Here is a 144,179-nt window from a genome sequence, read left to right as displayed (position 1 = left end):
CATCAATTCAAAGGCAAGAGCTGAAAATGTAGATACCAATGTAGAGGCGATTTCTGAAGAGACTCCGGTTCCATTTCTTTCCAAAGAACAACCTTTCAGTGTTAACAAAGTTGAAGATCAACTACCTGTAGGAGAAACGCCTTGCAAAGAAACCATTTCTGATACCACAAACACACCACAGATCACTTGCAATGAAGAAATCCCAGTCTTGTCTGAAGATCACCCTAAAGAATTAGTTTGTGGAACTTCTACATTTTCAGATGTTAATCCAGTTTCTAAAGACTTAAAAACTCTTGTTGATCCTGTGATTGATACTCCGAAGTCATCCAAAACTAAAGAAAATTCTGAATTTTTCATGTTCACCTTGAGAACACCAGTTACCCATGTCTCCCAAGTTTCTATGCTTTGCAAGCCTCACAATCAATGCAAATACTGCTGCAGAAAAAGACATATCCTGCTTGTCGGAAGGAGTTACAGACCTTACTAATACGCCAATTATGTCCTCCAAAGAAGACAGTACTGAACAGGAAACTAAAGTCCTAAAGAATACCGCCCATGATGCAATTCCAGATCTCCTTGCTCCTGAATCCACTTCACCAGAAACCAACTCCATGCACTCCTCCCGTATCACTCGAACAATAAAGAGGAAAGACATCGGAGCCCATATGGGTATTAATACATGCTTTGCTCATTGGATGATTCATCTGTGGCAGGACTGTAAACTTATCAACCAAGGTTGGGGTTGGATTTTCTTGCTGTGGCTTTTCCTCTTCAACTTTTTTCAGCCAAAGGATCGCCTTCTCTTCTTGAGCAGACTGGTGGGAGGGGGTATACTGTTACGACTCGGTCATCTCATTTCCAGGGGGTGCTGTAAGGGGACTGTCAGAAGCCTGGGAATCACCTTGAACACATATCTAGAGTCCCTTGCTGACTCCTGTTTGTTTCTCTTTTCTCCATGGTACACTTGTGTAGGACTACATTTGCTTCTTGGGACTGCAAATCCCATAATGCACAGCTTGGTAGTCAGGAAAACCCGGATTCTGTTTCCCATTGTTTTCAATGGGAGAAGTCCAGTTGCTCCTTTTCACTGGATCCTCTCCTCCAGGACTTGCAAGTGTCCGAAACCACACACACCTGAAACCTCTCCTGTGCAGCCCAGCTTGAAACTGCTTATAAGCAGCCATTTCCTCAAGCTCCCTGTCGTGCATCGGACTTCGATTCCTTTGTGTTACAGACCCTTTGTCGGATGGTGTTCCAGTTTTGTTCCTGTTCCTGTTCTGTTCCAGCTTGATCCTGTTTCCTGTTTCTCTGCCCTGCTCCTGATTGTTCCAGCCAGAGTCTGCTCCCTATCACTGAGCCTTGTACCTGTTTGTTTCTTCCAGAGCCTGCTCCCTGTTTCTCTGCCCTGCTCCTGCCTTGTTTCAGCCTGAACCTTCTCTCTGTTTCCCAGTCCTGTTTACTGCTCTTTTCCTACTACCTGTATTCCAGCCCTGTCATTGCCTGTTCCAGACAGAGCCTGCTCTCAGTTTCCCAGTCCTGTCTCTGTTTGTCCCAGCCAGAAGTTTGCACCCTGTTTTCAAGTCCTAGTCCCGCCTTTGCTTCAGCTTGAGCCTGTTCCTAGTTCTTGCCTCTGCCTCTTTGTTTGTTCCCTTCTGTTTCTGTTTCTTCTTGGTTCTTTGTGTCTGGTAAGTGTTCTATCAGTCTTCACAAGTGTATACGTGCCCTCCTGTGTACTGGGGTTGGCTCCTGGTTTCCAGGAGGCAATTCCAGCCCCCATCCTTGTCCAGTGTTATACGTTGTATTTCGTGCCTAACAGTGACAGTGTGCTATTGCTGTTTTCTCAGGAATCGCCACTGTGTTTCCAGCTGGACCCACAAGAGCGTGTCCTGTGTATGTAAGTACTATCCTTGTTTGTGCTCTAGGGTCCAGAGACAGAATCACTTCTGCTGCCTCCTTTCTATGGGGCTGGCAGGGTGACTATCTGTAAGAGCAAACTGCACAGAGGCATTGAGATTCCCTGTCACTGTGGGAGGTTCTGCGCCTTACTCTGTGTACAACCCCAGCGTGTTTGTCCACTGGTAATCCGTTTCCTGTTTGTTCACACAAGGGTTGCTCTGCTTTTACTTTCCTGTTTCCTGTGCCTGTCCATAGCTGTCCTTTCCGTGTATGCCTTTAGCTGCTCTTCTGCCCCAGCACACTACCTCTCTAGGATATTCGGTGACCTCAAGGGGTGTCCCAACCATAATCCTGATCAGACCCGCCTGAAACTGTGACATTAGCAGGATGAAGCACTCTGGGCACCATGCCACCTCCAGAACCAGTGGAGAGATCCATCCACTACCTCTGTCCATAGCAGGATGAAGCACTCTGGGCACCATGCCCCCTCCAGAACCAGGGGAGATATCCATCCACTACCTCTTTACTTAGCAGGATGAAGCACTCTGGGCACCATTCCCCCTCCAGAACCAGTGGAGACTGTCCTCCACTTGTGAGACTGTGGCTTTGCACTCCCCAGGATTGGCAACCCACCCACTGTATAGACTTGGGAGACTGTGGCTTTGCACTCCCCAGGATTGAACAGTGGGCAACCCACTCACTGTAGAGACTTGAGAGACTGTGGCTTTGCACTCCCCAGGATTGGACAGTGGGCAACCCACCCACTGTAGAGACTTGAGAGACTGTGGCTTTGCACTCCCCAGGATTGGACAGTGGGCAACCCACCCACTATATAGACTTGAGAGACTGCGGCTTTGCACGCCCCAGGATTGAACAGTGGGCAACCCACCCACTGTAGAGACTTGAGAGACTGTGGCTTTGCACTCCCCAGGACTGGACAGTGGGCAACCCACCCACTGTAGAGACTTGAGAGACTGTGGCTTTGCACTCCCCAGGATTGGACAGTGGGCATGTGGCCCCCTCGTGGATTTGGCGTTGTGCACTCAAGCGGCTGAGGTGCCCCCCCTTTCCCTCCCTCTGAGGTGCCTGTTTAGTTGCTCTCTGATGCCCCTGCAGTGTTCTCTCCGTCATGGTCGGGGATCTTGTGTGGGCCTCGCCCATACGGTGTGGTCCCAGTGTTCCACGGACTTTCTGAGAGCACAACCTAAGACTACTATGCTTGGTATATATTTTGTACATGGTGTATATATGTATTTCTGCCTACTTGCTTTTAATATATTACAATGGTTACACTCATTTTCTATTGTCTTTGCATTCTTCCGGGGAGTCTGGGGGGGTGTAACTGTGATGTATTGATATGCATTAGTGTGTGTGTTGTAGTGGGTGAGGGTGGGGGTGGGGGTGTTGCGTGTGTGTGTCCCTGTTTTTTGCCTCCCCCCTCCCCTGTGTCGTAGGTGCAGTACTCACCGTGGTCTTCGCCGCCGGCGTTCGTGCTCCTGGTAGAGGAGCAGGAAGACTATTGCAGGGAGAATTTGGAGTTCCGGATCCATGGCGTCCTCGTTCCTCGTGAGGTGTGTAGAGGTGAGCGTTTTCCCTTCGGGATTCCTGTTTCATCCGTGTTTTTATCCGCGGTGAATCCGCACCGGAAAAGGTGGCGGATTGGCTTGTCATAATAGTGTGGGAGGTACATTGTCTCCCGCCTGTCTGTTGGCGGTGACCGCCAAGCTGTTTGTTTGTACAGCCGTGGTGGTCGGAGTGTTAAAGTGGCTGCCTTTGTTGGCGGTTTCTGCCACGGTCATAATCGCAATTTTTTTTTAGGGTTGTAATGACCACCTTTATTTTGCAATTTGGGTAGCTGTGGACTTTGGGCCTAGTCTCGGTTGCCACCCAGAGTAACCTACCAAACCCAGATATTTTGGAAAAATAGACACCTGCTGAGTTTTTTTTGCGCAGAAGCACTTGCAAACCTTAAACTGTGCCTAAAAACATAAATATTCTTCACATTTCTGTGTGGTGAAGTTCCAGAAGCTACAGGTATCAACACATTTCCTACCACACAAAGTTGAAACATTTTGCCCAATACAAGGTGTTACTCTACTTGTGTGGGTGGGACAAACGCCTGCAACAGGAAAAGGCACAAACCACCACACAGAGATATAAAATTTTTCCACTCAGAACTTACCCATTCTGTTGCAATGTGGGTAGCTTTGGATTTTGGGCTGGGTCTTGGGTATCACCCAGGGAAAAGTACTACAACTTAGACATTCCCGAAAACTCGACACATGGGGAGTCTAGGGTGGCATCTGACAAGGTTTTTAACCCGGAAGCCTTTGCATACCTCAAACCTTGGCTAAAAACATACATTTCTATGCAGGAAAGTTCAGAAATCTTAGGGGTTCTGCACATTTTCTACCACCGAGTATTCCTCCACCAGTACCGATAAAAACGCTACCCCAGTTGTGTGAGTGGGTCTATTGAGTCAAGCCACTGTAATAAGGAAAAGCCCAATATGCAAAATAGACAGGATACCTTTGTCCACTCAAAATGACGCTATTTGCAATGTGGGTAGCTGAGACTTGTGGGCCTGGCCTTGACCCGCCGCGAAAAATGTAAGAAACTGAGGTACTGTAAGAAATTGAGGAATTCAGTGAGGTGGGGTGAGTACCACAAACCTTGCCAGTGAGAACCCTGTCAGTCACTAATTTAACCTGAGCTCAACCCTATGGCAAAAAGCAGACATTCTTAACTTAAAGTATTTACACAGTACTCAAACAGTAACAAAGTCAAAACACAACACAAGAAGAATTCCAAACCAATTTAGAAAAAAAGACAGATTCAATAAGGGAAACCTGAGTTATGAATTTTTAAAGTTTACGGTTCAAAATAGTGCCAAAAAACATTCAGTACCAAACATGATCATCTGGTTGCACCTGACCGGTACCTTGGTGCAAGTTAAGACAGACTGCGATGGAGCGTGAGTCGAATACAGAAGTCAGGTTCGGCCTCAATGGAAGTTTTACTGTCCAACCTAATCCCTGAGATAGAAGTCAGAAATATTCAGTGAGCTTGACAGCAGGCTGTGGCTGAAGAGGGCTCCTCATCATCAGATAGCCGCTGAGTGAGGTCTCAGTGAATTTGTTGATATTTGGTGGGAAAGCACCAACCAGGCCAAGTTTGAATTTCACCTCCAGAGAAGGTCTCTGCTGTATGGATACTTTGCACACCTTTCCCTTGTAAAGATTTCTGCCTCCAATCTTAGTCACTTTTTTGGGGAGTTTGGATTTTTCCAGAGGGGCAAGGCTGCAGACTGTAGCCAAAGAGGGTTCTACAAGGCATGGTAGCTTCTCCACGAGGTTACCCTAAATCATATTTACTGCTGTGGAAAATCTCAGTGGGGGGTACTTGGATCATTGGCCCAGCAGCAAAGCACCCTTGTCAGATCTACTTGGCAGGTTGGTCCCGGTCCTCCGGAGGACTTGCAAGGAAAACAATATCTAAACCTAAGCTTTTAGAATATGTTAGGAGGAGTACACTTTGAAATGAGCCAATGGTCCACGACCGTGGGGACAACACTTAGGGTTCAAGACTCACTCCAGCAGATACGAGCAGTAGGGTCCAGGGTAGCTCCAGTTGGGATTGGTTAGCTGGGCAGTTCCATAAAGGCCTCTTGTAGCTTTTTGTGTGTCTGCAGCTTGAACAAGAGATCAGTCATATAACCCTTGGGTCCCACTTCTTAGTCCTGAGTACAAGTGGGAGCAAGATCAGCATTTGGGGTCACCTCACAGGTCACAACACCAGGTACAGAAACGTTTCTGTCTTCCAAAGGTCCAGTAGGGTTCAGACAAGAGTGCATTGGGTCCTCCAGTTATGCGTAGCACTAGCCTGCATGAGGGGGTGACACCTGGCCCCTCCTTGACAAAGTTCCCAGGGGTAATCCTATCCCCTTCTGCAGCAGCTCCTGTGTGAACTACTCTAATCTGTCCCACAGTGCCCTTCTTTACCCAAAACCAAGATGGCAGAACCTTTCTTCTGTTCAGAGCTTGTATGCCCACCCTTGAGGTGTGGCCAAGTAAATGAGCATACCTTTACACTCACAAAACCATAGAAATTCAACAGTTATAGTTATACTTATCTCAAGACACTATAACTCGTGCTCTAATGTAATCATAAGCCTCTGCCATGCACAGTTTTCTCATCAATAATTTTATTACAAATGTTGGAGTTATATTCTAAATGATGTCATAGAAGATGTCACTACTGATGTAATATGTGGGGTAGGTAGTGCATGGTGAGGGCGTGAGTTAGACTTACCTTAGTGCACTATTTGTAGTGTCTAGAGATAAGTATAACCGTTGAATTTCTATGATTTTGTGTGTGCAAAATCTGAACCTAACTATAACATCCCCATAACATTTGTTTTTTTAATTCTATTCCCTAATAATAACGTCCCTGTAACCTTTGTTTCTTTTAGTGAATTTCTACGTTTTTTTTTAGCGTTAAGTAATATTAAATTACCACATGCTAATCCAACCCCCCCTAGGCACCCAATCCTGGGCCACTCATGGCCTTTGGGTGTTAGCAGGGAGGACAGTCTCTGGACAGAGCATTTTATGCACAACTGTAATCCAAGAGAGAGGTCTTAGCGGAGAGGCTAAACTCTGTCCACGCAGCCAACTATGCACATCTGTCATCTGAGACAGAGGTCTGACAGAAAAGAGCAGTCCGTGTACACAGACTAATACATATACTAGTCATTTGAGAGAGAGGACTTAGTGGATAGGCCATTCTCTCTCTCCACACAATTTACTATGCACACCTGTCATCTAAGAGAGAGATCTGACAGGAGAGACCAGCCCATTTGGACACCCTAATTGCACACCATTCATCTGAGAGAAAGGTCGGGAAGGAGAGGCCTCTCTGCTGACACTTCTTTCTTGGATTACAAGTATGCACAGTAGGGTGTGGGCAGAGGTTGGCCTCTTCACTTAGATCTCCTTCTTACATTACAGGTGTGTGTTGTAGAGTGTAGGGAGTGACTGACCCCTAGAGTCAAACCCCTCTCTTGCATGACGGGTGTGTACACTTGAGTATGGGGAGGGAGTAAACTCTCCACAAAGACCTCTCTCCTGGATAATGAGTGTGTGCAGTAGAGTAAGAAGAATAGCTGGCCTCTCCGCTGAGACACCTCTCTTGGTTTAAACTGATTGGCTGGCTGTTGAAATGTTAGAAATGAAATGGCAGCCATTAATGATTACTGTGAAAAATTGGAGGTGCAGTGGATGAAATAAAAAAAGCTATATAAGGGAGCAGCAGAAAGGCATGCTGTGCCCTTATGTTTAGAGAGGGTGTGAGGAATAACTACTGAGAAGAAAATTAATGTGTATTTTTTTAACGATCTTGCTGTACTCTTGCGGGATCACGAATAGTAAAAAGGAGTAGATGAGTTCTGAATGCACTCTATTAAAAGAAATTGATATTTTGGTTCTTGTTTTTGAGAGGAAGTGTGTAAGAGATAAGTACTGTGATGAGTGGATGGGTAATTCTCATTTTCAAAAAATATTATGATCCTGTGAGACTCTTGCAGGATCGTGAAAAGTAGAAAAGAGTAGGTGATTTTTTAATGTACTGTAGTATGCACACTTGCTACTTTGGAATGGAATCTTATAGGAGCTGGTGCTTATAAGTCTTCAATTTATGTCCATCAACTTGCTAAGGGTTGTGAATCGAGTAGTCTCTTCCTACATCCTACTATGACCCATTATTAGAGAGAGGGGTATTAGTACTTGCAAGGAGGACATACATTTGAACCAATCACAATCCTTCCTTAGGGTGTGCTTCCTCTCATGGGCCTCTTATGAGTGTCTTTTGGGTGTCTAGCAACACCTTAAAAATACTTTCCCCATATCTTCTATTGAACAATAGATAATTCATTGTTCTACATTAATTTTCATGTCTAACATTCTATTTTGTTCACAATTATAGTAAAACACTGTAATTGACTTAATTCTAAATGGACCATCTCACAATTGGTTTGCGAGAGCCAAACAGGAAGTAGTGTCCCCTCGGATGCAGGGGATTGGGCATCTGACTCCTGCAAGCATCTTGTGAGAACCATCACTTTAAAAAAAAAAGATCCAAACATCTTTTATGCACTACTCTATTTTATTTTAGAATAGCATTACATATTAACTGAAAACATGATGAAGAACTGTCTACAATAGATTACAATGAAATGTAGATTTTTACAATCTCACAAGTGTTCCGAAAGCTTCTTTCGAGAGTAATGACACCTGAAAAAAAGATTGCTGGTAACATGTCTCAACATCATAGTTACAATAACAGATCAAATACACAATTTCTATTAAAGTAATGAATATTTATCTATTTAATACTCACACATATTTTAGAAAAATTGTGCCAACTGTGAAACATATCCTGTTATGTTAGACTAAAAAAACATTCTTTTTACAAAATAATGTCTGAACACAACATATTTTATAAAATCATTCTTCCATTTATACACTCACAAAATTAAAAAATTCACTTAAAAAACTCTAGTGATTCATTGAAAAAACCAAGGTCCTCATTATGACTTTGGCGGTCTTTAACAAAGACCGCAGCGGTGATGGCCGCTAAAAGACCGCAATGGAGGTGGTAATCCGACCGCCATATTACAAGTCACACACTGAACACTGCCAAAATACAGCCACAAATCTGAGACCCCCAGGATGACCGAGGGTAGGGGAGAGGCAGTTCCACCACCAGTACTGCCATGCCAAACACATTCCGTCCTCCAGATTATGACCCACAGATCAGCACAGCAATATTTGCACGGTGGAAAACCATGGGCGGTGCAAACCACCGCATTCAAAAACACACCTCCACCAGAACACAGCACCACATTGGACAAATTGAATACCCAGTGCCTGACATACATACACACTGACACACACCAGTATAAAACACACCCCACACACTACCCACAATCCTTTGCTTTCAAAACGCCAATCACTGACAGCTAGGATCATACAAACTAAAGACACTGCACTTGTACACCGTACACACTATCACACACAACAATCAGCATACACCACCCATTTGCTCCATTGACACAATATACACATCGTCACAGCACACAAACACCACAAACAACCAGCACACACAACCAAGCACCCCACACACCACCAACCACCCTACAATGCACCCTTGCACACACTACACACACACCCACACACAACACAACCACCATGTCCTGTCAAAAACTCCCATGCTTCACAGACAATGAGTTGAGGGTCATGGTCGATGAAATCGACAGGGTAGAGCCACAACTACTTGAAGCACAGGTCCAGCAAACATCCATAGCCAGGAAAATGGTGTTATGGCAGAGAATCGTTGACAGGGTCAACTCAGTGGGCAACCATCCACGCACAAGGAAGGACATGCGGAAGAGGTGGAACGACCTATGGGGGAAGCTGTGTTCCATGGTATCCAGGCACCCAATTTCCGTGGTGAAGACTGGCGGTGGTCCCCTACCTCCTCCCCCAGAGTTTGCATCATGGGAGGAGAAGGTCTGACTGGTATACCCGGAGGACCTGACTCTGGTACGTCACTAACACTCCCCTAGCACTACTTCATCCGGCCCTTCATGCTACCCCACCACCCTATCACTCCTCAAGTCACCCTATCTTCCACTACACCTTCCACACAATCACCTAAAGCACCTCTCCTGCATGCCATACCACCACCCAGCCACAATGCCCATACAGTCCCTGTCCAGTGCACTGATAGCACTGCCAACATCCATCACTAGAACTCCCACAATGCACCTGTGCATCCACATAAAAAGCTGATATGTCCATGTCACAGTGCAATACCTGCATGTACAACTATGGCACCTGCAACACCAACAGGATGCTACAACTGAGGCCCTAGACATGGCAATGACAGCAATACTATCCTCATTCATCAACCCTCAGTGGAATATGGTACCCATTTAACTATCCAGTACCCACACGCAATGTCTGCAGTGCTGCATCTGTCATTGCCATAACTGGGAATCAGGTGAAGCCACTGTATTCATCAGACAAAGAGACCAACATTCACACCTCCACCATATGACACTCTCTCACTTCATTCACAGGTATCCCTGCTGCTGCCACTATGGAGAGAATGCCAGAGACAGCCACCCCCCCCCCCAGGATGAAAGCCCCAGTGAGGACAATGCCTCAGGATGTCTGGACATTGACGACTTACCTGGCCTGTCTTGGACACCTGGTCAGTCCACCACTGCCAGCCTCACCCTGCCCACATCCAACCACCCCCACAACCTGTAGCATCAACACCACAGCCAAGCCCTCACCGCAAACTTGTATCCCAAGGATTGGTCAACCAGTAGTGTGCCCCACAGTACAGGGACCTGGTTTGATTCCTCACACCCAAGACAATGAATGCCCTGGTGTAAGTGGGAGTGAGCAACTGTGGGCCAGGGGATGGGGCCCCCAAGGGACTTGACTGGCCTGGAAACCATCTCCCAAGTCCTGGGAGCATACAAGCAATCCCAGGGCAAGATGGGCCAAATACTCACCATTCTGGAGGAAAACCAAAGGTTGCAGAGGGAATACCTCCAGGAGGCCGTGCAGCAGTGGCAGGCACACAATGCCACCATGGCCTCCATTGCAGGGGTGCTCAAGGAGCTAACAGCCATCCTGCGTGTCTCCTCCACTCACCAGCAGGCCCCTTCCACTAGCCAGATACCAAGAGAGCCATCCACATCAGCCTCAGCCTCAGCTAGTGGAATGGAGGCCCTGCCAGAGGAACCACAGGCCACTGGCACCCCTCCCTCTGAAGATGAGGAACCCCCATGCAAACCTGTTCGTCCATCCAGACATTCTGCAGGAGCAGATGCTAAGACCAAACCCACTGCCAGGAAGTGACCCTCTCCTGAACATTCTCCCTTGTGTGCCACTGAGACACCCTGTTGGCCGTTCAATGTCATATCTCTATTTTCACATGGCCCTTGGATACTGGACCTGTGCTACCTACAGCTAGGCCACCTACTCTGATGATTACTCCAACCATGACCCCACTCATTAACTGTTCGACACATTGTGCACAATAAACACCATGGCACACAGGACCTGCCTTTGTGTCTTTATGTTACACGAACAAATGTATTTTTTACCAAAAAGTAATGTGTTTATTCCCCTTCACTAATCGTCTGTTACATGGACAGCAGAGGATGGCTTTTCCTGTAGGTGACCCAGTACATCAGACATGTTCCAAAATCCAGTTGCAAGGGAGTCACCAGTCCAGCCACACACCAGAGTAGATCCATAAATTTAACCTGCAAATAGACCAAGACAGGGACTCACATCAGGATAGTATGCATGGTGGCAGTCACAGCACATATGCAGTACATTGTTGTCGTGCCCAGTGTGGATTGGCAACAAAACAGCGGAAAACAGGAGACAATGCCACATCCACATTATCAGGAGTCACATGGCTAATACGCAGTAGCTCACAGCTGACATGGGGTAAAAACTACACTTACTACTGTTAGAAAAGGCCAGTGTCCATGAATGCCACAGCCAACAGTTAGGATATGAAGTGATACACACTACACAATCTATATTTTGAAAAAAATCTGCACAAGATATTGCAGGACAAGCCACATGCCTGAACATACGAAATGTCAACCTAGCAACCTGCATTGCCAACACATGTGAGAGAGAGTACATCATTAACACGGCTCCTAATAGTCAAAATGTCTCCCACTACAAGTCACACCGAGGGATAGGTACACTGAACATCTCCACTGATGTACCTAACTAGGAGGAGCACTGTCAGAAGGCAATTTGGAAATTAAAGACCTGACAATACAGTCACAACATACTTGTATGTTACTGGAAGTAATGATTGATCAGCTCAGTCCTATAATCAGCTGCACGTTCCTCATCATCCTCCGGGCTAGATTGTGTGGCATAAAGAAGGCAACTATGATCTGGCATACCTTTTGTGGGGTGTAGAGGAGGGCACCTCCAGAGACGTGGAGGCACTTGAATCTGGCCTTCAGTAGGACAAAAGTTCTATCAATAACACGCGTTGTCCTGCCATGGGCTTCATTGAAATGGTGTTCCCCATCCGTGGTAGGGTACCTCACTGGTGCCAGTAGCCAGGGAAGGTTAGGATAGCTAGAGTCACCTGTGTGCACAAAGATAGGACCTGTCACAATACCGGTAGAGGCACAGGGCAGAATGGGATAACAGTTGATATTACAGTGACATAGATCCTTATGCATACATACCAATGAGCCAAGCCCTCTCTCTGTAGTTGTGCTAACATGTGGGGGACATTGCTGTCTGTCAGAATGAAGGAGCCATGCACAGATCCTGGAAACTTGGCTGTCACTTGGGAGATGTATTGGTCCGTGAGACACACCACCTGCACATTGATAGAGTAGTAGTTTTTCCTGTTCCCTTGGACTTGTTCATTAGCCCTGGGAGGGATCAAAGCAATGTGGGTGCCATACATGGCCCCTATCACACGAGGGAAGCATCCAATATGATAGAAGTCAGCCTTAACAGTAGGCAAAACCACACGCTGGGGGAACCTGATGAAGCTGTCCAGGTGTGTCAGCAAAGCAGATAGTACATCTTTCAAGGCAAGGCCGAACATAGGCTGTGACATCCCTGCCAAGCCCACCGTAATCTGGAATGAGCCTGAGGCAAGGAAGTTTAGCACAGACAAAACTTGTGGGAGGGATGGCATAGGGATGATGTAAGGCAGGCAATAGATCTGGCTCCAACTGGGTACATAGAACCCTTATGGTCTGACGATTCAGAAGATAGGTCTGGATGATGTGTCTCTCCTCTAGGGTAGCAAGTTCTTCTTGGAGGGAATGAGACTGGTGCATGTCTCATTCCCCCCATTACAGGGTATCTAGATAGAGAGAAGAGAATGTAAAATTTGATGAGCACTCTACACATGCTAGCCGACACTATCCTAGCTGCACACAACAAACACTGTAGGCATGCCAGAACAGTTGCCACATACCATATTGGTCATGTAGACGGGCCCTTTAAACCATCCTTGCTGCCCATTGCAGGTCCTGACCAATAGTATGTCACACACATGTGTAATGTTCCAAGTAAAAGCTGCATATTGCCCCAGCATGCACCATGTATGTAGTAATGCCAGTGCCCTATATGGTAACACAACCTATGAGGCACTGAGTCACTGGACATGCACTGGATCTGACATCCGCCCCTCAAACACCACTGTGTCATGAATGGCACATGTATGGGCCCAACTGTGATAACAGAACATAGGCCTGCACAGCATACTGAACATATGTCTAGCGTGACGCACTTATATTTCCTTTACATGCCATCAAATGTGCCTAAATGGTAGCCGCCTGTCCTGCATGCACTGGACAGATGGAAGTGACCTAATTCTGCCAGCGTATGTCGTAATGGCGGTAGGCGGTCGCAACTGCCGTGCAACTCCTCATTGTATAACATTGCTGCCTACGGGAGACTGGGGCCAATGATGATCACCCCGAGTGGTGACAGTCATGTAGCCGCGGCCGTGACCACTATTTTCTGCCACCTAGCTCACTTGACTCCTGACACTCCTGCAAGCAAGACCTCCACAACGTGAGCTGCTGTGTACTTTCTCTGGGAGTAGCCATGCCACATCCTGCAGGTGATAGGACCCCAGCCTTCATCAAGGAGGAGCTGGAGAAGCTTGTGGATGGGGTCCTACCCTGTATGGACAGCTATATTGGGCACCAGAGGAGCAGGTAAGCCCAATGCCATTATCCTGTGTGATAGGGGGGTGTGTGTGAGGATGAAAGGCATTGACACACTGTTATGATGTGTTATGTTGTCATGGCGCCGTGGGGATTCGGTATGGAATGTGGGGAGCGAGGGCAGCGGTTGGATTGAGGACAGTGGGATGTTACTGGCGTAGAGGAAGGAGACGTTCTTGTTCGCTACAATAAATCTTACGGATTTCCGTTAAATAATCAATATTGCGAGTCAGTCCCGTTACTACATTTTTGGCGACGAGGGTGGGATTTGTTTCAGTCACATCTGTGACGCGTGGACGAACAAGACGTACTCCGAGTTGCGGTCAGCTGATGGGAAGAACCGGAGTTTACGAGCGACGAATTTGAATAAAGAACTCGTTTGGAGTCCCAGTGGGTGAGGCCGGAGACTGTGGCCACTTTTGGTGAAAGAGATTTGGACGGAGCGGCTCGTTGGGAGAGCGCGCAGGCGCAGTTGTTGCGCTTGTCACCAGGCAACGGATCTCGGCTGCATTTTGACGGAGTGGCTTGTTGGGAGAGCGCGCAGGCGCAGTTGTTGTGCCTGTCACCTGGATACGGATCTTGGCTGCATTGGGTTTTGTTGGCGGCTCGTTTGGAGAGCGTGCAGGCGCTGTCAATACGCCTGTTACCTAGCAACAGAACTCAGCTGCAGTGAGATTTGTTTGATCTGTCATAAGAACCTCTGGGTAGTGGAAAGTACCGGAGCAGCTATTCTTCTACGTATGTGTAAGAATTAATAGTGGATTATACAACAAGTGCATTTACAGTGGTGCAGTTGTGCTTGCTATTTGTAATATGGCTATGGCTTCCTCCATCAATCTACCTCCTACTTTGTTAGATTTGCATGGGCAACTAGCCATTCAGTGGGAAGAGTGGATAGATTTATTTGATAATTATCTATTAGCTTTGGATGGTCAAAATTTTTCACCTTTGAGGAAAAAAGCTTTATTATTAAGTACTATTGGTAAAGAAGCTCATCACATTTTTAAGTATTTACCTGAAATTTGCGATGATGATGGTCAACCTTTGCAGAATGTTTTTGATGAAGCAAAATTACGCTTGGAGAAGAGATTTTCTAAAGAGGAGAACATCGTCATGTCACAATATAAATTCTACACCAGACCTCAGAGAGAAGGAGAGTCACTAGATGATTTTATTTCAAGTGTACGAGAGCTTTCGGTGAAGTGCAAGTTTGGTGCCATGACGGATGAACTGATTCGAGACCATCTTATAGTTCATTGTCGGAGCAAGAAAACTCAAGAGCGCTTATGGGCGGCGAAAAACCCGTCTCTCAAGGATGCAATTGGCATAGCCAAAATTGTTGAAGAATCGGAACAATGCATGAAGGAAATTAGTAAAAAGGACATCATCTTGGGAGAGGGGAAGGTAGCACTTGTTTCAAAGAAAAATTTGGCTTCTAAGAATAGTAGCGTTGTTAGTAAACAATATGTATATGAGAGTAAACCAGTCAAAACAAAAGGATGCTCTAGGTGTGGGAGTTCTGCTCACAATAATGATGCCAAGTGGTGTTATGCACTAAACAAGGAGTGCAGGAAGTGTGGTCGCAAAGGGCATTTTGCGCGAATGTGCAAGGATATATATAAAATGCGAGTGGCTACGACTGAATCTTTTGCAGAGGAGAATGTGTTAGAGGATCGTGTACTTATGGTGTGCTCAGATGAAACTGATGTACAGCGAGAAATGAGACCGAGGAGTAATTTTCTTATTTTGGGCAGAGATGTAGAGTTGATGGTAGATTCAGGCTCATTATATACCATTGTACCAAAGTCAATGTGGTTGGAGAATTGGTCTGAGGTGCTGTTGTTACCCAAAGATATCAACCCTAGAGGGTATCAGGGATCAAAGATCAACGTATTAGGATATTTTGTTTCACCTATTCTCTTTAGGTCAAGGAGCATTAAAGGGAAAGTTTATGTAGCTGATAGTGGTCCTCCCATATTAGGTTGGACTCATCAATATGATTTACATATTGTTATTGATCCCCATTCTGTGGAGAAGGTATTGATGGTGAGTGATGCTGGTCTGGATGAAATTTTAAATGATGCGAAATATGTTTTTGGAGAAAAGTTAGGCGAGTTGAAGGGGTATGTACACAAAATAATTTTACAAAAAGGAGCTGTGCCTGTGAAACACAAGGTTAGGAGGGTGTCCATAGTAGTAAGGAGTGAAGTAAAGAAAATGCTAGATGACATCATGAGAGAGGGGATTATTGAACCTGTAGAGGCATCTTCCTGGATTTCTCCAGTTGTTATAACCAAGAAATGTGATGGAAAACTTCGTTTCTGTGTGGATTTGAGAAGTGTGAACCAATTTGTGGTGACTGATGTGTTTCCTCTACCTAATATAAACGAACTCTTGTTATTGCTTAAGGGAGGTAAATTCTTTTCTAAGTTAGATCCCAAGAGTGCATACCATCAAATTAGGTTGCATGAAGATTCCAGGCAGTTTACAGCATTTATAACTATGGAAGGCACTTTCCAATTCACTAGGATGCCTTTTGGACTTTCTTCAGCGGCCAGTGTCTTCCAACGAGCAATGTCACATGTCTTTAGAGGGGTACGAAATATAATATTTTTTCAGGATGACATCTTGATTTTTGGTCAAACTGAAACTGAGCACAATTTAGTTCTCAGAGATGTGTTGTGCTTACTCAGAGAAGCAGGGTTAACATTGAGGAAAGATAAATGTAAATTTTTGGTTGAGGAAATAGAATACTTGGGACACACAATTTCTGGTGAAGGGGTTAAACCCAAGGAAGACTTATTAAAGGCTATTAAGTCTGTACCTATTCCGTGTGACAAAGAACAATTGCGTTCTTTTATGGGGCTCATTGAATATTACAGCAAATTTGTAGAAAACTTTGCGATGAAAACGGAGTGCCTGCGGAAACTGTTACGTAAAGTTATTAGCTTTAATTGGGAGCCTGATCAACAGGTTGCGTTTGACATGGTGAAACAAGAGATTTGTGCTGCAGGGATATTAACACCTTTTGACACACTTCGCAAGACGATTTTAACAGTGGATGCTAGTGCGTGTGGCGTTGGAGCAGTGTTGTCGCAAGTGAGTGGCAAGAGAGAAGTAACAGTAGCTTTTGCTTCGCACTCCCTAACGGAGAGTGAACGTAACTATTCTGTGATTGAGCGTGAGGCGTTAGCTGCTACTTGGTCGGTGGAGCATTTTAGAACCTTTCTATGGGGTATAAAGTTTACGTTGCGTTCCGATCACAAACCTCTGCTGAAAATTTTAAGTCCAGGTGGGGCTGGTAAGGGCTCTGCCAGATTAGCTAGATTAGCCTCCAAGTTGCAGGAGTATAAATTTGTGATTGAACACATTCCTGGATGGAAGAATTTGCAAGCGGACTGTTTATCTAGGTTGCCGGTGGAGTGTGGAGATGTCAATGACAAACAAGTGGTATGTGGAGAGGAGGAAGGTGCTGTAGCTTGGCTGTCCTATGTGGTAGACTGTGGGGCTGGTACCTTTGGGGCTGAAGATTGGGAACGGTGTATGGAGAAGGATACTATATTGAGTGAAGTGGTACATATGGTTTTAAGAGGAAAAAGGAGAGAGAGTGCAGTCAGTATAGCAGTACGACCTTATGTAAAATTAGTTGATGAATTGACATTAATTAATGGGAAGTTATTAATGAGGAATGACAAATTTGTACCTCCAGAGGGTATCAGAAGAAAGATTTTTGCATTGGCCCATGAGGGTCATCTGGGACAGACCTTGACGAAAAAAAGAGTTAGAGAGAATTTTTGGTGGCCTGGTATGGACGATATGATTTCGCAATGGGTGGATGAGTGTATGGTTTGCAAGGAAAGTGAAAAGATATTCAAAACTGGAGCCACGAGTGTGTCTGGGCACATAGAAGACCCAGGTTCTTCTTGGAGTACTGTTTGCTTAGACTTTATTGGTCCTATTCATGACTTGAGGAACAATGTTCAAAATGCCCTAGTCATGGTTGATGTTCATTCAAGATGGATCATAGTCAAATTCTTGCGGGACATCACGACGAGAAGTACCATTGATACTTTAAATGGAGTTTTTCTTGAAGAGGGTCTTCCACGTATTTTGATAACTGACAACGGGACCCAACTTACATCAAGGGAGATGAGGGATTTTCTGGACAGTCAGGGGTTTATTCATCACCGCACGGCTTTATACAATCCTCGGGCAAATGGTATGGTCGAAAGAATACATCGTTTGGTGAAAGGTACCATTCTTATGGCCATTCAAAGTGAGAAAGAGGTGACGAAAATGGTGGAGGATATGGTTTGGGCTCATCGTACCACCATTAACAAAGCAACAGGTTGTTCTCCGTTTGAAATGATGAGAGGCAGAAAACCTGGTTCGAAATTAACCCCTGCTTGGATGTTGCATGGTAATTCCAAGTCTTTTGAAGTTAAAAGTGAAATGAAAAAAAAAAATGACGTAGTCGTAGGGGATTGGGTAAAAATTAAACGAGGGAGGCTATCTGGTGGTCTTTCTAAATTTATGGGTCCATTCAAAGTCAGGCAAGCGTGTAAAGGGTATGTGGTGTTAGAGAATGGTAACAAATGGAATAGACGGAGAGTAGCACTATATCTAAAAGGGAGTGATAGAGATGTGAAACTGATGCGTGAAGTGTCGGATGGCAACAATTTTATGATGATGAGTGATGAAGAATTGGGCTGTACATCCAAAGGTAGAGTTTTTGAAGACCATTCTGGAAGCAATCGTTCTCAAAGCTGTGATGGTAATCCTGGTGATTGCAACCCAGGTTTAAGTGGGAACTATCGAAGTCAAAGGTCTCGGAAACCACCTAGTTATTTGGAAGACTATGTTCAATTCAAATGAATGTATTGCTTTACTCAAAACTTATTTATTTGTATATACACTTTATAGAGTATAGATTCTGTACTAGTATATTTGTTTTAGTTTTGTTAGTTTTTTTTAGAAAGGAGGGAGATGTGTTATGATGTGTTATGTTGTCATGGCGCCGTGGGGATTCGGTATGGAATGTGGGGAGCGAGGGCGGCGGTTGGATTGAGGACAGTGGGATGTGACTGGCGTAGAGGAAGGAGACGTTCTTGTTCGCTACAATAAATCTTACGGATTTCCGTTAAATAATTAATATTGCGAGTCAGTCCCGTTACTACACACACCTGACAGGGAGTAGATGCATGCAGGGTGCATGGAGTACTAGTGTCTGTACTGTGACAATAGATTTGTGTGGGCATGTGGTGTGTTTGATGTGTGTAGTCCACTGCTGTTGCTGTGGTGCCACTCTACATGACTTTCTCTTTCTGTCTGTGTCACCCATGCAGGTCAGCCCCCATCAGAAGGTATTTTGGCGTGCCATTGCCAAGTAAGTGCAGAACCTGTAGGTCCATATCTGGCGGAGCACCCATTGTCGCAATTGGTGGTAGGACCTGAGACGCTGGGACTGGAAGACCTCAGAGGCCCAGCTGGGGATGTTCCCCCAATGAGGGAGGGGTGCCTGCCCAACCCTGACCCAACAAATGGCCCGCATTTTGGAGGTGGCCTACCCTGAGTTGGATGGGCACTTGAGGGCAGCACAGCGGCCACAAGGGGGTAAGTACCGTCTGTTACCTTGCACATGATAATTTAACTTCAGAGTGTAGCAAATATGCAGGGAAACAACAATGGGATACTGCTACATGTGAATCAATGAGGGTAGATTGCACCTCAACATCTGTTTTTAACACATCCTTGTCTAGGCTTGCCATTTCAACAATGGGGTGGTACTAGTTGTGGTAAGTCCCCTGGGAGGTCCCTGATGTGTCACCATTGTGTTTACATGTCATGTATGACATAGCCCTGGCAATTACAATGCTGATATGCAGAGTCACAGCCTTCATCATGTCACTATGTCAACTTGTGTGCACATCTGTTGTTCAATTACGATTACAGCTTGCCTTGGCCAATATGTAGTAGTAGGCTTGGAGTGCAATTGTAATGGCATGGCCTGCCATGATGTGTTATGTCGGAGATGTACATGTTGATATGTGTATATGGGAGGTATGTACTGACCCTTATCCTCCCTATCTTTCTCTCTCCCTCCCTCCCTCTCTCTCTCTCTTTGTGCATCAGCATCTTCAGGAAGAGGAGAAGGGGCACAGGCGAGTGGGGAAGCAGCAGCCCACGGGACCCAGGAGGCTGATACCAGTGAGGCCCAGAGACCCAGTGGGTCAGAGGGTGAGGGGAGTGGCACAGAGGACAAAGGATCGACCACATCGTCTTCAGATTCCTCCTCCGATGGACACTCCCTGGCGGTGGTGGACCCATCTGAGACCACCCCAGCAACATCATTGTCTGCCAACCCCCTTCCTAGCACTGCCCTCCCTACAACTCCCCACCCAGTTGCCCGTGCCTACTCACCCAGGAGGGTGGGCATCTCCCTTGCTGTAGGCACCTCAGCCCCTGCCCCAGTCAGCCCTGCTGCCCTCAGTGAGGAGGCTATTGACCACCTGCGGTCCATCTATGTGGGTCAGTCCACCATTGTGTATGCCATCCATGGACTGGCAGCTCAAGTCCAAGAGAGCAATGCATTCCTGGGAGGCATTCACAGTGCCCTGACTAGCCTGCAGAAATCCTTTCAGGCTCTGGCCTCCTCACTGACGGCAGTCAGTGTCCCTTTGTCTTTTGTCCCCCCTCCACCTACCTCTTCCCATTCCCAAACCCCTCTCCCCACACCCATCCAGAGCACACATTCACACAGGCATTCATCCACATCAACAGACACGGTTTGCAGTGACAAACCTAGCCACCACAAGACCCACCACCGGCATGCACACAGACATCACCCACCTGCATACACAACAACATGCACTCTCTGCACTGACTCCCCCACCACACCCTCCATCACAGACACTACACCACTTACACCTTCTGGCACGACACCAACCCTCCCTGATCCAGCCACATGTTCCATCATACCCACAGTCAGCACAATAACAGCCCACCCCATTCACCACATGCACACTCACCTCAACCCATGCATACACCTGCACCCAAGACACCGACAAAAACACATCTTACAACCAATCTGTCTCCCTCCACTCCCAAACGCTTTACCCATGACCGCTGTTATGTTGCTAAGAAACATTTCCTTTATAGTTTTTTCCTACTCCCTACCCCTCTCCCACCCCATGGTTCCCCACAGTGCCCTGTGTCTCTCCCCAAGTCCAGCCCTTCCACCTACCATTCCACCCCTGGTGGCGCCCATGCCCTCTTCCTGCTAAGAGGTTGACTCCCCGACCCAGGGTCCCCCCTCCAAGGCAAAAGCTAAGGACCCTCCTACCAAACCCAAAGTCAAAGCCCCCCACCCAAACCCAAGGAGCCCCTGCCAAAACCCAGACCCTAACCCAAGGACCCCCCTCTCAAGCCCAGATCCCCCCACCACAACCTCCCAAACATCCCTGAGGAGCCTGCCTGCCCCCTTCATGCACCTACATTGTGGAGGTCACTTTGCAGTCAGGAGTCAAGATGGGCCACTGTGTTGTGCCATATGTGTCATGGGCACAATTGACTATGGACTGGCCAATTTTGTAAATAGCTTATTTGTAATTCAGCACTTATTATAATACATCTCAAGCACTGCTGCTCAGGGCCCCGCCGTCTCAAGCACCGCTGCACAGGGCACCGCCATCTCAAGCACCACTGAATAGGGCACCGCTGTCTCAAGCACCGCTGCACAGGGCACCGCCATCTCAAGCACCGCTGCACAGGGCACCAGCATCTCAAGCACCGCTGCACAGGGCACCGCCATCTCAAGCCCCGCTGAACAGGGCACCGCCGTCTCAAGCACCGCTAGCCTGTGAGAGGCAGGGGCACTGACGCAACTGAGTCCGTCACAGGATGAATGATGCACTCTGGGCACCATGCCCCCTCCAGAACCAGTGGAGACTGTCATCCACTACCTCTGTCCTTAGCTGTTACGACTCGGTCGTCCCATTTCCAGGGGGTGCTGTAAGGGGACTGTCAGAAGCCTGGGAATCACCTTGAACACATATCTAGAGTCCCTTGCTGACTCCTGTTTGTTTCTCTTTTCTCCATGGTACACTTGTGTAGGACTACATTTGCTTCTTGAGACTGCAAATCCCATAATGCACAGCTTGGTAGTCAGGAAAACCCGGATTCTGTTTCCCATTGTTTTCAATGGGAGAAGTCCAGTTGCTCCTTTTCACTGGATCCTCTCCTCCAGGACTTGCAAGTGTCCGAAACCACACACACCTGAAACCTCTCCTGTGCAGCCCAGCTTGGAACTGCTTATCAGCAGCCATTTCCTCAAGCTCCCCGTCGTGCATCGGACTTCGATTCCTTTGTGTTACAGACCCTTTGTCGGATGGTGTTCCAGTTTTGTTCCTGTTCCTGTTCTGTTCCAGCTTGATCCTGTTTCCTGTTTCTCTGCCCTGCTCCTGATTGTTCCAGCCAGAGTCTGCTCCCTATCTCTTAGCCTTGTACCTGTTTGTTTCTTCCAGAGCCTGCTCCCTGTTTCTCTGCCCTGCTCCTGCCTTGTTTCAGCCTGAACCTTCTATCTGTTTCCCAGTCCTGTTTACTGCTCTTTTCCTACTCCCTGTATTCGAGCCCTGTCATTGCCTGTTCCAGACAGAGCCTGCTCTCAGTTTCCCAGTCCTGTCTCTGTTTGTCCCAGCCAGAAGTTTGCGCCCTGTTTTCAAGTCCTACTCCCGCCTTTGCTTCAGCCTGAGCCTGTTCCTAGTTCTTGCCTCTGCCTCTTTGTTTGTTCCCTTCTGTTTCTGTTTCTTCTTGGTTCTTTGTGTCTGGTAAGTGTTCTATCAGTCTTCACCAGTGTATACGTGCCCTCCTGTGTACTGGGGTTGGCTCCTGGTTTCCAGGAGGCAATTCCAGCCCCCATCCTTGTCCAGTGTTATACGTTGTATTTCGTGCCTAACAGTGACAGTGTGCTATTGCTGTTTTCTCAGGAATCGCCACTGTGTTTCCAGCTGGACCCACAAGAGCGTGTCCTGTGTATGTAAGTACTATCCTTGTTTGTGCTCTAGGGTCCAGAGACAGAATCACTTCTGCTGCCTCCTTTCTATGGGGCTGGCAGGGTGAATATCTGTAAGAGCAAACTGCACAGAGGCATTGAGATTCCCTGTCACTGTGGGAGGTTCTGCGCCTTACTCTGTGTACAACCCCAGCGTGTTTGTCCACTGGTAATCCGTTTCCTGTTTGTTCACACAAGGGTTGCTCTCCTTTTACTTTCCTGTTTCGTGTGCCTGTCCATAGCTGTCCTTTCCGTGTATGCCTTTCGCTGCTCTTCTGCCCCAGCACACTACCTCTCTAGGATATTCGGTGACCTCAAGGGGTGTCCCAACCATAATCCTGATCAGACCCGCCTGAAACCGTGACAGAATGCAGGACCCAAACATTTCAAGCTCCCCAGGCAGCAAAGGCACACACAGACCTAAAATGCTTTCCTCTCATATTAAGACACCCCTTTCTAAACCTAGACTTTCTCTGAAGACCTCTAAAAAAGGCCTTAGTTTAAAGGATAGACTTGTTAAAGAAAATCAAAGATTGCAAATGTAGTACTACATTGCGTGGCTTGATGATTCATCAATGTTCAACTATTATAATATATGTGATCATGACTCCCAATCCCTGTCTGTAGAAGAATTACAATGAGTTTTTGGAGGTTCTATTACCTCAAACAGGGGAGAATGTTCCTAACAGTGAAAGTGCTTTTGCTACTTCTGCACAAGACATTTACTTTCAAGAAACCCTGGTTAATTCCTTGCCTCATGCTAGTGCATCCCAAATTCACTTCCAGGACTCTGTCAAAACAAAGAACCCTGACACTGTTCGAGAAGCCACACTAGGGATTCCCTTGTTTTCTGTTGAGTGCTTCAGCCCATCTAGGCCAGTTCCTCAGAATTCAAAGTGCAGTGCTGACTCTTATAAAGAACTTTCAGTCCCTCAGAGCTTTCAAGTCAGCAGGCTAGACCCTGTATCTAAGGGATCAGTAAAAACTGTGGGATTCCTTAGTTCAACTCAAATGGCTTGTGCTCCTCCCAAATTGGATGATAGTACATCAGTCTCAATTCCTAAGTGCTGTGCTGACTCGTGTAAGGATCTACCAGTCCCTCAGTGCTTTCAAGTCAGCAGGATAGAACCTGTATCAAAGGGATCAGTAAAGACTGTGGGATTCCTTAGTTCAACTCAAAAGGCTTGTGCTCTTCCCAAACTGGATGATAATACACCAGTCTCAATCCCTAAAAGCTCTGCTAAACCCTTTTCTATTCTGAGTGGGTTTGATAACAATATGGACATACACACACTAAAAGAGCAGTTTTGGCAGATTAAAAGGCAGATATTGGACTTCTATGATGATTATGTTGTAACATACACATGAAATCGTGCACGTGGGCTCTTTTCATCCATGAATATTTCACTGTTGCCAGAACCAGACATTCTGTTTATCTGTAAGGTAGAAGAAGTAACAGAGCAGCTGATGGAAACTACTGCAAGGCAATTTGAAAACCTGAAAAAAGAAAATGATCACCAGCTTTGGCTTAAAGAACAGTATGCTACCTCATGTACCTCTCCAAAGACTACTATAGAGCAGATTTTCCCTGCTATGAATGAATGTCAAAAGACTGCTCCAGTTATAAATATATCAGCCTCTTCTTCGGAATCTCTCTCAGCTAGTAGTTTTCCAGAGAATATCCCTGTACAATTGACTGAATCTCTGAGAGATTTGACACCTCTTGATTCAAAGGATGGATCAGAGTCTTCAGAAGGAAGTGTCTCAGCCCCTCTATCAGAACAAATAAAGCCAAAGGAAGAAGAGAGTTCTGATGCAGACTCCAATAGCTGCACCTTAAGAAACCAAGGTATGACTTTACTGGAGATTAATGGCAAGTTGTGCAACAGTATTGAAGAATCTGAATCTAGTGATGACAGTGGTTCCTGCCTTGCCGTGAACAAACCTGCAGATAGTGCTGTTCAAATGGCGCACACACCAGAATGTTCAGATTGTGGGGATACTCCTGCTCTTTCAAACAATATCATAGAATGTTCAGATAATGAAGAGACAGTTCCTGTTTCAAGTGAATTAATGGATTTTTTCTGACCGTGAAGAAATACCTGCAGTTACTAAGATTGTAATGGACTTCTCAGAAAGTTTAAAAATCTCTTCTGTGTCAAAGCAAACCATGGAGATTTCAGAAAAGGAAGAAAGCCAGCAATCTGAAACTAAACAGCCTGTCATAAGAAATGAGAGCCTTCTCCTAGAACGGGACACAGTTGCAGCCTCAACCACTGATCCTGACCTGCTGATCCCTGCCAATGTGTATCCTGTTTCCAGCTCCACAATTACTGAAGAACAGATCTCTGAGCTACCAGTATCTGATCTTGATGTAAAATCAGCCACACCAAAGTCACCTGCTGTGTCCCTGAAACTAAAGACTCCTGAAAACCAGCAATCTGAAACCGAAGCTCAAGTGCTGAAAGATGTAATATTTCCCACTAAAACTAAAGACTTGAATTTGAATCTTGTATTCGAAGATCTGATGATAAGTACTGTTCTTAGTGTTTTATTGCAAGAAACCAACATCAATTCAAAGGCAAGAGCTGAAAATGTAGATACCAATGTAGAGGCGATTTCTGAAGAGACTCCGGTTCCATTTCTTTCCAAAGAACAACCTTTCAGTGTTAACAAAGTTGAAGATCAACTACCTGTAGGAGAAACGCCTTGCAAAGAAACCATTTCTGATACCACAAACACACCACAGATCACTTGCAATGAAGAAATCCCAGTCTTGTCTGAAGATCACCCTAAAGAATTAGTTTGTGGAACTTCTACATTTTCAGATGTTAATCCAGTTTCTAAAGACTTAAAAACTCTTGTTGATCCTGTGATTGATACTCCGAAGTCATCCAAAACTAAAGAAAATTCTGAATTTTTCATGTTCACCTTGAGAACACCAGTTACCCATGTCTCCCAAGTTTCTATGCTTTGCAAGCCTCACAATCAATGCAAATACTGCTGCAGAAAAAGACATATCCTGCTTGTCGGAAGGAGTTACAGACCTTACTAATACGCCAATTATGTCCTCCAAAGAAGACAGTACTGAACAGGAAACTAAAGTCCTAAAGAATACCGCCCATGATGCAATTCCAGATCTCCTTGCTCCTGAATCCACTTCACCAGAAACCAACTCCATGCACTCCTCCCGTATCACTCGAACAATAAAGAGGAAAGACATCGGAGCCCATATGGGTATTAATACATGCTTTGCTCATTGGATGATTCATCTGTGGCAGGACTGTAAACTTATCAACCAAGGTTGGGGTTGGATTTTCTTGCTGTGGCTTTTCCTCTTCAACTTTTTTCAGCCAAAGGATCGCCTTCTCTTCTTGAGCAGACTGGTGGGAGGGGGTATACTGTTACGACTCGGTCATCTCATTTCCAGGGGGTGCTGTAAGGGGACTGTCAGAAGCCTGGGAATCACCTTGAACACATATCTAGAGTCCCTTGCTGACTCCTGTTTGTTTCTCTTTTCTCCATGGTACACTTGTGTAGGACTACATTTGCTTCTTGGGACTGCAAATCCCATAATGCACAGCTTGGTAGTCAGGAAAACCCGGATTCTGTTTCCCATTGTTTTCAATGGGAGAAGTCCAGTTGCTCCTTTTCACTGGATCCTCTCCTCCAGGACTTGCAAGTGTCCGAAACCACACACACCTGAAACCTCTCCTGTGCAGCCCAGCTTGAAACTGCTTATAAGCAGCCATTTCCTCAAGCTCCCTGTCGTGCATCGGACTTCGATTCCTTTGTGTTACAGACCCTTTGTCGGATGGTGTTCCAGTTTTGTTCCTGTTCCTGTTCTGTTCCAGCTTGATCCTGTTTCCTGTTTCTCTGCCCTGCTCCTGATTGTTCCAGCCAGAGTCTGCTCCCTATCACTGAGCCTTGTACCTGTTTGTTTCTTCCAGAGCCTGCTCCCTGTTTCTCTGCCCTGCTCCTGCCTTGTTTCAGCCTGAACCTTCTCTCTGTTTCCCAGTCCTGTTTACTGCTCTTTTCCTACTACCTGTATTCCAGCCCTGTCATTGCCTGTTCCAGACAGAGCCTGCTCTCAGTTTCCCAGTCCTGTCTCTGTTTGTCCCAGCCAGAAGTTTGCACCCTGTTTTCAAGTCCTAGTCCCGCCTTTGCTTCAGCTTGAGCCTGTTCCTAGTTCTTGCCTCTGCCTCTTTGTTTGTTCCCTTCTGTTTCTGTTTCTTCTTGGTTCTTTGTGTCTGGTAAGTGTTCTATCAGTCTTCACAAGTGTATACGTGCCCTCCTGTGTACTGGGGTTGGCTCCTGGTTTCCAGGAGGCAATTCCAGCCCCCATCCTTGTCCAGTGTTATACGTTGTATTTCGTGCCTAACAGTGACAGTGTGCTATTGCTGTTTTCTCAGGAATCGCCACTGTGTTTCCAGCTGGACCCACAAGAGCGTGTCCTGTGTATGTAAGTACTATCCTTGTTTGTGCTCTAGGGTCCAGAGACAGAATCACTTCTGCTGCCTCCTTTCTATGGGGCTGGCAGGGTGACTATCTGTAAGAGCAAACTGCACAGAGGCATTGAGATTCCCTGTCACTGTGGGAGGTTCTGCGCCTTACTCTGTGTACAACCCCAGCGTGTTTGTCCACTGGTAATCCGTTTCCTGTTTGTTCACACAAGGGTTGCTCTGCTTTTACTTTCCTGTTTCCTGTGCCTGTCCATAGCTGTCCTTTCCGTGTATGCCTTTAGCTGCTCTTCTGCCCCAGCACACTACCTCTCTAGGATATTCGGTGACCTCAAGGGGTGTCCCAACCATAATCCTGATCAGACCCGCCTGAAACTGTGACATTAGCAGGATGAAGCACTCTGGGCACCATGCCACCTCCAGAACCAGTGGAGAGATCCATCCACTACCTCTGTCCATAGCAGGATGAAGCACTCTGGGCACCATGCCCCCTCCAGAACCAGGGGAGATATCCATCCACTACCTCTTTACTTAGCAGGATGAAGCACTCTGGGCACCATTCCCCCTCCAGAACCAGTGGAGACTGTCCTCCACTTGTGAGACTGTGGCTTTGCACTCCCCAGGATTGGCAACCCACCCACTGTATAGACTTGGGAGACTGTGGCTTTGCACTCCCCAGGATTGAACAGTGGGCAACCCACTCACTGTAGAGACTTGAGAGACTGTGGCTTTGCACTCCCCAGGATTGGACAGTGGGCAACCCACCCACTGTAGAGACTTGAGAGACTGTGGCTTTGCACTCCCCAGGATTGGACAGTGGGCAACCCACCCACTATATAGACTTGAGAGACTGCGGCTTTGCACGCCCCAGGATTGAACAGTGGGCAACCCACCCACTGTAGAGACTTGAGAGACTGTGGCTTTGCACTCCCCAGGACTGGACAGTGGGCAACCCACCCACTGTAGAGACTTGAGAGACTGTGGCTTTGCACTCCCCAGGATTGGACAGTGGGCATGTGGCCCCCTCGTGGATTTGGCGTTGTGCACTCAAGCGGCTGAGGTGCCCCCCCTTTCCCTCCCTCTGAGGTGCCTGTTTAGTTGCTCTCTGATGCCCCTGCAGTGTTCTCTCCGTCATGGTCGGGGATCTTGTGTGGGCCTCGCCCATACGGTGTGGTCCCAGTGTTCCACGGACTTTCTGAGAGCACAACCTAAGACTACTATGCTTGGTATATATTTTGTACATGGTGTATATATGTATTTCTGCCTACTTGCTTTTAATATATTACAATGGTTACACTCATTTTCTATTGTCTTTGCATTCTTCCGGGGAGTCTGGGGGGGTGTAACTGTGATGTATTGATATGCATTAGTGTGTGTGTTGTAGTGGGTGAGGGTGGGGGTGGGGGTGTTGCGTGTGTGTGTCCCTGTTTTTTGCCTCCCCCCTCCCCTGTGTCGTAGGTGCAGTACTCACCGTGGTCTTCGCCGCCGGCGTTCGTGCTCCTGGTAGAGGAGCAGGAAGACTATTGCAGGGAGAATTTGGAGTTCCGGATCCATGGCGTCCTCGTTCCTCGTGAGGTGTGTAGAGGTGAGCGTTTTCCCTTCGGGATTCCTGTTTCATCCGTGTTTTTATCCGCGGTGAATCCGCACCGGAAAAGGTGGCGGATTGGCTTGTCATAATAGTGTGGGAGGTACATTGTCTCCCGCCTGTCTGTTGGCGGTGACCGCCAAGCTGTTTGTTTGTACAGCCGTGGTGGTCGGAGTGTTAAAGTGGCTGCCTTTGTTGGCGGTTTCTGCCACGGTCATAATCGCAATTTTTTTTTAGGGTTGTAATGACCACCTTTATTTTGCAATTTGGGTAGCTGTGGACTTTGGGCCTAGTCTCGGTTGCCACCCAGAGTAACCTACCAAACCCAGATATTTTGGAAAAATAGACACCTGCTGAGTTTTTTTTGCGCAGAAGCACTTGCAAACCTTAAACTGTGCCTAAAAACATAAATATTCTTCACATTTCTGTGTGGTGAAGTTCCAGAAGCTACAGGTATCAACACATTTCCTACCACACAAAGTTGAAACATTTTGCCCAATACAAGGTGTTACTCTACTTGTGTGGGTGGGACAAACGCCTGCAACAGGAAAAGGCACAAACCACCACACAGAGATATAAAATTTTTCCACTCAGAACTTACCCATTCTGTTGCAATGTGGGTAGCTTTGGATTTTGGGCTGGGTCTTGGGTATCACCCAGGGAAAAGTACTACAACTTAGACATTCCCGAAAACTCGACACATGGGGAGTCTAGGGTGGCATCTGACAAGGTTTTTAACCCGGAAGCCTTTGCATACCTCAAACCTTGGCTAAAAACATACATTTCTATGCAGGAAAGTTCAGAAATCTTAGGGGTTCTGCACATTTTCTACCACCGAGTATTCCTCCACCAGTACCGATAAAAACGCTACCCCAGTTGTGTGAGTGGGTCTATTGAGTCAAGCCACTGTAATAAGGAAAAGCCCAATATGCAAAATAGACAGGATACCTTTGTCCACTCAAAATGACGCTATTTGCAATGTGGGTAGCTGAGACTTGTGGGCCTGGCCTTGACCCGCCGCGAAAAATGTAAGAAACTGAGGTACTGTAAGAAATTGAGGAATTCAGTGAGGTGGGGTGAGTACCACAAACCTTGCCAGTGAGAACCCTGTCAGTCACTAATTTAACCTGAGCTCAACCCTATGGCAAAAAGCAGACATTCTTAACTTAAAGTATTTACACAGTACTCAAACAGTAACAAAGTCAAAACACAACACAAGAAGAATTCCAAACCAATTTAGAAAAAAAGACAGATTCAATAAGGGAAACCTGAGTTATGAATTTTTAAAGTTTACGGTTCAAAATAGTGCCAAAAAACATTCAGTACCAAACATGATCATCTGGTTGCACCTGACCGGTACCTTGGTGCAAGTTAAGACAGACTGCGATGGAGCGTGAGTCGAATACAGAAGTCAGGTTCGGCCTCAATGGAAGTTTTACTGTCCAACCTAATCCCTGAGATAGAAGTCAGAAATATTCAGTGAGCTTGACAGCAGGCTGTGGCTGAAGAGGGCTCCTCATCATCAGATAGCCGCTGAGTGAGGTCTCAGTGAATTTGTTGATATTTGGTGGGAAAGCACCAACCAGGCCAAGTTTGAATTTCACCTCCAGAGAAGGTCTCTGCTGTATGGATACTTTGCACACCTTTCCCTTGTAAAGATTTCTGCCTCCAATCTTAGTCACTTTTTTGGGGAGTTTGGATTTTTCCAGAGGGGCAAGGCTGCAGACTGTAGCCAAAGAGGGTTCTACAAGGCATGGTAGCTTCTCCACGAGGTTACCCTAAATCATATTTACTGCTGTGGAAAATCTCAGTGGGGGGTACTTGGATCATTGGCCCAGCAGCAAAGCACCCTTGTCAGATCTACTTGGCAGGTTGGTCCCGGTCCTCCGGAGGACTTGCAAGGAAAACAATATCTAAACCTAAGCTTTTAGAATATGTTAGGAGGAGTACACTTTGAAATGAGCCAATGGTCCACGACCGTGGGGACAACACTTAGGGTTCAAGACTCACTCCAGCAGATACGAGCAGTAGGGTCCAGGGTAGCTCCAGTTGGGATTGGTTAGCTGGGCAGTTCCATAAAGGCCTCTTGTAGCTTTTTGTGTGTCTGCAGCTTGAACAAGAGATCAGTCATATAACCCTTGGGTCCCACTTCTTAGTCCTGAGTACAAGTGGGAGCAAGATCAGCATTTGGGGTCACCTCACAGGTCACAACACCAGGTACAGAAACGTTTCTGTCTTCCAAAGGTCCAGTAGGGTTCAGACAAGAGTGCATTGGGTCCTCCAGTTATGCGTAGCACTAGCCTGCATGAGGGGGTGACACCTGGCCCCTCCTTGACAAAGTTCCCAGGGGTAATCCTATCCCCTTCTGCAGCAGCTCCTGTGTGAACTACTCTAATCTGTCCCACAGTGCCCTTCTTTACCCAAAACCAAGATGGCAGAACCTTTCTTCTGTTCAGAGCTTGTATGCCCACCCTTGAGGTGTGGCCAAGTAAATGAGCATACCTTTACACTCACAAAACCATATAAATTCAACAGTTATAGTTATACTTATCTCAAGACACTATAACTCGTGCTCTAATGTAATCATAAGCCTCTGCCATGCACAGTTTTCTCATCAATAATTTTATTACAAATGTTGGAGTTATATTCTAAATGATGTCATAGAAGATGTCACTACTGATGTAATATGTGGGGTAGGTAGTGCATGGTGAGGGCGTGAGTTAGACTTACCTTAGTGCACTATTTGTAGTGTCTAGAGATAAGTATAACCGTTGAATTTCTATGATTTTGTGTGTGCAAAATCTGAACCTAACTATAACATCCCCATAACATTTGTTTTTTTAATTCTATTCCCTAATAATAACGTCCCTGTAACCTTTGTTTCTTTTAGTGAATTTCTACGTTTTTTTTTAGCGTTAAGTAATATTAAATTACCACATGCTAATCCAACCCCCCCTAGGCACCCAATCCTGGGCCACTCATGGCCTTTGGGTGTTAGCAGGGAGGACAGTCTCTGGACAGAGCATTTTATGCACAACTGTAATCCAAGAGAGAGGTCTTAGCGGAGAGGCTAAACTCTGTCCACGCAGCCAACTATGCACATCTGTCATCTGAGACAGAGGTCTGACAGAAAAGAGCAGTCCGTGTACACAGACTAATACATATACTAGTCATTTGAGAGAGAGGACTTAGTGGATAGGCCATTCTCTCTCTCCACACAATTTACTATGCACACCTGTCATCTAAGAGAGAGATCTGACAGGAGAGACCAGCCCATTTGGACACCCTAATTGCACACCATTCATCTGAGAGAAAGGTCGGGAAGGAGAGGCCTCTCTGCTGACACTTCTTTCTTGGATTACAAGTATGCACAGTAGGGTGTGGGCAGAGGTTGGCCTCTTCACTTAGATCTCCTTCTTACATTACAGGTGTGTGTTGTAGAGTGTAGGGAGTGACTGACCCCTAGAGTCAAACCCCTCTCTTGCATGACGGGTGTGTACACTTGAGTATGGGGAGGGAGTAAACTCTCCACAAAGACCTCTCTCCTGGATAATGAGTGTGTGCAGTAGAGTAAGAAGAATAGCTGGCCTCTCCGCTGAGACACCTCTCTTGGTTTAAACTGATTGGCTGGCTGTTGAAATGTTAGAAATGAAATGGCAGCCATTAATGATTACTGTGAAAAATTGGAGGTGCAGTGGATGAAATAAAAAAAGCTATATAAGGGAGCAGCAGAAAGGCATGCTGTGCCCTTATGTTTAGAGAGGGTGTGAGGAATAACTACTGAGAAGAAAATTAATGTGTATTTTTTTAACGATCTTGCTGTACTCTTGCGGGATCACGAATAGTAAAAAGGAGTAGATGAGTTCTGAATGCACTCTATTAAAAGAAATTGATATTTTGGTTCTTGTTTTTGAGAGGAAGTGTGTAAGAGATAAGTACTGTGATGAGTGGATGGGTAATTCTCATTTTCAAAAAATATTATGATCCTGTGAGACTCTTGCAGGATCGTGAAAAGTAGAAAAGAGTAGGTGATTTTTTAATGTACTGTAGTATGCACACTTGCTACTTTGGAATGGAATCTTATAGGAGCTGGTGCTTATAAGTCTTCAATTTATGTCCATCAACTTGCTAAGGGTTGTGAATCGAGTAGTCTCTTCCTACATCCTACTATGACCCATTATTAGAGAGAGGGGTATTAGTACTTGCAAGGAGGACATACATTTGAACCAATCACAATCCTTCCTTAGGGTGTGCTTCCTCTCATGGGCCTCTTATGAGTGTCTTTTGGGTGTCTAGCAACACCTTAAAAATACTTTCCCCATATCTTCTATTGAACAATAGATAATTCATTGTTCTACATTAATTTTCATGTCTAACATTCTATTTTGTTCACAATTATAGTAAAACACTGTAATTGACTTAATTCTAAATGGACCATCTCACAATTGGTTTGCGAGAGCCAAACAGGAAGTAGTGTCCCCTCGGATGCAGGGGATTGGGCATCTGACTCCTGCAAGCATCTTGTGAGAACCATCACTTTAAAAAAAAAAGATCCAAACATCTTTTATGCACTACTCTATTTTATTTTAGAATAGCATTACATATTAACTGAAAACATGATGAAGAACTGTCTACAATAGATTACAATGAAATGTAGATTTTTACAATCTCACAAGTGTTCCGAAAGCTTCTTTCGAGAGTAATGACACCTGAAAAAAAGATTGCTGGTAACATGTCTCAACATCATAGTTACAATAACAGATCAAATACACAATTTCTATTAAAGTAATGAATATTTATCTATTTAATACTCACACATATTTTAGAAAAATTGTGCCAACTGTGAAACATATCCTGTTATGTTAGACTAAAAAAACATTCTTTTTACAAAATAATGTCTGAACACAACATATTTTATAAAATCATTCTTCCATTTATACACTCACAAAATTAAAAAATTCACTTAAAAAACTCTAGTGATTCATTGAAAAAACCAAGGTCCTCATTATGACTTTGGCGGTCTTTAACAAAGACCGCAGCGGTGATGGCCGCTAAAAGACCGCAATGGAGGTGGTAATCCGACCGCCATATTACAAGTCACACACTGAACACTGCCAAAATACAGCCACAAATCTGAGACCCCCAGGATGACCGAGGGTAGGGGAGAGGCAGTTCCACCACCAGTACTGCCATGCCAAACACATTCCGTCCTCCAGATTATGACCCACAGATCAGCACAGCAATATTTGCACGGTGGAAAACCATGGGCGGTGCAAACCACCGCATTCAAAAACACACCTCCACCAGAACACAGCACCACATTGGACAAATTGAATACCCAGTGCCTGACATACATACACACTGACACACACCAGTATAAAACACACCCCACACACTACCCACAATCCTTTGCTTTCAAAACGCCAATCACTGACAGCTAGGATCATACAAACTAAAGACACTGCACTTGTACACCGTACACACTATCACACACAACAATCAGCATACACCACCCATTTGCTCCATTGACACAATATACACATCGTCACAGCACACAAACACCACAAACAACCAGCACACACAACCAAGCACCCCACACACCACCAACCACCCTACAATGCACCCTTGCACACACTACACACACACCCACACACAACACAACCACCATGTCCTGTCAAAAACTCCCATGCTTCACAGACAATGAGTTGAGGGTCATGGTCGATGAAATCGACAGGGTAGAGCCACAACTACTTGAAGCACAGGTCCAGCAAACATCCATAGCCAGGAAAATGGTGTTATGGCAGAGAATCGTTGACAGGGTCAACTCAGTGGGCAACCATCCACGCACAAGGAAGGACATGCGGAAGAGGTGGAACGACCTATGGGGGAAGCTGTGTTCCATGGTATCCAGGCACCCAATTTCCGTGGTGAAGACTGGCGGTGGTCCCCTACCTCCTCCCCCAGAGTTTGCATCATGGGAGGAGAAGGTCTGACTGGTATACCCGGAGGACCTGACTCTGGTACGTCACTAACACTCCCCTAGCACTACTTCATCCGGCCCTTCATGCTACCCCACCACCCTATCACTCCTCAAGTCACCCTATCTTCCACTACACCTTCCACACAATCACCTAAAGCACCTCTCCTGCATGCCATACCACCACCCAGCCACAATGCCCATACAGTCCCTGTCCAGTGCACTGATAGCACTGCCAACATCCATCACTAGAACTCCCACAATGCACCTGTGCATCCACATAAAAAGCTGATATGTCCATGTCACAGTGCAATACCTGCATGTACAACTATGGCACCTGCAACACCAACAGGATGCTACAACTGAGGCCCTAGACATGGCAATGACAGCAATACTATCCTCATTCATCAACCCTCAGTGGAATATGGTACCCATTTAACTATCCAGTACCCACACGCAATGTCTGCAGTGCTGCATCTGTCATTGCCATAACTGGGAATCAGGTGAAGCCACTGTATTCATCAGACAAAGAGACCAACATTCACACCTCCACCATATGACACTCTCTCACTTCATTCACAGGTATCCCTGCTGCTGCCACTATGGAGAGAATGCCAGAGACAGCCACCCCCCCCCCAGGATGAAAGCCCCAGTGAGGACAATGCCTCAGGATGTCTGGACATTGACGACTTACCTGGCCTGTCTTGGACACCTGGTCAGTCCACCACTGCCAGCCTCACCCTGCCCACATCCAACCACCCCCACAACCTGTAGCATCAACACCACAGCCAAGCCCTCACCGCAAACTTGTATCCCAAGGATTGGTCAACCAGTAGTGTGCCCCACAGTACAGGGACCTGGTTTGATTCCTCACACCCAAGACAATGAATGCCCTGGTGTAAGTGGGAGTGAGCAACTGTGGGCCAGGGGATGGGGCCCCCAAGGGACTTGACTGGCCTGGAAACCATCTCCCAAGTCCTGGGAGCATACAAGCAATCCCAGGGCAAGATGGGCCAAATACTCACCATTCTGGAGGAAAACCAAAGGTTGCAGAGGGAATACCTCCAGGAGGCCGTGCAGCAGTGGCAGGCACACAATGCCACCATGGCCTCCATTGCAGGGGTGCTCAAGGAGCTAACAGCCATCCTGCGTGTCTCCTCCACTCACCAGCAGGCCCCTTCCACTAGCCAGATACCAAGAGAGCCATCCACATCAGCCTCAGCCTCAGCTAGTGGAATGGAGGCCCTGCCAGAGGAACCACAGGCCACTGGCACCCCTCCCTCTGAAGATGAGGAACCCCCATGCAAACCTGTTCGTCCATCCAGACATTCTGCAGGAGCAGATGCTAAGACCAAACCCACTGCCAGGAAGTGACCCTCTCCTGAACATTCTCCCTTGTGTGCCACTGAGACACCCTGTTGGCCGTTCAATGTCATATCTCTATTTTCACATGGCCCTTGGATACTGGACCTGTGCTACCTACAGCTAGGCCACCTACTCTGATGATTACTCCAACCATGACCCCACTCATTAACTGTTCGACACATTGTGCACAATAAACACCATGGCACACAGGACCTGCCTTTGTGTCTTTATGTTACACGAACAAATGTATTTTTTACCAAAAAGTAATGTGTTTATTCCCCTTCACTAATCGTCTGTTACATGGACAGCAGAGGATGGCTTTTCCTGTAGGTGACCCAGTACATCAGACATGTTCCAAAATCCAGTTGCAAGGGAGTCACCAGTCCAGCCACACACCAGAGTAGATCCATAAATTTAACCTGCAAATAGACCAAGACAGGGACTCACATCAGGATAGTATGCATGGTGGCAGTCACAGCACATATGCAGTACATTGTTGTCGTGCCCAGTGTGGATTGGCAACAAAACAGCGGAAAACAGGAGACAATGCCACATCCACATTATCAGGAGTCACATGGCTAATACGCAGTAGCTCACAGCTGACATGGGGTAAAAACTACACTTACTACTGTTAGAAAAGGCCAGTGTCCATGAATGCCACAGCCAACAGTTAGGATATGAAGTGATACACACTACACAATCTATATTTTGAAAAAAATCTGCACAAGATATTGCAGGACAAGCCACATGCCTGAACATACGAAATGTCAACCTAGCAACCTGCATTGCCAACACATGTGAGAGAGAGTACATCATTAACACGGCTCCTAATAGTCAAAATGTCTCCCACTACAAGTCACACCGAGGGATAGGTACACTGAACATCTCCACTGATGTACCTAACTAGGAGGAGCACTGTCAGAAGGCAATTTGGAAATTAAAGACCTGACAATACAGTCACAACATACTTGTATGTTACTGGAAGTAATGATTGATCAGCTCAGTCCTATAATCAGCTGCACGTTCCTCATCATCCTCCGGGCTAGATTGTGTGGCATAAAGAAGGCAACTATGATCTGGCATACCTTTTGTGGGGTGTAGAGGAGGGCACCTCCAGAGACGTGGAGGCACTTGAATCTGGCCTTCAGTAGGACAAAAGTTCTATCAATAACACGCGTTGTCCTGCCATGGGCTTCATTGAAATGGTGTTCCCCATCCGTGGTAGGGTACCTCACTGGTGCCAGTAGCCAGGGAAGGTTAGGATAGCTAGAGTCACCTGTGTGCACAAAGATAGGACCTGTCACAATACCGGTAGAGGCACAGGGCAGAATGGGATAACAGTTGATATTACAGTGACATAGATCCTTATGCATACATACCAATGAGCCAAGCCCTCTCTCTGTAGTTGTGCTAACATGTGGGGGACATTGCTGTCTGTCAGAATGAAGGAGCCATGCACAGATCCTGGAAACTTGGCTGTCACTTGGGAGATGTATTGGTCCGTGAGACACACCACCTGCACATTGATAGAGTAGTAGTTTTTCCTGTTCCCTTGGACTTGTTCATTAGCCCTGGGAGGGATCAAAGCAATGTGGGTGCCATACATGGCCCCTATCACACGAGGGAAGCATCCAATATGATAGAAGTCAGCCTTAACAGTAGGCAAAACCACACGCTGGGGGAACCTGATGAAGCTGTCCAGGTGTGTCAGCAAAGCAGATAGTACATCTTTCAAGGCAAGGCCGAACATAGGCTGTGACATCCCTGCCAAGCCCACCGTAATCTGGAATGAGCCTGAGGCAAGGAAGTTTAGCACAGACAAAACTTGTGGGAGGGATGGCATAGGGATGATGTAAGGCAGGCAATAGATCTGGCTCCAACTGGGTACATAGAACCCTTATGGTCTGACGATTCAGAAGATAGGTCTGGATGATGTGTCTCTCCTCTAGGGTAGCAAGTTCTTCTTGGAGGGAATGAGACTGGTGCATGTCTCATTCCCCCCATTACAGGGTATCTAGATAGAGAGAAGAGAATGTAAAATTTGATGAGCACTCTACACATGCTAGCCGACACTATCCTAGCTGCACACAACAAACACTGTAGGCATGCCAGAACAGTTGCCACATACCATATTGGTCATGTAGACGGGCCCTTTAAACCATCCTTGCTGCCCATTGCAGGTCCTGACCAATAGTATGTCACACACATGTGTAATGTTCCAAGTAAAAGCTGCATATTGCCCCAGCATGCACCATGTATGTAGTAATGCCAGTGCCCTATATGGTAACACAACCTATGAGGCACTGAGTCACTGGACATGCACTGGATCTGACATCCGCCCCTCAAACACCACTGTGTCATGAATGGCACATGTATGGGCCCAACTGTGATAACAGAACATAGGCCTGCACAGCATACTGAACATATGTCTAGCGTGACGCACTTATATTTCCTTTACATGCCATCAAATGTGCCTAAATGGTAGCCGCCTGTCCTGCATGCACTGGACAGATGGAAGTGACCTAATTCTGCCAGCGTATGTCGTAATGGCGGTAGGCGGTCGCAACTGCCGTGCAACTCCTCATTGTATAACATTGCTGCCTACGGGAGACTGGGGCCAATGATGATCACCCCGAGTGGTGACAGTCATGTAGCCGCGGCCGTGACCACTATTTTCTGCCACCTAGCTCACTTGACTCCTGACACTCCTGCAAGCAAGACCTCCACAACGTGAGCTGCTGTGTACTTTCTCTGGGAGTAGCCATGCCACATCCTGCAGGTGATAGGACCCCAGCCTTCATCAAGGAGGAGCTGGAGAAGCTTGTGGATGGGGTCCTACCCTGTATGGACAGCTATATTGGGCACCAGAGGAGCAGGTAAGCCCAATGCCATTATCCTGTGTGATAGGGGGGTGTGTGTGAGGATGAAAGGCATTGACACACTGTTATGATGTGTTATGTTGTCATGGCGCCGTGGGGATTCGGTATGGAATGTGGGGAGCGAGGGCAGCGGTTGGATTGAGGACAGTGGGATGTTACTGGCGTAGAGGAAGGAGACGTTCTTGTTCGCTACAATAAATCTTACGGATTTCCGTTAAATAATCAATATTGCGAGTCAGTCCCGTTACTACATTTTTGGCGACGAGGGTGGGATTTGTTTCAGTCACATCTGTGACGCGTGGACGAACAAGACGTACTCCGAGTTGCGGTCAGCTGATGGGAAGAACCGGAGTTTACGAGCGACGAATTTGAATAAAGAACTCGTTTGGAGTCCCAGTGGGTGAGGCCGGAGACTGTGGCCACTTTTGGTGAAAGAGATTTGGACGGAGCGGCTCGTTGGGAGAGCGCGCAGGCGCAGTTGTTGCGCTTGTCACCAGGCAACGGATCTCGGCTGCATTTTGACGGAGTGGCTTGTTGGGAGAGCGCGCAGGCGCAGTTGTTGTGCCTGTCACCTGGATACGGATCTTGGCTGCATTGGGTTTTGTTGGCGGCTCGTTTGGAGAGCGTGCAGGCGCTGTCAATACGCCTGTTACCTAGCAACAGAACTCAGCTGCAGTGAGATTTGTTTGATCTGTCATAAGAACCTCTGGGTAGTGGAAAGTACCGGAGCAGCTATTCTTCTACGTATGTGTAAGAATTAATAGTGGATTATACAACAAGTGCATTTACAGTGGTGCAGTTGTGCTTGCTATTTGTAATATGGCTATGGCTTCCTCCATCAATCTACCTCCTACTTTGTTAGATTTGCATGGGCAACTAGCCATTCAGTGGGAAGAGTGGATAGATTTATTTGATAATTATCTATTAGCTTTGGATGGTCAAAATTTTTCACCTTTGAGGAAAAAAGCTTTATTATTAAGTACTATTGGTAAAGAAGCTCATCACATTTTTAAGTATTTACCTGAAATTTGCGATGATGATGGTCAACCTTTGCAGAATGTTTTTGATGAAGCAAAATTACGCTTGGAGAAGAGATTTTCTAAAGAGGAGAACATCGTCATGTCACAATATAAATTCTACACCAGACCTCAGAGAGAAGGAGAGTCACTAGATGATTTTATTTCAAGTGTACGAGAGCTTTCGGTGAAGTGCAAGTTTGGTGCCATGACGGATGAACTGATTCGAGACCATCTTATAGTTCATTGTCGGAGCAAGAAAACTCAAGAGCGCTTATGGGCGGCGAAAAACCCGTCTCTCAAGGATGCAATTGGCATAGCCAAAATTGTTGAAGAATCGGAACAATGCATGAAGGAAATTAGTAAAAAGGACATCATCTTGGGAGAGGGGAAGGTAGCACTTGTTTCAAAGAAAAATTTGGCTTCTAAGAATAGTAGCGTTGTTAGTAAACAATATGTATATGAGAGTAAACCAGTCAAAACAAAAGGATGCTCTAGGTGTGGGAGTTCTGCTCACAATAATGATGCCAAGTGGTGTTATGCACTAAACAAGGAGTGCAGGAAGTGTGGTCGCAAAGGGCATTTTGCGCGAATGTGCAAGGATATATATAAAATGCGAGTGGCTACGACTGAATCTTTTGCAGAGGAGAATGTGTTAGAGGATCGTGTACTTATGGTGTGCTCAGATGAAACTGATGTACAGCGAGAAATGAGACCGAGGAGTAATTTTCTTATTTTGGGCAGAGATGTAGAGTTGATGGTAGATTCAGGCTCATTATATACCATTGTACCAAAGTCAATGTGGTTGGAGAATTGGTCTGAGGTGCTGTTGTTACCCAAAGATATCAACCCTAGAGGGTATCAGGGATCAAAGATCAACGTATTAGGATATTTTGTTTCACCTATTCTCTTTAGGTCAAGGAGCATTAAAGGGAAAGTTTATGTAGCTGATAGTGGTCCTCCCATATTAGGTTGGACTCATCAATATGATTTACATATTGTTATTGATCCCCATTCTGTGGAGAAGGTATTGATGGTGAGTGATGCTGGTCTGGATGAAATTTTAAATGATGCGAAATATGTTTTTGGAGAAAAGTTAGGCGAGTTGAAGGGGTATGTACACAAAATAATTTTACAAAAAGGAGCTGTGCCTGTGAAACACAAGGTTAGGAGGGTGTCCATAGTAGTAAGGAGTGAAGTAAAGAAAATGCTAGATGACATCATGAGAGAGGGGATTATTGAACCTGTAGAGGCATCTTCCTGGATTTCTCCAGTTGTTATAACCAAGAAATGTGATGGAAAACTTCGTTTCTGTGTGGATTTGAGAAGTGTGAACCAATTTGTGGTGACTGATGTGTTTCCTCTACCTAATATAAACGAACTCTTGTTATTGCTTAAGGGAGGTAAATTCTTTTCTAAGTTAGATCCCAAGAGTGCATACCATCAAATTAGGTTGCATGAAGATTCCAGGCAGTTTACAGCATTTATAACTATGGAAGGCACTTTCCAATTCACTAGGATGCCTTTTGGACTTTCTTCAGCGGCCAGTGTCTTCCAACGAGCAATGTCACATGTCTTTAGAGGGGTACGAAATATAATATTTTTTCAGGATGACATCTTGATTTTTGGTCAAACTGAAACTGAGCACAATTTAGTTCTCAGAGATGTGTTGTGCTTACTCAGAGAAGCAGGGTTAACATTGAGGAAAGATAAATGTAAATTTTTGGTTGAGGAAATAGAATACTTGGGACACACAATTTCTGGTGAAGGGGTTAAACCCAAGGAAGACTTATTAAAGGCTATTAAGTCTGTACCTATTCCGTGTGACAAAGAACAATTGCGTTCTTTTATGGGGCTCATTGAATATTACAGCAAATTTGTAGAAAACTTTGCGATGAAAACGGAGTGCCTGCGGAAACTGTTACGTAAAGTTATTAGCTTTAATTGGGAGCCTGATCAACAGGTTGCGTTTGACATGGTGAAACAAGAGATTTGTGCTGCAGGGATATTAACACCTTTTGACACACTTCGCAAGACGATTTTAACAGTGGATGCTAGTGCGTGTGGCGTTGGAGCAGTGTTGTCGCAAGTGAGTGGCAAGAGAGAAGTAACAGTAGCTTTTGCTTCGCACTCCCTAACGGAGAGTGAACGTAACTATTCTGTGATTGAGCGTGAGGCGTTAGCTGCTACTTGGTCGGTGGAGCATTTTAGAACCTTTCTATGGGGTATAAAGTTTACGTTGCGTTCCGATCACAAACCTCTGCTGAAAATTTTAAGTCCAGGTGGGGCTGGTAAGGGCTCTGCCAGATTAGCTAGATTAGCCTCCAAGTTGCAGGAGTATAAATTTGTGATTGAACACATTCCTGGATGGAAGAATTTGCAAGCGGACTGTTTATCTAGGTTGCCGGTGGAGTGTGGAGATGTCAATGACAAACAAGTGGTATGTGGAGAGGAGGAAGGTGCTGTAGCTTGGCTGTCCGATGTGGTAGACTGTGGGGCTGGTACCTTTGGGGCTGAAGATTGGGAACGGTGTATGGAGAAGGATACTATATTGAGTGAAGTGGTACATATGGTTTTAAGAGGAAAAAGGAGAGAGAGTGCAGTCAGTATAGCAGTACGACCTTATGTAAAATTAGTTGATGAATTGACATTAATTAATGGGAAGTTATTAATGAGGAATGACAAATTTGTACCTCCAGAGGGTATCAGAAGAAAGATTTTTGCATTGGCCCATGAGGGTCATCTGGGACAGACCTTGACGAAAAAAAGAGTTAGAGAGAATTTTTGGTGGCCTGGTATGGACGATATGATTTCGCAATGGGTGGATGAGTGTATGGTTTGCAAGGAAAGTGAAAAGATATTCAAAACTGGAGCCACGAGTGTGTCTGGGCACATAGAAGACCCAGGTTCTTCTTGGAGTACTGTTTGCTTAGACTTTATTGGTCCTATTCATGACTTGAGGAACAATGTTCAAAATGCCCTAGTCATGGTTGATGTTCATTCAAGATGGATCATAGTCAAATTCTTGCGGGACATCACGACGAGAAGTACCATTGATACTTTAAATGGAGTTTTTCTTGAAGAGGGTCTTCCACGTATTTTGATAACTGACAACGGGACCCAACTTACATCAAGGGAGATGAGGGATTTTCTGGACAGTCAGGGGTTTATTCATCACCGCACGGCTTTATACAATCCTCGGGCAAATGGTATGGTCGAAAGAATACATCGTTTGGTGAAAGGTACCATTCTTATGGCCATTCAAAGTGAGAAAGAGGTGACGAAAATGGTGGAGGATATGGTTTGGGCTCATCGTACCACCATTAACAAAGCAACAGGTTGTTCTCCGTTTGAAATGATGAGAGGCAGAAAACCTGGTTCGAAATTAACCCCTGCTTGGATGTTGCATGGTAATTCCAAGTCTTTTGAAGTTAAAAGTGAAATGAAAAAAAAAAATGACGTAGTCGTAGGGGATTGGGTAAAAATTAAACGAGGGAGGCTATCTGGTGGTCTTTCTAAATTTATGGGTCCATTCAAAGTCAGGCAAGCGTGTAAAGGGTATGTGGTGTTAGAGAATGGTAACAAATGGAATAGACGGAGAGTAGCACTATATCTAAAAGGGAGTGATAGAGATGTGAAACTGATGCGTGAAGTGTCGGATGGCAACAATTTTATGATGATGAGTGATGAAGAATTGGGCTGTACATCCAAAGGTAGAGTTTTTGAAGACCATTCTGGAAGCAATCGTTCTCAAAGCTGTGATGGTAATCCTGGTGATTGCAACCCAGGTTTAAGTGGGAACTATCGAAGTCAAAGGTCTCGGAAACCACCTAGTTATTTGGAAGACTATGTTCAATTCAAATGAATGTATTGCTTTACTCAAAACTTATTTATTTGTATATACACTTTATAGAGTATAGATTCTGTACTAGTATATTTGTTTTAGTTTTGTTAGTTTTTTTTAGAAAGGAGGGAGATGTGTTATGATGTGTTATGTTGTCATGGCGCCGTGGGGATTCGGTATGGAATGTGGGGAGCGAGGGCGGCGGTTGGATTGAGGACAGTGGGATGTGACTGGCGTAGAGGAAGGAGACGTTCTTGTTCGCTACAATAAATCTTACGGATTTCCGTTAAATAATTAATATTGCGAGTCAGTCCCGTTACTACACACACCTGACAGGGAGTAGATGCATGCAGGGTGCATGGAGTACTAGTGTCTGTACTGTGACAATAGATTTGTGTGGGCATGTGGTGTGTTTGATGTGTGTAGTCCACTGCTGTTGCTGTGGTGCCACTCTACATGACTTTCTCTTTCTGTCTGTGTCACCCATGCAGGTCAGCCCCCATCAGAAGGTATTTTGGCGTGCCATTGCCAAGTAAGTGCAGAACCTGTAGGTCCATATCTGGCGGAGCACCCATTGTCGCAATTGGTGGTAGGACCTGAGACGCTGGGACTGGAAGACCTCAGAGGCCCAGCTGGGGATGTTCCCCCAACGAGGGAGGGGTGCCTGCCCAACCCTGACCCAACAAATGGCCCGCATTTTGGAGGTGGCCTACCCTGAGTTGGATGGGCACTTGAGGGCAGCACAGCGGCCACAAGGGGGTAAGTACCGTCTGTTACCTTGCACATGATAATTTAACTTCAGAGTGTAGCAAATATGCAGGGAAACAACAATGGGATACTGCTACATGTGAATCAATGAGGGTAGATTGCACCTCAACATCTGTTTTTAACACATCCTTGTCTAGGCTTGCCATTTCAACAATGGGGTGGTACTAGTTGTGGTAAGTCCCCTGGGAGGTCCCTGATGTGTCACCATTGTGTTTACATGTCATGTATGACATAGCCCTGGCAATTACAATGCTGATATGCAGAGTCACAGCCTTCATCATGTCACTATGTCAACTTGTGTGCACATCTGTTGTTCAATTACGATTACAGCTTGCCTTGGCCAATATGTAGTAGTAGGCTTGGAGTGCAATTGTAATGGCATGGCCTGCCATGATGTGTTATGTCGGAGATGTACATGTTGATATGTGTATATGGGAGGTATGTACTGACCCTTATCCTCCCTATCTTTCTCTCTCCCTCCCTCCCTCTCTCTCTCTCTTTGTGCATCAGCATCTTCAGGAAGAGGAGAAGGGGCACAGGCGAGTGGGGAAGCAGCAGCCCACGGGACCCAGGAGGCTGATACCAGTGAGGCCCAGAGACCCAGTGGGTCAGAGGGTGAGGGGAGTGGCACAGAGGACAAAGGATCGACCACATCGTCTTCAGATTCCTCCTCCGATGGACACTCCCTGGCGGTGGTGGACCCATCTGAGACCACCCCAGCAACATCATTGTCTGCCAACCCCCTTCCTAGCACTGCCCTCCCTACAACTCCCCACCCAGTTGCCCGTGCCTACTCACCCAGGAGGGTGGGCATCTCCCTTGCTGTAGGCACCTCAGCCCCTGCCCCAGTCAGCCCTGCTGCCCTCAGTGAGGAGGCTATTGACCACCTGCGGTCCATCTATGTGGGTCAGTCCACCATCGTGTATGCCATCCATGGACTGGCAGCTCAAGTCCAAGAGAGCAATGCATTCCTGGGAGGCATTCACAGTGCCCTGACTAGCCTGCAGAAATCCTTTCAGGCTCTGGCCTCCTCACTGACGGCAGTCAGTGTCCCTTTGTCTTTTGTCCCCCCTCCACCTACCTCTTCCCATTCCCAAACCCCTCTCCCCACACCCATCCAGAGCACACATTCACACAGGCATTCATCCACATCAACAGACACGGTTTGCAGTGACAAACCTAGCCACCACAAGACCCACCACCGGCATGCACACAGACATCACCCACCTGCATACACAACAACATGCACTCTCTGCACTGACTCCCCCACCACACCCTCCATCACAGACACTACACCACTTACACCTTCTGGCACGACACCAACCCTCCCTGATCCAGCCACATGTTCCATCATACCCACAGTCAGCACAATAACAGCCCACCCCATTCACCACATGCACACTCACCTCAACCCATGCATACACCTGCACCCAAGACACCGACAAAAACACATCTTACAACCAATCTGTCTCCCTCCACTCCCAAACGCTTTACCCATGACCGCTGTTATGTTGCTAAGAAACATTTCCTTTATAGTTTTTTCCTACTCCCTACCCCTCTCCCACCCCATGGTTCCCCACAGTGCCCTGTGTCTCTCCCCAAGTCCAGCCCTTCCACCTACCATTCCACCCCTGGTGGCGCCCATGCCCTCTTCCTGCTAAGAGGTTGACTCCCCGACCCAGGGTCCCCCCTCCAAGGCAAAAGCTAAGGACCCTCCTACCAAACCCAAAGTCAAAGCCCCCCACCCAAACCCAAGGAGCCCCTGCCAAAACCCAGACCCTAACCCAAGGACCCCCCTCTCAAGCCCAGATCCCCCCACCACAACCTCCCAAACATCCCTGAGGAGCCTGCCTGCCCCCTTCATGCACCTACATTGTGGAGGTCACTTTGCAGTCAGGAGTCAAGATGGGCCACTGTGTTGTGCCATATGTGTCATGGGCACAATTGACTATGGACTGGCCAATGGCCCAATTTTGTAAATAGCTTATTTGTAATTCAGCACTTATTATAATACATCTGAACCAACCTGCTGTTGGTATCGATGGTGACATATCTGTCTTGCCTTTCCTCGACATGGATGTGTTGGGTTTGTGGGATTTGGTTTGTGTGTGTGAGTTGTGTGTGTTGGTTGTGCTAGCTGTTGTGCCTGGGTTGCATGTGTTTGTGTGGGCCTGTCACTGGCCCCGTTGATACTGTTGTGTTTTGTGTCTGTGATATGATTGTGTAGCTGTCTGCATGTTTGTTGCAGAATTGTGCATTATACATAGTATGATGTGTTGTGATGGTATTGTGTGCCATTGTGTGGTTGTTGTGTGTGCATCCATGTGTGTGGTGATGGCCATGTCATATACATTGTATGTTGTGTGGTGTGACAAATGGTGTGCTGTTGTTGATTGGTTGTGAGTAGTCTTTGCGTTTTGTTGTCAGTAAGTGTTGTCATGTGTCAGTGTGCAGTTGTATGGGTTGGCAACACATTTGTGTTGTTGGGATTGTGATATTGTGTGAGTCAGTGGTGTTGTGTACATGTGTGTGAACCTGTGGAGGTGATGTGCGTGTAGGGTGGGGTGTGTATGGCAAGTGTGTGGGCCATGGTGTGTGTATTGTTTGTGTGCATGTGTGTGCTTTGCGTGCGCATGTGTGAGTAGGTGTGTGTGTCTTGGTATTGGTGTGTGGTTGCGTGTGTGTGTGGCTAGCCATCCCTAATGTGTGTATTGTGTGTGCACGTGTTTTAATACCTTTCCTGCCAGTGTGTGCTATGTGGGTGTACTTACAGTTGCTGTCGTCTTTGTCGTCACTGGTTCTGGAGACGCGGGGCAATTAGGAGCAGCGGGAAGACTTCAAGTTCTGCTTTTCATTGTGGTTCCGGACGTGTCTGTTGATACTGCTGATACTGAATCATGTTTTATGCCAGGAGTGCCTCCTTTTATTGCGTTCGGTTCCACCAGGGTTTTGGCGGAGGTGCGACCACACTGGAAATCCTGGTGGTGTGCAACCTAAGTAAGCGGTCAGTTTGACTAGATAATGTAACTCTTCACTGACCATTCCCTAAGCACTCTGTGAACTACTGAGTCTGATCTGAGAAAGCTATCATTGGCTTGCCATTGCATCTTTACTACCTGTGTGTTTATTAAGGGGACGTTTGTGTGGATGATCTTCTTGGGAGCATTGAAGGTGACTGACATAAAAAGATTTTTAGACACAATTAGACCGCTCCACAGAAAAATGCTACTTTATCTAGTCAGTGACAAACAGCATTAGGTAGCTGTTCATTGTAAAGACATACTTTTCATTAATAATTACCATGCTCTGTTTTGAATACTAAGCACTTAACACTGTCGGCTTACAAGGTACACTTAGAAGAGACTTAGCTAATAAATTATGAGCAGGGTTTTTTTTTTTACACGGCAAGGCACTTTTCTCTGACTTGTGTTGCTAGAGCCAGCCAGGTCACACAGGCGAACCAGGGGCCATAACTTTTCAGTCATAGATTTCAGTGGTGTAAATGTACATGGCAGTCTGCACTCCAAATTGTATTTCCATGTCACAGGCACATTTCCTGAGCAAACGCAGCATGGTCTTGCTGGTTAGTTGAAAAAGCCACTGTGTTTCATCATTATTACCACACGTTAGAGGAACTGAGAACAAGCACTGTGGCACTGTCACAATGCACATAATAAAAACACCAGCAAAAACAATCCAACCAAATGACGTTGTTTCACATACTTGTCACTCCCAAATAAAAAATCCAGCACATACAAAGCATTGCATCTAATCTTATCTACATCTCCGGGCACTTCCCCTGAACAGCCCAGCTCTCAGCACCTTCTACTGTAACCTCTAGTAATGTGAGTCTGTTTTAAAGACCACTTCAGTGCCCACAGCTGGCCATCCATTATAGGGAATTCCTTTCTCCATGGAACAAAGGATGCACCTTGAGCAGCTGCGGAGTACACCCCATTAATGTGACAATCCTCTCTATTGGGCTCCCTTTACTTGTGTGGCCCCGCGACACAGGGGGGCGTCACATTGGCGACAAGGGTAAATGTACCACAGTCAGGCATCGGCCCGCGGCACACCTTGTGTGACCCCCCCCCAGAGGGCGGACAACTAGCGATGACGGTGCCACATGGCAGGTGGGCCCACCGTCTGACTGGAGTGCCTGTGGAGCTGCGTGCTGCGACAACAAGCGGCAGCACTCTCACCTGCGGGCTGTCCCCTTCTCCCGCAATGATATCTGGTGAAGCGTGCGGCTCATCGGAAGGCACGGGGACCCACCCACCGCCGACCCGCCCTTGCAGAGAGAGCAGAAGTGCTCCATCAGCGATGCTAGCAGCACCGGGAGTGTGAAGTCACTTGCCCCACCCCGTGGCTGTCTGGGGTGCTCCTGTCTCCAGCCTGACATCGCAAAGCACACATGGAGTGCTTTGACCGCCCAGGCTTGCAATGCGGACAGCGTGAACAGATCAGGGGCATTCTGAGGCTGCAGCTCAGACACTTCATGTGTTTTGAAGGTAAGCTGCAATAAAGTGAGCAGCGACCCAGAGGGGGGACCGAAATACAGTAGAAAAGAAAAAAAAAAAGACTTTTGAAAAAAAAGGGACAGGGAGAGGTGGCCAGAAGAAAAAAAAAAAAGAATAAGAAGGGAAAAAAAGGGGGAAAAAACACAGTCTATGCACGCACCGAGAGAACCATTGAGAGAGAGCAGTGTTGCAGTACACACTAATAGAACCCTCACAGCGCAATGAGTTCCTGCCAGCAGACAGTGACCAACAGCCACCACCACCACCACCACCCGTCGGAGGAGCCCACTCGTCAGTGGCAGCGTTACCCCGTTTAGTCAACTGGCAGACCCTGCCACGGTAGCGCCACGGTGGCGTCACTGGCTTGGCCGGATGAACAATTACTTCTGTGCCACAAGGGAAACAGACAGTGCTGTGCAACAGTCACTCATGTTTCACGTGGGAGGTGACGAACTGTACGAGCTCCTCAGCACACTCCCGAACACAGGAACGGCTGATGATTTAAATGCTGTGGTGGCCGCCTTGAACTTGTATTTTGATCCCCAGCTGAACCCAGATTATGAGAGGTTCAAACTCCATCAGGCGCAGAAAACTGATACTGAATCATGATTTATGCCAGGTTGGCCAGCACCTGCGTAGGCCTCAACCAGCATGAGGAGATCAAAGCGCAGGTCATCCAAGGCTGCCATTCAAACACACTGCGAAAACTCATACTGTGAAAGCCTGGCATCGCATTAGTCAAGATCCTGGTGCGCTCACATGAACTCTCAACCATTCGGGCCGATGACATGCCCGTGACACAGTGACTTCTGCAGCTGCGTCCGGAGCGACACGTCCAACGTAAAGCAAGAGCAGGTGGATGCCATGCAATCGTGTCCAGGTCCCCCACGTTTGCCACGACCCCAGAAGCCAGGTAGGAGGGACTGCAGCAGCTGCGGGCTGGAACACAAGACGCCTGGTGTTTGCCAAGCGAAGGGGAAAAGTTGCAAGAAATGTGGGAAAGTGAATCATTTTGCGAAGGTGTGTGGGGAAGGAAACCTCAAACAGGCGGTGGCACAGGAAAAGACAGTGACTGTGAGGCAACTGATGCCCGAGGAGTGCGTGAGTACAGGGGAAGGAGGAAACACATGGTATGTCGAGGACGATGAGGAGGACATCTTTGTCATCTCGTTTGCAGGTGGAAGACAGCAGAAGCAGTGTCCACCCCCATGTGCACAGTAGACATCCAGGGCACCACCGCTGAGGTGCTTATCGACACTGATGCATCAGTCAATGTGATGGATATCTTGTACAACCGGCTATCACCACGGCCATTGTTGATGCCCTGCACCACAAAAATATACAACTACGACGGGCGTGATCCCCTATCCTTGAGGGGAGCCATTGAGGTGACTGTCACCAGCCAGGGCCGCTCAACCAAAGCCAAGTTCCACATTGCAGAAGGGGACCGTGGACCCTTCTGGGGTGCCTCACGGCTGAAGACCTCGAGCTGGTCTTCTTTGCATGACAGGTCCATGAGGCCCACGTGAAAACCATGCTGAACGACTTCCCACAACTATTTCGAGGGCTAAGATAACTCAAGGGGAAACAGTTCAAGCTACATATTGACCCCCGTGGTGACGCCCACAGCGCTGCGACACAGAAGAGTTCCATTCCACCTCCGGCCAGCGGTGAAGAAGAAGTTGCAGGCATTGGAGGACCAAGGGGTGAGAGTGAAGATCACGGGGCCTACTCTATGGGTGTCGGCGTTGGTAATCGCTCCCAAACCTAAGCAGCCTGGCGCCACCATCTCCGGTTGCATGTAACGCTCCAAAGACTCTCAGATGCAGGTCTCACACACCATAAGAAAAAGTGTGCGTTCTACAGATACTTCTTTAGCTATGTACTTTCCCACGAAAGGTTACAGGTAGACTCTAAGAAGGCAGACGCCATCTGCCTTGCCCCAGTGCCACGGAAAGCCTCAGAGGTACACAGTTTCTTGGCACGGCCATGTACTGCAGTAGGTTCATTCCTCAGCTGGCGATCATGGCGGAACCTTTGAGACAATTTACCAGGACCAAGGCACAGTGGGACTGTAGGTGGGAGGCGGATGAGGCCTTTAAGTCCATAAAAGGGGCGCTACTGGACAAGGCCACAATGGCCTATTTCCACCTCAAAAAAAGGACGGAGGTGGTGGTGGCTGTCAGTCCCGTTGGGCTGGATGCTGTGTTGCTCCAGGAGCAGCAGAATCCGGAGTGGGTACCAGTGGTCTATGTGAGCCGCGCCTTGTCAGCCGTCAAGACTCGATATGCGTAGGTCGAGAGAGAGGCATTGGCCATTCGCTGGGCATGTCAGCATTTTCACCTTTATGTATTTGGACAGAAATTCCAGGTCGTCACTGACCACAAGCTCCTGGTCTCGATGTTTGCGGGGTCAACGCAACTGGCTCCCCCGCAGATTGAACGCTGGGCAGTCCGTCTGCAACCATATCAGTTCAAAGTCATCTACCGCCTGGGAGTGAACAACCCTGCTGACTACCTTTCACAACACCCTGCCATACCCCTGTTGGAAGAAGTACAAGGAGATGAGGGTGAAGGGATGGAGAGTTTTGTGAGGATGGTGGTACAGACCACCTGTCCGGTGGCCCTCACCCTGCAGGTGATAGCCAAAGCATCCCACAAAGATTTGGTCATAAGCCGCGTAAAGGAAGCTTTGGATCGACGACAGGGGAAGCAGTTCCTAGATGGCATAAGGTCCCTGGATCTGGACGAACGCACAGCCATGCAGGTGGTGTGGAAGGTGCGGGTTGAACTGTCCGTAGGGAGTGATGATCTTCTATCGCGAGGCCAGAAGCTGGTAATTCCCTGCTGTCTGTGGGACAGAGTGATCGAGCTGGACCATCAGGGCCAAGAAGGGGCCACCGAGATGAAGGCTCATCTTTGAAGTAAGGTATGGTTCCCTGGCATGGACTCACTCCTTGATGAGCATGTGGGAAGGTGTCACCCCTGCACTACCACTGCTATTGAACAGCCTACTGCTCCGGTGATCACCAAAGCGCCCAGCACCCGACCATGGTCCAAGGTCAGCATGGACTTTAGCAGCTTCCCAAACGGACGGCTGATGCTCGTTCTAATAGACTCTCACTTGTGGTTCCCAATAGTAGAGCTGGTTCCATGGACAGCCTTTGAGAATGTAAAGCCAATGCTGGAAAATACATTTGCACTGTTCAGGGTTCCTGAAGAGATAAGGACCAACTACGGCCCACCATTCCATGGGCAAGACCATCTGGACTATCTGGATCAGCTAGCTGTAAGCCATCGCTGCATCACCCTGCACTGGCCGCAGGCCAATGGCGATGTGGAAAGATTCATGCAAACCCTGAGGATAGGGGTGGAGCAAGGGAAACTCGTGGAGGGGCGCATGCAACAGTTTCTTAGAGCTTATAGGCAGAACGCCCCCAATAGGACTATGGGCTGTGCCCCTGCTGTGTTGAAGCTTAAGCAATCGCCCAGGGACTGTATTCCTGCTGATTCCCAGTGGAGGCCCGCTCAGGAACATGCTCAGGAAGGATGAAGGAGGACCAATCAGAAGGCCAGAGTCTGGCGGCAGAAAAGATGCCCTGACCTGCGAGTGCAGACACTGTAATGGTCAAGGACAGGCCCCCGGGATGGAAATTCCGAACTCCCCATGAACCGGGACAGTGGAAAGTGGTGGTGGTGCGAGGGTCCATGGTGACCGCCCAGAAAGAAGAACTGCGGGTCACCAGAAATGTGTCATGGTTCAAGCGTGTGGAGGAGTCTGATGATGGCACCCACGCTGATGCTGAGGAAGCGTACGAAGGGGAGGGCAATGAAATTATGGAGAATGAGATGCTGGCGAGTGGACAAGTTCTGAGTCAAGTCCCTGAGCTGTCCACCAATGCAAGGTGGCCGGACGACCCGGTAGGCCAGAGTGAGAGGTATCACTTATGGCCCAACCGGGCCCCCAGCCAAAGACTCAAAGGCTTTGTGTGCTAAGAAGACAGCGGATGTTCCGGATTTTGATTGACCTTGTATCCATGTACCTATGATTTTTTATTTTTTTTTGTTTACTCCCTCCCTCTCTCCTCGTTATTTATGGTTAGCCCTATTTGGGCCAATTTAAGTTGGAGTTTTGTTTGTCTGAGTAAAGCCTTGGAGGGGTGTAGACAGCCGCTCGGGCTCCCCTATACCTTACAGCCGCACACAGAAACGTGGGCCGGTGATGTCGCCGAGGTGTTAAATAAAGGAATGCGCCGCGCCTCACGCAGTTGCGGAGTACACCCCATTAATGTGTCAGTCGTCTCTGTTGGGCTCCCTTTACTTGCGTCGCCCCGCGACACAGGGCCGCACCACAGCAGCACGTGGTCAAATGTCATGCTCTGTGCCGTATCCCTGCTGCGCGTGGCCTCGGGTGTGAACGAGTGATATTTCACACACCGATTTTAATTAAACAACTTCTTACCAAAAATTAAGAAATTTTCTTTTAACTTACTCGAAGTACACAGGGTGTAAAGTACTTTAGTTGCAGCACTGTAGAGAAAGTGGCAGTGCCGGGAGAAAAATAAAAAACACGCAAGTTTCCACTTTCTGCAGCATTATTGCTGTTTTCCTTTCCTACACAACCAGAAAGACGGAACCTCACTTGAAAATATCTTTCATGTCCTATTTTTTATCCTTTTGTATTTGTATTACGGATCGATCTCTGCCTGCCTGTATTTCGGCAAACAATTATGGTTAAAAAATTGCAGGCTGTAATAAAAACTCTGTAGCATAGGTTGAGGAATACCTCAAACAGTGGTGTAAACCCAAGTCTGATATTCTACAAACATTACTTTATGCTTGTACATGGACTTGGTCACACGTAATATATGGAGTAACATCACCCCTGAACTAATAATATTGTTTCGGGGTTAAGTTGTTGCCATTCTAGGGCTGGGAGAAAGACCTATGTATGTGAACGCCCACAAACCTGTGACTTTATGGGTGTTCACAAACGTGGGTGGGTACATTACCACTCTGGATACGGTAGGAGATTTACTCCTGTGAAAGGCACGGGTAAATCGCTTTCCAAGGTGGGAATGGGAAAGAAATATTTCCAAAGTTAGTGGGGTGTATGGAAAGACGCACGTTTATTGAAAGAAATATCTTTCACCACTGAGAAGCAGAAAAAAGTTGGCAAGAGCAATGGCCCCCAGCAGAACAGTAGTCCACGGTCAAAGGCACACGTCCTGATATTCAAATGAAAATTCTTCTCCGTGTGGCTAACTTGAATTCTCAAAGAAATATAGATCTGCTCCTTGAAAGCTGCGACAGTCGCAGCTTCCTCCTGGAGTTGTGTATGAATACGAGAAACATTCTCGAAACGTAGCCTGTAGGAGGTTACCTTATTTAATATTTATGCTACTATGACATCGGAAACCAGTACGAATTCTGTTGCTTTAAAAAAAAAAAAAAAAAAAAAAAGGTGGGTATGTAAAGTATAAAAGTCAAGAGAAACAATTCAGTACGTACTTTTTGGAAAAAAAAGCTCCTCCATTTTTTTTATTTATAGTCATTATTTCGTAAATTGAGCTTTAACTTGACAAGTTGAGCTTTAACTTGACCAGTACAGGAAAAAACAAGTTATGCTGCCATGTCCGTATATGTAATCCATAATCCGTATCAGTACGAGGCATTGTAATGAATAAAAAAAAGAAATGGTGATATATATTTTTGAAAATTGCCTATGCTGTAAAGTATAAATTAAATAGAATAACAAATGTCAAATAATAATTAGGTGTGAGGTAAATCATACCGTTTAGGGAAGGTTAGAAACTGCCTACATTTTCGCATTGTGAAGTTCGACACTTTGACAAAAATTCAACACTGAACACAATTTCCCATCAATACAATTCTTGGGGTGCAAGAGATGTTTGAACAAAAACGTAACTTATAGGTATTTCACCCACAAAAACTATTCATTTCAGCGTCATTAATGTACTTATTGATAAAAAAAACAAATGTCACCTGTTCCTTTAGAGGGCAAAGTTCCCTTAATTAGCAAATTCCACCGTCACACATCACTATCAATGTTTGTCCACAGGCTCAATGCTAATGTGTGGTTTACCCTCCATCTCAGAACTCAACTATTGACCCACCCTAGGATTCCCAGACCTAGTCTGCATTTTTTTTTTTTTTTTTAATTGTCTTCAGAGATTTTAATTAATTTTTTCCTAACCAAATTAGATGGGCTGACAATCTCGTCTCCCTCTAAATTGTTAACTTTCCCTGGTATGGATTTCAAGCGCCGAGGCATTTTTATGTGCCATTTGCTAAAAAATTAGAAAAATCAATCAGACACTCTCATACTTCTGTAAATATATGGCGCTCTCATTCTCTTTCCTTCTCATGCAGCAAAGCATTTTTTGCATCTGCACTGCATGAGAATTTAGTAATACTGGGCCATAGAGTTTAGGAATACAGCGAATATGATCTAGTTCATGAGCTTTTGTTTCTATGTTTATCCCTTAAGTGACCTATTGTCTGACATACAGTGAGTAGGGCAATCTACATCCCATAGCAACATTCTTCATGCTTCGCACTCGAAATGTACTTGTGAGAGCAGGTAGGCTTCTCCCCAGAAGTAGAGTGCCAAATTAACCAAATTGGACTTCCGCCACTCTGTGTCTTTTTTAAATAAGCAAAATGTTAGAAATGGGGTCTTTGGTCGACAGTCAGGTTATCCCCTGTTCAAGCAAGGACCCTCACTCTAGTCAGGGTAAAAGAGAATCACCCTCAGCTAACCCCTGCTTACCCCCTTGGTAGCATGGCAGAGCAGTAGGCTTAACTTCAGAGCGCTAGGTGTAAAGTATTTGTACCAACACACACAGTAACTTAATGAAAACACTACAAAATGACACAACACCAGTTTAGAAAAATAGGAAATATTTATCTAAACAAAACAAGACCAAAACGACAAAAATCCAACATACACAAGTCAAGTTATGAATTTTTAAAGATTAAACTCAAAAATAGCGTTTAGAAACAAAAATGCTTCGATGAGATGTTAACACGGCGTTGTGACGGAGTCGTTCCCAACAAGCCGACACCAGCGGCGCCGGACACGGAGTCGTGTAGACCCCCAAATACAGTACCTCTGGTGAAGAGTGAAAACAAGCCGATGCGCGAAGTCGGGGATTGCGGCGTCTGTGCGAAACGTTGAATCCGCGCACTTCGAGCGGCGACGGTCACGACGTGGTGCGGCGACTTCCACGGAGTCGCGGACTTCAGCGGGGCTGCAGCGGCATCGGGCCTGCGAAGACCGTCGCATTCCAGCAAAGGTCACGGCGTCAGGTGCAGGCGGCGTTACCGGATTCAGCAGCGGCGGCGGTCCGAAGTCGTCCGAAGTCGATTTCTTTGGATTCCACCAGCTTTGCTTTCAAGGGCCCAGGCACTGGATAGGGCACCACTTGTCGGGGCAGGAGTCTCTCCAGAGACTCCAGGTGCTGGCAGAGAGAAGTCTTTGCTGTCCCTGAGACTTCAAACTACAGGAGGCAAGCTCGAACTCAAGCCCTTGGAGATTTCTTCACAAGATGGAAGGCACACAAAGTCCAGTCTTTGCCCTCTTACTCTGGCAGAAGCAGCACTGCAGGAAACTCCACAAAGCACAGTCACAGGCAGGGCAGCACTTCTTCCTCAGCTATCAGCTCTTCCCCAGGCAGAGGTTCCTCTTGGTTCCAGCAGTGTTTCTAAAGTCTGTAGATTTGGGTGCCCTTCTTATTCCCATTTTAGTCTTTGAAGTCACCTTTCTTCAAAGGGGACTCACACCTACTTGTGAAATCCTGCCTTGCCCAGGCAAGGCCTCAGACACACACCAGGGGGTTGGAGTCTGCATTGTCAGAGGCGGGCACAGTCCTTTCAGATGAGTGACCACTCCACCCTCCATCCTAGAAGAGATAGCTAATCAGGAAATGCAGGTTTCACCCCAGCTCCCTTTGTGTCACTGTCTAGTGTGGGGTGAAAAACAACCCAACTGTCAAACTGACCCAGACAGGAATCCACAAACAAGGTAGAGTCACAGAATGGTTTAAGCAAGAAAATGCTCACTTTCTAAAAGTGGCATTTCCAAACGCACAATCTTAAAATTAACTTGACTAAAAGATGTATTTTTAAATTGTGAGTTCAGGGACCCCAAACTCCACATGTCCATCTACTCTCTGGGGGAATCTACACTTTAATCATATTTAAAGGTAGCCCCCATATTATCCTATGAGAGAGACGGGCCTTGCAACAGTGAAAAACGAAGTTGGCAGTATTTCACTGTCAGGACATATAAACCACATTACTATATGTCCTACCTTATCCATACACTGCACCCTGCCCTTGGGGCTGCCTAGGGCCTACCTTAGGGGTGCCTAACATGTAAGAAAAGGGAAGGTTTAGGCCTGGCAAGTGTGTACACTTGCCAAGTCGAATTTACAGTGTAAAAATACACACACAGACACTGCAGTGGCAGGTGTGGGACATGATTACAGAGCTACTTATGTGGGTGGCACAACCAGTGCTGCAGGCCCACTAGTAGCATTTGATTTACAGGCCCTGGCACCCCTAGTGCACCTTACTAGAGACTTACTAGTAAATCAAATAGGCCAATCATGGATAAACCAATTACATACAATTTACACGGAGAGCATATGCACTTTAGCACTGGTTAGCAGTGGTAAAGTGCTCAAAGTGCAAAAGCCAACAGCAACAGGTCAGAAGAAATAGGAGGCAGGAGGCAAAAAGATTCGGGATGACCCTGCATAAGCAAAAGTCCAACACAAAACAATAAGTCTTTTGGGAGAGCAAAAGATGCAGAATCAACTTTGAGTGCACGAATTCTCCACCAAAAAGACTTTTGTGGAAATGTATCCAGCTGGTGAAGTTTTGCAAACATGACGGACAGCAGCTTCACAAAGTTGAACATTGTGTCACCATAGCTAAAAACTGGCCTATGAAGTTATCATTTTTCACACTATGTTCAGCTTTATGCAGACATCATTGGTGGAGGTCTTGCTCTAAGCTTCATTGTGTCATCAGACACAGTCACAACAGCAATGTCTGTATTGTTTCCACTCAACCTTAGCAGGATCTCCACTTGGCCAGGGCCCTTTAGACAACTATTTCAGATAGGAAAAGCCATCTGAAGACACCTCTGAGGGCAATGGCAGTACTAAAGCAATCTAAGGGTCTCCCTCCTTCAGTATTTGCAACACTTAAGACATATTTGCAAGAGTTGTTGACTTGCATGATATAATCGAATCAAAAGGATCAGGGGCGTAAAACAAGGAACAAGGCCCTTCACCCCCTATAGTGCAAGGGGCCTCCAACCTTTCAGAGACCCCCCCAACCATTCAGGTGACCCCCATTCAGCCCAAGGCCAATGAATATTTGTGCAATGTTGGATGCTCAACGGCTTTTCACATTCTGCAGGGGGCCTGTCATTTTGCGTCACACCACTGAAAATGTCCTGAGCCTCACACCCTGCGAAAGGCAAACAAGACTTTGTGACTGACAGATCAGCAGGCTGTGTGACCTGCAAGGAATGGGGAGGGAGTGTGCTTACCTAACAAGTAACACAATTGACTGACATACACAAGAAGGAGTCCAACCCAGCTTGGAACGCAGAACCCAACGGTTTGCCATTCGCTCTGTCTAAAAATAGAAAATAGAAGCGACCTTTCTCTGGCGACCAAGAAAGAACTGTTGTTTGAGAAGAGATGCTCCAAATAATTGACATAGGTTTAGCTGACAGCAAGTAAAGACTTAAATACTTCATTATTCAATGTAGAAAGCACATAATTGCATGTTTATACTACATGGCCAGTACATACTTGTTGTTTATGTATAATAACGACACACTGAGATAGAAATAGGGACACACCTTTGTGTGGACTACTTTAGTTTCTTTTAGCTTAGGTTCTCATCATGTGGGTAATTTGAGATATGCTTAAAATGTCCTTCCTGGGGTTTTTCACAGACAACAAAATATGCCAGTAATAGCGGTGGCTAAGAGGCATTCCCTGGATAGTTTCTAAGCCAACATTAAATCTCAGTCCATGATTACCACTTACTTTCACCACCATTCCCACACGTTAGTCAGAAATATATTATTGAAATATTGGCTGGAAAATGGACCAATATTTTTTGGCATTGGGAACCCTAAACAACCCTAAACAAAATGAATGTCAATGAGCCATAGGGACTGAAATTGAATGATTGAATGAGTGCTTGAGAAGTTCAACCTTGTGGGCTAGTCCTGAGAAATACAGAGTGCGTAACCATAGTGACAGCGTCCAATCTCTCTGGAATCATTATACTATGATTATGCATTATGGAGGATCAAATTATGCAGCAAGTTTGGTGCAAAATTGCAAATTATGTGACAATTTTTTCGTGGGTATTATTTGTATCGGTGTAAGATAGAAACAACATTTTTGGTGAACTGCAACTTTTTAAAAATAGGTTAGAAATTATGTAATAGGCAATACATCAATACTGAAGCCTTTGAAACACCTACATCCAGAGACTCTCAACATTGGTCTTTGCTTTGTTAATAATTCATTCAAGAAAATGAACAAATTCTGAACATTCTAATTCCAACAAGTGCACATTGTTAGCTGAACATTGAACAAAACATCTTTTTAAACTGACTGTGTCAAAATAAACATGTAATATGAAAAAATACATAATGGTACCATGTATAATAGGTCATCTCTGGGATCTGTGATTTACAAACCACCCAGTCCTAGCCATAAGGGCCACGATAGGCAGGCCAAGGTTCACACTTAGCACCTTCACCTGAACTCGGGGATTCAGTAATATTCAATGATTCATTTGTCAAAGCCATTCGCCTCTGTGTTTTTGCCTAAGCCCAAACATAATTTACAACTCAATGGAAGCATGTAGCGCACTCACTCAAGTGCTTTCTAATCCACACACTCATCCACCCTATTGCGTAGTCTAGCTCACTTATTTAATAACTCATACACCAAGCAAACCTGAACACACTATCAAATAATTGTCTCCTTCAGACTTTCCCAATCGATTGCAATGCTAACATAAACATCGCCTCTTGATTTGCAATACTGATCGAGAGAGGTGTCTATAATGCAATGAAAAGGTCACAGCACCTTACGCATCATTCTGAAACATAAATTGAGAACAGAGAATTTCCATACAAATATATGCATTAGGAATATTGCTTAATGGCATTTGTAAGCTTCTATGGGATGATCACTTACAGAAGCAGAACACACACAGTAGTAATCATTGCATTGCTTAGAGACCCCTCTTGATCAGAGATGGGGATGTCCTCCTATTAGGGCCATGGTCTCCTAACTTTCATCATCCTTTATAATGTCTATGAAGGCCATTAACCACTTCTTGAAGAGTTTTTGTTTGTAGAATAAAGGTGTATACTAAGCAGCAGGGTATTCTTGGTATCCTGTGGTTTCATTCAGTGATTGGGACCCCATGTGGCATCCTGTATTTTCATTCAATGATTGAGAGGCATCATGTGGTTTTAATCAGTGTTTGAGACCCCGTGTAGGCATCCTGTGGTTTCATTCAGTGAGTGAAACCACATGTGGCATCCGGTGCTTTCATTCAATTATTGAGACCCCATGTGTCATCCTGGGGTTCCATCAATGATTAAGTCTCCCTGCGGCATCTTGTGGTTTCATTAAATGATTGAGTCGTCGTGTAGCACTGGCATCCTGAGGTTTTATCCAATGATTGAGACCCCATGTGCCATCCCGTGGTTTCATTCAATAATTGAGACCCCAGGTGGCATCCCGTGGTTTTATTCAATGATTGAAACCCCATGTGGCATGCTGTGGTTTCATTCAATGTATGAGACCTCATGTGGCATCCAATATTGTTGTGATTCATTTCCGAAAAAAGTAGAATTCCGGCAAATACTATACTAATTTATTTCCATGGATGAGCAGGCCCACGAGATGAATGCAGATAAATGCAGTTAAAACATCACCCAACAAGAGCACGTCAGAATGACATGAACATTCCCCAACCTCACATAAATACCCACAACAGCAGTCTAAATTCCCTTATGAGATTAAGTGATTCTAATTGCGAAGCCCACTTACCCATTAAGTAAGAATCCTTCAAGATGCATCCAGAATTACTCAATGCAAAACCTAATTTCCTTTAAATTAAAACAATGAATTAATGATAAACTCATAAAAAATGAATAAATGGTAAACTCAGTACAGAAAATGATCATAAAATTTAGCAAGAGCAACCAGTTTCCTTTTCTACAAAATCTTTATTATCATTTACATTTTGTGAATTGTCAATGATACTTTTTGTCAGTGCTTAATTTGTAAATAAAAAGGTGCCGGTGCCCAAAGCCCTCCTCTGAAACACACGGCTGCTGTATTTAAATGTGCGAACACAGAATACTGAGGCAGCGTAATCCTGAAGCCATCTCGAGCATCTTCAATCTATGTAAAGCCACTCCCCACCCCTTCAGCTCACTCTGGCAGCTTTCTACATTCTCCCTTTGTGACGCTTTTTTGTTTTTCCCTTTCTCCGTCTTTCCCATGTGTGTCTTTTGCTCGCAGCAAATGCTTGAGGCAGAAGAATAAGCCCCACCCTCAAAAACAAGCGCCGGTGCTCAACACTGGAAACAACAAGCACAAATTAAGTACTGCTTTTAGTTTGTTCATCTGTATGTGTGTACATCTCAGATTGAATACGATCATGGATGCTACTATTTTCACTTAACACAGAGGAAAGACCATACTGCACCACTACACACACTCCTGAGAAAACAATATTGTACACAGATAGTGTGGTGGGGAAAGGGTTATTTAAAACAAGAGGGTATGACCTAATTGTTTAGGACCAATTCATAAATGATGTTTATTGTTGGGGGAATGCTATGTTGTTTACGTTGACAGGGAATTCTTCCTTATGGAAAAGGTGTTCTCACACACTTAGTTGTGTCATGCTTCATCACAGACCACTTCTCTCCTCCCTGGTAGGACAGTGCCACAAGGGCAGAGTCAACCTCTTAGTAACTCTTGTACAATAGGTAGTTCTTAGATAAAGGTTACCGATATTATGGCGATCTGGGTTGGTCAAAAATACCTCACAGACTACCTGTAAATGTTACCTTTATTGATGGTGTCAGTGGATATAGTTAAAAAGTATCGACGAAAGATATGAGTATAATGACTCAAGCTGTCTTTTGACAAGCCAACATGTCTCTGCCCTCGCTTGGAGCCTATATAGGTCTGGGGCATTCTTCAGTGCTGCGGATCACTATTTATACTAACATCTATCCTATAAAAATATATATATATATGTGTATATATAACTATGTATATATATATGTATATATATATATATATATATATATATATATATACACACATATATAGTCTTGAATGTGTTTTCATAAGATAGGTGTTAGTACATCACTTATAAATAGGGATCCCGGGAACAGTCAGCACTTGAAGCTGACCGTGAAGGAGCACGGGCTGGGCACAGAAGTCACTTAGGCCCAGGGAACAGAGTATCTTGACCCTGGTAGCAAACAGGAGATGGGAGGTTGATGCGTTGATATATGCGATGATGTCACTTCCTCAGTAGAGGGATGCGTTGATTTTTCTCACTCGTTGATGGCGATGAGTTAGTTTCTGACCAGAAGCGTAGAAGCCGCAATGCATTGATTCCAAAGTCAATGCACCAGGTTTCTCCATGCGGCCGAAGGGATGCGTTGATTCATCCTTTAGCGATGGTGGCAATGCAGCAGTTTCCGTGCTGCATTGATGCGCTGGGTACCACTTCCAGCAGGCAGGGGATGCATCAGTTGATGAGGTGGATCCATAGATGCTGTTCATGCCCCAAGTGCGATGCACTGATTTTAGTCCAGCAGCAGGATCAATGTGTGGGTTGCCGGTACCAACAGGTAGGTGAAGTGTTGATTTCACTGGTGTAAGTTTCTGGGTCCACTTCCAGTGAACCAGGCACAGGAGCAGGGGTAGAGACTTTGATGTCCCTGAGTCTCTAGTAACAGAAGGCAAGCCAACAAGCACTTGGAGATTACTTTGGGTTGCAAGGCAAAGTCCAGCTCTCCCTCAGCAGTCAGAAAGCAGCAGGCAACAAGACATCATAGCACAGCAGAAAAGAAGTCCTTCCAGGTTAGAAATCCAGTAAAGTAATAGTCCTTGATGCAGCACAGCAGTTCTTCTGGCAGAGTCCATTTGTGGGTCCAGAAGAGTCTAATTTGGTGGGGTCAGAGACCAAGTACTTATACCCAAATGCGCTTTTGAAGTGGGAGTGACTTCAAAGAAGGTCTTTGAAGTGCACAAGTATCCATTGGTCCTCAGCCCTAGCTCCACTCTATCAGTAAGAGGTAATCAGCCCTTTGTGGGGGAACATGCAGTAGCAATTCAGGAATAAATGTCAGCCCCCTCCATCTTACCTGCCGAGGAAGAGCCATCAGAATGCAGATGAGCACTCAGACACTCCAAACCTTTCTGTGTTTGTGGCTGTCTGGAGGGAATGCACAAAGTGTACCTCTAACCGACCGCAGTCAGACTGCAGGAACTCAGAGCTGTAAGAGCAAAGAAAGGTTCACTTTCTAAAAGTGGCATTTCTAAAATATTAATGTTAAAACCGACTTTACTAGTAAAAATGGATTTATCATTAACATCCCAATTATATGAAACATAACATAGCTACTGATTTTCTATCAGGAATTATAGCTTAAATGTGTAATAAGGAATCCCCAATGTAAGCCTATGAGAGGAATAAGCCTCACAATAGTGAAAAATGATTTTAGGTGTTTTCCACTACTAGGACAATCAAAACTTTAAAGTGCATGCCCTACCTTTTACTTATACAGTACCCTGCCCTATCGGCCGCTAGGGCCCGCCTTAAGGGTGGCTTATGTGTAATAAAAGGGGAGTTTAAGGCTTGGCATGGAATTTTAACTGCCTAGTCCAAGTGGCAGTAAAACTAAAAACACAGGCTCTGCAGTGGAAGGCTTGAGACATATTTAAAGGGCTACTTGTGTGGGTGGCACTAGCAGTGCTGCAGACCCACTAGTAGCATAGCATTTAATTTACAGACCTTGTGTACATGGGATACCACTTTACAAGTGACTTTCAAGTAAATTAAACATGTCAATTGTGTATGTAAGGAGGCTTGCCTGGTTTGTAGTGGGTACCTAAGGTACTTACACCTTATACAAGGTCCAGTTATCCTTTATTAGTGAAATGTAGTCAGTGTTTAGAAGCCAGGCTCTCTAGGGGTAGCGTGTATTAGCAGCCAAGGCCTAACTAGGAGAGGTGAAAAGCTCATGCAGTACCACTGTAGTCACACAGTACTCACACACATGAAAGAAAATACTCAGTTACAAAAATAAGAGTACTTTATTTTGGTGACACAAATGCCAAAAATACCTTAGAGACTATACTCCCTTAGATAAACACAGTATATAAACTAGAATGAGAAATAGCTGTAATAACAGTTAGAAAACAGGCCAAATAGTGAAAACCACAATAGTTAGAAATAGGCCTAGGGGAACATAAATCATATACTAAAATAGTGGAATGGGAAAGTCGGTTTCCCACCCAGGCAAGTGTAGTGTGTAGAGGGGTGCCAGGAGTATTAGAAAACACCAAAGGTAAGTAATAGAACCCACCCCGAGGCCAGGAAAGCAGGAGTAAATCACAGTAACTTTCCTAAAACACACAGGAACATGTGATAAAAGATTTTGCAATTACCAGAAGAGACTGCAAGACACCAACAATGGATTCCTGGACCTGAAGACCCGTGGAAGAAGGGGACCAAGTCCAAGAAGCACTGAGTCCAGGGACAACCGGAGCCCCTGCTAACCCGGATGAAGATGCAAAAGAAGAACCACTGGTGAAGAAGAACAGTCAGTACTGCACCCAAGATGATGGATGTGGGTTCTTGGTTGATGCAGATGATGTCCCATGCCGGATGGATGATTGCAGTCTGGTTTGCGTCGCTGGAGTCCTCCAACAAGCCTTGGCACACGCAAAGCTCATGGTTAGCGGAAAATTGTGCTTCTCAGGACCAGGAGGGACCTGGTGGCCTCTACCCAGAAGGGGGAGACAGAAGGGCCACTGAGCACGTCAGAGAGCCCTCAGAAGACCAGGTGGCGCACACAGGAGTCCCACAGCAAGGGGACAAAGAAAGTGCAAAAGGAGGCCCATGCAGCACTACACAGAGGCATCCCACGCCGCCGGAGAACCATGCAGGAGGCACTGCATCGCAGGAAGGAGTGCTTGCGGCCGGAGCTGCACTGTACGTGAAGAACTTTGTGGAAGGATGCCTTGGCAACTGCAGAACACACAGGTACTGTCTTGTGTGGGGAGGAAAGCTCTTACCTCCACCAAAGTTGGACAGCTGGACTTCAGGACCGCTGGGACCACTTAAGTCCACCACCCGTGTTGCTGGATCCACCACTTCTTCAGGTGAGGGGACCCAAGCCACCAGTCGTCACTGCAGACGGGTGCCTGCTGAAGCAGGGAAGTGACTCCTTCACTTCAAGGGAGATTCCTTCATTCTTCTGGTGCAGGCTGAAAACGGGCTGTCCTCTGAAGATGCACGACCTAGAAACAGTTGCAGTTGCTGGCAGGAACTGAAGATACAATGTTGCAGAAGTTGTCTTTGATTCTTTGTTGCAGTTGTAGAGTTCCTGAGGGTCCAGATGCAGTTTCTTTGGTAAGAAGGTGAAGTAAAGGATGCAGAGGATTCCTTCTGGGGTCTTGCAATCTGAATCTGAAGAGCCACACAAGAGAGAGACCCTAATTAGCCCTGAAAGGGGAATTGGTCAGCTAACAGGTAAGCATCTATCAGGGAGGGCTCTGACGTCACCTGCTGGCACTGACCACTCAGATGCTCCCAGAGTGCCCTGCCAACTTGGAATCCAAGATGGCAAAACCCAGGGACACTGTGGATGAGCTCTGAGCACCGCCCCTGGGATGGTGATGAACAGGGGAGTGGTCACTGACCCTTCCTTTGTCCAGTTTCATGCCAGAGCAGGCACTGGGGGGTCCCTGAAGCGGTGTAGACTGGATTATGCAAGGAGGACACCATCTGTGCCCTTTAAAGCATGTCCTGAGGCTCTGGGATGCTACCCCTCTCATGCCTGTAACACTTATTTCCTAGGGGAGAGAGTGTAATATCCCTCTCCTAAAGGAAATCCTTTGTTCTGCCTTCCTGGGCTTGAGCTGCTCAAGCAACATGAGGGCAGAAACCCGCTGTGAGGTGGCAGCAGCTGGGGCTGCCTGGAACACCTCAGACAGCAGTAATGGCAGTACTGGGAGTCCTCTAAGGAGCCCCCAGAGTGCATGAAATCATACAACCCATGCTTGCAAAAGCTTTAGGGTATGATTCCAACATGTTTGATACCAAACATGACCATATTCAGAGTTACCATTGTGAAGCTGTTCATAGGTATTGACCTATGCATAGTGCACGTGTAAAATGGTGTCCCCGCACTCACAAAGTCAGGGAAAATGCTCCTGGATGACATGGGGCACCTCTGCTAGTGCAAGGTGCCATCACACACAGGTACTCTGCACCCAACCTTCAGGGCTGAAAGGCCTGGTATATGGGTGACGTATAAGTGACCTGGTGCAGTGTAAATGGCTGTGAAAGGGTGCATGCATCATTTCACACAGGCTGTAATGGCAGTCCTGTAGAAGCCTTTGCAAGGGCTCCCTATGGGTGGCAAAAGAAATGCTGCAGCCCATAGGGATCCCCTGGAGCCCCAGTGCCCTGGATACCTAGGTACCTGTACTAGGGACTTATAAGGAGTGACCAGTATGCCAATTGTGGGTGAAATACTGGGTTACCAGTATGCAGTGACAACATTTAGAGGAGAGAGAGCCTAAGCACTGGGGTACTGGTTATTAGGATCCCAGTGACACAGTCAAACACACTTTGCATCAGGCAGAAGTTGGGGGTAACATGCCAAACAGAGGGCACTTTCCTACATGTATACACAAATGTTACCATGTTTAGGGGAGAAGCACATCCACTTTAGCACTGGTCTGCTGTGGTAAAGTGCTCAGAGCCCTAACACTAACAAAAAGGCTCAGCAGAAATAATAGGTAAGCAGGCAACATGTTTCGGGGAAGATCACCCTAAGAGTGACAGGTCTAACACCTTCCTTTCTCTGATTCCATAATGGGAGATTTTTGTAAAATGCCTTATGTAACATTCTTGCTAGTGAGAATGGAAAGCCTGTGAGATGTAATTTTACTAATACACAGTAAAATGTAATTTCTAGTCTCTACACTCATTTACTAGCCTTAGACATTCAATTACAGCTCTGCCAAACATTGGGGATGGATCACGCAGCAAGCCTTTTCAAACAGCAGGTCTAGCTGTTTGTTTGTTATCAGAGTACTGCCACAGAAGAACACACTCGTGCTTCTTTCACAAACAGGAGTCCCAGAACAGCTGCTCTTGGCTTCTGCTGCTAGCTCTCTCAATGTATCTCTCCGATTGAGAGCGGAATCCAGATCAGGAATCAACAAATCAGCATGATTTCCGGTGCTAATCTCTTGGGCATAGACCTCTCCTAATCAGTGATAAAAAGATCAGGCTTTTAAAGGAATTGGACACAAGCTAATGTATTCAAAATAAATCGGAATTTGAGACATTGTTATCTCCTTAGTCTAAACTACCACCGCCTAATACAGATAAGCTTAATTCTACATATTTACAAAAAAAAAGGACAGAACAATGTTAGCCTTGAACACTCTTACAGAGCTGCCACGACTGACAGGTAAATAACATGTGCATTATCAAGTACAGCGTCAGCCTACAATGAAAAGTTCCATTGTGAGGAAAAACAGAAACAACAAACATCTGCCCATACTTGAGGCATCCATGTGTATCTGCAGTTTGCATAGCAAAGGAATCTCATATATTCTAATACAGACACTAATAGGATTGAAAGCAAAGCAATCTTAAAAAATATATCATTCTCGATGTGAATTATTATAGTGTTCACACCACCTCTGAGCACTTACTTGCAATCTTGTGAATAACCATACTAGCAGGCTGGTGAAGGGTGATTGAGCTTGTCTGCTCTTCTTCTCGCCGGTTATGTCATGTTAGTCATTTGACAATATCCTTTTGTTGTTCAGATGTTTAATGAGTTTCATTTTCTTTTTCAGTATGTGGGTCAGTGGTCGTGTCTCATTGAATACATGTTTTCCCAAATTATATAAAAACTGAAAAGTCCTGTGAGAGTGTAAGAGAATGGAATCTGCAAATGAATATCCATTTTATTATATTCTGTCAATAAACCTATAAATCATTCACAGAAGGCTGGTCTCTAATGTTAGGTTGCTCCAGTGGCTGTGTGACCCTTAAAACACAGTGGACTGAGTTTTATACTTGTTTTTCAGAACACATTTATCATGTACAACTCATAGCATCTTACAACACTGATGTCTCCTAATATCAGGGTGCTACATTTGAATTTGCACATTCAATTGAGAAAAACCCAATAGCTTTAGCATATCTCCCAGTAAGAGAAGTCACTAAATATTATGATATGCTAATTTAATACCACTGTTACAACACAAAACAAATCTAGCTTCACTAGTGGATTATTTTGAGGACACATTGGTTGGTCACATGCACTAATCAGGTCAAAGATGCCAATCCAAGTACTGCATTTCATGGTGGAATGTCCATGACAACACCATGTCTCAGGAAGCAAAGAGAAATAACGCAGCAGAAGGGTGACAAAGTTAATTCCAAGGAAAGCTTGAAAGAAGCCACCCTACACTCTATCCGCTCCTAGAAATACACCAAAAGCAAAGAATGGAACAATTCCTAAACCAACTCAAACTGAAACTCTACAAACAAACTAAACAAATGCCTGAATTCCTAGCATACAATGTATAACACTTTTCTGACAAGCCAGGACTACTATATCTAGACTCAATAGCAACAAAACTACTTAAAAATGTATTAAACACAACACCATGCAACCTCCCTAAAACACAAACACTCATACCTTATAAATACATACATTAACAATAAGAATAAAATATACTTCAAAATACAAAAATGAGGATTAATAGTTTACATTTACTGCAATAAATATTTTAAAATAAATAAATATACAATTAAACGTAATAAACATTATTTTAAATAAACACACGCTTTTCTTTCACCAAAAAAATATGCTAACATTTTAAAAATATGTGTAGATATGTAGATAAATATGTATACATATACATAATATGCACAAACAATAAGATATAAAAACAAATATAGCACCCATAAAAACTAACATTGCCAATAGATAGCTAAAGTAACAGTTACAATATGATAGTTGAAGTACTAGTCAATGAAATAATGATCTAACAAAAACATTCCAAACAATTATTGATAAAAAGAGCTACAAAATGCAAAATAAACCAAAGAAAAATAGGACATCCAATATGACTCAAATAATCCAGTGAATTTATCAAAAACCCAAACAATTGATAAAATATATAAACAAATGCTCCAGGAAAACCTAAAAGTCAGTGAATAAGTGGAAAAAATAATTTTGATAAAAAACAACTGTTCTTTCTTGAAAAAATATATACAGCCTCATTACAACCCTGGCGGTCAAAGACCGCCAGGGCTGTTTTGGAGGTTGCACCGCCAACAGGCTGGCGATGCAAACTCGGGAATTAAGACCGCGGCTTAAGCGCCGCGGTCGCAATGCCGGGACTGGCTGTTTTCCACCACGTTGGTCCAGCCGGTTTTCCGCCACGTTGGTCCTGGCGGTTTTACGCCACATTGGTCCCGGCGGTTTTAATTCGCCAGGGCAGCGCTGCCCAGGGGATTACGAGTCCCCTTCCCACCAGCCTTTTCATGGCGGTAGGAACCCCCATGGAAAGGCTGGCGGGAAGGGGAGTCGCCGGGCCCCTGGCATGGGCAGTGCATGGCATGGGCAATGCAGGGGCCCCCTGGCACAGCCACACCTAGCTTTTCACTGTCTGCACAGCAGACAGTGAAAAGCGCAACGGGTGCAACTGCACCCGTCGCACAGCCGCAACACCGCCGGCTCCAATTGGAGCCGGCTCCCATGTTGCGGCCGGCATACCTGCTAGGTCGGCGGGCAGAATCTCTGTTTCCGCACGCCGGGCCAGCAGGGATGTCATAATGGCCACTGCGGGAGTGCAGCTGCATTGGCGGCCGCACGGCGGTTACAACTTGGCGTGCGGCGGTTGCCGCCTGCGAAAATTGTAATGAGGGCCTTAATGTGTCTAGGTTAAAATATAGTTCAGAGTGCTAAAATAAAACCCTGTAATGACAAAAGCAAATAACCTCACACAAAAACAATAACAGCCCTAGTATAAAACAAATTAAAGTTAAAATATGCATTCAGCATATATAAAATGCAAACAAACATTACATATCACAATAAAGCCTACTGTAATAGTAAAACATGCTACACGTAATAAATTACACAAAAACCACATCCCATTACAAAGACTAGCCTCAGTAAGGGCCTAATTACCTCAAGCCAACTGCCAAACTCGTTTGGAGGATGCTGTCGGCATGCCGGTGGCGTCCCCTCCATCGTATTACAATTTTCCCACCGGGATGGCCTGCGGGAACATTGTATTATGAAGTTCCCACTGTGCTCACCAGAGGAAACAGAGGAAATAGTGCTACAGTATTGGTCTCGGCCTTAAGGGAGCCGAGACCAATACCATAGCACACCAGCACCCTCAGAATGGGCACTGTCTGCAAAGCAGAGTGTGATGGGCAGGGGGGGCCATACACTGCCATTGCCGTGGTCATGGGCAGTACAGGGGCCCCCATGGACCTCTGCACTGGCTTTTCACCCGCCTTTTTATGGCGGGGTCCCCACCATGAAAAGGCTGGTGGAAAGTTGAGTTGTAATCAGCATGGCGGTGCCACCGTGGCTGACCACAACTCAGACTGCCATCAAACCATCTGGAATCATGTTCCTGGCGGAGACGGCTGTGCAACTGCAAAGTTCATAGTGTGGCAGTCGGATCGCTTGGAGTGAGGCGGACCGACCGTCACCGCAAGGCTGGCTGTCTCATGACTGCCAGCCTTGTAATGAGCCCCTAATTCTAAACTTCACCTCCCCACCACTAAAACCATAGAAAATAAGTTTAAAATAGACTTAACTGAGCAAAAAAACAGCAAAGGTAAACTGTCATGCAAAGCCAACAACAATCCAAAATGATGCAGACTGATGTAAATAATATAAGAAACAAAGTTAAAAAGATTAAAACAAACTCTTTGTTACCAAAAATGTAAAAAAAATGTAGGTGTAAATATAAAAAAATAATGACACAATCATGAAACAATGTTTGTCTGTACTGTTTAATCATAATCATGTTTAAAAAAATGTAAGTAATGTAAAAAATTATGTATCTTCAAAATTACTTTGCCTGTTTAAAACATTGTATGACTACAAATAAAAGTGTAGTACACTAGAACTCTATCACACATTAACTGCAATTGATCTGAATTAAAAAAAATATTTTCCTTGGAAATAAAAAATGGTCTAAAATATTGAAAAAGAATGCACAGGAACAATGGGATATATTAATAAGATGTTTAGGAAATCAACATAACAATAACATGTAACAAAATATGCTTTACAAAAACGATATTGATAAACAAAGAAATTAAAAAGAATGCCTTAAGTACTATAACTTTTGAATGTACTAAATAAATAATACAAACTAATGCTAACAGTTTATGGATACCACACTTACTATTCCCAATAAAAGCTCAGTCACATTGTGTTGGATTTTGGGGGTTCAGATTCATTATCCCAGCTCCAACCTTAACTTTACTGGGGGAAGTGTTGAACTTTGAGGGGGGGGGTTGCAGAAGTATGTCCAAACTTAATAACAACATTAGGAAACATATTGGAATTTGGGGGCTTGAAATATACTATTCTCATCCCAAATGTAAACACATTGGGGCAGTGATGGATTTTGGTTAGGGGACAGATTTACTACTCAAACTCCAAACTTAACCACTTTGAGGAAAGTGTCAGACTTTGGGAGAGGCCAGATTTACTATTCACACTCTAAACTTGACCACAGTGGGAAAAGCATTGGACTTTAGGGGGGACATCAGTTATTGACAAATGAATTAGTTAAAACCTATTTTTAATTAAAAAAAATTGAAAACGAATAGGATTTTAAATTTTAAAATTAAATTACATACATAGTTTAGAATAAGTAAATACACAGAATAAAAAAAACTTTTTCTAAAACAAAAAAATACATTATTGGAATTAATTTCATTTAATTTACAAAATATTCAGAAAATATAAACCAAAAACATACCTGTTGCAAATGTTCAAATATCTAACAATAGTTAAACAAAATGTAATTGAATATGAACTTTACATATAAAATATGATTTTACATAATTATAAACAAAACATAAAAAATGTACCTTCATAAAAAGAAATGTGTCATAAAGGTGAAAACAAACATTAAAACAATTATAATAATAAAAACAAACTTTTAAAATCAAAACTGTTAATTTACTCACACCCTAGTCTCCTATAATCCCAACATCCCAACCCTAAACTGGCTACACGAAAATACACAAACATTTTAAAAACAAATTCAATATATTAAGGCAAAACTATTTTTAAAAACTAAATAAATTACAGTGACGCGCAACAATATTTTTCATAGTGATATTAAAAAATATTTCAAAAACAATATTCTGACCCACAATTCTTTTGACATCACAACATTACAGAGACACAATACTTGTGTCTCATGATTTTCCTTCCACAATATTCTATCAGAACACCATCTAGAAGTAATGGTTCTTGAATGTTGCCAAAGTTAATATGAAATGCAGAGCACCCCACCACTGACACCCAAAAACTTTATGTGTGGAGATGGTTGCAGTAGAACACTTGAAACATTGCTCCTAAATGCTTTCACCTTTTGGCTTCAAATGAGCTGCCAGTGGCTTTGTACTCACATTTGCAATTGGCTGTTGCAAGATCAAATCCATTGTTCGGCATTAAGAATGATTATTGTAGGAAAGTAGCCTCTTTCTAGCATGGTTATCCCCACTTTTGGCCTGTTTGTGAGTGTGTGTCAGTGTGTTTTTACTGTGTCACTGGGGTCCTGCTAGCCAGGACCCCAGTGCTCATAGTTAAAAACCTATATGTCAGTGTGTTTTACCTGTCTCACTGAGATCCTGCTATCCAGGACCCTAGTGCTCATAGTTGTTGGCCTAATGTGTATGCCTGTGTAGGGCCTAACTGTGTCTCTGAGGCTCTGCTAATCAGAACCTCAGTGCGTACGCTCTCTCTGCTTTTAAATTTGTCACTGTAGGCCAGCAACTTCATTTACCAATTTCAATTGGCATACTGGACCCCCCTTATAACTCCCTAATACATGGTACCTAGGTACCCAGGGCATTGGGGTTCCAGGAGATCCACATGGGCTGCAGTATTGATTTTGCCACCCAGAGGGAGCTCAGACAAACCCTTACACAGGACTGCCATTGCATCCTGCGTGAAATAGTGCACACACTATTTCACGGCCATTTTCAATGCACTTAAGTTCCTTATAAGTCACCTATGTGTCTAACCTTCACTTGCTGAAGGTTAGGTGCAAATGTACTAAGTGCGAGGGCACCCTTGCACTAGCAAAGGTGCCGCCACATAGTTCAGGGCCATTTCCCCAGACTTTATGAGTGCGGGGACACCATTACACGTGTGCACTAGTTATAGGTCAGTACCTATATGTAGCTTCACAATGATAACTCCGAATATGGCCATGTAACATGTCTAAGATCATGGAATTGTCCCCCCTTTCCAAATCTGGTATTGGGGTGCCAATTCCATGCATCCCGGGGGCTCCACCATAGACCCCCAGTACTGCCAAACCAGATCTCTGAGGCTTGCACTGCAGCTACAGCTGCTGTGACCACCCGACAGGGTTCTGCCCTCCTGGGGTCTGGGCAGCCCAGACCCAGGAAGGCAGGACAAAGCATTTCCTCTGAGAGCAGGGTTTTACACCCTCCCCCCTTAGAAACAGGTTTACCGGCTGGGGAGGGGTAGCCTCCCCTAACCTCTGGAAATGCTTTGAAGGGCACAGATGGTACCCTTCTTGTATAAACCAGTCTACACCGGTTCAGGGACCCCTTCTCCCCAGCTCTGGCAGGAAACTGGACGAAGGAAAGGGGAGTGACCACTCCCCTGTCCATCACCATCCCAGGGGTGGTGCCCAGAGCGCCTCTAGTATGTCCCAGACTTCAGCCATCTTGCTTAGCAAGGTGTGGGGGCACTCTGAAGGGATCTGAGTGGCCAGTGCTAGCAGGTGACGTCAGATACCCCTCCTGATACGTCCATATCTGATAAGGTAGCCAATCCCCCTCTCAGGGCTATTTAGGGTATTTCCTGTGGGTTCTCTTCAAATTCTGCTTGCAAGTTTCCTTCAGGAATCCTCTGTAACAGCTTCAGACTCTTCTGACCTCGGATCAACCGCAGCCTGCTCCACTGTAACTGCAACAAAGTGTCTACAAGAGACACTTTTCTTCAGCAACCTCAGCTCCAAGTCAGCAACTGCAACAGTTTCCATTGTGTGCATGCTCTGGGGACTTCCTGTCTTCATCCTGCACCAAAAGGACTGAAGAAATCTCCTGTGGAGTGACAGAGTCACTCCCCTGCTCCAAGCAGGCACATTCCAAAGTGACGACCAGTACACTGGGACTCCTCTCACAGCAACAAGCGTGCTCCTAAGGACACAGAGGGTGGACATCATCGACATAGACTATCCTGAGGTCCTGCTGATGCAATTTGGAGGAGGTAAGACCTTGCCTTCCCCAAGAGCGACGATATCCTTGTGTACTGCGTCTTCCTCACCTCCTGAGGCGTCTGTGCCCCAGCCCTCCATCCTGCAATGCTCAACTCGCTGAGTTGTTCTCCGGCGGCGTGGGACATTCTTTTGTTGTGCTGCATCAACTGCATTTCCTTTGAACCCGGATCCTGCGATTCCTGGGGGTGCTGGCTGGTATCCTGAGAGCTCTCTAAAGTGCTGAGAGGCCTCTCTTTCTCCTCACACAGCATTGAGGCCCCCAGGTTCCTCCTGGGTCCATCCAGCACCATTTTGATGCAAAATGCACTTTTGTCGTAGCCAAGGCTTGTTGGCACCTTCCAACACAAAATCTTGTCTGCAATGATCTTCACGCCATGGGACATCTTTTGCATCATGCAAGAGTCCGCTGGCATCTTCCTAGGGTGCATTTCTGCAGTCTTCAACTAACCGTGGACTCTTCTTTTGCACCCTCTTCAGGGTTGGCAGGGGCTCCTGTCCTTCCTTGAACTTCTTTTGACTTCTGGACTTGGTCCCCTTCCTTTGCAGGTCTTCAGGTCCAATAACCTAACAGTTGTTCTTTGCGGACTTGGTTGGCTGCTGCAAAATCCCAAAAACGAGGTGTAGTGTGTCCTAAGGAAACTTGCAGTACTTTACTCCTGCTTTTCTGGGCTCTGGGGTGAGGTAATTTACTTACTGTTACTGTATTTTTACTTTTCCAGCAATTCTGCACACACTACACTTGTCTAGGGGGGAATTTTTGATTCACATTCCACTTTCTTAGTATAGGGTTTGTGTTGCTCCTAGACCCATTTTCTCCTATTGCATTCAATAGCATTTCCTATTGTTCGCATTGTTCTATGGCTATTTACTTGTCTAGTTTTGGTGTCTAGTGTGTATATTGTGTATGATACTTACCTCTAGAAGGAGTATTACCTCTAAGATATTTATGGTACAGTGTCACCTAAATAAATACCTTTATTTTTGGTAACACTGGGTATTGTCTTTACTTGTGTATAATTACTGTGTAACTATAAGCGGTATTGCATGAGCTTTGCATGTCTTCTAGTTCAGCCTAAGCTGCTCTGCTATAGCTACCTTTATCAGCCTAAGCTGCTAGAACACTACTACATTCACTAACAAGGGATAACTGGACCTGGTGTAAGGTGTAAGTACCCAAGGTACCCACTACAAACCAGGCCAGCCTCATACAATTTTCATTCCCCACAAGTTGCAGCCTTTGACTTGGCCTTATTCAATAGGGCTAGGGCCTTCAAACAGTCGCCCACGCAGAAAAACCTGTATAGCAAGTGGCCTGCAAAGGGAAAACCAAATGAGGATGGGTTACTATGTGACAAACATGACAGGTATCCTGTCCGCTGTATTATGAATCCCATAGGATATAATGGGATTGTAATACAGCGGCTAGGAAATCCGACACGTTGTAACAGAGTAACCCCATCCCCCAAACTCTAAATCAGGTCCTAAGTTGGCAGATTGTGCAGTATCTTTCTGTGAATTTGTAAAGTGCATGGCATTTGGGTTTCCAAGCGTTGCTGTAAGGTAGTGGAAAGCAGTCACCATAAAATAACCATGTTTTTAACAACCTTGGGAAGATCCAGAAAAGAAGTACGGGCACGGAGTTTTAAAGAAAGAGTGTTTCACAGGGTCAGGTTAATAAAGTCAAAACACCTGCCACATTGCCTCAATAATTTAAAGTGAGGTATTTAAACCAGATGTACACACCCAGAGTGAAGAATGTGCTTAGGAAAGAAGAAATTCATCAGTGTGCTCAGACAATTTGGGCCACATCAATTTAAGGCCTTGTGCATGTAGCACAGTGTTTTAAATTGAACACGCTTATCTATTGGTAACTACTGAAGAGTGCATACCTGTGAAGAAACCAAGGAATACATTGGCACATGACAGAGCAAACAAGCTGCAGCATGCTGCCCATCTGAAGCCTCTTTAGCACTTTTTTGACTCACCTAGGTATAGCATGTTATGGGTGTCTAGCCTATAGATGATCAAAGACTGTATGACTGTTCTTTGTGGAGAGAGAGGAAGAAGTTTCCTGAGACATTTAAGTAGCTGAAGCACAAGGCCACAATCATAGTTATTTGATAATCCATAAAGAAGCTGAAATCAAGCCAAACACCTAAGTTCTTTACCAACGTGCTGGGAGTTGTCATGGCCCGAGATCATTTGGCCACCATTGTGGGCTGCAGAGCTGAGGTTGATTACCCACAACTTGCACCTCTGTCTTGTCCCTATTCAGTGTAAGGTAATACAGTCTCATCCACCCTGCCACCTCAGTGAGACAAAGGCTAAAATTGGATGAATGTATGACATGTTACTCATTTAGGGAAACAATGATCTGAGTTTAATCAGCATACAAATACAAGGACAGTCCGTGGGCTGCTACTAAATCGGCCAAAGACCTAACACAGATATTGAATAATGTCTTACCACACAGAAGATGTAATACTGAAGACCGGTGGGCTTAGAAAATACTTGAAATGAGCGATGTTGTAGAAAGGATATAAAAAGAACTATAGAGGGTCCCTGGTTGAATGAAGTAGCGCATGCAGGGAAATAATCATTGAAACAGAAAAAAGTTATAGAGTTACTATCAAATATCACTATATAAATAAATATAGAAAAACATCAAGATATAAATATAATAGGATAATATACTGTATGTCAAACTCTTATTATCATTTGTGTCCCAACTGAGGGCTACCAATACAGTACTATAAATCTGTTTTTCAGAAAAAATTTAAATATCATGAGATCAAACCCTTATATCATCAATATTTTATTATAAATATGCAAAAAACATGAAACAAAAACTAAAACACAATACTGTACAAATAAAGACTATGGTGGTCATTACAACCCTGGCGGACGGTGTTAAAGCGGCGGTAAAACCGGCAACAGGCCTGCTGTAAAAAAATTTGAATTATGACCGTTGCGGAAACCGCCAACAAAGACAGCCACTTTAACACTCAGACTGCCACGGCGGTACAGACAAACAGCGCGACGGTCACCGCCAACAGACAGGCGGAGGACAATGTACCGCCCACAGTATCACAACCTACCAATCCGCCAACTTTTCCGGGGTGGATTCACTGCGGATAAAAACACAGCAGAAACAGCCATTTCAAAAGGGAAAACGCTCACCTCTACACACTCCACGAGGAACGAGGGCACCATGGAGTCGGAACTCCATGTACTCCCTGCAATAGTCTTCCTGCCCCTATACGAGGATCATCAACGCAGGCAGGGAAGACCACGGTGAGTACTGCACCTACGACATAGGGGAGGGGGGAGGCAAAAACACAGGGACACACACAACCAACATCGCAACCCCCACCCCGACCCTCACTCACTACAACACACCCACCAATGCATGTCTATACATTACAGTAACAACCCCCAACCCCCCCGGAAGAATGCAAAGACAAAAGGAAATGAGTTGAACCATTGTAATATATCAAAATACAGTAAGCAAATATATACATATATATATATATACACATTAAACAAAATATACACCACGATTAGTAGTATTGCACCATTCATTGTCCGTGGACCACTGGGCCCAAAATGCATGGGCGAGGCCCACACAAGATACCCGATCAAAACGGAGAGAACACTGCAGGGGCATCAAATAGAAATACAACAGGCACCTCAGGGGGAAAGGAAGGGGGGGCACCTCAGCCAGATGAGTGCACAACGCCAGATCCACGAGGGGGCTCCATGCCCATTGATGTATCCTGGGGAGTGCAGAGCCACAGTCTCTCAAGTCTCTGCAGTGGGTGGGTTGCCCACTGTACCATCCTGGGGAGTGCAAAGCCACAGTCTCTCAAGTCTCCCAAGTGGGTGGGTTGCCCACTGTACCATCCTGGGGCGTGCAAAGCCACAGTATCTCAAGTCTCTTCAGTGGGTGGGTTGTCCACTGTACCATCCTGGGGAGTGCAAAGCCACAGTCTCTCAAGTCTCCCAAGTGGGTGGGTTGCCCACTGTACCATCCTGGGGAGTGCAAAGCCACAGTCTCTCAAGTCTCTGCAGTGGGTGGGTTGCCCACTGTACCATCCTGGGGAGTGCAAAGCCGAAGTCTCTCAAGTCCCTGCAGTGGGTGGGTTGCCCACTGTACCATCCTGGGGAGTGCAAAGCCACAGTCTCTCAAGTGGATAACAGTCTCCACTGGTTCTGGAGGGGGCTTTGTGCCCAGAGTGCTTCATCCTGTGCAGGACAGACGAAGTGGATGCAAGTCTCCACTGGTTCTGGAGGGGGCTTTGTGCCCAGAGTGCTTCATCCTGCCAAGGACAGACAGAGTGGATGCAAGTCTCCATTGGTTCTGGAGGGGGCTTTGTGCCCAGAGTGCTTCATCCTGCCAAGGACTGAGGTAGTGGATGCAAGTCTCCACTGGTTCTGGAGGGGGCTTTGTGCCCAGAGTGCTTCATCCTGTGCAGGACAGACGGAGTGGATGCAAGTCCCACTGGTTCTGGAGGGGGCTTCGTGCCCAGAGTGCTTCATCCTGTGCAGGACAGACGGAGTGGATGCAAGTCTCCACTGGTTCTGGAGGGGGCTTTGTGCCCAGAGTGCTTCATCCTGTGCAGGACATACAGAGTGGATGGAAGTCTCCACTGGTTCTGTAGGGGGCTTTCTGCCCAGAGTGCTTCATCCTGCCAAGGACAGACGGAGTGGATGCAAGTCTCCACTGGTTCTGGAGGGGGCTTTATTCCCAGAGTGCTTCATCCTGTCAAGGACTGAGGTAGTGGATGCAAGTCTCCACTGGTTCTGGAGGGGGCTTTGTGCCCAGAGTGCTTCATCCTGTGCAGGACAGACGGAGTGGATGCAAGTCTCCACTGGTTCTAGAGGGGGCTTTGTGCCCAGAGTGCTTCATCCTGCCAAGGACTGAGATAGTGGATGCAAGTCTCCACCGGTTCTGGAGGGGGCTTTGTGCGCCGAGTGCTTCATCCTGCCAAGGACTGAGGTAGTGGATGCAAGTCTCCACTGGTTCTGGAGGGGGCTTTTTGCCCAGAGTGCTTCATCCTGTGCAGGACAGATGGAGTGGATGTAAGTCTCCACTGGTTCTGGAGGGGGCTTTGTGCCCAGAGTGCTTCATCCTGTGCAGGACAGACGGAGTGGATGCAAGTCTTCACTGGTTCTGGAGGGGGCTTTGTGCCCAGAGTGCTTCATCCTGCCAAGGACAGACGGAGTGGATGCAAGTCTCCACTGGTTCTGGAGGGGGCTTTGTGCCCAGAGTGCTTCATCCTGCCAAGGACTGAGGTAGTGGATGCAAGTCTCCACTGGTTCTGGAGAGGGCTTTGTGCCCAGAGTGCTTCATCCTGTGCAGGACAGACGGAGTGGATGCAAGTCTCCACTGGTTCTGGAGGGGGCTTTGTGCCCAGAGTGCTTCATCCTGCCAAGGACTGAGGTAGTGGATGCAAGTCTCCACTGGTTCTGGAGGGGGCTTTGTGCCCAGAGTGCTTCATCCTGTGCCGGACAGACGGAGTGGATGCAAGTCCCACTGGTTCTGGAGGGGGCTTCGTGCCCAGAGTGCTTCATCCTGTGCAGGACAGACGGAGTGGATGCAAGTCTCCACTGGTTCTGGAGGGGGCTTTGTGCCCAGAGTGCTTCATCCTGTGCAGGACATACGGAGTGGATGGAAGTCTCCACTGGTTCTGTAGGGGGCTTTCTGCCCAGAGTGCTTCATCCTGCCAAGGACAGACGGAGTGGATGCAAGTCTCCACTGGTTCTGGAGGGGGCTTTATTCCCAGAGTGCTTCATCCTGTCAAGGACTGAGGTAGTGGATGCAAGTCTCCACTGGTTCTGGAGGGGGCTTTGTGCCCAGAGTGCTTCATCCTGTGCAGGACAGACGGAGTGGATGCAAGTCTCCACTGGTTCTAGAGGGGGCTTTGTGCCCAGAGTGCTTCATCCTGCCAAGGACTGAGATAGTGGATGCAAGTCTCCACCGGTTCTGGAGGGGGCTTTGTGCGCAGAGTGCTTCATCCTGCCAAGGACTGAGGTAGTGGATGCAAGTCTCCACTGGTTCTGGAGGGGGCTTTGTGCCCAGAGTGCTTCATCCTGTGCAGGACAGATGGAGTGGATGTAAGTCTCCACTGGTTCTGGAGGGGGCTTTGTGCCCAGAGTGCTTCATCCTGTGCAGGACAGACGGAGTGGATGCAAGTCTTCACTGGTTCTGGAGGGGGCTTTGTGCCCAGAGTGCTTCATCCTGCCAAGGACAGACGGAGTGGATGCAAGTCTCCACTGGTTCTGGAGGGGGCTTTGTGCCCAGAGTGCTTCATCCTGCCAAGGACTGAGGTAGTGGATGCAAGTCTCCACTGGTTCTGGAGAGGGCTTTGTGCCCAGAGTGCTTCATCCTGTGCAGGACAGACGGAGTGGATGCAAGTCTCCACTGGTTCTGGAGGGGGCTTTGTGCCCAGAGTGCTTCATCCTGCCAATGACTGAGGTAGTGGATGCAAGTCTCCACTGGTTCTGGAGAGGGCTTTGTGCCCAGAGTGCTTCATCCTGTGCAGGACAGACGGAGTGGATGCAAGTCTCCACTGGTTCTGGAGGGGGCTTTGTGCCCAGAGTGCTTCATCCTGTGCAGGACAGACGGAGTGGAGGGGGTTTGGGAGTGAAGGAAGAGGTGGTGGTTGTAGGAGGTGTAACTTTTGTCGATTTGGGTGCAGGTGCATGGGCTGGAGGCTGTCGTGAGGTGGATGGCTGTTGGGTGGGTGTGTGCCTGCGTTTGTGTATCTTCGGAGGGGGCGTCACAGACATACTGGGAGAGGACACAGGGGACGTGTAAATGGTAGTGGGGGTGGTGAGTGCACGTGAGCGGGGTGTGGTGGTGGGTGTGCTGGTGCGGGACGTAGTGGCTGTAGTGGTAGTGCATGCAGGTGTGAGTGTAGACGAGACTGGGAGGGAGGAGGGAGATGAGGAGGAGGGGGACACAGTGGAGGCAGTGGATGTTGGTGTGCCTGTATGTGTGTGATGCTTGCGTGAGTGCCTGTGGGATGTGTGGTGCTTATGTTTGCCTGAGCTTCCCTTGTGTGGTGAGGTGTGTGCAGGCTGGTCTGATGGTGTGCTTGGGATAGGCTGGGGTACAGAGTCTTGGGTCTGGGTGGAGGAAGTTGGAGGGGGGAGGCTAGATACAGGGACAATGGCTGCCATCAGTGCTGAGGCCAGAGTTTTCAGGGTTCGATGAAGGGCAGCCTGACCAGAATGAATGCCCTCCAGGAATGCATTTGCACGTTGCAATTCCCTTTCTACACCCTGGATGGCATTCAAAATGGTAGACTGCCCAACAGTGAGGGACCTGAGGGTCAATGGCCTCCTCACTGAGGGCAGCAGAGGTGACTGGGGCAGGGGCTGAGGTGCCTGGGGCGAAGGTGATGCCCACCCTCCTGGGTGAGCGGGCACGGGGCACACGCTGAGGGGCTCCTGGGAGGGCGGTGCTGGTAGGGGGGGTGGCGGCTGTACCTGTAGAAGTGGGGGGCACAGATTTTGCCACCACCACAAGGGAGCTCCCATCGGAGGACGAGTCCGTGTCGCTGGTTGCAGATCCTGTGACCGCCGTGGTGCTCCCCTCGCCCTCCGTCCCACTGGTGTATTCTGAGTCCGTGGTGTGGCCCTCCATGGCCATGTGGGATGCAGCTCCCTCGTGCTCCGGTGCCACTGTACCTCCGCCTGATGATGCTGATGCACACAATAACAGGGAGACCACAAAAAGGGGGGACGACAGAAGAAAGACAGGTTGAGTGCATGGCTTACCGCTACCGTTGGTGGACAATACAGACACAGCAGCCCCCTGCACTACGTCGCGCTGTTGGGCTCTACAGATGCAATTCCTGGGATATGGCCTACATGGCTATGGATGACATCTGCACACATAGATGACACAGGGGCATGAATACCTGTACTTGGCACTCTACAGAGTTGGGGTGGGGTGCCACATGGCCTGCATTACGGAGGGGCCTAGCCTACGGAACTCGCCCTGGCCTAAGGAAACCCACAGCCCTCCTCCCCCACCCAGACACCTTCACTGCGCACAACGTCCGCTGAATGATGTTGTACTCACCCCCTTGTGTCTGCTGTGATGCCCTCAAGTGCCCATCCAACTCAGGGTAGGCCACCGCCAGGATCCGGAACATCAGGGGGGTCATGGTTCGACAGGCACCCCTCCCACGTTGGGAGGCCATCCCCAGCTGAGCCTCCGCCGTCTTCTTGCTCCAGCGGCGAATGTCCTCCCATCTTTTCCGGCAGTGGGTGCTCCGTCTATGGTGGACCCCCAGGGTCCGGACATCCTTGGTGACGGCACGCCGAATATCCTTCTTCTGGTGGGCGCTGACCCACATGACATGTACAGGGGAAGAAGAGAAGTCATTACCAACTGCACCGTCTAAGTGAGTGGCCCACATCCCTACCCTTGCTATGTGGCACATGCATTCACAGTCCTTCATGCATGCAGAACTGTGCCCCCTTCATTCTTACAACCAGCCCTCTCCACACAGGCATAGCCCATACAACGTGCTCCCTGTGTACTTACCTGTTGGTCTGGAGGACCGTAGAGTAGCGTGTACTGGGGGAGGACCCCGTCCACGAGCTTCTCCAACTCCTCTGCAGTGAAGGCAGGGGCCCTTTCCCCAGACGCACAAGCCATTGTCTCTTCCAGACCGAGGTCACAGCAGCACTTGCAGTGCAGGTCCTCTCCTGTTGAAGATCAGGTATCAAGTGATTGAACAGATAGAAAATGGCGGTCACGTCCGCTGCGGTGCGTACCATCACCGCCGGCGTACATCGTCATTGGCTCCAGGGACCCATAGGGTCCAATGTTAACCAATGCAGCATTGCGCCGGGGTCTTCGACCGCCTACCGCGACGGTGTACAACACCAGCGCAGTTACCTCACATCCCATTGTCCCACTTTAGAGGTCAGGCAGCCGCCATTTCAGGGGCCCACATGGCCTAATTACCAACTGCGTCACACATACCTAGGCCTTGTCTCACAACACAAATACAGGCCACATTTTATGTATGAATGGTGTTCTGTGTAGACTGTGGGTACATACCTCTGAGTTGTTTGACTCTGTGGTCGCTGTTGTCCTTCCTAGGTACCGTCCGCTGGGACATGTGAGGAGATGGCGGAATCCTCCGGTGTACTGACCGCTGGTGGACCTGTCGACAATGGAGGAAAGAAGTTTGATCATCACCTACAGGTTTGACCGTGCCACAATCCAGGAACTGTGTGCCCAGTTGGAGCCTGACCTGATGTCAGCAATCCGCCATCCCACAGGAATCCCCCCTCAAGTGCAGGTGCTATCAGTGCTCAATTTCCTTGCAAGTGGGTCATTTCAAACAACAGTGGCCATGGCATCAGGGATGTCCCGGCCTATGTTTTCCAACGTGTTGTCCAGAGTGTTGTCTGCCCTGCTGAAACACATGCGGAGCTACATCGTTTTCCCTCAGGTGGAGGATTTGCCTACAGTTAAAGGGGACTTCTATGCATTTGGACATATCCCCAACATCATAGGTGCCATTGATGGGACCCATGTGGCTCTGGTCCCTCCCCCACAGGAGTGAACAGGTGTACAGGAACCAGAAGAGTTATCATTCCATGAATGTACAGATGGTATCTTTGGCAGACCAGTACATCTCCCAGGTAAATGCTATGTTCCCTGGTTCTGTGCATGACGCCTACATCCTGCGGAATAGCAGCATCCCTTATGTGATGGGTCAACTCCAGAGGCACCGTGTGTGGCTATTAGGGGACTCTGGTTACCCCAACCTGTCCTGGCTACTGACCCCAGTGAGGAATCCCAGGACCAGGGCAGAGGAACACTACAATGAGGCCCATGGGCGGACTAGGAGGGTGATCGAACGCACCTTCGGCCTCCTGAAGGCCAGGTTCAGGTGCCTCCATATGACAGGTGGTTCCCTATTCTACTCACCAAAGAAGGTGTGCCAGATCATCGTGGCCTCCTGTATGCTTCACAACTTGGCTTTGCGATGACAGGTGCCTTTTCTGCAGGAGGATGGTCCAGATGACGGTGTTGTGGCAGCTGTGGAACCTGTGGACAGTGATGAGGAGGAAGCAGAGGAAGAAGACATTGACAACAGGGACTCAGTTATCCAGCAATATTTCCAGTGACACACAGGTGAGAAAACATTCCTGCCTACTACAAGTACTTTCACACTTCTACCTCTATCCTGTCTGTCGATTTCAACCTGTATATGGTCACTGAGTTGTACATTTCCTTTACGGTTTCACAGGTGTGGTTTCCAACGTGTGTCATGTGCTTAGATTCCTCATGGACTTGAGATGTGTGACATAGGTATGTTGACATTACATTTGAAAACGCATTTTGTCACTGTCATTGCTAATACACATTTTCGAAATCACAGACTGACTCCAGATTGTTTTGTGCTTGAAGGGTGTTTATTGAAGTGCTAAATATTGGAGGGGGGTTGTAAAATGGTGAGGGGTGATGGTGGAGGAATGTCCATGGCAGAGTCCAGTCTATTAGTCTCACAGGTGCGTTGCCCATATGGGCATAGGAAGTGGAGCTGGGGCAGTTCCAATATGGACAGGGTTACAAAGTGGGACAGTAGGATGACAATCAGGGTGGTCTCATTTCTTGGCGGGGGTCTTGGCATCGTGCTCTGTCTTGTTCCTGGATCTCAGGGACCGCTTGTGGGGTGGTTCTCCGTCTGCAGGCGGTGGGGTGCTGGTGTGGTGGTCCTGTGGCGGTGCCTCCTGTCCACTAGCGCCGACAGAGATGGTGGGCAGTTCATCATCCATGCTAGTGTCAGGGGCCCCTTGAAGTGCCACAGTGTCCCTCCTGGTGTTAAGTATTTCCTTCAGCACCCCTACGATGGTGCCCAGGGTGGAGCTGATGGTTCTCAGTTCCTGCCTGAACCCCAAATACTGTTCCTCCTGCATGCGCTGGGTCTCCTGAAACTTGGCCAGGACCGTTGCCATTGTCTCCTGGGAGTGGTGGTATGCTCCCATGATGGAGGAGAGGGCCTCGTGGAGAGTGGGTTCCCTTGGCCTGTCCTCCCCCCGTCGCACAGCAGCCCTCCCAGTTCCCCTGTGTTCCTGTGCCCCCGTCCCCTGGACCGTGTGCCCACTGCCACTGCCCCCAGGCCCCTGTTGTTGTTGGGGTGGTGGGTTATCCTGGGTTCCCTCCAGTGGTGGACACACAGCTGATTGACATGTCCTGGGCACGGAGGTATGGGCCCGCTGGGTGGGTGCTGTGCTGCTGTTACCAGAGGGTGGAAGGTCTGTGGTGGGCTGTGCCTGTGTGAGGGGAACCGACTGTCCCGAGGCCCACGATGGTCTGGGCTGGTCATCTGGATCCAGTTGGACAGAGCTGCTGTCATCACTGTGGGCCTCTTCTGTGGGTGGGGTGGAGATGTCTGGACCCTCCTGTCTGGTGACGTTGGGTAGTGGTCCTGCAGGGGTGTAAAAGCATGATTATTGCATCTGTGTGTGTCATGGTGTGCAATGGGTGGGTGACCGTGTACCCCAGTGCTAGCATTCCTGTGTGGGGGCTTGTGTGATGATGGTTGAGGGGGGTGTTATGGGTATGTGCAGTGGGCATGCTTTAGTGATGGGTATCCATGCTTTGTTTTGTCATGCAGGGCTTGGTGTTGGGATGGGTGGTTTGTGTTATTAGTACATTTGTGAGGAGTTGGAGTGATAGGGGAGGGGGCGAGGGTGGTGGTCTGTGATAGCATGCAGGTAGGGTGGGGGATATGATAGTTAAGATTTGACTTACCAGAGTCCATTCCTCCACCGACTCCTGCGAGGCCCTCAGGATGCAGAATCACCAAGACCTGCTCCTCCCATGTTGTTAGTTGTGGGTGAGGAGGTGTGGGTCCGCTGCCAGTCCGCTGTACTGCGATGTGGTGTCTTGCGACCACGGAATGCACCTTCCCCCGTAGGTCGTTCCACCTCTTCCTGATGTCGTCCCGATTTCTTGTGTGCTGTTCCACTGCGTTGACCCTGTCCACTATTCTTCGCCATAGCTCCATCTTCCTAGCTATGGAGGTGTGCTGCACCTGTGATCCAAATAGCTGTGGCTCTACCTGGACGATTTCCTCCACCATGACCCTGAGCTCCTCCTCCGAGAACCTGGGGTGTCTTTGCCATGCCATGGGGTGTTGTAGGTGATGTGTGGGGTGGTGTGTGTGGTGATAAGTGTGGTGATATGTAGTGGTGTGTGGTGTTTTGTGTATGGCAGTTGTGTGGGTGATGGTGTTGAGTGCCTGTGGATGCTAGTTTGTTGATGGTGGTGTCTCTCTCTGGCCTTCTCTCTGTAATGGTGGTCGTAGGGGTTTGTGGGTGATGTGGGTGTGTGTTTTATATTGTATTGGGTGTGTGGGAGTGGTATGTGTATGTGTACCAGGTGTGTGTATTTCACATTGTCCAATGTGGTGGTGTTTTGGAGATGTGTGTGTATTTTGAGCGCGGGGTGTGTACCGCCAATGGAATACCGCGGTTGAAAGACCGCTGCGTGGATTCATGGGTCATGATAGCATGGGCGTATTTCTGTTGGCGTGACGGTGGAGGTTTTGTTTTCACCAGTTTATCACTGACCTTTGGTGTGGCGGACTTGTGTGGGTGTCTGAATTTTGTTGGATTTCGAGATGTGGGTCGTAATAGCTGTGGCGGAATTCCGCGGCCGCGCCGGTGTGTTGGCGGTCTTCTGCACGGCGGTAAGCGCCTTTTACCGCCAATGTTGTAATGACCCCCTATATATACAAAAAATCCTCAATGCTCCCACCCACAGACAAAAAACAACCCAACAACAGAAAACTCAAATATACAGGGTCATAAACCTTATGTCTACAATTCCAAAGGACCTATACAGAAGAAAGTATTAAATACATAAAACATATCACATCAAATACATAATGACAAAAAACAGAAAAATAACAACAATAAGTTCACTAATTCATACATGATAAGATATAAAATATGAAACACTATACTAATACAAGTTAATCCAAAGAACCGTAGGAACCAAAAACCTACATGCGTTTCGGTATGCCTCTCATTTGGAGGCCACCTTCATCAGGGCAGTGCCAAACCTAAAGTTTATGCCTGGGAAGAAAAACCACAGCAGGGACAGGCGCACAGAGCAATACGCCAATTCTTTAGGATGCCATCAGATCAATAGGGGATATCTAGTACAAAAAAGACACAAAAACGCAAAAACCGTCCTTGAGGCAAGGAATCCACATCTCCAAAGACACTCCATATTTCATAATTTGCACCACAAACGTGAAATAGAAAGACATGTCAATAAATGTGCATATATAAATACCCAACAAAGCCCAAAAGTACACATACACCATGCGAAAAGATATTTAAGGAATACAGAAAAAAAGAAACCAAAACAAGAAAGAAAAAAGAAGAAAGAAAAGAAAAAAGAAAAATATATGGTGCAAAAAACATAAGTAGCCACTAATAATGCCTAAGGATACATATCACAAACCTGAAAAACGCAAAGAAGACCACAGTGTTCTCCCTCAAAGAGTGCGCTATAACGCCTACCTCCCAAGTATCTCATTATTCCATTACTATAAACCATTACCTTCCAAACCAATATATAGATATTTCAGAGGAATCAATCAATTCTCATAGATGGTATGTTCAAATTCCACAGCTTGTTAAGATTACCACTATTTGTGGTGCTCAATCATCTTTAAGACAAGTATGTAATATAATTACTTATACAGAGGAGAGGGCCACCTGCTGTCTATATATCTATACAGTTTTCCCTTATATTCATACTTAACATTACCTCCAAAAGTTGACACTCAATATAAGGATTCCACTTCGTCACATTGCAGGCTCCATTCTTTTATCATATATTGCCATCATGATAACAAATATGTCCACTGTGAAAACAATAGACGGAAAGTAATAGCTATCTACCTGTTGTCAAAATGTAGATAATAACTGTCTACATAGTATTTTAAGATGTATATATATATATGTCCACTTTATAAGTTAGAACTGTTGGGCCCACCTGTATCAAGATAGTAACATAGTTCTAATATGGAAAGTTAATCGACACGTTCTATTAACTAGCTGCTACCCCCTATATGGAGAGCCCCACTCATTTCACTCACCTGATTCGCAACCACGTGCTTCTAGTAGGTTATCCTTAACGTGCTTCCCTGTCGAAACTCGTTTTAAACCTCCAGTGACCTATGAAAAGTCATCTGTGATTTACGTGCAACGCATCCCGGAAGTAAATAGATGGCAAAACTAACTCTAATTAGCCGCCATCTTAGAACAGGACCGCACGAGTAGCGCATATCGATAGTATTGATATGGCTCCTAAGGATAATACATTTTGGCCTCCAGCTATCTGATGTAAAATCGTCCTCGGATGGCACACAGGTTATCCCAACGGTATACATATTGTGATGGAAAACTTAAAATAGTCGTCATCTTGGAACAGAGTAAGCGCGTAATACGTTTGGATGGGAATTATATAACACTAAATGGTGGCCATCTTAGAACGGGGTATACCAATAATATGTATATTTATTCTAGCCGAGGGGGGATCAAAGAGGTCATCATCTAATAATGTGATAACACATCCTGTATAAAAATAGCTCACAGAAATTGTATTTCAGTCAAAGACCGGCACTACTCTCAACATAGAAAAAAAAAAAAAACGATGGAAAGAACTATTCTTTGACTACCTTTGTTCAAGGTAACCAGTGTCCTCCCCAGGGAAAGAAAATCATTCTAGACTTAATAGTGGCCATACATACAGACATAATTAAGCAAAACAAATACAGTCACCATCAAGGGAAAAAGAGAGGATAACTTGCTCTCATTATAGTACAAGCTTGATGTTAAGGGACAAGACACCCCAAATAGATGGAGTGAACAAGAAACAGATTCCCAATGGACAAAAAAGTGAAAAGGGCCAAAAAAGCACCCCCCCCAAAAAAAAATATATAGAGCTTGGAACATACATCTAAGATAGTTAATATCCCATCATTTCTGATGGGTATTTCCATTTAGCCAATCGCGTTTTCCCATGGAATATATTCATTAAGGCAATTTTTATATGTATCCAAACAAAAAATCCAGTATACCTCTCGTTTTTTTCTAATTTTATTATCCTCAGTTTCCCGAGTATTCCTGATTTTTTCCAAGATTGTCCAAGTAAGATCCTCTGATTTGTGTTCCATATCTCACCAGTATTGCACCAAGGGTGCTCCCTCCCTGTTGTTACGTATATTTGACATATGTTCCAATATTCTCACTCTCAGTTCTTGTCCTCTTTCTCCTACTACCCCAAAGGACAGGGGCAACAAATCAAATATGTGCAGTTCGTTGTTCTACAATTAGTCATGTCTGTAAGTTTAAATTATTTCTGTTTCCATTGTAACATATCCCCTACAATAGGTTCTGAACAGGCTTTACATGTACCACATTTGTGGTAGCCTCTAATGGGTTGCTGTCCCGTAATCGACTTTTGACAGAAATTTCTGTCTTTGGGTACACTTGATCTAACCCATCTACTCCAAATGTTCTGATTTGTCCTAAATGCAAGGAGAGGCCATTCCAAGGGGGATAGTTCTTGATTACTATTGAGAATTTGTCAATTATTCTGAATTATTTTTCAAATTTTCTCGTTCAAATTGGAGTGCTGAATAACACACACCATTTTTTGTTTAGGATCTTCGTTTTGCTTTTCAAACATACTATCCCGGTTGAAATATTTGGCTCTCTTATAGGACTCTCTTATTAGTCGTTTAGGATAACCCCTTAACAGGAGCTTTTGTTGCAAGATTTCAGCATGTTGGTCATAGTCTCGCAAGTTAGTGCAGTTTCTACGGATCCGTAAAAATTGACAGAAAGGAATTCCTTGTTTTTGGCTTTGCGGGTGGAAACTATTGAAATGGAGTATAGTGTTTTTAGAAGTAGGTTTAGTATATAAGGACACCTCGAATTGAAGATTATGATGTTTGATCCAAATGTCCAAGAATTCAACCCTGTCCCTGCTTTTATGTATAGTAAACCTAAGATTAGGGTCACAGACATTGATCCATTCACTGAATTCATTCAGCTGTTCCTCCTACCCTGAACAGATAAAAAAGATATCATCAGTATATCTGGACCAGAGCTGGACATTCTCATGAAAAGGCACCACTTCATTATATATGTGGTCTTCCTCAAAGAGCCTACATAGATGTTAGCTACACTCGGAGCACAGGCCGCCCCCATGCTGACTCCTTTTCTTTGTTGATAGATGTTCCCATCAAATTCAAAGTAATTCTCTTGAAGGACAATATGAAGACATTGAGGTACAAACCTAAGGTGATCAGTCATCCCTTCCCTTTCAAACCATCAGGCCACAGCTTGCCACGCTTCCATCTGTGGGATGCCAGTGTAGAGAGCTTCAATATCCATAGTGACTAAAATCTGAGTAGTTGGATCAAAGGCTATGCCTTCCAATTTGGAAATAATGTGGCCAGTATCTCTAACATATGCAGGAAGACAAACCACTCTTTGTTCAAAAACTTCTCTACTTATTTTGATAAAGGTTCAGTAATTGAGCCTATTGTGGATACTATTGGGTGGAAAGGGGGATCAACCTCATTTTTGTGCATCTTTGGTACCCCCATAGACAACAGGGGTCCTGGTAATTTGGGAATTCAAATATTGATATTCTTGATCACAGATGAGACCCTTATCATATGCCTTATCGCTAATCCTCTGTATTCCCTGTCTAATATGAATTTGCCAATTACTCTTGCAAAGGATATAAACCAAGAAAGGGCCAAATCCTGAATACCAATTTCAGTTAATCTCTGACCTGACAGCAGACAGAGTGAGATATTGGATCAAAGGTTGCAGTAAGGTCTAATAAAATAAGAGCTTCAGTACATCCACCATACAACTGTCTTCTAAGATGCTCCACAGCACCGAGAAGGGCTGTTTCTGTACTAAGACTGAAACGAACCTGACTGAGAGAAGTGTAATAGGTCATGTCCCTCCAGGTATCCTGAGAGCTGACATTTAACATGTTTTTGAAGCTCTTGGCATAGATCTGCAGAAGGGATATAGGTCGGTAATTAGCCCAAACGGTGTCATCAAGAGTGGATTTTTCAAGCAAAGGGACTACCATAGAAAGTTTCCAGGCCACGGGAACCCAGCCTTTCAACAGTAAGGAGTTTAACAGGCAGAGTAAATGTGGAAACAGCACCCATTTTATTACCCTCACAAGTCCGGATGGTACAGAATCCCAGGGAGAGACACATTTAATACATTCACAGTAGTAGAATCTAGAGGGCAGAACTCTGCTAAGGGGTGGGTCTGGGGGATATTTACTGCTGCTGATCACCAGAGGCAGCTAATGAGACGTAAATATCCACTAAGATATGAGTCTGGGAGTTTCTTTTAAGTACACATTGCTCTAAGTCGCCAGATTTGGCTAATGAGGTGTACATTTTGACAATCTTATCATGGAAGACGTCAGCTATAATTAGCAGCAATGGTCATCTTTTCAGGTGTCTTTGTGTGGCTTAGTAAATCCGAGTTAGGGACTGTGTGGACCTGTGTGATGCAAGGCAACACTAGCCTTTTGTAAATCTGCTCTTAAATATGTAGAGAGCCCTCATAACACTCATTTCGTAACTGGTATTCTAGATAATTAACCTGTACTTTTGCAGTCAAAGTTCATAATAGGTCACCTTTCTGATAATCTATGGAGAACTCTAGAGTTTCCTTGGTGAGTGAAGGTAGTACGTTGTCACCCTGCCAGGAATCAATGATGCCACCAAATGACTGGTAACACTGTCAAGTCTGCTACCACTAAAAGGCTCTCCATCTTGAAATTCTCTCCCTACAACATGTCATTTTTATGATGATCTTCTTTTCTAGCCAAAGTCTAGCAAATAGTCCACTTGCAAAAGGCACGTTAAATTACAAAGATTTAAAAAAGAGTTGAAGTTGAAAAATGCAACTAACTAGTTGATGTACCAAAGGTTATATGGGCATATTCTCAGGGGAATAAATGATCCTTCTCAAAACCCTTTGGAGGCCGCATTGGAGATCTTTTTAGTTAGCACAATCTAACATTCTCTTAAATGGTTGCAGGTGATCTAATTCTGTATGTTAAACTTGAGTGTGTATATTAACTTGCAGGTATATTGTTTAATCCCCCTTAGGTCACTTTTCTCAATGTACTACTTAGACAGCTGTGTGGCACTTGCAGCAGAGTCCATATTTTCTCCAGCTTGCTGCCCTATGATATAGGTATTTTTTTATGGGTGCATGTACCACTTGAAGCATGTGGATCCCCTCTGTCTTACCATCAGGATTTCATCCAAGGGGCTTCTGATTCAGATGCTTACCCTATTTGCAATATATATCTGAGCCATACAACCTGTGTCCCAGCTCACATTTGCACAATTGACAAATGGTGAAGGGGGATTACCTTTGTGTATAAACAGCCATCTTCCAATATGTGGGTTTTTGCTATGTCCATCCGGTTAATCTCTAACCTTAGTATCCTGAGGCCTGTACACGCACCCTTTACCCAGAAAATCTGTTTCTGGTTCACTCCATTAATCTCTTCCTCCTGGCTACTAGGAATTCACTCAAGCTCAATATGTCAGTGACAGCAATCACATATATGCTCCCGAAGAGATTCCTCTCTTAAGATGGCCTATATGCAAAGAGCAGTTTCACCATTCTCCTTAATACACCAGCAGTCAGCTGAAAGATGATGCTTTTTTCAGATGTGATGGATTTACATTACAATAGCCTCATCTAACTCCTACCTACTTCACTCTTTTCATAAAACTTCCTTACTTTCTCCCCATTCCGGCAACCCATACGTTAGATGACAAATTTCCTTTCAAATAACACTGAAAACATAACCTCGAGATTCAACAGGAAGCCTGGATTTCCCTCTGGTGACAGCCTACTGCCTCTCCACATCCAATGGTCACCGGGTTGTCCCCAGGGTACCTTGTGCAGCAACCACGTCCTACGCATGGCACACCATTGCTTGTCTGATGATGCCTGAATAACATTACTACTTCTACGTTACTGGAGAGTTCCAGATTACTATTAATCAGAATCTGTCTCTTCCATAGACCCGCCCCAATGAAATCAGTCAAGAACTGATCCAAAATGACATGGCATGTTTTGTACTTTTAGACAGATCCGTGAAGCGAGACTGTGTAGCTAGGAGTCTCAGTGCCGGCACAACGTCATGTTATGCCAAGAGGGCCGTCACAACATGACATCTTAGGATTTTGATGGCCCTGGGACAAACGTATTCTGGGGGGCCCTGTTTGTAACAGTGTTGAATTTTTGATCCAGTTTTAGCTGTTTCATGCCTTTTTTGGGGGGTAGTGACGTGTGTTTTAATATTATAGCACAGCAGAAGCTCACTGGTATTACTTCAAATAATTTCTGTGACACCCTCCTACTTCACACATGTGAGGCCCTGTTTTTATATAAAAGAAACGTTTTTATGAATGTTGCATGAAACATAAACACAACATTTCTCTGCATAATGTCTAATAGACTGTCACACATCACCCACATTAAAAAATACATTAAAGGGTAACGGTATTTGAAACAATGTATAAGAATTATTCAATGTCAGCAGGGCAAGACTCTCTTCAGAACCGAGCTGGCTCTATCGGGGACGCCCCTGAAAAGCTGGGGCCCCAGGCCAGAGCCCTCTTTGCCCGCACCTTAAAACGTCTCTGCCGCCTCACCCATCTCACACAAGACACGTTTTGGTTTCAAATGATGTCTATGAGTCTAATCAGTCACCTTTCTATAAATGATGCCTTGAGTTGCAACACTTTGAAATGCTGCAAAGGTGGCTGTTCAGAAGGCCCTGCCCCCATGTCCAGTTATCTTTCCGCTTCTGCATTTTCATTTCATATCTCAGGTTGTTTTAATGAGGATTTCAGATATTTTGACTACTTAGCATCCCTCTGGCCTTTGGAAGGATTCTGACTGAAGACGCTGCTTCCTGGACAATAGGCCGATGGAGGGGGTTTGGAAGAAGTTAATAACTGTAAGACTTATAATTCATTTTGGGCTGAGAAAAATGTGCAGTCTTCAACTCCCATATTTTATGAACTGAAACAGAACATACAACCCACTTTAAATGTGTGCATTTTAGGCAGAACTGCATGCACTCTGAAATATTCGACTCAGTTTTTCCCACTCGTTTTGTTTTGAATATATATTTTTTATGTAATTTGGAATATCTGGAATATATGAGATAAGACTGTTGTTGACTTCCTTCCTGCACTCTGACACGTTAGGTACAGCAAAGTCGCTATTTCAGCCTTTCAGCCTGGTCACCCTTGGTGTCTGTCCCTTTTCTGGACCCATTTTCGCTTGTATTTTGAAGCTGCATATTCTGTCAGTTATATTCAGTTCCACAGTGTGTGTGTGTTGTCCCTAAAACTGCACTGTAAATATGGTTTCACTGAGACAGTATTGTAGGAGATTGGGTTATTTATTTCGCAGGATATGAGGCCTGTGCAAGTAGTAGGCTCATCATTTCCATTTACTGGGAACCGAGCACTCTACTGTAGCAAGCAGAGCAGCTCAAGGGCTACTCAGGGCAGGTGGTGTGGGCTAGTAATCACCATAATACCCATGGATACATGCAGTTAATAATGTGAATATAGAATATCAAACTTCCGCAGTAATCACTGTTAGCATCATTACTTCAATAAAGCATTCTAAAACCAATATACCATCTCTATGTATTTTTAAATACTTTCTAACTGCATAAAAGCCAGCCATACACATATCCTCTAGGGGATGCCATTCTCATGACACATAAAATTCAACTATAACACCACCCCCTAGAGAGCTCTGCACTCTATGACTCCGTATCTTCCCTATACACTAACAGGGCATATGAAATGCAGCCATAGAACCAGCCCCAAAAGTGTGCTGCACTCCCAGCTGTAGAGAAAAAGCTTCAGCCTTGGGAAAGTTTGAAATATAGCTGACAATTCCAGGCTGGTCATAAACTAAGTGATATTAGGGTCAGTTAAAAAAATAAATACTGCAGGGGCGCTTCTGCACTTCCTGCAGCCCCGCAACATCATTGGTGATGTCCCTTCTCTGCTGGAGCCACCAAAAGGTGAGGAAACATTTTCTATTAAAAATCCCTCAAGGGCATTGTGTGGCGCTCCCTCTGTAGCACTGTATATTTTAACAGCGGCTCTCCTGCTGTGGTGGGAAGAACCGCATAGTTTTTCCTTTGTGTTTTTGCTTTTACTAAGGGTTTCTTTGGGAGTGCTCGGTGCCACCCAGGCACCTGGCATGCCTCTATTTTGTACGGGCAGGGCAGGAAGCCCACCCTTGGCTGCCCCTGCCAGCTGTCTGGGCTGGCAGCATCTTCTCCTGCGGCTGCGGGAGCCGGCAGCTCTTCTCCCCGCCTACTCCTGCATGTAGTGTGTGCTTCCTCAGTGGTGGCAGCTCGCTCACCCCAGACACAGGCACAAGGAGCGGGATGGCCCACTACCGCTGTGAGGAGCACTGCAGCACTCCCCCTTCACCATCCTCCTGCTTGGGCCCAGAGTTGGGATCTTGGCCCCTTTTAGGCGTCTTGGGAGGATGCAGTGGTGCTCCTCTGGTTTCATGTTTGTGCTGGGGGCCCAGAAATGGGGTCTTAGGCCCCCCTGTTATGAAAAGTGGCTTGCGAGTTGAGATCCCCAGGTCTCCAGAGCTCTAAGGCGGTAGCTCACGCAGACACCTTCCCAGGTTTCCTAATTGACAAAGTTTCTTATGTCGATGCCTGGGCCGTGGCCCACCCCGGGGGTAGACTCCAGGTGGGTGGCACAGCCCAATGTTCTTTGTCGCTCAAGAAGATGTCATAGGTTGTCAACCTTTACAAGACCATAACTTGGTCCTGTTGGGCTGATTTGGGCACTTTTGGGTTCATTGTACTCCAAGTGGTGAGCTCTAGCCACCACCAGCAAATACAGCTGGCCTCCTGGTGTACAAAATGGTGTGCCACTCACAGAACTGGTTTCAGTGGCTCCTGTGCCAGTTTTCCTCCTGGTCTTTGTTTCTGGGTGCAGAACTCCAGGGCCTTCTCCCAGCTAGTCCGCAGGGGACATAAGAGGGCCAGTCTCACTGATCCTTGGAGAGACCCCTAGTCTGGGGTCAACTTGGACAGAGTTCTTTGTCCTTTTGTGAATCAGGGTGTTTCTCCTTCCAGTTGTCCATGTCTGCCGCAGTCCCAAGGCCCAGCAGCCAAAAGCACAAATAACCCCAACAGCCCTCTCTCTCACTTGTGCAAGAATTTTTAAAAAGAGGTGGAAGGTTCTGGAAGCCAGCCCCTCTGGCCAATCCTAGGTTGCCACATAACCTCTCCACTCTTGTCCCAATGCTCCTGCAGAAATCAATTAATCAATCAGTGTTTGTAAAGCGCAGCTTCTCACCAGCAAGGGTCTTAAGGCACTGGGGAGGATGTGTAGCATCCACCGGTAAGGTGGTTCTTAAAAAAGCCAAGTCTTCAGTTCCTTTGTGATGTTGAGGGGGAGGGAGGTTGTCTGATGTGGAGTGGAAGGATGTTCCAGGTGGTGGCTGCGAAGTAGGAATAGGAGCGTCCCCCTGTTCTAGTTTTCCTGATGTGGGGTACTTCAGCGAGAGAGAGTTGGGCTGAACGTAGGGCTCTGTGGGGTGCATGGAAGTTGAGTCGCTTGTTCAGGTAAGCTGGTCCGGTGTTGTGGAGGGTTTTGTGTGCGTGGGTGAGGATTTTGAAGGTGATTCTTTTCTTTATGGGAAGCCAGTGTAGTGTGTGAAGGTGTTGAGAGATGTGGCAGTGTCGAGGCAGGTCAAGGACCAGTCTGACGGCAGCGTTCTGGATGTTTAGTAGTTTGCGGGTGAGATTCTTGTTGATTCCGGTGTAGAGTGCATTGCCATAGTCGAGTCTGGTGGTGATGAGGGCATGTGTGATGGTCTTTCTGTGTTCGAGGGTGATCCATTTGAAAGTCTTGCATAGGAGGCGTAGGGTGCGGAAACAGGTGGAAGTGACTCAGTTGATTTGGTGGTTCATGTTGAGTTTGGAGTCCATAACATGCTGGGGCAGTTTACGATGGTGTCATCCAGGAGTCACTAGTCACCTCTACTTTTTCAGTCTCAGCTCTGCCCCTCACTGACATCACTGACAAGGCCTTTCCCACCAAAACTTCAAAAAGGAGCTCCCTCCTGCGTTGGCTTCAGTTGTCTGAGCTTCCTCCTTTTTTGAGTGGGTCTGGTCTGTCCCCAGCCCTGGTACAGATTGACAGGTAATTAATAGGCACAGATTTTTATCCCCATGCTTTCCTTCTCAGAGGCTGAAGGAGCACTGTTAGTTACTCCTTTTGTGTGGGGCGGCCTTTGTTCCCTCTGCTGGGAAGAAATGCATTTAATTTGGCCTAGCAGGACAGCAAAAGGCATGGGCTCTGACCCTGAGCTGAGCCAGAGTAATATGACAATTCTAAATGACCCATAAGATGTACATGTAGAGTTTCACTAATGTGTGGTCTTGTGGCCTGCGATTATGAACTGGGTGCACCTTATCCACCCCAGTTGCATATCTCTTTGCAGTCCTAAGGGAAGAGAAACTGCACTGTGAAGCAGTTATAGTAAAGTGTCGCTCCAGATAAAACAGTAAATCACACTGACTATATCTATAACTGCCCCAGTCTCTGTTCTTGCCTCCACACTACATCCTGTAGAACCTTTCTCACCAGAAGCCAGCGCTGATAGAATGGTAGGCATATTTTGTTGCTTATAAAAGTGACCCCAGCTTGACCAATGATGCCCTGTTATTGTCTTCGGATAGTAGACTCTCAAAAAAGATTGAATGTAAGGAGATTTCTGGGGTATCAGGGCTAGTCACTTGTCCCCTATTCTTTGGGTCCGCCTTCACCTTACAGTTGCTGGGAGTATTGCCCACCCGATGTCTCACAGCTTTAGATACTATCCCAGCAGCGCACGGGCGCAGCATAGAATCCTGTGATAGCCTGTTCATCCTGCGCTGTGTGTAATCTGTTTTAGTCATGCAGGCTATTGTGGGATGCGGTGCAAAGCAGCTGTGAAAGGGGTACAAATGTAGCTAACAGGCAAGAAGTGTAGACAGGAGGCTACAAGCTGCATTCATGACTGTGCAGACTTCTTCTGCAAACTACTGGGCTTTACCTCTGCCTGGAGGGGCACCTAATGTGCACCCCTAGGTTGCCTTGTATTGTCATACATTGCCCTTTTTTTATTCCCCTGGGCTCTTGCAGTATTATTATGATCCCAGTAGATGGGGTAGAAAGGGTATTCACCTATCCCGCTATGCTTTGATCCAAGTAGGCAGAGACTGTCAGAGGTTTGACTTCAGAAAGGGTGGAGTTTGGAGACTGTGTGCCCCCGACTAACTGGACACTGTGGTTCCCGCTGTATCCTGCTGTCACTATACTGCATTCCACCGCATCCACCCTGCCACCTGCCTGTGACTCCAAGGATCTCCTCCAGTGTATCTCTTGCGGGAAAATCAGTGTCCACGTCTGAGCTTGTTGCACTCATCTGCTACTGCGTTATGCCATGCACTTCGTGACCGCCATCATGGAGCGCCCTCCTTCTTCTCCCCAGAACCCGTCCTAGTCTCAAGCATGACGGGAGCACATGTGACCATCCAAGGTCTACTTCCGGGCTGGGCCCATGGTCAGTACTCAAAATAACATTGGAACTGCTACAGAACAAAGACCAGCCAGCACGGCAATAAGCAGGCATAATCCATCAATCAAAGACCTTATCACCATATTCTATTTTTGCTGCTACGACCTTTAGACATCTCCCTGGGCAGCAAGATCCATTAGGAGAATTACCATCTGCAATTCAGAATGGGGAGGTTGAAACAACCACTCCACCAAATTCAGATGAATTAGACATTGATGTGGGAACCCCTTTGTAAATACCTATTGATACTGAAGGTACGGTTCTTCGAGATTTAATCTGCAAGAAAGATGGGGCATTGATTCTCTCGTTTCTGGGCCCCTCATAGCAGGGATTATCAGGATCAGAGTCATGGTTACCCGCTGCATCCATGCCCCCAGTGGAATTGCTTCTGCACCAGATCCTGGGGGAGTCCGCGAATTGAAGATATCTCAGGAAGAGGCCCACAAGAAAACAAGTGAGCAGTTTACCCAACTTAACTTGATTATTCAGCTTCTAAACACAAGGATGTCCCAGGCAGAGCAGCAAATCTCTGATTTATAGGATCGTAAACAAAAGACAGACCCAGTAACCTTAAAACTCCCTTCCAAATTGACTGAAATTCAATGGAAGCTCGGTGATATGGAAAATCGCTCCCGCAGGTCAAACCAAACGTTTGTAGGAGTCCCGGAAGGACGTGACAACAGGACTACCACTGTGGCCGTTGTATCTGAACTTATTTGCAGTTATCTATGCCCGACATGGCTGTTCATGATCTCGAGAGCCCATCAAGTACCCCCTAATCAGAATGTACATTTTAAGCATCCCCGTTGACTTTTGCATAAAAGAGCGGGTATTAACCAGCGCAAGTCAAAAGGGGGTACTTGTCATACCACAGATAACTTCTCTTTCAGAGTATTCTCTGATATGTCATCCACTGCAGCTTGTCGTCATAAGGAATTCAAGGGGATGATTGGCACCTTTAAATCAGTAGGGGCACGACGGGTCTTGTGCAATTTGCAAAACTCAAAGTGCTATCTAAAGGGCATTCTCACTTCTTTCAAACTAGGGATCAAGCCAGGACTTTTTTGGAGCAAATTTGTTTGAGCTGAAGCATTTGTAGTAAAGTGGGGGATTGCCTTCTATCCACCCCCACAAAGGCATTGGGGCTTTTGCATGCTCGATCCTCAAGGCATTGTGGGAGTCAGGTGGGTGATGTATGCTACTAACTTTTCACATTTCCTTTCTGGATGATTGGAGGGGGCTGAAGCATGAGCACCCTTCTTCAGTATGTTACTCCCTTTAGAACCTCTTCCAGGCACCATGCAAGGGCACCATAACTTAGAGATCAGAAGTAGAGGGGGGATAGGAGGTGGAGCTGTCACTATGTTGGTGAGCGCAAGCTTGATTTCTGAATGCAGGCAGTCACAGCAGGTCACATCCGCCTGTTTTGAGAAAGCTCCACTCGTTTTGAGGAAGCTGCAGTTCGAGTAGGAAATCTACTTGAGCGACAGAAAGAAGTTAGTGCCCTCTGACACTCAATGTGATGTAGTTTACACTGATTTTACAGCACAGGAGAAACTCCTGGCACTGAAAATCAGCGTGAACAGGGCTACTTACCCAAACTCTGCTGGTCATGGAACTCTGTGTATAGCGACAGAGTTTTTTTTGGCACTTTGCGGAGTTCCACATAGCAGAACTCCACGAACTCCTCCCAGGCCTGGGTGTTACCTCAGGGGTGAAAGGGAAGGGCACACTCCTAGAGTTCCCAGGCAGGGGGGTCTCGGATACAGGGCACCAGGGAAGGTCCTTTAAGAAGTGTGGTGGTTCACACAGCAGGGGGTGGTGATGTAAGGGCGGAACACCATGTTTGGTAAATTGAGATCCAAAATGATGAATTTCAGGAGCATACACCTGAATGGATGGTTGAGAATTACGGATACCTATACTGGTTGGATTCCATTGCTGTGCGATATGAGGTTAATTGTGTGTGGGATGAGTTGCTGGCAGAGAAGGCATAAGTTAGGAGAAAGGCATGTGTTTCATAAAGTGCATGCACTTCAATTTCTGGCTAGATATAGGTCAGATTACACACATATGCACTTTATGTGGTGTAAGGAGATGGAGGTTTAGGGCAATGGATAGCCTAGATGGCACTTTATTAAATGATTCCACTTTAAATATGGGTCTAGTATGGGCCACAGGTTTGCACTTTTGTACTTTAGTCACTTTATACACATTAGGCACATTTATGCATGTTTGCACTTTTTCTGATTTTTTTTAGTTGGTCTCCTGAGAAAAGAAAGTGGGGGTGATGTCTAATTGTACTTTGAAGGTAGATTCTTTTAATGCCAATGGCCTTAGTAATAATAATATTAAGAGGCGTGCAATAGAAGCTTGGGTTGTAGCTGAAAATCCCTCTGTAGTTTCATTGCAAGAAACTCATATTCCGGCCAAGAAGCTTCTGGAATTTTCCATGTTTAAAAGCTGGGTTGACTACAGAGGGTTTTTGTCTGGACGTTGGTGCTGGGTGAATTGCTCAATGCTTTCTAGCTGACTTTTGTTTGTGAGCCTGTATGCCCCAGTGGACGATAATCCTGAGCCTTATGAGGAACTTTTCCAGTCATTATTGCAAGTTACTGGGGAAATTATTACGGGAGGGGATTTTAGCTTCCTGCAGAACCCTAGAATAAACTCTTCAGTAAAAAAGGAAAAAACAGTTAAACCCTAAAGTTGTGAAGGTTTTGCAGAATTATCAAAAAATCTTGACACATTGATCATTGAGGGTGGTTTTTCAGACAAAAATAGATTATACCTGTTTATCCTGTCTGTTTCACAGCTTGTTTCATTTTGATTTTTTCTTACTTTCAAAAGCCCTGGTTTTTAAGGGCCAACAAATGCATCCTAACGGCTTTTCAGATCACGCAATTCTCGCTTCGGAGGTATTGCTGGAGAATGGTACGCCGCAAGTTAGGAGATGGTTCTTTAAGAAACAGTGCCTAAAGGAAAAAGGGTGGGTTTGGATATGTAAAGAAGAGATAAGGGAGATTTTAAGCAGGAATCATGTGTCGGCTCCTCCCAGCGTAGTGTGGGATTCTCTAAAAGCATATGTAAAGGGGCTCGTGATAGTGAAAGATGCCACCTATATTAGAAGTGCAAAACAACAAAAGCAGATTTTAGAACGGGCCATTCAGGATAGTCTAGAGAGATTCTTAAGACACCCGTCAAGAGTGAAAAGGAAAGCATTGGACAAGGCCAAGCAGGCATTAAGTGATCTGTACTAGACTAAGAGTGGTGTTGTGAATCATGCCACCATGCAGAAGGTCTATTAGGAAGTAATTTTACAGGGAGATTTCTAGCCTGGCAGGCATAAGAACAGGCTACTAGTAAAACAATGCATGCTCTGAAATGCCTGGTTTCTGGGGTTAGGTGTAAGGAGCAGGGGAAAGTGGGTGAAATCATGGTAGAACGCTATAGACAAATTTACAGTCATAGTCAAGTGGTGGATAAATAGGCTTTGGGGAATTTTTTAGCAGGGCTTACTATTCCTACCCTATCCGAGGAAGATATAGAAAGTATTATCTGCCCCTTTACTAGAGACAAATTGGTTGAGGTGGTTAAAAACCTCCCAAATGGTAAGGTTTGTGGACCGACGGCTTTGCTGCAGAATTTTTAACATCTTTTCTAGAAGTATTGGCAGACCATTTTTTTATTGGTTACCAATACAATTCTGAAGGGTGGTCCTATTCCAGCATCATTCAGTGCGGGGAATGTTGTTAGTTTCTTTAAAAAGGAAAAGATGGGGAAGACCCAAATTCGTATCACACAATTACTGTATTGAATTCTGATTATAAAATTATTTTTAAACTTCTGGTAAATAGATAAATTTGATAACAGCAAAACTGATCCATTAGGACCAGAATGGTTTTATATCCTGGAAGCCAGCTAGGCACAAATACACATTACTTAGCCGAAGCGCTTGCCTATTTTTCAGTCAATAGTATTTCCTCCATAGTTCTTTAGTAAGATGCAGAAAAGGCATTTGATGTCGTGGTCTGGGAAACGTTATTTGGCATTTTAGCCAAATTTGGGGTGCCTTCTAAGATCAGGGGGTTGCTGCATAGGATGTATCTAAATGCTGAAGCCAATATCATAATGAATGACACAGAAGTGTGTAAATTACAAGTTTTATGAGGGACCCGGCAGGGGTGCCCTCTATCGTCGAGCTTGTTTGCTTTCTTTATTGAGGTATTGGTGATTCCAATTAGGCATAATTCTGCTATACGCCCTCCCATTTCGCAGATGGGGAAGATAACATTATATGCGGATGATATCATGCTGATGCTTGATAGCAATAAATGTTTGCAGGAAAAAGCCTTTGAGACTTTTTTGCAATTTGAGAAGGTGGGGGGGCTATAAAATCAATAAGAAAAAACTAAAATTATTCTATGCAGGTGATGTTCAGATAGATTACTCTCGGAAACTGTGTCCTGTGTAAACGCTCAACCAAAAAGGTATCTGGCTATTAGATAATCTCCAAAATTTGAGCATTTATATGATCTTAATTTTGCCTCTTCGCTTTCAAATGTACAAGCTATGTTGGCACGGTGGAACTTGCTTCCTTTAACTATTCTAGGGAGGGTCACTCTGATCAAAATGTCGACTTTTCCATTATGTAATTTTCTTTTTTCGGCCACCCCATGTGTTTTAACTACATCCTTTAAAAAAAAAGTGGAGTCCATGTTTATATGATTTATCTGGATAATAAAACTGCCAGATTAGCAATAAGCACCTTATATGAGGAACTCGAGAAGGGCCGTTTGGCACTTCCCAACGTAAAAGATTGTTATTTTGCATATTTTGCACAGTACATGTCCAGATTTAATGCAAAGCTGAGATTAGTTAACACTTTTCAGAACAATTTGGTGATGCTGATACCTAAAGAGTATATTATACGTGATGTGTTAAAATTAACAAAATCACAAAAAAAGTTTGTTACGAGAGCTTAAGGTGTTTTTTTAGAAAGTGTGCAGATCTCTATAGAAGATACGCTATTCCCTATATTAATGCTGCTACACCTTTGTGAGAAATGGTTGAGGATTGTGGAATTAAGCTGCATCCTGATTGAGTGTGAAAATGGGAGAGAGTTGGAATTAGGAAGGTAGCAGACTTTTTGTTTGGAGAGAGGTGGAAAATTGTGCGGAAAATTTGTGAAGTAGTGCAAGGTGATTTTCTGCTCCTTGGTTCCTTTAGAGCATTGGTCAGTATATTTAATAATCTAGAATGTGGACAGATCTGGAAAAGTCAAAAAGTGGTAACAGAATTTGTAGAAGCCCCCGACTATAAATGAGCGGGAGAATGGAAAAGGCTGCTTGCATCTTTGAAGAGCATGGATCTCTGTCAGAAAATAATAAAAAAATGAGAAATGTATGAAGGGTTAGAATTAACGAAAAAGATGTGGGACAAAATTAATATGCTGAATTTTAATGTTTTGAGAGGAACCAATTGGCGCAGAATGTTATTTTTTAGTAAATGGCTTCTTTATATAACCCCGCAATTCTTAGCACAGCTCATCCCTAATTGGTCTGGTCACTGCTTTCGATGTAATTTTGGGGACATCGCAAATTGGACACATGTTATTGGTTTATGTGCCCCGATTCAAGAATTCTGGAAAGAAATATTTATTTTTATTTGGTGAATAGTTTTGGGATACAATCCTGCTATTCTATTAGCCCCCAAATGTATACAACTTTTATATGTCGCAATGGCTGTGGCTAGATCCTTATTACTCCAAAGGTGGCAAACACAGTTGATCCCCACAAAAAGGGACAGGTGATAAAAATGAAGCAAGTAAGTATTAAGGAGCGTCTCTATGCACTGTGTTGTGGGTGGGATCAGGACATTTGATAAAATATGGTGGAAGTTTATGGACGAAGGCTCAGGGTAGGTCGAAGAGGCTGATTGTGTTACCGGGCAAATGCTTTATCTAGGTTCCTTCATGGTATAATGAAATCCGGAGCTTTATCATTGCTTTGTGGATGTATTTGTGATGAAATATGATCTGTTGATGTATCCATATATGTTTGGTGTATGAATATCATGTTCTGATGTTTTTATTGCAAATTTAGATCTCAATAAAAATATAAATAAAAAAGACCATACCTATAAGTGCCCACTAATATTATAAGGCCGATCCCGGTCAATATTGAACCCTGCAGAGTCCCCCTGCGCCAGGCTACCTGTGACAGTTACCATCCGTACCCGACAAAAGTGTCACCCGTGCGGCCCTCACACATGTGCATGAGCATTTGTATGTGTTCACATGTATTCAGCCAAGTTCCCCTTATCCCAGCTGCATCGCAGCAGCCTTATCTTATAAGGCCGACACTGGCAGTAGACACACATAGGCCATTTGCCATGTGATAATCATGGGTGAGACACATGTAGTGAGACTTACCCACAGTAAAAAGTCCAAAAAGCAAAAAATAAAAGGGCGCATTCAAAGGGCCGAACCCACTTTGCAACAGGTAGGTTTAACTAGTACATGGTGTAAGAAATACACCAATGGTGTGGAAGTTAGATGTCATTTGTGGGCTTCAGTGTGTATTTAAACCACTAATATATGTGACAAAACTATATGACTTCAGGGAGCACGACTGTGCTCTGGCTGGGCTTCAGTTTAAAAGAATTGCAATAACACATAGCAAGGGAAAATACCAGTGTCATGGAGAAAAACCTATTTATAATTTAAATAAGTCACCCCAAAATGTGCCTTGTAAGCATGCAGGGCTTAGCGATTAACACATAACATAAAAATATTGCATGCTAAACATTGGAAATAGCATGTCCTCACAGTGAACAATAACCTAAAAGTAAAAGTTGGTATTACTGCGTAGGTAAAACTGCACCTTCCATGAAAAGGCCAATAAATCATAGTTTATATCTGTAGGAGGCTGGACTGGCTTGTAGTGAGTACCAAGGGGTACTTGCACCTTGCACCAGGCCCAGTTATCCCTTATTAGTGTATAGGGTGTCTAGCAGCTTAGGCTGATAGATAATGGTAGCTTAGCAGAGCAGCTTAGGCTGAACTAGGAGACGTGTGAAGCTACTACAGTACCACTTAGTGTCATATGCACAATATCATAAGAAAACACAATACACAGTTATACTAAAAATAAAGGTACTTTATTTTTATGACAATATGCCAAAGTATCTCAGAGTGTACCCTCAGTGAGAGGATAGGAAATATACACAAGATATATATACACAATACCAAAAATATGCAGTATAGTCTTAGAAAACAGTGCAAACAATGTATAGTTACAATAGGATGCAATGGGGACACATAGGGATAGGGGCAACACAAACCATATACTCCAAAAGTGGAATGCGAACCACGAATGGACCCCAACCCTATGTGACCTTGTAGAGGGTCGCTGGGACTATTAGAAAATAGTGAGAGTTAGAAAAATAATCCTCCCCAAGACCCTGAAAAGTGAGTGCAAAGTGCACTAAAGTTCCCCCAAGGACAAAGAAGTCGTGATAGAGGAATAATGCAGGAAAGACACAAACCAACAGTGCAACAACGATGGATTTCCGATCTAGGGTACCTGTGGAAGAAGGGGACCAAGTCCAAAAGTCACAAGCAAGTCGGAGATGGGCATATGCCCAGGAAATGCCAGCTGTGGATGCAAAGAAGCTTCTACTGGGCAGAAGAAGCTGAGGTTTCTGCAGGAACAAAAAGTGCTAGAGACTTCCCCTTTGGTGGACGGATCCCTCTCGCCGTGGAGAGTTGTGCAGAAGTGTTTTCCCGCCGAAAGAACGCCAACAAGCCTTGCTAGCTGCAAGTCATGCGGTCAGCGTTTTTGGACACTGCTGTGGCCCAAGAAGGACCAGGATGTCGCAAATTGCGTCAGGAGGTAGAGGGGACGTCGAGCAAGACAAGGAGCCCTCTCAGCAGCAGGTAGCACCCGGAGAAGTGCCAGAAACAGGCACTACGAGGATGCGTGAAACTGTGCTCACCCGAAGTTACACAAAGGAGTCCCACGTGGCCGGAGACCAACTTAGAAAGTCGTGCAATGCAGGTTAGAGTGCCGTGGACCCAGGCTTGGCTGTGCACAAAGGATTTCCGCCAGAAGTGCACAGGGGCCGGAGTAGCTGCAAAAGTCGCGGTTCCCAGCAATGCAGTCTAGCGAGGTGAGGCAAGGACTTACCTCCACCAAACTTGGACTGAAGAGTCACTGGACTGTGGGAGTCACTTGGACAGAGTTGCTGGATTCGAGGGACCTCGCTCGTTGTGCTGACAGGAGACCCAAGGGACCGGTAATGCAACTTTTTGGTGCCTGCGGTTGCAGGGGGAAGATTCCGTCGACCCACGGGAGATTTCTTCGGAGCTTCTAGTGCAGAGAGGAGGCAGACTACCCCCACAGCATGCACCACCAGGAAAACAGTCGAGAAGGCGGCAGGATCAGCGTTACAGAGTTGCAGTAGTTGTCTTTGCTACTATGTTGCAGTTTTGCAGGCTTCCAACGCGGTCAGCAGTCGATTCCTTGGCAGAAGGTGAAGAGAGAGATGCAGAGGAACTCGGATGAGCTCTTGCATTCGTTATCTAAAGTTTCCCCAGAGACAGAGACCCTAAATAGCCAGAAAAGAGGGTTTGGCTACCTAGGAGAGAGGATAGGCTAGCAACACCTGAAGGAGCCTATCAGAAGGAGTCTCTGACGTCACCTGGTGGCACTGGCCACTCAGAGCAGTCCAGTGTGCCAGCAGCACCTCTGTTTCCAAGATGGCAGAGGTCTGGAGCACACTGGAGGAGCTCTGGACACCTCCCAGGGGAGGTGCAGGTTAGGGGAGTGGTCACTCCCCTTTCCTTTGTCCAGTTTCGCGCCAGAGCAGGGCTAAGGGGTCCCCTGAACCGGTGTAGACTGGCTTATGCAGAACTGGGCACATCTGTGTCCAAGAAAGCATTTCCAGAGGCTGGGGGAGGCTACTCCTCCCCTGCCTTCACACCATTTTCCAAAGGGAGAGGGTGTAACACCCTCTCTCAGAGGAAGTCCTTTGTTCTGCCATCCTGGGCCAGGCCTGGCTGGACCCCAGGAGGGCAGATGCCTGTCTGAGGGGTTGGCAGCAGCAGCAGCTGCAGTGAAACCCCGGGAAAGGCAGTTTGGCAGTACCAGGGTCTGTGCTACAGACCACTGGGATCATGGGATTGTGCCAACTATGCCAGGATGGCATAGAGGGGGCAATTGCATGATCATAGACATGTTACATGGCCATATTCGGAGTTACCATTGTGAAGCTACATATAGGTAGTGACCTATATGTAGTGCACGAGTGTAATGGTGTCCCCGCACTCACAAAGTCCGGGGAATTGGCCCTGCACAATGTGGGGGCACCTTGGCTAGTGCCAGGGTGCCCTCACACTAAGTAACTTTGCACCTAACCTTTACCAGGTAAAGGTTAGACATATAGGTGACCTATAAGTTACTTAAGTGCAGTGTAAAATGGCTGTGAAATAACGTGGACGTTATTTCACTCAGGCTGCAGTGGCAGGCCTGTGTAAGAATTGTCAGAGCTCCCTATGGGTGGCAAAAGAAATGCTGCAGCCCATAGGGATCTCCTGGAACCCCAATACCCTGGGTACTTCAGTACCATATACTAGGGAATTATAAGGGTGTTCCAGTAAGCCAATGTAAATTGGTAAAATTGGTCACTAGCCTGTTAGTGACAATTTGAAAGAAATGAGAGAGCATAACCACTGAGGTTCTGATTAGCAGAGCCTCAGTGAGACAGTTAGTCACTACACAGGTAACACATTCAGGCACACTTATGAGCACTGGGGCCCTGGGTGACAGGGTCCCAGTGACACATACAACTAAAACAACATATATACAGTGAAAAATGGGGGTAACATGCCAGGCAAGATGGTACTTTCCTACACAACCCCCCCCCCCCCCCCCAAACGAAGGACAATAAGACTAGCCATGACCTGATGAGTCTTCATTGTCTAAGTGGAAATATCTGGAGAGTCCATCTGCATTGGAGTGGCTACTCCCAGGTCTATGTTCCACTGTATAGTCCATTCCCTGTAGGGATATGGACCACCTCAACAATTTAGGATTTTCACCTTTCATTTGTTTTAGCCAAAGTAGAGGTTTGTGGTCTGTCTGAACAATGAAGTGAGTGCCAAACAGGTATGGCCTCAACTTCTTCAGAGCCCAGACCACAGCAAAGGCCTCCCTCCCTATGGCAGACCAACGCTTTTCTCTAGGGGTCAACCTCCTACTAATAAAAGCAACAGGTTGATCCTGGCCCTCAGAATTAAGTTGTGATAGGACTGCCCCTACTCCTAATTCAGATGCATCAGTTTGGACATAGAATTTTTTAGAGTAACAAGGGCTTTTCAGGACAGGTGCAGAGCACATGGCCTGCTTCAGCTCCTCAAAAGCTTTCTGACAGTTTGCTGTCGATAATACCTTTTTAGGCATTTTCTTGGATGTGAGGTCATTAAGAGGGGCTGCAATGGAGCCATAGTTCTTAATGAACCTCCTGTAATACCCAGTGAGGCCTAGGAAGGCTCTCACCTGAGTCTGAGTGGTAGGGGGAACCCAATCAATAATTGTTTGGATTTTCCCCTGTAGTGGTGCAATCTGTTCCCCACCAACAAGGTGTCCCAGATAAACCACCTTACCCTGCCCTATCTGGCACTTTGAAGCATTGATAGTGAGGCCTGCCTTTTGCAGGGCCTCTAAAACTTTCCATAGGTGGACCAGGTGATCATCCCAGCTGGAGCTAAAGATAGCTATATCGTCCAAATATGCTGCACTGAAAGCTTCCAGCCCTTGCAGGACTGTGTTCACCAACCTCTGAAAAGTGGCAGGTGCATTTTTCAATCCAAAAGGCATTACTGTGAACTGGTAATGGCCTCCAATGGTTGAAAATGCAGTTTTAGGTTTAGCATCTCCTGATAATTTGATCTGCCAATACCCTGCAGTCAAATCAAAAGTGCTTAGATACTTGGCAGATGCCAGTGTATCTATGAGCTCATCTGCCCTGGGTATAGGGTGAGCATCAGTTTTGGTTACCTGGTTGAGACCTCTGTAGTCTACACAAAACCGCATTTCCTTCTTTCCATCTTTGGAATGGGGTTTTGGTACAAGTACCACAGGAGAAGCCCATGGACTTTCAGAGTGCTCAACCACTCCCAGTTCTAACATTTTCTGCACCTCTTGCTTTATGCAGTCCCTGACATGGTCAGGCTGCCTATAGATCTTACTTTTGACAGGTAAACTGTCTCCAGTATCTATAGTGTGCTCACACCAAGAAGTGGTACCTGGCACAGTAGAGAAGAGTTCAGAAAACTGACCCAGGAGATTTATGCAATGGTCTTTCTGCTCAGCAGTAAGACAATCAGCCAAAACTACACCTTCCACAAGAGCATCTTGTTCTGTGGAAGAGAAGAGATCAGGTAGAGGATCACTGTCTTCTTCCTGTCCCTCATCAGTTGCCATGAGCAGGGTGAGATCAGCCCTGTCATAGTAGGGTTTCAGGCGGTTGACATGGAGCACCCTAAGGGGACTCCTGGCAGTGCCTAAGTCAACTAAATAGGTGACTTCACCCTTTTTCTCAACAATTGTGTGGGGTCCACTCCATTTATCTTGGAGTGCTCTTGGGGTCACAGGCTCCAAGACCCACACTTTCTGCCCTGGTTTGTACTGAACCAAAACAGCCTTCTGGTCATGCCATTGCTTTTGGAGCTCTTGGCTGGCCTGAGGGTTTTTACTGGCCTTTTTCATATACTCAGCCATCCTTGATCTGAGGCCAAGTACATAATCCACAATATCTTGTTTTGGAGCTTTTAAAGGTTGTTCCCAACCCTCCTTGACAAGTGTTAGTGGACCCCTAACAGGGTGACCAAAGAGGAGTTCAAAGGGGCTGAAGCCCACTCCTTTCTGGGGTACCTCCCTGTAGGCAAAAAGGAGGCATGGTAACAGGATATCCCATCTCCTGCGGAGTTTTTCAGGGAGACCCATAATCATGCCTTTGAGAGTTTTGTTAAATCTCTCCACCAGTCCATTTGTTTGTGGATGATAGGGTGTAGTGAACTTGTAAGTCACACCACACTCCTTCCACATGGCCTTTAAGTATGCAGACATGAAATTGCTTCCCCTGTCTGATACTACTTCCTTTGGAAAGCCCACCCTGGAAAATATTCCCAGGAGGGCCTTTGCCACTGCAGGTGCTGTAGTGGTCCTTAAAGGAATAGCTTCAGGATATCTTGTGGCATGGTCCACTACCACCAAGATAAACCTATTGCCTGAAGCAGTAGGAGGGTCAAGGGGGCCAACTATGTCAACCCCTACCCTTTCAAAGGGAACCCCAACCACAGGCAGTGGAATAAGGGGTGCCTTTGGAGTGCCACCTGTCTTGCCACTGGCATGACAGGTTTCACAGGACTTACAAAATTCCTTTGTGTCCTCAGACATCCTAGGCCAATGAAACAGGGGAACAAGCCTGTCCCAAGTTTTCATTTGCCCCAGATGTCTAGCTAGGGGAATGTCGTGGGCTAGAGTTAGGAGGAACTTTCTGTACTCCTGAGGAATCACTAACCTCCTGGCAGTTCCAGCTTTAGGATCCCTTGCTTCAGTGTACAAGAGATTGTCCTCCCAGTAAACTCTGTGAGAGTCACTGACATCCCCATTAGCCTGTTTGACAGCTTGCTGTCTTAGACCCTCTAGTGTGGGACAGGTCTGCTGTGCCACACTCAGCTCCTCCCTGGCAGGCCCCCCTTCACCCAAAAGCTCAGCAGTGTCTGCTTCCAGCTCCTCTGGTGTAGGTTCTGCACAGGGTGGAAATTCTTCTTCCTCAGAAGTAGAATCCACTGTAGAGGGAGGGATAGTAGGAAGTGGTTTGCTTCTACTAGCCCTAGCTTTAGGGAGCACTTGGTCCATTGTTCCAGGATCCAAGCTTCCCTGTCCTTTTTGCTTTTTGGCCTGAACCCTGGTTAAAGCAAAAATATGCCCTGGGATGCCCAGCATTGCTGCATGGGCCTCCAACTCCACATCTGACCAAGCTGATGTCTCCAAATCATTTCCTAGTAGACAGTCTACAGGTAAATCTGTGGCTACCACAACTTTCTTTGGGCCAGTAACCCCCCCCCCCCCCAGTTGAGATTAACAACAGCCATGGGGTGGCTAAGTGTGTTGTTGTGAGCATCGGTTACTTGGTACTGGTGACCAAGTAGGTGTTGTTCAGGGTGGACCAGTTTCTCTATGACCATAGTCACACTGGCACCAGTGTCCCTGTAGGCTTGAACCTCAACACCATTTATTAGGGGTAGCTGCTTGTACTTATCCATATTAAGGGGACAAGCAACTAAGGTGGCTAAATCAATAGCCCCCTCAGAGACTAATATAGCCTCTGTGGTCTCCCTAACAAGACCAACCCCAACTAAGTTACCAATAGTGAGCCCAGCTACTCCCTTGGAATGGCTATTAGTAGGTTTGCTCCCACCACCACTGCTATTATTAGGGACACTAGGTGTAGCAGTAGGGGTTGTAGTGGTAGGAGGCTTGGTGCTTTTCTTTGGACAACTGGGATCTGTTGTCCAATGGCCTTTTACTTTACATAAATAGCACCATGGTTTCTTTTCTTTGTTTTGATTAAAGGAGGATTTGGACCCACCACCCCCACCAGAGTGTTTTTGTGGGCCTGATGAAGACTCATTTTTAGATTTGTCCCCACCCTTGTCAGAAGACTTACCATCCTTCTTTTTGTTGCCATCTTTGTCACCCCCTGTATGAACTTTTCTGTTCACCCTTGTTCTGACCCATTTGTCTGCCTTCTTTCCCAATTCTTGGGGAGAGGTCAGATCAGAGTCCACCAAGTACTGGTGCAACAAATCAGACACACAATTATTAAGAATATGCTCTCTCAGGATCAAGTTATACAGGCTGTCAATATCAGTAACTTTACTGCCATGTAACCACCCCTCCAAGGCCTTCACTGAATGGTCAATGAAATCAACCCAGTCTTGTGAAGACTCCTTTTTGGTCTCTCTGAACCTTATCCTGTATGGTTCAGTGGTTAAGCCATAACCATCCAGGAGTGCATTCTTAAGAACTGTAAAATTATTGGCATCACTTTCTTTCACAGTAAGGAGCCTATCCCTACCTTTTCCACTAAATGATAGCCATAGGATAGCAGCCCACTGCCTTTGAGGGACATCCTGTGCAACACAGGCCCTCTCAAGTGCAGCAAACCACTTGTTAATGTCATCCCCCTCCTTATAAGGGGGAACTATCTTATGCAGATTCCTGGAATCATGCTCTTTTGCAGGATGACTATGGGGAATACTGCTGCTGCCACCATGGGTTTCAAAACCCAACTTCTGTCTTTCCTTCTCTAGTTCTAAAGACTGTCTATCCAAATCCAGCTGTTGCTTTTTAAGCTTCAGTCTGGTTTGTTCCACCCTCAACGTATTGAGTTCCCTTTCTAACAATCTGTCATAAGGGATGGTGGGAGGGACATTTCTAGATACAGAGGTATGATGGGAATGAACAGAAGGAGACCTGTCCCTTACAGAGGGCACCCTAACAGCTTGGCTGACAGTGTAATGTGAGAGCACATCATCTGTATGATGTGACTCCACTTCAGTACCAACTATGCTAGACTGTCTTGTAATGGGAAGGCTAAGAAGTTTCTTTCCTGAACCTTTTCCTGGGGGAGTCCCTGGATCAGATTGGGAACCATTAGCTACTTTTTCAACAGATGGGGCACTTTTAGCCTTATCTTGTTCTCTAAGCATGTTAAGTAACAATTCCAAGGAAGGATTCTTCCCTACACTCAAACCTCTCTCTACACAGAGACTCCTTGCTCCTTTCCAGCTAAGGTGGTCATATGCAAGTTTGGACAGATCAACATTTTGGCCTGTGCCAGACATTTTTAGAGAGAGTTAAAGTGATAGAAAAAGAGAAAAAACAAAGTTTTCAGAACTTTTAGAAAGACAGAAAAAACTTTTTAAACTTTTTAGAACTTTTTAGAAAGTTTAGAAGTACTTTTCAGCACTTAGAAAAAGTGAAAAGAGGAAATGCAAAACTTTTTGGTTATGTGTATATACACTGAACTTGTTTTGTATATTTTTCTCTTATGAAAAGTAAAATGACAAGAGTGGTAAGTAGTCTCAAAGCACTTATCCCACCGCTGCACAACCAATGTAGGAGGCTGGACTGGCTTGTAGTGAGTACCAAGGGGTACTTGCACCTTGCACCAGGCCCAGTTATCCCTTATTAGTGTATAGGGTGTCTAGCAGCTTAGGCTGATAGATAATGGTAGCTTAGCAGAGCAGCTTAGGCTGAACTAGGAGACGTATGAAGCTACTACAGTACCACTTAGTGTCATATGCACAATATCATAAGAAAACACAATACACAGTTATACTAAAAATAAAGGTACTTTATTTTTATGACAATATGCCAAAGTATCTCAGAGTGTACCCTCAGTGAGAGGATAGGAAATATACACAAGATATATATACACAATACCAATAATATGCAGTATAGTCTTAGAAAACAGTGCAAACAATGTATAGTTACAATAGGATGCAATGGGGACACATAGGGATAGGGGCAACACAAACCATATACTCCAAAAGTGGAATGCGAACCACGAATGGACCCCAAACCTATGTGACCTTGTAGAGGGTCGCTGGGACTATTAGAAAATAGTGAGAGTTAGAAAAATAACCCTCCCCAAGACCCTGAAAAGTGAGTGCAAAGTGCACTAAAGTTCCCCCAAGGACAAAGAAGTCGTGATAGAGGAATAATGCAGGAAAGACACAAACCAACAGTGCAACAACGATGGATTTCCGATCTAGGGTACCTGTGGAACAAGGGGACCAAGTCCAAAAGTCACAAGCAAGTCGGAGATGGGCATATGCCCAGGAAATGCCAGCTGTGGATGCAAAGAAGCTTCTACTGGGCAGAAGAAGCTGAGGTTTCTGCAGGAACGAAAAGGGCTAGAGACTTTCCCTTTGGTGGACCGATCCTTCCCGCCGTGGAGAGTCGTGCAGAAGTGTTTTCCCGCCGAAAGAATGCCAACAAGCCTTGCTAGCTGCAAGTCGTGCGGTTAGCATTTTTGGACGCTGCTGTGGCCCAGGAAGAACCAGGATGTCGCAAATTGCGCCAGGAGGTAGAGGGGACGTCGAGCAAGACAAGGAGCCCTCTCAGCAGCAGGTAGCAACCGGAGAAGTGCCAGAAACAGGCACTACGAGGATGCGTGAAATGGTGCTCACCCTAAAGTTACACAAAGGAGTCCCACGTCGCCGGAGACCAACTTAGAAAGTCGTGCAATGCAGGTTAGAGTGCCGTGAACCCAGGCTTGGATGTGCACAAAGGATTTCCACCGGAAGTGCACAGGGGCCGGAATAGCTGCAAAAGTCGCGGTTCCCAGCAATGCAGTCTAGCGAGGTGAGGCAAGGACTTACCTCCACCAAACTTGGACTGAAGAGTCACTGGACTGTGGGAGTCACTTGGACAGAGTTGCTGGATTCGATGGACCTCGCTCGTCGTGCTGAGAGGAGACCCAAGGGACCGGTAATGCAGCTTTTTGGTGCCTGCGGTTGCAGGGGGAAGATTCCGTCGACCCACGGGAGATTTCTTCGGAGCTTCTAGTGCAGAGAGGAGGCAGACTACCCCCACAGCATGCACCACCAGGAAAACAGTCGAGAAGGCGGCAGGATCAGCGTTACAGAGTTGCAGTAGTCGTCTTTGCTACTATGTTGCAGTTTTGCAGGCTTCCAACGCGGTCAGCAGTCGATTCCTTGGCAGAAGGTGAAGAGAGAGATGCAGAGGAACTCGGATGAGCTCTTGCATTCGTTATCTAAAGTTTCCCCAGAGACAGAGACCCTAAATAGCCAGAAAAGAGGGTTTGGCTACCTAGGAGAGAGGATAGGCTAGCAACACCTGAAGGAGCCTATCAGAAGGAGTCTCTGACGTCACCTGGTGGCACTGGCCACTCAGAGCAGTCCAGTGTGCCAGCAGCACCTCTGTTTCCAAGATGGCAGAGGTCTGGAGCACACTGGAGGAGCTCTGGACACCTCCCAGGGGAGTTGCAGGTCAGGGGAGTGGTCACTCCCCTTTCCGTTCTCCAGTTTCACGCCAGAGCAGGGCTAAGGGGTCCCCTGAACCGGTGTAGACTGGCTTATGCAGAATTAGGCACATCTGTGCCCAAGAAAGCATTTCCAGAGGCTGGGGGAGGCTACTCCTCCCCTGCCTTCACACCATTTTCCAAAGGGAGAGGGTGTAACACCCTCTCTCAGAGGAAGTCCTTTGTTCTGCCATCCTGGGCCAGGCCTGGCTGGACCCCAGGAGGGCGGATGCCTGTCTGAGGGGTTGGCAGCAGCAGCAGCTGCAGTGAAACCCCGGGAAAGGCAGTTTGGCAGTACCAGGGTCTGTGCTACAGACCACTGGGATCATGGGATTGTGCCAACTATACCAGGATGGCATAGAGGGGGCAATCCCATGATCATAGACATGTTACATGGCCATATTCGGAGTTACCATTGTGAAGCTACATATAGGTAGTGACCTATATGTAGTGCACGCGTGTAATGGTGTCCCCGCACTCACAAATTCCGGGGAATTGGCCCTGAACAATGTGGGGGCACCTTGGCTAGTGCCAGGGTGCCCTCACACTAAGTAACTTTGCACCTAACCTTCACCAGGTAAAGGTTAGACATATAGGTGACTTATAAGTTACTTAAGTGCAGTGTAAAATGGCTGTGAAATAACGTGGACGTTATTTCACTCAGGCTGCAGTGGCAGGCCTGTGTAAGAATTGTCAGAGCTCCCTATGGGTGGCAAAAGAAATGCTGCAGCCCATAGGGATCTCCTGGAACCCCAATACCCTGGGTACCTCAGTACCATATACTAGGGAATTATAAGGGTGTTCCAGTAAGCCAATGTAAATTGGTAAAATTGGTCACTAGCCTGTTAGTGACAATTTGAAAGAAATGAGAGAGCATAACCACTGAGGTTCTGATTAGCAGAGCCTCAGTGAGACAGTTAGTCACTACACAGGTAACACATTCAGGCACACTTATGAGCACTGGGGCCCTGGGTTACAGGGTCCCAGTGACACATACAACTAAAACAACATATATACAGTGAAAAATGGGGGTAACATGCCAGGCAAGATGGTACTTTCCTACAATATCTCAGTCTGTGAAAATGCTAGACCAGTTATTATTTTCACACAGTTTCCTTGAAATGATTCAATGGTAAAAAGTATTGTTGTTAACTTTAGTGCAAAGTAACTTTTAGAAAATACCATGAAAACTTGTTTAGAACCAAATTGCCTCACAGATCTACTCTTGGGGTCCCAGGCCCATCTCTCCCTGTGCAGCTGCATGTCTTTTGTTCCTGTCTTCTCCTTGCTTGTTCCACCGTTTTTGTGTGCCATTCTCCCACCCTTTTCCTCATTTTTACTATTTTCACTGTTTTCTCCTTGCCTTTCCCCCAGTTCTTTTATTTCCCTTCTCCTTGCTTTTCCCTCGTTTTCACTGCATTCTCCTTGCTTTTTCCGCCTTTTTTTGTGTGCCTTCTCCTTGCTTTTCTCATATTTTCACTTATTTCTCCTTGCATTTCGCCTGTTTCTAAGTGCCTTGTCCTTGCTTTCCCTCATTTTGCTTTTTCTGCCATTTTTTGGTGTGCCTTCTCCTTGCTTTTCCCTCAATTTCACTGCTTTCTCCTTGCATTTACCCCTGTTTTTTGTTTTCCTTCTTCTTTCTTTTCCCTTTTTTCACTCCTTTCTACCTACTTTTTCCCTCATCCCCGCTCCTGCATGCCACCCATTATTTCCGTCTCCTGCCTAGCCCTGCCCACCGGTCCCAGGCCCAGCTCACCCCATGCAACTGCATCACTCCTATCTTTTCCTTGCTTTTTCCCCCTTTTTTGAGTGTTTTCTCTTTGCTTTTCCCTTGTTCTCACTGCTTTCACCTTGCTTTTTCCCCAGTTTTTTACACAGCCTTTCCAAACAACTCCTGACCATCATTTTACATCCGAAATTCTGAAGGGCCTTCAAGGCCTGGTTGTATGAATGAGCCTCAGAATCTACAAGAGCCTGCATACCCTGTTGGGTGATTAGTCGTGCTGAACAAATCCTGATTGATTCAATGATGGGGTTCAGGCTAAAGCCTCAGCTGGCTGCTAAAGACCTTCCTGTTTGTTCATGAAGGACAGAGTCTTGGCCTTATGGGTGGGTGAAACTCGCAGAGTTTCACTCTGCGGAATTCCACGTGGTTACATAAAAACTCTGCGAGATTCCATGGAGTTCTGCGAGCGGACAAAAATCATTTGTTGCATGAACGGCACCACGCAGTGTGCCAGATGGCACTGCTGATCTAGTTGGTTTTGCTGCCTCTTGAATAGATTTTCTACTCGAGCACTGTCTTTTTCTAGCTCGAACGGTCACAATTACAAGCATTGCTTTACAGGCCGGTATTTACCGATAGTGAGTGAGTAAGGGCACTTTTTCATTATTTTCCCTTGAGTTCTTGGATGAGGGGAGTACTGGTACTTTTAGGTGGCCCTGCCATTTGCGGCCCAGAGCCAAGAAAAGCTACTGTACCCATATCCCACTACAAACAAAACCACAGGTCCTCTGAGTGGATGTTTGCGCCAAGGGTTCCATCTTCAGAACCCACACTATAGTCAGCCAAATGCCACATTAATTTCTCACACTAACGCCTTGCAGGCCAGTGTCCCATGGCACCAGCCTACCATGACCTGCTGCTGCTGCCCACTGGCTGCTTCTGTTCACTTGGGGCAGGTGGAGGGTCATGGCAGGCTGTTTGGCGCACAGTCTTGTTGCCTGTGCCCACCTCTGCTCTCTCCCAATCTTTCCTTGTGCTGTCTGTAATTCCATGTGGACTGGCCTATGAACACCTCATCACCATCCCATCCCTCACACTGCTCTAGTGCCCTCATACCCCAGCAGGAGACAGGACAAAAGCCAGCAGGTAAACAGGACACAATACCTGTGTACAACTATATCATTGGTGCAGCAGGTGTAGTTGCACTGGGATCCACAGGCAGGTGTTAGTCTAAAAGATGAGCCATTAATACATTTGGCACACAACATGTTCACAAACCTCATGTAAAAATGTGATAAAGAGGTTACTTTTCATAATTTATTGAAGTGTATTAATTGAACAAGTACATTATACTTTAGCACTTCATTTAGTGGCATTTAATAAAATATTGACTCCATCACCTTTTTTGGCTATGCCTTATGAGAACTTAGAGGCAACTGAGTTGTCATATGCACAATGTGCTCAGCTCTAACATGTACAAATTTGAGGAAAATGAGACACAGTAAAGTAAAGTAACTGCTTAAGATGACACAATTTGGTCATGCACCTAAACTGGGATTGATCCCAGGCCTTCTGGCCTCACTTTGTGGAATTCTGCTATTAGATAGGCATCTGTTTCTCTGTCCTGTTTAATACCAAAGGTTAATGCTTTGTTTAAATTCTTTGAGCAGCTACATCACTACACTATGTTAATTAAATTAGCATAACGGTTACATCAAATTCAAATAAAAAATTCTCTAGAACAAAATACAGTTGAGGAATGACGAGGTATTCTGTTTTAAAGGTAGGATCACCTGCTTACCCTGACTTAACAAACATACCAGTTTCAAGAGAGGCTCACACCTTCATCGAAGGTAATTACATGCAGTAGCAAAGCAAAGGTCCTAGGAGCCTATGGAGGTCACCAGATGCAAGTCATATGCAGAGCTCACTTGCCCACAGACGTTGCCAGAAAACACACAACTTTTTTGAAGGCTTTTCACATTTTTCATTTCATCCCTATGAGCGGGGGAGGAGAGGGATAGGGTGACAATAAAGAAGCTGAAGAGCGCTGTGAAAGTGCTGGGAGAGGGATATAATGTAAAGGATTTTTCAAATGGTCTGGTCTTACAACGGACGGATTATAACATCAATAGCATAGGTTGACCCTTTGAACATTTACGCAACATCATGCATGGACTTCACTGTCAGCAGGGTCAGATTGGCAAGGCGGGCAGGCATTGGCCAATGGGCCAATGCCTAAGGGTGACCTCTGGGCTGTTTTTTAGGGCCTCTGTCAACCGGCCCATGACATGCCATTTGCTTAATTTTTCCCCTGCCAGGGCATCATTCTTCAGGAGGGGTTGAGTTTGAGATGCGGCCTCACTGGTGGCCAGGTGTTGCTCTGGCCCTTGGCTGATTCTCACCTCGGCCCCCTCCGGGACCAGCTATGCCCAGAAGCAGTCTCTTTTCATGCCCACCCCTCCCCGCTAGGCAATTACATTCAGGGCATGGTTGTATGCAGGGCCTCGCTGGGGGAGAAGGGGTGCGCAGGTGATTATGTGACCATTGGGTCATTTCCACCTCAGCCCGTAGAGAGGCAGCAATGTGTTTTTCTTAACCCCTCCCCTGCCTGACGATCGCCCAGAGGCTATGGTGGGCTGGAAGCAGGTGTCTTGGGGCCAGGTAATTTTGTGGCCTTTGGACCCCACTTTCCTGTTACTGGAGCAATAGCAGCTGTGTGCTTCACCTGGCCCCCTCCCCTGCCACATTTGTCTAAAAATTAGTCCAATGAGACTAAGCAAATAGTAGTTCATGAAAGGGCACTGACCAGGAAGGTGGGACACTTTTTTGCCACTGCCGGGGCCTAATTATGATCCCAATCCGACCCCGACTGTAAGCCCTTCGGAAAGCGCTGGGCAGAAAAATAGAATACTCTACAGTTGTCAGAAATATCTCTGCTCCATTATGAACATCGGCACACTGAGAAATCCTTGACTTTATTAAATGGTGGGACCCTAGCCCTGTCCTTTTTTAGGTAGAGCATAGCAGCATGCTAGGCTTGCTTTGCCGACGTCTTGGTATCTGTGTGGGCCTTTAACCATGTCCACCTCACGGACATCACTTTCATTCGTTTGTGGGCTTGCCTTTCAAAAATCCTTTGTTATCATTGGTAAATGTTTTACATTTGTCTCTCCTTGGGGCGATTTTGTTACCGCCTTAGGGACCAAGTTTCAAGTTTATTTATTTATTATGTTACAGAACTCGGGTGGAGGTCCACATAAAAAGATAATACATATTTATAAAAAATCATAGTGAAAATAAAAAAGGATTCAACTTTAGTAAACAAGTTGATTAAACTAGTACAATGTTAAGAAACACTTAAAATAGTTTAAAACTCTAGCACAAAACATTTCATTAGGCGGGATGAGGAGGGCTTGTAATAAATTGGAAGCAGTACTAAAAGAGAAAGTAAAACAAATAGAGTGCAGCCACCTGCAGCGATGGAGCAATAAGGCCGGGCAGATTAAAACAACATGTTTCAAATCTTGGACGCGTTATGGCAAAGATTACAAATATCAGAGGAATTAAACCATCTGGCTTGTCATGTATTGAGGGGAAGCTGCCCCTGTCGCAGCAGGAGCCAGAATCTTCTCACCCCATGAGACATATTCCAGATGAGGTAGGGCTGTGTGACCCTTGGCCTTAAGGAATCGGATATTATGTGAAAACTCTGCACAAGGTGGAGGAGTGAAGGGCTACCAAAAGGTCAAAGAGCCTGGGCATGCCTAGTCTTAGGAGCTTCTTCCATAACAAGACATGATCTACCTTATCAAATGCTGTGGAGAAGTCTACAAAGGCTGCGCAGATCACTTCCCCCTCTGAGAAACATATTTTTCGTTAATTACTTGCAAAACAGAGATATTGTCAATTGTGCCATGATTTCTCCTGAAGCCTGACTGCTCCAAGGAGATAATTTTATACCTTTCTACCCAATCATTAATCTGTGACAACAAAGATTTGATAAAGATTTTTCCGACCGCATCCAAAAGTGCAATCTGGCGGTAATTCCTAGGGCAACTTTGATCCCCTTTTTTATACAAAGGGACAATGATGCTATCCTTCCAGGACTGAGGGACATTCCTGGTTTCATAGCAATGTTGGTACACCAGGAATAAAATCCTACACCAGGAGGATATGTCATGTTTTATTAACTGTATTGGGATTTCATCTAGGCCCATCGCGGCTGAACTGCACATTCCTCTTATAGCGGCCTCAATTTCTTTTAGAGTGGGATATGAATATGAGGAATCGAATCTGGTTTGGGGGAATTCCACTGTGGTCCCATTAGAAGCATAAAGATCCGATGGAAAAGTCGACCAGCTTAATTCCTTGATGGACGTTGGGAGGGGCCTGGTTCTTGTACCACACCCCATTGCAATCAGAGACCAAAACCGCCTAGTGTGGCCGGAAGAGGCTGCTTCTCTTACTGCAACCCAGAATCTATCTGTAGCATCCTTTTTTAGGGACCAATTCTGTTACATGGATAATTGCATGTTTGCTGATATGTTTGACTGCGAGCGAACTTCTTTTTCCTTTTGTGTGTCTCCTTTGCACTCATGCTCATGGCAACTGTGTCGCTTTGAATCGCCTCATTTTCTCAGTTGGCAGTATTTGCACTGGTCACAAGTCCAACCCGGGATAATGCTACTGTGTCAAAAAGCGAGGACCTGGATCTGTCCCTTCAAATAACTAATTTCCTACTTATGTCGCTCCAGTAAAAAATCTTGCAATTTTTTCTTTCTATCGTAGCAGCTGGTACTATCAATTTACTCGGCACTCCAAGAAGGGATAGCGGGCCTGCTTGTTTAATCCATGTCTTGGAAAGTTCCATTTTCCTGCTTCGAGCCAGCATTTCCCTTCTGGGTTAGAGAAATCACTTCCTGTTCTGTACAAGTGGAACATTGTATGCTCAAGAAGTAATAGTACAACTATTGCATTTAAGAATCGAGTTCACACGCATGTGATGTAATATTTATTTTTATGTAGCTCCTGTATAAATATGGGCAGCATAAAGCAGATATCATTAGTTATGTTTGGCTTAGCACTAACTTGGCGCAAGCCTTCTAAGCCAATGTTAGACACTGCACTTTTTAATTTTTTCATAATTTTATGTAACACAAACTTGACCCGAAGGTATTGGAGCGCTTTACATTAGCACCAGTTATGTTACACAAGGACACATTCATTTTTTTGGTAGGCATGGGGAGATTAAGGGTCTCATTACAATGGGGGTCTTTGACCGCCAGGGCTGTTTTGGCGATTGTGCCGCCAACAGGCTGGCCCGGCGGTTTCCCGCCATGGTTGTCCCAGTGGTTTTAATCCGCCAGGGCAGCGCTGCTTGCAGCGCTGCCCAGGGGATTACGACTCCCCTTCCCGCCAGCCTGTCCATGGCGGTAGAGACTGCCATGGAAAGGCTGGCGGGAAGGGGAGTCGCGGGGCCCCCATGCACAGCCCCACCCTGCTTTTCACTGTCTGCATAGCAGACAGTGAAAAGCGCGACGGGTGCAGCTGCACCCGTTGCAGGGCCGCAACACCGCCGGCTCCATTAGGAGCCGGCTCCAATGTTACGGGCAACATCCCCGCTGCTGTAATGTGGCCGGCGGGATTGCGGCCGCATAAGCGGCCGCTCGGCGGTCCAACCTTAGCGGGCGTCCTCCGCCGCCCGCCATGGTTGTAATGAGGGACTAAGTGATTTGCCCAGAATCACAGAATGTGGGGCCCTCGCCGAGCGTCAAACCTGGTTCCCCAGCTCCAAAGTCAGCAGCTCTGACCGTTACACCACAACCTCTCCCAAGTCAGTGGCTTGCCATACTCAAGAGGGATTGGGCTTGGTGATTTTAAACATTCCTTTCGGTGCACATCGTTTGTTTGGCGGAAGTCTCCCCTGGGTAGGTGTCGCCAAGTGTGATGCTATCCTGAAAACGTTTATTGTTTTGGTCATAAATGTATTCAACAATTACATAATAAACAATAAACAATAAGCTATGTCCACTGATTAACTAGTAAACCTCATGCATGCTTCCCCTGTTCACTGGGAAATGTCCACGTCCATTCTGATGTTTACACATGCAGTCTGGAGGCTAGAATAATTTATCTATGGGATTGGGTGTTCATGTTCAAAAAGATATGCATGTGCATACAGCAGTGCTTAATTTGTGAATTAAAACATGCCGGTGCCTAAATCTCTCTTTTGAAACACGCAGCTGCTGCAATTAAATGTTCGAGCGCAGAAGACTGAGGCAGCGTAATCCTGAAGCCATCTCGGGCCTCATTAATCTGTTTACAGCCACGCCCTGCCACTTCAACTCACCCGCACAACTTTCTGCTTGCTCCCTTTGTGACGATTTTCCGTCTTTTTCTTCTTTCATCTTTCCCATACGTCTTTTGCTTGCAGTAAATGCCTGATGCAAATAAATAAGTCCCGGCCGCCAAACATAAGTGCCGGTGCCCACCACAGGCTCGAATTAAGCACTGGCATACAGTCTGCAAGTAGGGGGGCTGGTGGCTAAGTGAATTCATGCCTGTTTGACCGCACTGTGACAAGCAGGAATCCCGCAAGATCCACTCAGCCTTTCATCATTCTAAGGTCGATGAATTGAATGCCATTGATCTGGATGACCAACATCGCCTTTTCAGCACCAAGATGCTCTGACTGTTGAGTGTGCACTTTACAAATAAACATTATATTAATGTTTAGAAGTTATCTCCGTAGGGAAGTGTCTTATCTCCACTTACCACCATTAAAGTTCTGACTTTACAACGCCTGCTGTGAAAGGCAGACCAAGTTGCAGAATTTAAAATAACGCCTAATAATGAAAGTAGTAACTAGTTGTACAGACCTGGCGCTAGCAAAGACCTTTTGATTTGGGTCTCGGGTTAGCAAAGTCCTTTCATTCAAATTTTTCTTCCACCAATAAATACAGCATATGTTGAGGCACGTGGTCAGACATCTTCAGGTATTGGCTAATTTTACTATGGGTGACTGCATCTTAATCTTTCACAATGAGCACATCCAAACACAATGAAGTGCCCTTCTGTCCCTCGGCAAGTCGTCCAACAATAAAGTTTTACAAAAGCGATAACAACACAAGCATTGCCAAAGCCAAAAGGCCGGCAACTAACTCCAGATCTGTTGGCTTTGTCAAAGCTTGCTTTTCTTTCATCTGAAATATTTTCCCTGAAACATTTATGGCAGTAGGTTAACTTGCACCAGAGCAACGCATTGCAAGAAAGTATAAGTGTGCATATTACCACAAATTCTAAGCCACGGTCACATTTGAAATTAATATTTAACTGCTTAAAATAGATTTTGTAACCATATTAAAATATTATGTTGGAGTCTTCATTTTCGCAGTGCAGTTTCCTTATTAACTGTACCTGCGACTGTATAATTGTGGGTAAAGGCAATGGTGTGACCATATAAGGTAAAGTCACCTCTGTTTCATGACAGTACTAAGTAACATGGCATTTGTCTTTTTGTTTCCTCAATGTATGGTTCTCCTTTACTTACTCTAGAAAGTACCTTAACATATATATATTACTGCTTCCCTAGGCCCGTAGGTAATTAGTCATTCTAAGTCCTATAGACAGTGCTCCTAGCTGCTCCTCTGGTCCCAGTGGTTATTCCTCATTCTTAGTCCTGTAGACAACGTCTCAGTTGACTCTCTGGTCCCAGTGGTAATTCCTCATTCTAAGTCATCTAGGAAGTGCTGCTAGCTGCTTCTTTGGTCCCGTCGGTATTTTCTCAATCTAAGTCCTCTAGACAATGCTGCAAGCTCTTCTCTGGTCCCATTGGTAATTCCTCATTCTAAGTCCTCTAGGCAGTTCTGCTAGCTGCTTCTCTGGTCTCAGTGGTAACTCCTCATTCTTAGTCTTGTAGACAATGCTGCAGCTGCGTCTCCTATCCCAGTGGTAATTCTTCATTCTAAGTCCTCTATACAGAGCTGCAGCTGCTTCTCTGGTCTCAGTGGTAATTCCTCATTCTAAGTCCTCTAGGCAGGGCTGCTTCTCTGGTCCCGTTGGTAATTCCTCATTCTAAGTCATCAAGACAGTGCTGCTAGCTGCTTCTCTGGTCCTGTTGGTAATTCCTCATTCTAAGCCTGCTAGACAGTGCTGCAGCTGCTTCTCTGGTCCAAGTCGTAATTCCCCATTCTTAGTCCTGTAGACAATGCTGCTGCTGGGTCTATAGTCCCAGTGGTAATTCCTCATTCTGAGTCCTTTAGACAATGCTGCTGCATCTCTGGTCCCAGTGGTAATTCTTCATTCTAAGTCCACTAGACAGTACTGCAGCTGTCTCTGGTCCAAGTCGTAATTCCTCATTCTTAGTCCTGTAGACAATGTTGCTGCTGCTTCTACGGTCCCAGTGGTAATACCTCATTCTGAGTCCTTTACACAATGCAGCTGCTTCTCTGGTGCCAGTGGTAATTCCTCATTCTTAGTCCTCTAGGCCGCACTGCTGCTGGTCTCTGTTCATACATCCAAAACAAGCCAAACCAAAACACACAAGCAAAATACATTGTCATTTACAATGCCAATAGCTCTAACTCTCACAAATGCGAGACCTATTCCATTGCAAATGCTTGTCTACCTTTCGCACCGCCCTAAATTACATCCCTAGCCACAGCGCCATTTGTTGCATTCCTGCACTTACTTTTTCCATTTAAGGCACTGCTTGTAAAAGGGATATTTGTAACCCAAAACAGAGCACAAACGTCTTTATAGAGTTATTGAGCAAAAAGGGCCTGCCTTCCATGAGTAGTAAATCAAGCCTCATTAGTCATCTACACTCTTCTTTTGCTGACGCTATTCTTGGAATGCTTAAGTGGGAGATTATACGCTTGCTTTTAGGCACTAGAACAGAAAATTTCCTGCGTCACCGAAAGGATCATTTTCAAAGAAAAGACAAGGCTGATAACGATCTGCTTGCGCAAGCGATTTTCTCTCAGAAAGTGTCAATTCTGTCGGAAGTATTGCTGGAGCCCAACAAGGCCTCCTGCAGGTCTTGCCGATCACGGGCGTCACGCTCAGCCTTTGTTTCACCTCACCCGGTTTCTGTCTCCGCGGCGCGCTCGAACTCAGGTGCATTTGCCAGCCACCAGTAGCAGTAGCGCACCAGAGCTGGCACGCACATTTATGCAGCAAGCCAAGTGTCAGGTGTGTCTTCTTGCGGCCTTTGTTCTCAAGAATCAGGCCCCACAAAGATGCTTGGCTGCGTTTTATTTTAAAAGGTTTAAAATACACCAACAATCTTTATCTGGTGCTGAAGAGCTTAACCTAAAGGTAAATTGCGCGGTTAGGCACATTTCACTGGCTGAACTACATACCATGTGACGTCTGTGGTTCAAAGCAGGTGCAAATAATGTCTGGAAGTAATCTGGTTCAGCAGTTTCTCATACGTTGTTATGGACTGTTCCATGCAGGGCTTGGTGAAGCATCCACCCCTGCCTTGAGCCACTTTTACAGTGAGGGGCACATTTATGAGAGGGTTGCATCGCGTTTGCTGCACGCAACGTGATACATGCGTGACGCAAACCTCTAAGCCACGCAAAGCTATTTTGCATGGCTCTGAGTGGCTTCAAAAATCTGTAGCAAATTAGCAGAAATCGCTGCATTAGGTTAACCTGCCCTGGGAAGGCCTTCGATGGGCGTTGCGTGGGTATTCCCATGCAACTTCCATGGATTTTGACACATCCCCAGTTTTACAAGAACTTGTAAACCTGGGGATGGGACAAAGTCTTACACCTTCCCAGGGGATTCATAGCAAGGACAAATATATCTATTTCTCCTTGTTTCTCCCTCTTTTTTCCTCATTCCTCAGTCTGCAGCACACATAGAAAGAGGGCTGTGCCTCCAAGGATTGCCCCTTTCTCCACAAAAACAAACCTGCAGGCAACACAGGCACCATTGCACCATGGCGCAATGGTGCCTGTGCTGGTGCTAGGCAGCCAAAAGTGTACCAGCACATGGGAAAGAACAGGAATGTGCCACATTGTGATAAGTACAGCACATTCCTGCCTTTTCCCTGTCATGCAGTGCAGCGCAGCAAGGTGAGTTGCGGCGCTGCACTGAGTTACTTGGCCATACATATAGCCCTGAGTCTCTAGGTTTTTGTTTTTTGTCACAGCATGCACGACAATCATGCATGTTCGCTGCAGGAACAACGTGTATACAGCTTTAGATTCCATAGAGTGACTACCATCATCTTCCTGGAGCGTAGAAGACTAAATTATGAAGCACAGTAATTCAAACAGGTGGAGCTGTGCAATATACAGATGTGAAAAAATAAATTCCTGATGTCTCTTTGAAGTAGATCAGACTCCAATGATGGGCAGGTGTAGTAGTAGACTTTATTCGGTATGAAATAATTCAACCCTTAGATCACATAGACAACAATAAATAAACCATAATATAACAATAATCATAAAATTAAAAACAAATAAAACCTTGTTACCAAAGATAACAATCTAAAGAAATTCTTTAAAAAACTCTAAATTACTGCGCCAGGTAATGGCTCCCCTCAGGAACAATCCCAGCCCCCTCCACACCAATACATTTGAAGCCATTTGCAGCCACATAAAAGCAGGACGATATTGCACAAAACCCTTTGGCCTCAAGAGGGGTAATAAAAAATGACTTCTTAAAGGTGCATAAACGCCACAGAATAATGAAAAATGGGACAAGGTCTGCAGGGACACCCCGTCACAAGGACAAGGTCTAATAGATTTTTCACCATACTGGCCTAACGGGAAACAAAGATGACTTCTAATGATCCCCAAGCGAAATCGAGTGATGAGAGTCCTTTCCCTCAAATCATTTATCGCTAAGAGATAGGGCTCAGGACCCACCCCCATTTTCAACATAACAAAATCCCTGACCGATTGTTTCCCTAGTTTCTTCCCCTCTCTTTTAGCCCCCCGGATTCTTAAAAAATTCTCCTTAACCCAATTTTTATCCCGGCTAGTCAGACCCTCAGGAGTGTCAAACAAGTCCGGCCGCCCCAATTCCTGTGCTGCCTTTCTTATATACGTCAGCCAGGGAATATATTTTACATTATCACAGGCCAAACAGTCCCTTAAGATCTCTCTATTAAAAGTGGCATATTCATTACTCCAAATCGAGATCCATAGCAAGAGGGGAGCCAACTGAATAGTGTCTTGCACGCACTCAAGATCTAGTTCTAGATGCAGGCAAAAACCAGAGGTATTTTGACCAACACCCAATAGCCTTCTACAAAAACGATTTTCTTCAACAATGGGGGCTCGGGTATCCATATACCCCCAGAGTGCTGCACCATACAACAGGACAGGGAGACATTTTCGCCTGTAGATTTCAAGCAGAGGCTTAATAGGTTTACTTCCTACTCTCACAGCAAAATCAAAAGTGGCACCAACTGAGGCAAGGAAGATCATACTCCTTCTGTCAATACAGGGTTTCCATGAACCTTTTTCATCAAAGATCACCCCTAAATATGGGAATTCACGGACCCTGCTAATAATTTGATCTTCAACCTTTAGCTCCCCCACCCTACTCAAAGGTCTACCACACACCATAAAATGTGATTTCTTATAATTAATCTCTAGAGCCAAGCCTGACATGTAAGAGGCATAAGCTTTAACTACTTTACGGAGGCCATTCATAGTGCGGGCCATGAGGACCGCATCATCCGCGTACGTCAACACAGGGACATTAGTGCCTTTCACCTTAGGGACATCCATACAGTGTTCCACCCAAAAATCCGACAATCCATTTGTATATAAAAGGAACAGAGTGGGGGCCAAAACACACCCCTGGCAAATGCTCTTTGTGAGCTTAAAAGCCTATGAACATTCCCCGTTTATCCCCACCCTCACATTTGCAGCCAATCCTGAGTGGAGATACCAGAGCAGCTCTACAATATTAGGATCCATCCCTAACTGACTTATCCTTTCCCACAGTATAGACCGATTTACCTTGTCAAAGGCACAACTGAGGTCCATAAAGACAAGATAAAGGGTGCCCTTCCTGGCTTGCGTATATATTTCCCAATCATCATCAGAATATTAAGGCACTGTTCACGCGTGCCAAGACCTTTCCTAAATCCGTACTGGTCCCGGCTCAAAATTTCCTTTTCTGCCATCCAAGCCTCAATACGCCTTAAGATGATCCGTCCCAAAATCTTCACAGAAGAGTCAAGTAGGGAAATGGGGCGATAAGACTTAGGGTCATTCCGATCCTCCTTTTTAAAAACTGGGATAATACAGGCCCTTTTCCAGGAGGCAGGAATTCCCACAGTGACTGCCGCATTAAGAACATTTAAGAGAACGGGTGCCCATAGCTGAGGACAAGATTTGTACAAATCCATGGGGATGGAATCCGGGCCCGGGGCTTTATTACTAGTACTACCCTGGAGTGTATCAATAACCTCCTGGAGCGAAAACCTGATCGCTAGATTGGGAACCACAACACACTCTTTTTCCCAATTATTTCTTAGGGGGATTCCCTCAAAAATTCTACAGAAATAATTTACCCAGGCCTCCGGGGCAATATTACAGCCCAAGCCCTCAGATGTCTCTGTTGCAAAATAACCTCTATTCACCACCTTCCAAAACAGACCAGGATCCTTCAGGACTTTTTCCCAGGCTTTTTCTTTAACTTTTTCCCTATCTCTGGGGTATTCCTTGAGGGCCGTTTTCATAGTTGCCCTAGCATCGTAACAGGCCTTATCAAACCACCCACCTCTGCGCTTGTTGGGACGACTGTCTATTGAAGATAAACAGTCTCTAACTACTATGTTTTTTTTGTGTTTTTTTTTTATAAACAAATTTTATTGTTTTCAGAGAATTTTGACAACAACCTCTTTTAGTACAGGTACAACCAGACAGTTCAATGATATACATTTGTCGTATGCATGCACATCTTCTTCATCTCTGGGGAGAGCATGTGTATTACCCTGGTATCGCTCGGTGGGGAGGAGGACACTCCAGTCTAGTCTATGACAGTGTTCCAAGCCACGGGCCTCATATCTTTTCATATTTCCGGGGGCATCGTCTCGATTCATATATTTGTTTCTCTTGGATTGAACACCAGTCTACTCCTTTTTTCCATTTCTGCAGGGATGGGCCAGCAGGCGAGGTCCATGCCGCGGCTATGTCTCTTTTGGCCACCAGCAAGGCCGCTCCAATGAAAGCTCGGTTAGTCCGTGACCTCATCACCCCCTCCATAATCCCCAGTAATACCATACTGGCAGATAGTCGGAGCTCCGTCCCTATTGTCTTATTTAAGTCGCCTAGAACCTTTCCCCAGTAGACCTGCAAGATCGGGCACGACCAGGCCATATGGAAAAAGTCTGCGTGTTCCCCGTTGCACTGGGGGCAGCGGCTATTTGGCCATAGTCCAGCCCGTGAAAGCCTATTAGGTGCCAAATATGCTTTATGTAGGTAGTAAAATTGTACAGTGCGTAATTTTGCTGATATGGCTAAGGTTTTGGGGGCCTCTAGTGCTTCCGTCCATTCTGAGTCTTCCAAAGCCCCGGTCCAAGTCTCCCATCCAGTCCTCATCGAGTACATATCTCCTGGTGTATTATTGATCAGCATTCTATAGAGCTGTGAGACCCCTTTACCTCCTATGTCTCCCATTAGTAGTTTGGCCTCAAGGGGACTAAATTCCGGCAGCAGGCTCTTGGGGATTTGTGTTCCTATGGCATGTCTGAGTTGGAGATATCTAAAAAACTATGTTCGGGATAGTTGGAACTCTGTCTGTAGTTCCTGAAAGGATTTTAGTGTTTCTCCCTTCCATACGTCGCCCACTAGTGATATCCCCAATAGGTCCCATTCTGCAAATCCCTCCAGTGCAGCGGTGGCGCTCAACCACCTCCCTCTCCACAACGGAGTCTGCAGAGTGATTATAGCGTTCCAGTGGGTATATCTCAGTGCAGCCCGCCATGCCAGGAGGACAGCTCTAGTTGTCTCGCCCATGCAATGGGGGAGAGGTGCACCGTACAGCGCATCTAGGATGCGTGGGAAGCCTAGAGTGCCCAGTTCCACTTGGTACGCTGGGTCTGACCACCCTCCATTAAACCAGTCATGTACTATTAGGATATGTGTCTCCAAGTAGTATAGGTATGGGTCAGACGCCCCCAGGCCTCCCTCGTGTGTTCCCCTCCTACAGTACTTTGCTGCTACACGATGCCTAGCTCCTCCCCAGAGGAATTGTGTTGTTGCTATTTCTAGGGTCCGAAACCACGAACGAGGGATGGGGAAGGGGAAGTTCTGAAAGGCATATAATAGTCTGGGTAGGATCATCATTTTATACAAGGCCGCCCGACCCATTATGTTCAGTGGTAGTGTCTGCCATCTTTGTAGGTCTGTCTTAACTCGTTAGCAGCGAGTCCACATTCTTTGTCCAGGTCAGTTCCGGTAGGAGGGTCACCCAGACGCCCAGGTATTTAAAGCTCAGTCTGCGGAGGGGTATCGTGTCCTGCCAGTCAAAACAGTCTCGGGTGTTCACCAAGGGGACCAGGACCGACTTAGCAGGATTCATTTTCAGGCCTGATGCCGTTGCAAAACATTTAAGGAGTTGGAGGCTGCGTGGGCCAGACGTGCTTGGGGTACCCATATAAAGCAGCATGTCATCCGCATATAGGGCTATTCTATCTTCTGTAGAGTGCCTCCATTTCCAGCCACAGTATTCTGGGTCTGTCCGGAACATCTGGGCCAGAGGTTCTATAGTTAGGGTGAATAGGAGGGGGGACAGCGGACATCCCTGTCTCGTTCCTCTTATGACTTCAAAGAGTGATGACAGGGTTCCGTTAACCTGTACCCGGGCCGAGGGGCCTGCATATAGCGCTCGGGTCAGTTGGCAGAACCTTTGTCCCAGTCCTGCCCTCTGCAGCACCATGAATAGGAAGTTCCAGTCTACAGAATCAAAAGCCTTCTCAAAGTCAATAAAGTGCAGCGCTAGGTCTCGGGGTAGTTTATGTCTCTCATCAAGGGCTACGTGAAGGCGGCGGATACAATGACGGGTGCTGCGGGCTGTCATAAATCCGCATTGGTCTGTATGGATCAACTGCGGAAAACTCTTTTGAGACGTGTTGCAAGTATTTTAGCAAGGATTTTGACCTCGCAGTTGATCAATGAGATTGGCCTATAATCTGCACAGTGCAGTGATAGAGGATTAGATTTGGGAATCACCACTATGGTGGCCTCATCCAGCCCCCTTGGGAGACGCCCCTGTTGTTCCACTTCTGTGAAAAGGGCCATCAGACGTGGTATTAGCTCCTTCCTATATTTCTTGCAGTATTCTGATGGGAAGCCATCAGGGCCTGGGGTCTTCCCAGTTCTCAGTCCTGTGATGGCATTATTTATCTCTTCCTCTTTCAAAGGTTCGTCTAGAATCTGCACCTCCGAAGGAGGCAGTCGGGGCAGGGGGATAGTGTCTAGTAGTCTACGGCCGTGGGCTGGGTCGACTGATTCCGAGGCCTTATATAGTGTTTTGTAATAGCGGGCAAAGGCCTCTGCTATATCTTGGTGTTTCTCGACCTTGTCCTGTTCTCCGTCCCATATTTCGGAGATAATGGCTGAGGCTCTGTGGTGGGAGATCAGCCAGTGTAGTAATTTCCCTGTTTTGTCCCCCCATCCATATATTCTTGCTGTGCTCGCTCGCCAGAGAGCTTTTGCTGCTTCTAGGGACAGGTCTCTGATTTCCTCTCGTACCAGGCATAGTTACCTTGCCCCCCTCTCGTTGGGGTTCCCTTCTTGTGCATGTTTCAGCTCTGTCGCTTGTTTCTCTAGTGATTCAATATTTTGAGTTTTTAAACGCTCTAGCTTTCTTATCAGGCCTCTAGCTGATCCTCTCAGTACAGCCTTGCCCGCGGCCCATAAGATGCCAGGAGAAGACACTGATCCCTCGTTCAGGCTAAAGTAGTCAATTTATGCCTTTTGTAGCTGTTCTACAAATTCTTCATCTTGTAAATACCAGGCGTTTAGCCTCCACATGGGTCGGTTCATCTGTCAGGCTTGACCTAGAACTAAACGGAGTGGTGCGTGATCAGATATGCCTCTTGCTAGTATTTCGATATGTGATAAGGCATTGCAATCTATGCTGGGTAATAGTACCAGATCGATTCAGGACTGTGAGCCATGTGCCGCCGAGGTGTGAGTGTATTGCTTATGTCGTGGGTGTCGCAGTCGCCATGTGTCACTGAGTCCCATTGCTGTCATCCAGTTTGTAAGGCCTGTCGCCATGTCACGTCTGTGAGTGGGTATTGGGCCTTCCACGTCCAGTCTTGGGTCCGGGACTGCATTAAAGTCGCCCCCTATCACTGTCAGCCCTGAGGGCAGGTCTAGGAGAAGTTGGGTCAGTTCTTTGGTGGTTCCCCGTTGTAGTGTTGGGGGAATATATTGATTGTCATCCCCTCTACTGTACCAGTGATGGCCACAAATCGGCCCTGCTTATCCTTCCAGGTCTGCATCACCTTCAGAGGAAAGGAGCGGTGTAAAAGGATCGCGACCCCTCTCGAGCCCCGCATGAACCCGGCATGGTAGATTCTGTCAAATCCCCTTCTCGCAAGGAAGGGGCAATGCTCTCCGGCAAGGTGTGTTTCCTGCAAGAGGAGTACCTCGGGTCGGTGTCTATGTATGAAGTTAACACTGCAGTGCGCTTAATCTTATCTAACAGTCCATTGACATTCCATGAGATGGCCTGTGTTGGATACATTAGGGTCTGTGTATAAAATTGTCTTGGCTCTACCCCGCGGGTGTGATGGCTTTAGGTTTAAGGTGTCTCCCTCCCCGGTCTCCTGGCGTGCCTTTGAGGGCTTTGTTATGTTATTACAGTTTGTCTGTCGGTTCTTCTGTATTTTGGCCAAATTTAAAATCAACAAACATGTCAACGTGACAGTGAACGGTATCTCACCCCCTGTTAACAAGTGTAACGTTTGAAACCCCCCAACTCCCTCCCCACCCCATACTTCCCCCCAGAAGCATCTGTCGCCCTTATCCATGAACATCGCGCCTTGAACCAGGTGAGATGATAACCGAAACTAACTGGTTGAACAGTGGTGGACCCCTCCAAATTGACGGATCAGTGAAGTGAAGGCATTTAACAGTGATTATTTGCCGATTACATTAGTACTTTAACATGTTTTTCCCTCCCTCCTCCCCCATCCCCCACCCAGAAAATCCCCCCCAAGCCCCAAGTTATATTATCGGGCTGCAGGATAGGTCTGTGGTTCCTGGCGAGTCGGCTCCGGCCCGGGGTCGACTCCGCTGTTCCAAGTCTCTCTTGTTCTCCTCAGATCTCTGTGGTGATCTCTGGTCTTTTGGGTTGTTAGATGTGGAGGCTGCGGCCACCAGTGGGGAGTTCGAGCGGGAGCTCCGTCCTCCCCTGCGTCTTCTCGACCGCGTGCGGTGTCCCTTAGTGATTGTTCATTTCGGCCGGTAGTTGGCCTTGTTCCCACTCAGTGGCCATTCAGTTTGTTTACCAGTCGGTCTGAGCGGTAGTTCTTCTGTTAGCCATGTCCATGCCGCGGTTGGTTGTTCGAAGAAGTGGGTCTTGTTTCCATGGACCACCCGCAGCTTCGCAGGGAACAGTTGTCGGTATTGAATGTTCAATGCTCTTAGCTTTTGCTTGACTTCGAAAAAAGACCGCCTCATTTGTTGTACGTCCCGTGTGTAATCAGGGAAGAGGAGGACTTTAACTCCACTGCAGAGGAGGTCTCCTCTGGCGCGGGCCTCTTGTAGAATCATGTCTCTGTCTTTAAAATTAAAGAGGCAGAGGATTACCGGTCTCGGCGGGGACCCCGGCGGAGGTCTCATCTGTAGGGCTCTGTGGGCTCGCTCAATGGCAAACCATGGGGTGAGGCGGTCCTTCGGGATCCAGGAGCGGAACCACTCCTCTAGAAATGTGGTAAGGGACGCTGTGGCTGTGTCTTCCGGAAGCCCAACCATTCTGAGATTGTTACGTCTTGACCTGTTTTCGGCGTCTTCAGCTCTTCGATGTAACTCTGACGTTCGAGATGTGAGTATGGACACCTGTGTTCTAAGGGCCTTTACTTCATCCTCTACCGTGGATATTCTGACCTCCGCCTCTGTGATTCGGGCCGTGGCATTGCGAAGGTTTTGGCGTACCAGGGTCACCCCCTTCCTGACCTCCCCAACCCTGGCCTCCACTGCGGCCTGGGATGTGTAGATGGCTTGGAGAATTGTTTCTAAGTCTCTGGAGGTCGTCAGTTGGTCTTCCTTTTCGCCCGGGGTGCGGGCCTCTGTTCGGGGCCCCACTGCGTTCGTAGCATATTGTTCTATATGTGTTTGGGCTGTCGATTGTCTTGACGCCTTATCTTTGCCCATGATTTTATTGCATTTTCTATGTCTGGATTTGAAATAGTATTTTGCTTAGGTTCTCATTGTCATGCGTGGCCCCGGTCTCAGGCGCCAAGTATCTCTCTCCATGCAATAGATTATATCAGGTTTCCACCCCCGTCTCCCGCTGCTTCCGGCAATTCATCGCCCGAGCTTGGGACGGGTTCACCCGCGCCAGGCCCCACGTCAGCACATCTTTAAGGGCTTCCGGCTCTTCATCCCCAGCCCACCGCGCAAAGAGTGTCCAAATGACCCTTGTTGCGGGGGTGATTGGTGTTTGGGTCTGCACCACCTCCTCGTCGTGGCCCTGGTCTGGAAAGCGCGGGGCAGTAGAAACGGGAGCCAGAGAAGCAGGTCCCCGGCTTCGGGCGTTCCTCCCCCCCTCACCCAGGGGGGGAAAAAAGATGGGGAGGAGAAAGCGGTGGGGGCAGAGGGGGTGTCTATCAAGGAGGGGGTCTCATCATCAGGGTGCCAGTGTCCATCCCTCCTCCCCTTTTTAATCACGGGGTGGGGTCCCTCAGCTCCAATACCTTTGCCTGTGACTGCTCCGGTGGTGGATCACTCCCTTCCAGGGGTGCTTCGTCCCCGATCACCCCGGCTCCCTTCTCTCTCGGTCACAATCCGGGCCGATCTCCGCCACGCGGCTCGGCCGTCGTTCTCAGCCAGGGTTCAGCCCCTCCCGGTATGGAATCCGGGCCACCTCCCCGTCCGTCGGGGAGGGGGGGAAGCAGGAAGGAAGGAAGGAGACAGAGGGCCGGAGATCGCCCTTGCTCCTCTCTCCGGGCCCGACTCGGTGGGCTCCGCTCCAGCCCGGGGCCTCTGCGCCCCAGGTACGCTCAGCCCTTCCTCGCGGCTGACTGTAGGCCGCGGACTCTCCAGGTCCGCCCGGGTCCCCGGGTCGGGCCCGGGCCCAGTGTTCCCTGCTCGCCTCGGGGCAGAAGGTCTCAATGTCCTCCCGATGGAAGGGGGCCACTCACAGGGAGGAGGATTCCGGGCGGATTCAAGGCAGATGACGGAGGGGTCCGGAGCACTATGAAAGTGCGTCCGCCATCTTGATGCCTTGGCCACGCCCCCTAACTACTATGTTTACTTCAGCTATTGCATCCATAACTTCCTTAGGGCAAGGAGTCTCTCTCAAAAGTATATCCATAAACAATGGTATGTTGCCCCCCACCACCCTCTCTATAACTTGTTGGGCATCAACCTGTTTCCAGCCAAGTCGCCTACCCTGGTCTCTTATCTTCACTGATGCGGGTCCACCCCGTCCTGATTTACTTGGAGCCCCTGGGAGTTTAAAGCACACTGTAAGGGGGTTATAATCACTTATACATTCCCCAAGCACCTCTCCTCCAATTATCAAATCTTTCAATAGTGGAGAAACGAAAATGTAATCAATTGTGGTGCCAGACCCTCTACCCACAAATGTTTGGAGCTGATGAATATCTACTACTTCAGTGTCCCGGAAATTCAGAAGGCCCAACTTCCTAAATTCCTTAATCAGAACCCAGCCTCTGGAATCCTGAACATCATCCGCTGAGTCGTCCACACAGTCATACGCGAAGGGATTTACCACTGTACTAAGTCAACCCAACTTGGCATTGAAATCTCCAGACACAATGGCACAGAATTCCAGCCCCACCTCCTCCATTCTACACTTCATCACCTGGAGAACAGAGAAGAGATTCCCAATTTGCCCCCCCCTATCCCAGACATCATTATAAATAGTTTACCAACAGGACATTAAAATTGTTAGAAAAAATTACCCATACAGGCAATATACCCTGGTGGTTACAATTAATTTGAAAAGCAGCCACTATCTTAGAAAAACAAATTAAGGTAACCAGGCCCCCTTTTGAATGACCTCCAAGGGACTGAACACCTGGGATAGCAAATCTATCAATCCCATCCCAAGCAGCCAGCCCATCAGACCAAGTTTCCTGGAGCATAATAATATCGTAATTAGCCACACACCTAACCCAAGCCTGATCAGATAACTTGGCATCATACCCCGCAATATTCCAGGAAATAAGACCACACTTCGAGCACACCCCCTCAAAGTCTTGGTGCATTGTCAATCCACCCCTACCAAGTCAGAATTTATATTGTTATCTGTTCTCCTGCAAATTGGCCGCAGGGCATTCTGGCCTAGGTGGGGGGAATCCTGCCAAAATCAGGAGAGAGATCAGCACCCAGTCGCATATGATTGTAGAAATAACCCAGGGGGGCCATACCAATTGTTTCTGCCCATGGAAAAGCAGGACTATATGAGGAGAGAAGCCGTTGTGCCAGGCCCGGGTATCTAACATTTATAATAACACAATCCTCATTCCCCTCTTTTTTTCTAGGCCCAGCCCAGTCAATTCTTCTAACAAACAAAACATCCTTGAGATCCTTACATGAAAAATTGCAGTTTTTGCTCATCCAATAGCCAGTTTTATTTTTTAATTGAGCCATAGATTCAATTACCCCAGGGGCCAAAGCAGGGACATTTGTCATCACCATCACATAGGGGACACATGCCGGGGGGAGATCCAGACGGACCAACAAAGACTTTTTATTCAACAGTTTCTGGTTATACTTCCCATCCGGCTGTTGGCTAACCCCACAAGCCGCCACAGATTCATAGTCAGGTTGCCTGCAGTGGCTGGATCCATTCATGGCCCCTCTGCACATTGGTGGGGCGGTAGTTGAGACCAACACAGACTGAGCACAGGCACCTTGGCCTCCAGAATTTGTCGGGTTATCCAGTTGCTGAGGCATGTTCCCCAGGGACCCAGCATCTTCCTCCTGTAAATTCACCTCCTCGCTTGGTTGAGACAGACAGCACAGGGCCTCACATCCCCCCATAGATTGGCTCCCTTGGCTTCTTAATTCACATAGCCGAGAAACTGCTTTTTCTTTCACCAATAGTTTTGCCATCACCGAAGACAGAATACCCTCAATCATCTCCTTAAACTTTGACAATAAATTGGTTGCTTCACAGCCCATTAACTCGCTGGATTCAGGGCTGCCATACAACTCCTTGGAATTAACCACAAGAGATGCTTTCGTTTTGGGGAGTGTTTTCTTCAGTGTCTTTTTCTTCCTCGGCGGAGGACTGCACTTATCCATAGAGCAGGCCAGAGGAGAAGACAGCAAGAGCCTTTTACTTCTTTACGAAGGCCCTGGGTCGCTGGAATCCCCTAATTTCTCAGCATGGTCGCACTCTGAAACAACACGTTGCTCTCCCCCAGGATGGGCCACCACCTCCTCCTCCTCCAAGCCCACTGAGGGATCACTAACTACTGAGACATGATGCCAATCCTCCATCTCCATAGATAGCCTCCTCTCCGCCAGATCAATTTCCTTAGTCACAACCCCAACAGCTCTAGCGAGAAAGGAGTCCAATGTGGTATTTACGCTATCCTGCCTGCCACCACCACCACTCATAGCTCCAGATAGCTAGCCCTTTTTCCGCCCCATTAAGCAAACAGTGGCACCTCACTAAACGGGGCAACAGGAAACACAGTTTAAAACACAGTCTCTCAAGGCAAGAGGGTCTCCAGTCACTTATAAAAAATAGTAAACACAAAACTCACCATCCACGGCAAGATGAAAGGGGGGTGGCCCAGCCCAGCCTCTGACGGTCGATGACGGGAGCAAGACGGGCCTGCCCTTGGCCTGGGCTTTGCCCGGGCGCGGCCTGGCACGTCCCACGCCGGGGGAAAAGTAAAATGCACTCTCAGCGCTCCTGAGCCGGCGACTCCCCCAGCTCCTGCTGCCAGGGAGTCCCACAGGGTCCTGCTGCCGCCTCCTTGTTGTCCAGCGCCTCGGGAAAAGTAAAATGCGCTATAAGCGCTCCTGACCCGGCTACTCCCCCAGCTTCTGCTGCCAGGGAGTCCCACAGGGTCCTGCTTCCGCCTCCTTGTTGTCCCGCGCCGCAGGAAAAGTAAAATGCGCTATAAGCGCTCCTGACCCGGCGACTCCCCCAGCTCCTGCTGCCAGGGTGTCCCACAGGGTCCTGCTGCCGCCTCCTTCTTGCCAGGTGTAGATCAAACGGTTTCTAGGTGTGTAAGGCAGCCTGCAAACCACTCCCTGATTCTCCTCTTCCCAAGATGTCTGATGCTAATAGAGACATGTAGTGACCAGTTACACAAGGGATTCTTTTGTAAATTTGTTCTTTATTTTCTGTGAGGACCACAGAATAGACGTAGTGTTAAATGCTAACCAAGGAGTGGGTAGCAATAGATGGCAAAACAGTGGGTATAATCAGAACTACCTGTTTTGACTTGCAGATATCTGGGAGGGCTTCTACTATTTATTTTTAGGACAGTTCTAGGCAACCAGGCTCCAATCACAGTGGCGGAGAGAACCATTCTGGGGCTTGTCAATGGGGATGGAGTTAGAGAGCTCATCTAAATAGGAGGGCAGCCTAGGAGCTGACAACAGGTCTGCCTGGCATCAGAAGGGTACTGACATATTGAAATAGGGTTTCCTGGGTAATTTTACAATAAGGCAAAAAGATATGCTACAAAATAGGGAGGGTAGGCTACAAGAAAATAGTTAGGACTGGGTGGCAGTAAGGACTTGGCAGAATTTCTCCACTCAGTGGCTATTATACAGGATACATCTAGCACACAAACCACCACCTGACAACAAAATAACTGTTGCTAGAAAGATTCCACCGGGAGAAGAAGGCCCTACTTGAAGAAAGAACAATTATCACTCTTGCTGCAAGATGAGGAGTCACTCAAACACTCAAAGATTAAATGATTCCTGATAACTGCTGGCACCCAGGGACTGGAACTAACTACTTTACAACGGTCAAGTGGTTGGAATCCTGTTGGTCTGCTTCATGGACTCAAAAAGCAGAAGGGTTCCTGACTCTAAGAGGGTCCAACTGAACAGAGAGGACCGGACCATAGATGTAACATGGCTGGGGGGAGACCTGGTGCCTAGAAGCCTGACATGAGGAGCTTGAGGAGTGAAAGATTGACCAGAAAGAACTTTCTCAGAATTAGGAGAAAGGTTTGACTTTTTTCTTCCTCTGGAAGACCAAGACAAGGCACTGAGGCATGTCCATGAAGGTCATAACCTAGGTGGGGGAAAAAGATCAGGTTTGTTGTGGTTATAACTTCTTTCACACTGGAAACAGGTTCAGCACTACCACACAGTAAATGTATCTAGTGTCGTGGAGCCCTGCCTGGCTCCAGCCCCCAGTTTTGGCCCGCTGGAGGATTCTGACTTCCATAAAAGTGATTAAATCAGAAGGGAAAACCTTAGGGAAGGGCAACTCATTCAGAATGGGAAAGCAGCCTTGGTAGCTACCAAATCTAGCTTTGTTTTGCTTAGAACTTTTAGCATCAAAACTAACAGTGTCAGCAGGAGCTCAACAACAATATATTTGACTTAGAGGGACCCCCATCGGCCACAGTTTTGGACCTTGAGTTCATTTTAGGGAATAAGGGCCTGATTTAAAGTTTGGCAAATGGCTTACTCCATCACAAATATCCGTTCCGCTGTATTATGACTTCCATAGGATATAATGGAATCGTAATATGGCAGACAGGATATCCGTCACATTTGTGACAGTGTAACTCTATCCACCAAACTCTAAATCAGGACCTAAGTTAGAATGTAAAAACTTTGCATAGGACGACCTGCTTGACATTTCTCAAGTCCCCTCCATTAAGGCCGGAATAAGATCACACCTAGGTATGGCTCAACAGTGAACTGCACGCTTCAGTGTCACTTTACTTTTTTCCAATAATTTTTTGCCTTAAAATGTAAAAAATCATGTCTCTGGTTTCCCTTAACCTATTTTAATAATCTTGGTGCCCTTTTGGCCATAATACTTTTCTCATTTTCTAAATTGATTTGGGAATTTAATTGGGCTGTGTTCTTTAATTTAAAGTTGTTGGTACTGTTCAAATTTAACCCTCACTCCTGTAGGGATTGCCTGCTGCTTGTGCCATAGGGTTTGAGCAGAGATTTACTCAAAACTGCGCTTTGACCTAAACAGGTTATGGTTATTAAATACCTAACCAGATTGTGTTTATTAAAGTGTTAGTGGCACCCCCTCTCAAATAATAATACATTTTCCGACTGTTAATTCCCTGCTAATGAACCACCTAGATATATCTTCTAGTATGCCAAAGTCCTACTTTTGGGTGTGCTAGGTGTGCTAAACTCATGGACAGAGACTTCTTGAGAGGGAGGGCAGACAGATGTGTGCTCTCTCCCCATGGGATTAATTGTACCATTGCTTCTGGCCATGCTTTTGAATGAAGCTGCAGGGTGGCCACTAAAAATAGTGGTGCCCACTTAGGGCCATACCTTAGGTGCCTTTAGCCAGCTTGGCGACATCCTCCAGACCACTGTCTTTGAGGTCCGATGGTCGGACAGCCAGGGTTGTAATCAGGCTCTTGGTCAAAAAAGTCAAAAATGTCCAGCAGTACAAAGCTGCAGGCTATAGCCAACGAGGGCTCCACAAGACTGGGTACCCCTTCTGTGAGGAGCTGCAGCACAGGTTTTGCGGGAGATACTGTCAGGTCAGGCCAACCAGCGAAGCACCTTATGTGGATCTGTGAGCAGATGGTCACCGTCTTCTCTCGGTTCTCAGGGCACATTTTGGTTGAACCTTTTTAAGCCACAGGTTTTAGTTTTAGGCTGTTTGAGCACCCTTAGCACCACTTCCAAGGGCCCAGGACTGGATGGGGACCACTTGGAGAATAGGATTTACTTCAGACAGGGTCCAGGTGCAGCGTTCAAGTTGTTGGAGCTTTTTGTTTCCCTGTAGCTCAGGACAAGAGGCCAGCCAACTAGCCCTTAGAATCACCCTGGCAGTTCTATGTAGTACAAAGCAGACCGCAAGCAGCAGGGCAGCCTCTTAGGTGTAGGTCAGGTCTTCTGAGTGTCCCTGTAGGTCCAGGAGTGAACTGAAGAGTTTTTCTAAAGGTCCTATTTTTATACCTGATGCCAGCTTTGAAGTGGGAGAAGCTTCAAGCATTTTCCCACCCACAGAATGTGCTGGACTTCCTTATTCCCTTCCCAGGCTCCAGGGTATCTGACAAAAGGCTATTGTGAAGTTCTTTGTAAATTTACAGAGGAAGCTGCTTTGAAATGTAAGTGGGGCAGTGAATAGTTGTGCAAGGCACATGC

This window comes from Pleurodeles waltl, chromosome 8 (assembly GCF_031143425.1).
Source record: "Pleurodeles waltl isolate 20211129_DDA chromosome 8, aPleWal1.hap1.20221129, whole genome shotgun sequence".
Taxonomy (NCBI): domain Eukaryota; kingdom Metazoa; phylum Chordata; class Amphibia; order Caudata; family Salamandridae; genus Pleurodeles; species Pleurodeles waltl.
Note: the sequence above shows the minus strand (reverse complement) of the source record.